Source organism: Miscanthus floridulus, chromosome 8 (assembly GCF_019320115.1).
Source record: "Miscanthus floridulus cultivar M001 chromosome 8, ASM1932011v1, whole genome shotgun sequence".
Classification (NCBI taxonomy): domain Eukaryota; kingdom Viridiplantae; phylum Streptophyta; class Magnoliopsida; order Poales; family Poaceae; genus Miscanthus; species Miscanthus floridulus.
Window position 1 is genome coordinate 22,552,478 of NC_089587.1, and position 143,579 is coordinate 22,696,056.

The following is a 143,579-nucleotide window of genomic DNA, read 5'->3' on the forward strand; positions in this document are numbered from 1 at the left end:
CACTATCAAGCTTCCGGCTGAAACGCCGTGGGCCTTATTCCCTCTGGTACACGGTGGCGGCCACACCACAAACGCGGTTGGTGTGATCTTGCAAGACTACAAGCCCCTCCGATGTACAACAATGGTGCTCGCAAGCACCAAGTGATAAGAGGTATGCAAACCTCACTAAACACTAGGCCTAAACCTAGAGCAAGCGCATAAGCGGTGGTCTAATCAACCTAAGCACTTTGCAAAGCACCTAGCTAATCATCAAATAAATCACTAAGCACTATGCAAGTGGAGATCACTAAAATAGTGTATCAACACCCTTAATATGTTTCCTCAGCTCTACCTTCCTCATTTGGCCAGTTGAGGGTTGTATTTATAAGCTCCACTAAGAAAGTAGCCGCTGGGGATGAAATCCCGCTTTTCTGCTACTAATCGGACGCTGATCACGTCCTGACCGGACGCGTCCGGTCGTCCCAACTGTTGGAGCCACGATCAACTAATCGAACACTACCAGCGTTCAGTCGCATGCCACCGGACATGTCCGGTCGCATTTTCGCCGCTCTGGAACCTCTCTGTACTCGATTGGACTCTGTTATCCTGTGTCTGGTTGATTTGCCACTAGCGTCCGGTCACTTTCTATAAGCGTCCGGTCACCTCTGTGAGCTCATTTCTTCGTGATCTTATGTACGGCTTGGTTCCTATCTTCGTGCTTGGACTTTGCTTGATATCTTGAGTCTTCTCTTGTGCTTCTAGGGTCTTGCTTATGGTGTTGTTCATTGGATCATCACGTCGCCTTTGTCCAAGTCACGTCTTGCACCCTATTGAACTACAAAACAATCACTTGCAAATTCATTAGTCCAATTTTGGTTGTGTTGGTCATCAAACACCAAAATCCAAAGTAAATGGGCCTAGGGTCTATTTTCCTTACAATCTCCCCATTTTTGGTGATTGATGACAACACGACCAAAGCAAGCAAATAATAAAAATTTGCAATTTAAAAGCTATCTACTTGCTAGGATGCAATGCAAGGGGCAAGGTTATATGATGCTAAAAGATACTATTTGTAAGACTAAAAGATACTACATAAAAACTTATCTTGCCCTTGTAAATATCCCCTTGTGGCATTATGGATTTAAGCCTTTCTTCCTACAAATTCTTCCCATTACATAGACAATCCATAATCCACTATCCTCCCTTTCTTGGACCATTACCACTTGTAAATTATTATGATCTAGCTTTTGGTCCTACAAATTAATGCTTGCTTTTGGTCCTCCAAATTCTCCCCCTTTGGAATCAAACACCGAAAAAGAAGACATTAGTAGCACAAGGGAGGGTCAAACTTTGTGATCCTTTGAGTGTAGAATGGAATAGGTCACAAAATTTGAGTCTCACATTATATAAACTAAGCTCCCTCTAAATATATGCATACATATGGTAAAAGGCAAAGCATATGCATAGTTGGCAAATTATTGCTTAAGGGAATTTAATCTATATAATGCATGGAGAAAGCATATGAATATCAAAATGAAATCAACATGATGATATCAGTTTAGAAATACCACATGTGGAAACCAATTTGATTTCTACCACTTGCAATAGGTGGTGGATATTTGAAGTATGATGCTTAACTCTGGGGACTCTATTTTCCTTACAATGAGACTACTACACACATGATAAGCTTAAAAAGGTGTTAGTCTCAAGGCATCCAACTTGTAGAGTAACCTCCCCCTAAATTTGTGCACACAAGTATGGAATACTTGTAGGAAACATGCATATTGATTTTAGAATAAAAAATACCACTTGAAAGATGACATCACATGAATGTGAGAATCATTTTCGAAGATGATATTTGGGAGAAATTATCTATAATTTGGACTTTGGCACATATTAGATGAACAATTGTAAGACAAGCTATGTGTCGTGCTCCTAGACAATTTTAAACCATGTAGGTTTGCTCCAAGGTTTAATAATGAAACCGAGCAAGCCTACCATAAGATATACCTAGTGTATGCATGATAAAAGATATAAGCATGCAAATGCAAACATAGGCATGAAAAGTAACTAGAGGCTTAAAGATACCAATTTGTAAGAAATGCCATTTGTAGGAAATGCAAATTGATACTACTTGAAGGAAATTGAATCTAGTTACCTAACTTTGGAAGGGGAATTTGGGTCCATAGTATTCACTAACCCACTTAGCAATAATCTTATCCATCAAGATGCACCCCATGAAATGCACCCATACTTTGCCAAGTCTCCAAATTCCCCGTTGTCCATTGGACTTCTCACTTCCCTTTCGGGATCCAAACCTTCTTGGTGCTCTTCATGTTGGAAATGATTTCCTTTGGCACACAAAAGCGTTTGACCCCATTATTGGCTTGCTTGTTCACCTTGATGGCCACCACTTTGTCATTTTTCTTCTTCTTTAACAAATATGGTGTGGAGGTCTTCTTGTCCACCTTGTTGGTGTAGGTGTTGGAGAGCTTGCTTGTTTGCTTTTTCTCTTTCTTCTTTGCTCCCCCCCCCATTCTTCATCTTGCACTCATAGGACTTGTGACCTTCCTTGTGGCATATGTAGCAAACCACGGTTTGTCCTTCATTAAGCTTCTTCACTTCCTTGATGGTGTTATCTTGATGAAGTTGGGCTTCCTTCGCCTTGCCTTTCACTTGAGTCAAGTCCTTAGTGAGGCGAGCTACTTCTTGTTTGAGTTGCTCATTCTCCTTTGTAACCTCTTGTGTGCATATGTATCTACAACAACTTTCTCAACACAAACTTGGTTGCACAAAGATGAGTCTAAACATAAATCATTACAAGAAGTAGAGGCATCCCTTTTAGACATGTTAAAGATAGAACTTTTCTTTTTAGATGCCTTGGTGGGGGGTGTACTAACGGCTTCAAGATTAGCAACTTTATTTGTTAGCTCATCACAATGTTTGCACATGGTTTCCATTTTAGCAAGCAAACTTTTATAAGCATCTTGTGAGCTAGCTAACTTTTCTTTTAATTTTTTATTTTTCTTTATAAGTTGCTCATCATTGATTGTGCATGCATTTGTTGTTGCACTAGCCTTAAGTTGCTCAATTTTAGTAGATAGTTCAACATTGAGATTAGCAAAGTTCTCATATTGTTCAAGCAAAGTTTTGTATGCTTCTTGTGAACTATCTAGCTTTTCTTTTATTTTTCTGAGCTTCTTTTGTTAACTAGTGCAAACTTTAGCATAATGAAGATTTTGTTGCACAATTTCATCATAAGAAGGCATTTCATCATCACTATCATTCTCACTAGAGGATGAGCTTTCGTTACCTCGTGCCATAAGGCACATATGAGAAGAGCTTGATGATGAGTGCTTATGCTCTCGCCTCTTGTGATGGTGTTCTTCTTCACTTGAAGAATCATCCCATGACCTTATTGATGTGAGGGCTTGGTTCTTGCATGCCTTCTTCTTTGTCTTGGGTGTGGGCTTGTTTGGACAAACTTCCACAAAGTGACCCAACTCACCGTATCCATAGCATCCTCTCTTTCTTTGCTAATTTCTTTGATTGGTGAAAATAAGATCTTGGATTTGGATGGGTACACCCTTGACATTGAGCCTTTGGATCATCTTCTCCACCTTGTTGATTAGTTTGATTGATTCTTCATCAAGGTCGGAGGTGGAGGAGGAAGAGTCATCATCTTCACTTGAATCATCATCATCATCCCCATCTTCTTCTTCATCTTCACTTGAGGAGCTTGAGCTTGAGCTTGTCTCAACTTGCTTGCCCTTCATCTTCTTTTTCTCGCTACATGCAAGAGCTTTGCCTTTGCTCAATGAAGAGGCTTCGTCTTGACCCATCTTACATGACATTTCAAATGCCACTATCTTGCCAATGACTATGCCTGGGGTCATGGTGCTCAAGTTCTCCATGTTGTGAAGGATGGTGATGATGCTTGCATATTTCTTTTGTGGTAGCACAGAGATGATCTTCCTCACAATGTTCGCATCATCTAGCTTTGTTAATCCTATTGAATAGAGCTCACTGATAATTAGATTCAAACGAGAATACATATCACGAACAAGCTCATCATTATTCATTGTAAAGGAATCATAATTTTGTTTAGCTAGACAATGTTTTTGCTCACGGACATTAGATGTGCCATCATGGAGCTCTTGAAGTTTTAACCAAATTTCATGTGCCATATTTAAAGTGTACACTTGGTTAAACACATCCATACTAAATGATTCAAACAAGCAATTTTTAGCTCTAGCATTGAAATGAATTTCCTTTTCTTCACTCTTCGTGGGTTTATCGGGATTCTTAATGGGTTTCATCCCATCACGAGTGACTCTCCAAACACCCAAATCAACCACCTCAAGGTAGCAAGCCATTCTAGCTTTATAATAGGGAAAGTTAGTGTTGTCAAAGTGGGGAGGCCTAGAGGTATCCATCCCAACCACTCTAAATAGCGTTGGCTCAACGACGGTTAAGCCAAAGGTCCAAAATGAGCCAATCGGCTCTGATACCACTTGTAGGGGACCGTGACACCTAAGATGGGGGTGAATTAGGCAACTTAAAATTCTAACTCTAAACTATAGCCTCTTTTTCTAACCTTAGCAAAACATATGCAAAAGATAAACTATCTAAATGTGCAACTACGGTTTTGCTAGTGTGTTGCTATCTCTACCGCAAAAGGAGTCATACAATCAATGTAAATGCAGAAACTAAAGAGCAAGGTAGAGATATGCAAACTCCCGTCGACGACTTCGGTATTTTTACCGAGGTATCAAGAAGCACGCAAGCTTCCCCCTAGTCCTCGTTGGAGCCCCTCGCAAGGGCCAAGCTCTCGGTCGGGTAACTCCGTGGATAGCCTCGGGCCTTCCCCACGCGCAAGTGGGTCTCCAACGTGCCTTCCGGCAAGCCTCTCCTGGATGCTCCCCGATGTCTTCACTATCAAGCTTCTACCTGAAACGCTGCGGGCCTTGTTCCTTCTGGTACACGGTGGCGGCCACACCATAAATGCGGTTGGTGTGATCTCGCAAGACTACAAGCCCCTCCAATGTACAACAATGGTGCTCGCAAGCCCCAAGTGATAAGAGGTATGCAAACCTCACTAAACACTAGGCCTAAACCTAGAGCAAGCGCATAAGCGGTGGTCTAATCAACCTAAGCACTTCGCAAAGCACCTACGCTAATCACCTAATGAATCACTAAGCACTATGCAAGTGGAGATCACTAAAATGGTGTATCAACACCCTTAATATGTCAAGAATTTGCTAAGTTCACTGGTCAAGATAGTACAATAGAACATGTCAATCGGTATCTTACTCAGTTGGGTGAAGCATCCATTAAAGAAGCTCATCGAGTTTGTTTCTTCTCTTTATCCCTATTAGGACTAGCTTTCAACTGGTTTTCATCGTTACCAGTTAATTCTATTGCCAATTGGACTGACCTAGAGAAGAAATATCTTACATATTTCTATACTGGGACAGGAGAAAAGAAAATCATAGATTTGACAACCATAAGGCAAAGAAAAAATGAATCGGATGTTGAGTTTCTTCAGAGGTTCTGAGAAACAAGAAATTTGAGCTTTTCATTGAATCTGACTGATGATCAACTAGCTGCTTTGGCTGTTCAAGGAATGTTGCCAACATAGAGAGAAAAACTGCTTAGGCAAGAGTTTGACAATTTAGGTTAGTTGGCTCAACCGGTGGTAGTACTTAATAGCCAATTCCAGAATATGCGCAGAGATACCCGATTCTAGAAGAATTCCGCAATTGTTGAAGCTTATAATCCATATTTAGCTGATGATGATGGTGATGATGATGAAGAAGAGATTGCTGCAGCTAAATGGAATTGGGGTAAAAAGATAGTGATGGTTCTAAATCCTTGGGGAAAAGGAGTTGAAGAAAGTTATGATTTTGACGTCACAAAATTAGACAAGCTCTTTGATTTCTTGCTTGAGAAGGGACAGATCAAATTGCCTGCCAATCATGTCATATTACCCCCTAATCAGTTGAAGAATAAGAAGTTCTGCAAATTTCATAACACTACTTCTTATTCTACTAATGAGTGTAGAATTTTTTGACAACATATACAGAGGGCTATTCAGCAAGGGAAGCTTAAATTTGATACACCTCAGAAGATGAAAGTTGATGATAACCCTTTCCCAAAAGATTAGAATATGGTTGATGCTAAGTTGCTCAAAGGGAAGACTAAAGTTCTAACATCAACTAGGGCAAAAGAAACAGGAACAGTTCATCTAGAGATGCAAATATCGGCTGATAAATATAAAGAAATTAAAAGGCATCATGACCAATAGAAAAGCCGATATGAGTAGGGAGAGACATCAAGAAATGAGGCAATGAGGCCGTGTATTACATCTCGTATTTTATTAAATAAATGGCAATGGCACAAAGAGAAGGATTATCAGCGTTGGTTAGAAGAGAAAGAATATCAGCGTCAATGAGAAGAGGAGAGGTATGAAAGAGAACAAGCTAAATTACATTGGAATTGTCTTTTTTAGACATTGTTGGAATGAAGGTTTGAAATTATCTACTAGAAATAATTGCCCAGAGTGTAGTGAACAATATTAGAAATTTAGGCAATCTAAAGCCAACCGCCGGTCTATCCATGCTTGAATCGGGAATCATCATGATAATATGGATCAGCGCTTAAAAATTAGAAGTGTTCATGATCGGCTTGGGAAGTGAGTTGTTGATCAAAATTGGGTTGATTATGAAGAAGAAGGTGATGAGAAAGAATATGTTTGGCAAGAAGGGCTATGGTGTTCAGAAGGTTTAACAAGAAGTCAGAAAAGAAGGGTACAATGCCTAAGGAATAGAGAGCTAGAACAAGCTTAGAAATCTAGTAAACCTCAAGTATGGCATGTTAAACAAACAGCCGATAAGGGTCAACCATCGGCTAATATTCAAATAGCTTTTCTTTTGCCGTCAGAATTTAGAGCTTTAGCAGATCAAGAAGTCTATTCAGATTTTGATGAATCGGAATATGAGGAGATGGTTGCCAAATTGATAGTGATACAGCAAGCTATATTTGATAAGCTACTCAAGCATCGGCACTTGAATGCTTTATATATAAAAGGTTTAGTTGATGGGAAGTCGATGGGCAAAATGTTGGTGGATGGAGGTGCTTCTATTAATCTTATGCATTATACTACTTTTCACAAGTTTGGTAAGGGACCAGGAGATTTGATTGAGCCTGACATGATGCTTAAGGATTTTGGGGGTAATGCATCCAAGACCAGAGTGGCAATAAACGTTAAATTGACAATTGGAAGTAAGACTTTGCTCACTACATTCTTTGTCATTGATGGAAAGGGTTCATACAATTTACTCCTTGGTTGTGATTAGATTCCTACAAATTGTTGTGTACCATCGACTATGAATCAATGCTTGATTCAATGGCATGGAGATGATGTTGAGCTAGTTCATGCTGATGATTCTATGAGTATAGCAACAGCTGACCCAATGTATTGGGAACTGGAAGATTTTGAGTGTTTTTCTAGCAAGCGATGGGAAGGAGGCTTTATTAAGATCATTGATGAAAGCCAACAGCCGATCCAAGCAGTCGGCTCTGAGAGTTTGTTTTAATGGATAATCCAATAGATGGTATGGATGGTAAACTAGGACATGGCTTTACGTCGGCCGATGAATTAGAGGAGATAGATATTGGTCCTAGAGATAGGCCTAGGCCGAAGTATGTAAGTGCTAAGTTGAATCCTGAATATAAGCGAGAGTTGATAGATTTATTAAAGGATTTTAAAGATTGTTTTGCTTGGGAATATTATGAGATGCCTAGTCTAAATCAATCAGTTGTTGAACATCGATTGCTAATCAAACCTAGATATCGGCCATTTAAACAAGCTCCGAGGAGATTTAACCCAAATGTTCTTAATGATATCAAAAAGGAGACTGAAAGATTACTAGAAGCAAGATTTATCCGATAGTGCCGTTTATGCAGAGTGGATATCGAGTGTTGTTCCTATGTATAAGAAAAATAGGAAGTTAAGAGTTTGCATTGATTTCAGAGATCTGAACAAGGCTACACCCATGGATGGTTATCCGATGCCAATAGCCAACATGTTGGTAGATGCAGCAGCCAGGCACAAGGTTATTAGTTTTATGGACGGCAATGCAGGATATAATCAATTTTTTATGGCTGAGGAAGACATAGCAAAAACAACTTTTAGGTGCCCTAGCGCAATCGGCTTATTTGAATGGGTTGTGATGACTTTTGGTTTGAATAATGCTGGTGCAACTTATCAGAGGGCAATGAATTATATTTTTCATAAGTTGATCAGCAGGATTGTTGAAATCTACATTGATGATGTGGTGGTGAAATCCAAAGGGTATAAAGAACATCTAGTTGATTTGCGGGAGACTTTGGAGTGCACGAGAAAACATGGTTTAAAGATGAATCCTAATAAGTGTGCCTTTAGAGTATCAGCTGGATAATTTTTGGGTTTTATGGTCCACGAGAGAGGAATTGAAATTGGTCAAAAAAGTATGAAAGCAATTGATGAGGCAGTATCCCCAACTACTAAAATAGAATTACAATCTTTGTTTGGTAAGATTAATTTTATCAGAATGTTTATTTCAAATTTGTTAGAAAGGGTTCTGCCATTTTCTCCTTTGTTGAAGTTGAAAATGATCAAGAATTTAAATGGAGTGACGTAATAAAATTGGCTTGGACATTGTTCTTTGATGGATCATCATGCAAGCAAAATGGTGGCATTGGTATTGTTATTGTTTCACCTCGGGGGGCAAGTTGTGAGTTTGCTTTTCCAATTAAATAGATGACTACCAACAGTCAAGCAGAGTATGAAGCTATTCTTAAGGGACTTCAACTTCTTCATGAAGTGAAGGCTGAATCAATTAAAGTATTTGGAGATTCATAGTTAGTTATTAATCAGTTGATCGGCCTATATGAATGTAAAGATGATATTCTGAGGGGATACTATGATGAATGCCAGAGGTTACTTAAAGAGTTTCCCCATATTTCTCTTCAGCATATTCCAAGAGTACAGAATCAAGAGGCTAATCGGTTAGCTCAGAGTGTGTTAGGTTATTGAGTGTTTTAAGAGATTTTAAGCAGTGAAACCTTGACTAATGATTTGAGAGTTGAAATAGCTGAATACCTTAAGAATCCATCACAGAAGGTTGCCAGAAAACTAAGGTATAAATCGACTAAGTATGTTTTGTTGGATGATCAACTATATTACAAGATAGTCAATGGGGTGTTACTTAAATGCTTAAGTCAAGAGAAAGCTAAAGTGTTGATGGGTGAAATACATAAAGGGATATGTGGAGCTCATTAATTGGCTTATAAGATAAAATGGATTATTTGCAGGTCTAGATATTTTTGGCCAACAATACTAGAAGATTGTTTTGAATATTACAAGGGGTGTCAAGATTGTCAATGTTTTGGTAATATTCAGAAATTGCCTGCATCAACTATGAATCCAATCATTAAACCATGGCTATTTTGAGGTTGGGGAATTGATTTAATTGGCCAGATCTTTCCACCTTCAAGTAAAGAACTCGGTAGCAATAGATTACTTTACCAAATGGGTTGAGGCAATTCCTTTGAAGATGGTAACCTCAAAGAATATGTTTGATTTTGTCAAGAAACATATTGTGTATCATTTTGGAATTCTTCAAACTATTCTACTAATCAGGGAACAATGTTTACATCTGAAGAGTTCAGAGATTTTGCTGCCAATATGGGAATTAAGTTATTAAATTCTTCTCCTTACTATGCTTAGGCTAATGGCCAGGTAGAGGCATCTAATCAAATTATGATTAAATTGATTAAGAAGAAAATTGAGGAGCAACCAAGGAAGTGGTACTTAACACTCAATGAGGCACTGTGGGACATATAGGATGGCGTGCCATGGATCGATTAAATCACCACCTTATGAGTTAGTATATGGACATAATGCGGTTCTTCCTTGGGAAATCCAGACTGGATCAAGACGTGTTACATTACATAATGATTTGACAACCAAAGTCTACAAGAATATAATGATGAATGATTTAGAGGACTTAAGTTGTCATCGGCTACGTGCTCTTGAGAATATTGAAGCCAATAAGTTAAGGATTGTAAGGCATTATAACAAAAAGGTCAAGAACAGACAGTTTGGTGAAGGAGAATTAGTTTGGAAAGTAAAATTACCGATTGGGTATAAGACAACAAATTTGGCAAATGGTCACCTAATTGGAAAGGTCCTTATCGGATTAGTCATTGTGCGCCTGGCAATGCTTATATTCTAGAAATGCTAGAAGGAAGAGAAGAATTTGATAGACCGATCAAATGGAAAACATCTAAAGAAGTATTATCCTAGCGTCTGGGTTGATGCTTGACAGTTGATTTGTTCAGTCATCGGCTCTAATAGCCAATACCAGAAGGGTATCGCCTTTAGTTCAAGAAAGCTACATGTTCCCTTTCGGCCACAGTAGATCCGTCTCCAATATGGTTCAGAATGTAGCTTGCTCATCCTGTGTAGTCTGATATTTTGGCTAATTTCTTGGATCCAGCACTTAATAAGTCATAAGGTTGCATTGATCCTGTTATTCTAAGGCTAGTCAACATATGAACATCGGCCAAAGTAATGGTCATTGGGTCATGACAAAAAACAAAAGCATTTAAGGTGTTGGACCTAGAAGTAAGATGCAGAAATCAAAAGTGAATCATTTCTCTCCATTCCATATAGTGAGAGTGTCAAGCATTGATTCAAGTTATAAATCTCCCTAATCTCTAGCTTTTTCCTTCGATACTCTACGAAACCAATATCTCCATCCCTTAGGCATTTTGGGACCAGTTTCTAAAAGGAGTTTTGGAGTTCCAGGAGGACAAATCTACTATAGATTATTTGAAGGGGATTCGGTTGGTTTCTTATCTGATAAAGTCAGATGGATCAAGGTCACCCATAGGCCCAAGATAATAGACATTGGGAACAATAGCCAATGGAATCAAATTTCGTTCCTTATTTCCTAGGAACCAGATAGAATAAATTTGAGAAGAAAGAAAATACAGGGTAACTGCTAATATTTGGAAGATGGGAACTTGAAAGCATACCTTAGGGACATGGTCACTGGTCGCCATTGCAGCCAAGATGGATCTAAATCTGAGGAAGATTACTTGAATAACAGCTTGATAGAGCAGAGAATTTGCTAGGGTTAAGGCCTTGGCGATAGCAGCTTTGGTCGTTGAGGCTTGCTCGAGAAAGAAGGGGAAAGCGAATAGGCTGAATGAGTTAGAAATGATACTGTTGGGGTATTATATAAAATTTGGACCGAGAAATCAGGAGTCACGCATATATTTCAGAATAAACGGTTGCGACATGGTGAGCAGGTAAATAGAAATTTTGGAATAAAACCATTTTTATCCCAAAATTAGGGGCATGTGTTTACACCAAAATCTGGAAAGAAGAAAGCAGGAAACTCAAAGCTTCTAAGATTGTATCATCAAGGAATCAATCAGATGTGAATCGATATTGGCTGGTTTTGATGCAGTGTTAGAATCGGCTATTTTATAGATGATGTCAGTAGACGACGTCAATGGACTACGTACGGATGGCGTCGGGGAAAATATGTCGGACTCTACAAAAAGGAAAAGATTAGAGTCCAAGTAATTTTTAAGTTAGGAATGTTTTCTTTTGTTTCAAGAATTGTAATGAGTCGTATTTGAATAGAATTCATGTTTAGGTTTTGGATATAAATATTGGACCCCAGTTATTATAAAGGGGCGAACAACCAACCAATATAAGTACCTTTTTGGCTTCACGCCAACCCTTAGGAGTAGGAGTACTGTAGATCTCGATGAGTTCTTCAACAAGCAGGGCTGCATCGACTTATCAACCTCTGGCTTGTCTATGAGTACCGTCACGACTTATATTATGCTTGTAAAGCTACATCAGCCGATTGATCTTTTATGAGTATAGTATAAGTTATTTATCGATCTATATCATTATTCGTAAGGCTACACCAGCTGATTGATCTCTTACGGATCATAATATAGATCAAAGTTATCGATCTTGTGTTAAATAACTTGTTTAATACAATATCACTAGTTATTGAATCTTCTAAGATTAGTAAGATTTTCCTGGCTATTCTTGGTTGATTCACCAGTTATGTTATCATTAATGTTCCATTAATCATAACAAATCATCTGATTGAGATAGAGATAGATCGGCATCATATCATCATAATTGGTTGTCTTCTAGTCTGGTCACACTTTGAATCTCATAATTGAAGGCTTAGTTCTGCTAGATCAGATGTTTTACCTCTATTCCAATCAAGCATAGTATGCATTCAAAAACATGTTTTTGATCTTGGATGAACTCACTAGTTAATGAGATCTAATCTAATGACACCACCATAGCTGCATCGATCCGGTTAAACCTCACTAGTAAGACTTTAGATTAGAGATTATTGATTACTAGTTTTGTTTGTGATTGAGATATATACTATGTTTCTTTGCTATGCATGAATCGGCTATTTTAGCCGATTCGCCTGTGCCTTCACATATAACATGTTTTTTCATGAACCTGTCAATATATAGACGGTTTTATGGATTCTTTGGCTTTAGTTTGTTATCATTATCATAGTTGTATCGATCCGTTCGAACCTCACTGTTGATGGTAACAAATTAGATTCAGAGCATTTATAGGTTCGTTTGTACTAGACAGTTGATTTGTTCGCATGTTATATCTTTCCTCATTAAACTTATCGGCTCAATGCTTTACACTGGTTATATCCATCTAGCCGATGATGTTACTTATATCTGGGTGCATTGTACTTGTTATCATAAATCAATCATGACCCACGAACATCACAGTCCTTAACAGTCGATTTCTCCTCGTATCGGCTATTTAGTCGATTCTCCTGTTTGGTTGCTCTCGAAGCAGCACACTTGAAACTGTCTGGGCAAAACCAGCATGTTCCGCCCTAAACTACTGATAAAACTTCCTCTCCTTGTCAATTGCAGGTCAAATTGACTGGCACACCTTTCAAGATTTCTAGGATCGACTAGTCCTGTTGTGAAGCACTACTATAGATTTAGACATCACTGCCAGCCTCATCACTGTCGAATTCATGAGAACCGGCAGTGATGTATGCTTCCGAGCTTGAAAACAAGAAAATAATTGAGTCTAGACTAAAACCGATATTGAAGGACCACATCACTACCGGTTGTTAATACAAACCGATAGTGATGTCTATTCACTATCGTTTGAATTATCAAACTGGCACTGATGATACTTTCGGACCCGAAAATTTTATCTATCATAGTTAACTCTGCACGCCTCCTAACTCCCTCCCAACTCCCAAGCCAGATGATAGACTATCTCCTCCTCCCCAGATCTCCCCATGCCTCCACACCACACCCGCCTCCACTCTGTCAAATCCCTTGCCAAAGAGGGGCTTCTTCCTCCACCTATCCTCGAGGAGCGGCGCTAAGCCCCCATGCCTGCTCCCGCTCTTCCCCATCACCTCCGTGGTGGCGCTGTTCGAGTGAAGATGGAAGACGCTCAGCCATCTCCGTCGGAGGTGCTCAAGCATGCGGTGCGGACCCATGGAGGCCGCGACAGTGATGTACGGGCATGAGGCCACCCCAGCGCGGTGACGTGCTGCCATGGGGAGGATAGATCTGACCTCCACGCCACCGGGTCTGGCCTCCACACCGCTACTGGAGTTGGAGGGAGAGGAGCGCCATCGTAGGGAGGCCGGATCCGGCCTCCACGCCACTGCCGGAGTTGAAGGAGGAGGAGCGCCGTCATGGGGAGAGGGCCACCGCCGCCGCTCGCCTGTGCCGCCCATGTTGCCCACGCCGCTAGATCCGGCCTCCTCGCCCACATCGCCTAAGGGAGAGAGGGAGGGGAGAGGGCCATCGCGCCAAAGGGGAGGAGGGGCGCGCCCACCGAAGGAGGAGGAGGCAGTCGCGCGTGCCCGCCGGAGAAGGAGGAGCCCGTCGGAGATGAGTTTTTTTTTTGTTGAACCCTGCTGTGTTGGGATGAGTTTTTCTGATGTGTTGAATTCATCCTTCATCTGTGATGTATGAATATTTTTCTTGGATGAAATGCTTGATGTAGTGGCGGCAGTAGCTAGTGAGCATGGTGGCGGCAGCGGCGGTAACGAGCATGCTCCAGCCAGCATGCTTGTTGGATTGCTTTTTTTGTTTTTCTAAACCTTATCACTACTAGGTGAAGCACCGGTAGCAGTAGCCAGCGAGCATCACTGCTGACATGCCACTGCTGGTTCAAAATCTGGCCATGAAGGCAGATTTTGAACCGGCAGTGATGTCGATAACTGGGGTAGTGAAGCCAAGTAAGATCTATGGGTTGATCTCACTCAGATCATTCTGGCTTGTTGTGTGTCAGGCGCATCGCCACATTTTTGCATCAACAATTTCCATTTACTGGATACGGCAATTCAAGAAAGGTTATAACTTATCATTTCATGTGACTTTTTTATTTCAAACTTTATGAAACTTTTCCAAAGTTCACTATAGATGCATGTTGATGTAATGTACATGAAATAAGCATGTTTTAACATTACTCATGCATAATCTTAACAAGGGTCCACATGTAAGCAATGGTGTATTGTCCAAATTTAAGTTGGGCTCATTTTCATAGATTTGACCTTAACACCTTCATAACCATTTCAGAGATAATTACTACAAGAAGATGGAGCATTAGTGATAAAATGATGTGGCGAAATTTATCTTTGCCACTAATGCTCATACTATTTGTGACAAACCTAGTTTTCCTCACTATTATGTTGGTTATTAGTGACAAAGTATTAATTCGCCACAAAAAACATCTTTAGTGGCAAATCAAGTGGCGAAACATTATGTTGCCACTATTTAACATGATATCTGTGGCAAAAGAATATTTACCCCACTGATATGACATTTATTAGTGGCAAAATAAATTATCGTCGTAGGACACACAATTAGTGAGAAAATATTAAGGCTAAATTTAAATTTGCCACTACTTGCCATACTATCTATGAAAAGAACTAGCTTTCATCACTCTTATGTTGGTTATTAGTGACAAAATATTAATTCGCCACAGAAAGCATCTTGAGTGGCAAATCGAGTGGTGAAACAATGTTTTGCCACTATTTAACAAGATACTTGTGGCAAAAAATATTTACCTCACTAATATGACATTTATTAGTGCAAAAAATATCACCACAGGGACACACAATTAGTGAGAAAAATATTATGGTAAATCATAGTTACGACTTGCTAGCTTAATTAAAATAGGGCCCATGCATCAGCTCCTTATTATTAATACATGTATCCAATCTAATTCATTAAACACAGCGTAACATATAGAAGCTATTTAAGATGGTTCCACGTGTTAGTCAAGTCTATCTTTTTCTTCTTCGATTCTTATAAACACACAATACACGGGCACCATGTTGTCAGACATGTGAGCTCCTTCCTATTCACCTCAATGCGCTAGAACGTCCTGCACCACTCCAGATCCATCACCAGCATGCTGCACCTTCGCTCCGCCATACTGCCACTGGCAATGCCCCGATTCCTAGCCTCCTGTGCGCCAGACTTGATTTAGTAGTGACATCTTCTTCATCAGTAAAAATGACAGATAACCGTCATCCGTAAAACCACATTGGCCATGTATGTACATCTAACTTATATAAATTGTGGTGGATCTTATCATGTAAAAGAGTGCAAATGAAAGCAAAGCTAAAAGCAGGACTATTTTTATTGCTTTTTGCTACAAAAGAAGTTAGAAATATAGGTTGTTTCTATATAACTATAGGTTTTTCATTAGTTTGCAGAATATGGAGTAATAAGACAGTTAATGAATGAAGCAATTGAACGACTAAATTAACCAATTGGTCGCATGACTAAAATAACCATTAATTTAACGAACAGAAAATAGTACCTGCTCACTTCTGCTCGAATCTGACAAAAAGACAGCGAATGTATATGCACTAGCAAGGCTTGTTTTCCTTCACTGCCCGACCACAGCAAGCCTGCTACCTGTGCTCGCCTCACTGGGTTAGACCTCCACTGTCACCACCGATGCGCAGCCTCATAGCCTCGTGGATCACGGCGTTGATGGTTCATGTCGGATGGGCAGGCGTCTGTTTGTCAATTCACGGCGGCGGCATCACCGCGAGTCCGGGATGGATAGATATACAGCCTGTTCGGCTAGGGCTTATATGACCGTATACGATCATGGGTTATAAGCTGGAACAGTATTTTTCTCTCACACCAAACCAGCCAGCAGTAAATAATCCATGATCGTTTACGACGAAACGAACAGGCTGATAGGCAAATCACATTGGAGAATATGGGCTACAGGGACACGAATACATGCTTGGCCCACATGCCCAAATAACGATTCTTAAGGACAAGATGAATACATGAGTGAGTTATTCGTAAAAAATCAGCTAAAACAAAACTAATAATGGTTTGAAGGTTGGTATTTGGCTTGATCTTTATGAATAGACAATTATGGTATTCTATATTATTTTTTATAAATATTTAATATATGATTTAAATAATTATTTATTTATGACTTTTATATATATTAATCAAGTACGTTTCTAATATGGTTCGAATTAGAACCATCCATTTGTATTCATATTCAAGAACATTCGAAATCGTATTTTGTAGGCACTGTCAGGGTCGATGCTAATGGGGCCTGGCAAATGCTTAGCATACACGCACACTCATCCAAATGAGTTGCCACACTAGAATATATTCAGGAAAATAGGAGCAAGTACATCGATGACTACCACGGGGTGTCAGGTTCCATCACAAGAAACCTAAACAGATGAGCTACACTCAGTTCACATGTATTGAATATCTTTGACGGACCCCTCTATGTATAATTCCAGTCTTCGGCCCATGATAATGGGTGTGTTTGGATCCTTGGCCGTATCTTGCCTCGCCTACTTGATAAGGAATTGTAAGAGAGCCAAAGGTTTGGTTGAGTGGCGAGTTGCATGGAAGCCTGTACTGGCAAGCAAAATCTTTCCCAGAGCCCGAGAGCGCATTCGGCTTGCATGGCTGGGTGAGTTTCTTGGATTCCATATAGGTGAGGCGAGGCAAGTTTCCCTGAGAAACCAAATGCGCCTAAATGTTTATGGTTTTTGGCTCTGTTATAACACTATGAGGAACTCATGAACCTTTAGTATACTCTAGCCAACTTTTGCAGTCTGGGTCGATGGAGGTCTGTGCCTTCCATGAATATATTTTTATTTGTTGTATTGGATATTATTGTTATATTAGTTCTACGGCATTGAAAGAACATTGTTTTTAGAATATACCGTTGGAAGATTTCAAGTGACACATCTTATTTGAAGAGGTTAGAAGCCGAATGGTATTCATTACCTAAAATAATTAGCTTTTTCAATAAACACATATATGAAAATAATTAACATTGGCCACTAAATATTATAATTTCTACCTGTAGAAATATTATGGCCTTTTTTTGCACCGAGCGCACCTTTTCTGTCGGGTTCATAAACCCGGGGTCCCTCGGGGACCGGCTTCCATGCCAAGGCTCGGCCCAGAAGAACTGCATTTTCTTCTTTTGGACCGGCCCAAGAGTCTAAACTCAACAGACCGGAGCACTCGCTTCAGGCCCAGGCCGCCTTCGGCCCATCTCTCCGACCGGAGCACTAGCTCAGGCTCAGGCTAGCTCCGAACGGCCTCTCCGATCGGAGCGCTAGCGTCAGGCCCCGACCGCCTCCGCACGGCCTCCACTCGGAAAGCCTAACCCGAGGACCGCCTCTGACTCTAACCCCGTGTCTCTGACCAGGATTCATAGAAAAACACTGCCATCACTATTCTCCAACTAGCGCGCCAGAACCGACTGGGGACCATCCGACCGGGGACGCCCGCTCGGAAAGAACCGGAAGGCGTGCGGAGAAAGGCAAGGCATGGCTCACAAGTCAACACCACTGTACCAGGGACCATACCCTACACGAAGCAGTGCTCTGCAGCCACCCTGACACAAAGTATTGTAGGGGCCGCTAGAAACACCCATATGGTAAGCCCCCTCCGTGTGTCTCTGGACACCGATTGCGGTATGGGCTCTAGGATTTGCCATACCGGGTAAACATAGCACAACTCCTCATATGCCACTAGGCATCTAGAAGTATTTTGCAGGTACCGGCGTCATCCTTCCTGAAGAAGATAGCTCAACCTTCCGTACACATCTGACATCCTACAGCGACATCGACAGTATTGGGAGGCTTCAACCATTATCCAGTTTTCATTACCGTATGCAGCAAGGCTTAGAAATATATGTACTCTCTCCCTCTCACCTATAAAAAGCCATCCCCTTCATCTATAAAAGGGGATGCGCTCCCTCCAACCAGAGGAGATCGACTTCTTCAAGCCCAGACTCACTAGATCGACATCAACACTCCCAACCATAGGACCGCCAAGTTCTGACCGCGACCCTTCCGGTCGGAGCCGACCAAACCTCTTGTACACCCCCTTCTTCCTCCTTCTCGTTTGTACCCCCACTACAGACTTTGAGCACCGGGGCTCAGGAATAAAGTCACCAACCGACCCTGACTGGACGTAAGGCACGTTGCTTGAACCAGTATAAATCATGTGTCATTGAGTGCTAGGCCACCTCCGATCACAACGTACAGCAAAACTACAAATATTTACTAGTTGGTCATTTTCTACACTGACAGTTGGCGCCGTCCATGGGGAAGACGTTGTATGTTCAACACTCTTGGTCATCGGATGGCCCATTTTTCCACCACCCCCACCGTGGCAGGCTCGAATGATACGATTCGTTTCGGCTCGCTGGAGTTCCCCGCAGTCTCGCCTGCCGAGATGCGGGTTCCACCCATCTTCGAGCCATTCCAGGCCTTCCGCTTTGGGAGCCTGGACTTCATCGCCAACCGGCTCGGTGTACTTCACCTCTGCGAGGAGGCTCACGACCCGGCACCCGTCGGAGGGACGTCCTCCATCAACTCCAGCACGCGCGACTTCAACAGCGTGGCATCTGCGCTTCATTCTGAGCAAACTCTCTACTCAAACCCCGCTGTGAGTAATATACATGTTGTTATTTACTTACTGCGCTCTATCTTCCCCCAAATACCTGGTGGTTTACCGTTGTCCCCATCGCAGCCGCCATATGGCCGGTTCCCCTATGGCCTTGCGTCTTCCGCGAACACACACGCCTGGGGACTCCAAAAGGTCCTGGGCACCGCACCCTCTCATGTCTGAGTTCATGGGGATGGCGAGCTATGCTCCCACCTATTTCCTCGACATCATGGATGATGACATCGGGAGTGATGGCTCTAGCATTGGCGACATGTGGCGCCTAGCCACCGTCAGTCCCGGGAGTACACTGTGGTGGACGCCCCAGAACGGCCGCTAGGGGTAACGGAGTCCTTCTAGACCCACGCCCCTACCTGGGTCCTCACGCAGGAGACCCCCGAGCTCACACATGAGCACTGGGAGGATCTACGACGACAGTGGCCGCATCAGCAACCAACTGCACCAACGCGCTCGGTGCACCACACTGCTGCCCCGTGTGCATAGACCAGCAAGCAGTGCTCTGGGGTCGTGCCTGTCCACCCTAGCGCAGCGCCCCCAGTTCGGGGGACCAATCCCCTGTAGTTCGCTCAGGCTAGTTAGAACGTTGCCGCCATGGTAATGCTCCTACGTGACCTGCCTGAGCCTAACGACCCTTGCGGACGGGCAATCCATCATAACCTCTGAGCACTGTTGGAGACCGCCGCTGTTCAATAGGCGGAGTACTCCGTATCATGACTCATGACCTCGCACCCCGTCTGAGGAACAAGGACGCAGCGGATAGGGCACCACACCCTGTCATCACCTCAACCACCGATTATGGCACAAGGAGCCGCAACCACTCCTCATCTTGACTTGACGACTGCCCCATACCGATCGCTTATCTACGCGTGGCTCGGGCCGAACCAAGACGCATGTAGTGTCGGTCGGAGTCCCAGCCCTGATAGCCTAGAACCATGGACCTTTGTCCAACACCCCCAGCAAGCGCCTTTTCTACCATGCTTCAATGGGGGGCGCGACAAAGGCAAGGCCAAGCGCTAGGATCAAGACGAAGGCCCCTCCACACAGAGGGGAAAGAAGAACAGAAAGGATCACCGCCGACCGACCAATTCTGCATTGGCCGCCATGGTAGATTACGTGGGCACTCAACCCCAGCAAAACCCTCTGGGCCACTTCAACAAACTCATGGATGGTCCATGCCCCAACCACAACTATCCCGTCAACCATATCTACAAGGACTGCCAGCTCCTCAGGCGCCTGCTGAGGTAGGCCGGCAGGCCAAAGGAGGAAGAAGACGGGGAAGCACCGACTGAAGGACAACGACGACGACGCCCCCTCCGTGGACCTTGGAACAACTATGTCTTTTCTTCTTTTCTTAAGTTTCAGTCTTACCTTACTTAGCAAACGCTCCTACAAGAGCACCCCGACCCGAACACTATTCGGCTCGGAGCGCTCGGGGGCTCTACTACCCCTTTGTTGTTTTTTACATTAAGTACTCTTTTGCTTTTGTATAAAGAAACTCCTTCCTACCTAAGTAAAAGGGTAGTTCGTTCCTTTGTTTTACCTTACGTAACTTTGCTTTAGAACATTCTGACTGATCGCACCCCGCCTTTTCCTACGGCTATGACCGGCCGAGCCTCGTGGGCCACGCCCTAGGCTTGTAAAGTTGTAGCCCACGGAACAAACGGGTAGGTATGAGAGAGAAAGAAATTTAAAACAAAATTATGCCAAGGGAGAACTAAGGAACAAAAGGGAACAAGCTTCCCCGAACGGAGCAACTCCATTACAAAAGCAAAAAACCGATTGCAGTCATTAAAACACACCACGAACGTCTTACACAGGGGCTCCCCCATGAACTTAAAACTTTTTATGATTACTATCTACTTCCACTAAACTACTATTATTTTTGCAAGCTACTGGGCCGGCCCGGTGACATCCGACGATGGTGCAACCAATGAAGGCTCGAGCTGATCACTTCCCGACGGCACAGCATCTGGCTCGGCCAAGACCAGGGCGACATTCCCCTCCGACCTAGGCTCTTTGCCATCCGAAAGCTCTACAGCATCCTCTCCACGCGTGCTTTTGGCCAGGTCTTTGTGGCGGACATCCATCACCCACTCGGCGGAGACTTGATCTACCACCGACCGTGCGTACAGCAGCAAGCGCTCCCTGATCGACTGGATGTCCGCCATGCTCATACCTTCAGCGTATCCGCTACATATGGTGGTGAAGTCTAGGTGCGGATGGTGCGTCCCCACCGCGGTCAGCACCCCCGACGCTCCATAGAACAGTCCGGATCTGATGAGATCCTGGACCTCCCCCGGGACCTCTGCCAGCTGGACAACGGGCGTGCTGGTGCTCGGCGTCGACCCAAAGATCTCCGAGACGACGTGCTAGGCAACGTTGCGGATCTAGTCGAGATCCCCCTCAAGAGCACGACGCTCCTCACGGGACTTGGCCAGCTCCTCCGTACATCGACCAAGCATCGCCTTGGTCGTCTCCAGGTCCTGCTCCAGCACCTCCAATTTTTCGCCCAGCTCTACGAGAAGAGCAACGAGCTCAGAAACAGGCTGAGGGAAAAGCCAACACAACAAAAAACAAAAAGGGGACATACCGATGTGAGAAGCCTCAAGGGTGGAGATATCCTCCGCTTGCCGAGCCACCTGCTCGTGTAGCTGGGCCACCATGCTCACGCAGCTGGGCACTCGCGTCCTCCATCTCCATCACCCTGACCCCAAGAGCATGCGCATCTCTCGATCCGCCTCCGACCTGGGCCCTCAGCTCCACCTCCAGGGCCTTCTCTGCCGACTCTAGGGCGGCGCACTCTGGATCAAGGGCCACCAAAGCCTCCTGAAGTGCCACCTCGGTGTTCGCTAGGGACGCCCACAACTCCACCTCAGTCTCCGCCTAGCAGGGCCCTTGCCGCCTCAAGCCCTTGGCTCGGCCTACAGTCGCCTGCTCCTCCGCACGCTGCCCCTCCGCCCTATGTCCGCGGCCACCTCGACCGCCCAGGTCCCTAGGACTCGCGGCAAGCGGACTCCGCCCTGACGCTCGAGCTCAGCCATCCAGGCGTACTCTAACCAGAGGAAGTGGGACTTGAGGGACGACGTCTTCCTTATCTCCTATGAAAGGTAAGCACGCTAAAAACAACCGATAAGGGATTCAGGGGTAAAAGTCAAGTACTAGAAACTCACCTCCGCCACGAGCTGCATATCACCCTCAACCAACTGCCGGGCGAACAAAGCCCGCTTCCGGGCGCTTTCAAGCTGCGCGATCAGCTTGGTGAGTTCTGATACCACGATGTGCCCTTGCCCTCCAAAGATGTCTAGAGCTGACGCTCCCAAGAGTCCCGAAGGATGAACCGCGCGCTCGCTGGATGCTCAGAGTAGGGCCACTCTAGGTCACCCTCTGGCACCTCACCGGAGGGCCCAGTCTCCAATCATGCCACCACCAAGTCCCGTGGTGACACCACTGGCCCGCCAGAGGTCCTAGCCACCAACTGGACCACCGCCAGGCTCCGCGATAGAACCAACGGCTCCACCGTGACATCACCGGTGGGTTGTTACAACGACATCAATGGCTCCGCCGGGACATCCACCTCATCATCAGACAGGATCTCCACCACCTCATCGACCTGGGCCGCTGCCGAGCGTCTCGGCCCTAGCCCGGCCATGTCCTCCCTTAGCACCTTCGGCTTAGATAGCAAGGGCAAGCCGCGCGACCCTCTACCCGGCAAGGTAGGAAGCTCGGTTTCCCTTGCCTCTGCTGCGAGAGTCACCTCCGATGCCACTGCCGCCATCAGCACCGGTATCGCCGCTAACACCGACGCCACAGCCATCGCCTCCTCGACAGCTGAGCCAGAGGGCACCATCCCTAGAACGGAAGGTCTTGCTGCCACGACACGCTGCAGAATGGGCTTCCAAGTCTCCTGCATGGCAGTCGGGGCAATACTCATCCCCGGCATCCCCAAGCCACTGATAGAAGGTATGGGTCAGTCACACTCCAACAAAAAGCTCAGCCAGCAAAAAACCAAAAGAAAATAGAGAAAGACATACCAGGTGGCGAGCGGCACAACTCTGAAGGCCGACCCTGACCTCGATGCGCTCACAGGACGAGGACCGCTCCCAAACTATGACCTGTGCCCCCTCACTTTGGACGAGGTTAGGGCCCACCCAACCTGCTCCTGCCAGCCTACGGATCGCCACGACCTTTGGCTCAGAGCTCCCCGACCGGAGCAGCGGCTAGGGCGTCCCCCGACTAGGAGTCATGCGTCGATCGGGCACGTTCTACCCTCGGACCACTCGGACTGTTCAGACCACATTCATGGTAGGCGGGGCCTCTCCGGCCACAAGTTCGGCATCGGCACCGTCCCGCCGCCGCACATTCGCCGGCTACTCCTCGCACCGCCCGGCTCGTCCAGCCACGTCCGCCACAGGCAATGGTGAGCTGGCAACACTGCTGAGGGGCGTGGTGGACCGCATCCGCTTTGTCGCTCGCTCGCCAACGGCGTCTGCGCTAGTCGCACGCTTCTTCGACGTAGGAACCTCCACAAGCCACGCGACCTCCGGCTCCCCACTAGCAGACGTCGCCGTGGGGTCGTGACGCACCACTGAGGTCACGATGACCTCCCGACTCTCCTCCTTGTCAGAGAAGACCATGTCATCTAGATCCATAGGATCATCCGATGCGAGTTCTGACTCGACGTCGCTCCTACGTTCCCTAGCCTTCACACGCCGAGCGACCTCCTTCTTCTTCTCTTCTTTCCGCTGAACCTCCTTGGTTCTCTTCTTCTTCCGGGCATCTATCGCCTCCTTCTAGGTGGCCTGCCATGCCCGACCCGTTGGCCCCTTGGGAAGGTGCGGTCGAGACTTGTACCTCCCAAGCCCCTATGGAACGAATGAACCGAAATAAAAAAGAAGAGGGGTAGAGGAAAAAGCACAAGCAAAGTGAGGGAGCATACCAGTGAGGGCACGATCGAGGCATTAGACGGTATGGGTTTTCCCACCACCGTCTCTTTAGGCCTTAGCTGCAGCACTCAGCCGATGTGACTCCAGATCTCATCGTCCGATAGCTCCTCCGGTGATGCGCGGTCTAGGTCTGACTGGCCGTCATACTTCCACATCGGGTGCGTCCTCTCCGCCAACGGCGTGACCCGGCGGCGGTAAAGGGTGTGGAACACCCGCACCCCATTGAGGCCATCCCTTATGAGCTTTCGGAGCTCCTCCTCGATGACCTCCACCTTGTGCCTCTCCATGTGGGCATAGCCCCACGACCAACTCTTCTGCTTCACCGGCCTCACGCTGGTAAACGCTAGAAACGGCACCCCCACTGGATTCCTAATGTAGAACCACTCCCCATGCCATCCCTAGTTGGAATCACATGGGGAGTACGTGGGATACGAGCCTCCTGCATGTGGCTTCCTCTGCAGGGCAAAGCCTCCGACCGGAGCGATCTCGGCCGAACTCCAGTCCGCCATCGCTCTCCCTGGAGAAGAAGAGCCAGAAGAGGTCCACATGTGGCTCCATCCTGAGGAAAGCCTCACAGATGGTGACAAAGCCAGCGATGTGCAGCACCCCCGTCGGATTGAGGTGCTACAGTTCCAGACCCCATTCGTTGAGGAGCCCACGCAGGAACCAACGCGCGGGGTATCCAAACCTGCACCCATGGAAGGTAAGGAAAGACACCACCTCATTGGGACGAGGTTGCGGGAACTCCTCCTCCTTCCCGGGGACCCTCCAGTGCGCCACCTCCCATGGCGGTAGGAACCCCTTCGCGGCGAATGCCTCTAGCACCGATGCCCTCATGGTGGACGACCTCTAGTCCGACATCTCGGTGAGTTCTCCTCTTCTCCCTCGCTCTCTCCCCCTTCCTTTCCTAGAAACCTCCACATCTCTCAAGAACACTCTCGATGAGGAGGAAAAAGAAAGGCAGCGGTGGCAGACGATGAATAGGCAAAAGAACGAGGCAAACACCCTCTCTCTTCTCCTACTTAAAGGAAAGGGAGCAGCGGTTAGGAAAGGGCATGCCGATTAGGAAGGCAAAGCGGCGGGGCGAGAAACTCTCTCTCTCTCTCTCTCTTTCCATTTAATGCAGATGGGACACCCCCTGATCGACGAGACATGCCCAGCGTGACGAAATGGCTCCTAATCAGACGAGACACGACCGGGACATGGCCCACCACTACCGCACGACCAGCCACTACCGCACGTCGAGCACAAAAACCGAAGCATCACCACATGCGGATGGCTCCCCGTCTCCCCAGGCATGACCTAGGGAGATCCAACAATGAAATCTCCACCAGGAGAAATCAGCCGGCCTCCTGAATTGATTGATTCACTCAAGATAAGCACCTAAGGTACAGGTCCCGGTCGGACATTTCTGAACTGGAGCTATCTGAACCCCATCTCTTAGGTCACCAAGGTGAGCATGTGTTCATAAAATACAAAACTATTCACACAAGGGCTAACCCACGACCAACAAGCATAGGTACCGGTCGGACGTTTCTGACTAAAGCTCTTCGAACCCCGTCATTCTAGTCATGCAGGCGCCACCACACGAAATCTCTGCCAAGAGACAACTAGACCTCCCTGAGTCGATCGAGTCACCCAGGATAGATCAACCGGCCTCCTGAGTCAATCGATTCACTTAGGACAAGCACCTGAGATACAGGAAGGAAGCAAAGGGACACCCCATGCGGGCCATGCTAACTCCATCTCGAATGATGAGCATGGGTCCTGGTCGGACATTTCTGACTGAAGCTCTCTGAACCCCGTCTCTCAGGTCATCAAGGTAAGCATGTGTTCATTAAATACAAAACTATTCACATGAGAGCTAACCCACGATTGACAAGCGCATGTCTTGGATGGGTGTTTTCGATTGGAGCTCTTCGAACCCTATCACTCCAGTCTTCAAGGTAAAACACCATCAAAGCCCCTCTATTTCATTACAAATCAATCATACATCCATACACGCATTCATCTCATATGCCTAAACCCCCGGATAGTTAGGGCATGAACCGCCCGGGGGCTCGAGAACTAAGCATCGCACGTGCAGCGAAATGCACCAAAACGCTCCGTGTTGCGCCACGAAGCGGTGGCTTGCCTCATTCGACATGAGCAACCAAATAGAGCCAGGGGAGCAAATTGTAGATGAGCATCGTGCGGCCTTCGCCCGGTCTGGCAAACCGGGTTATCTCAACCTTCTCGTTCAATCCTGAACCTCTCAAGCCCATAGAATCTCCATCGAGGGGAGGCCGTCAGGCCACCCGGGTCGGTCTATGGAATGACCTAGGCATCTGCCGGGCTACAGGTAAAGGAGTAGTGGAATGCCACAAGAGGGCTATGCCGACCCCGTCACGAACGACGGACCCAGATTCCACTCGATCACACCTGTTAGCGAGCTCACCGAGCTAGTCTTTGAGCCCGAGCGATCAGGACAGGCGATGAAACTCAGCCCCTCCGGTTGTGAGGAACCAGATGGGGTAGCGCAAAAACGACTCACAGCCCCCACGAAGGCCTGACAAGGCTCAAGGGTTTAAATTCCATGGGACCACGACTCTGAATTCACGTCTACAGGATAGGCGACATCCGGCTATGGCTTGGGACCACGACTCCTTAACTCGCATCTACGGGATAGGCGACATCCGGCTACGGCTTGGGACCATGACTCCTTAACTCGCGTCGACGGGATCAGTGACATCTGGCTACGGCTCCTAGGACTGCGACTCCTTAACTCACGTAATGGCTTCAGATGGCTTCACTAACTAAAACTAACTCTTTCGATCCACGGCGAGCACCGACGCCTGGGTCTACTCGCGACTCCACCTTACCCGATCCCACGGCACGCACCGATGCCAAAGATTGAACTCTGTTGCATCTGAAACTAAGTTATTTCCATTCATGACGCGCACCGACGCCAGGGCTTGTTTCAAAACTAAAAACTTCCTCGTTCGATCCCCGGCGCGCACCGACGCCGGGATCATTAAGTTCTGTCTCAATCCAATCCCCGCGCTTAAAAACAGCTCGGCTGCACAACGACGCCATGGTTAAACAAAATTCTGTCTCAAACTAAAAAACATGCATAAACGCCTGCTAAGACAACACCCCCAACCGGTTCAGCCTGAACCACCTGGGGCTAGGGGGCTACACCCGCGGGTGCGCTCGCGCGCACCACCGGTAACACAAAAATCCCCTAGACGATTCTATCTGAATCACCCGAGGGCTCAGGGGCTCCTATCGGGTTCATAAACCTGGGGTCCCTCGGGGACTGGCTTCCACACCAAGGCTCGGCCCAGAAGAATGGCCTTTTCTTCTTTTGGACCGGACCAAGAATCTGAACTCAATAGACCGGAGCACTCGCTTCAGGCCTAGGCCACCTTCAACCCATCTCTATGATCGGAGCACTAGCTTAGGCTCAGGCCAGCTCTGAACGGCCCCTCGGATCAGAGCACTAGCGTCAGGACCCGACTGCCTCCGCACGGCCTCCACTCGGAAAGCCTGACCCGAGGACCGCCTCTGACTCCGACCCCATGTCTCTGACTGGGATTCATAGAAAAACACCACCATCACTATTCTCCAACTGGCACGCCAGAACTGATTGGGGACCATCCGACCGGGGACGCCCACTCAGAAAGAACCGAAAGGCGTGTGGAGAAAGGCAAGGCATGGCTCACAAGTCAATACCACTGTACCAGGGACCATACCCTACACTGAAGCAGTGCTCTGACAGCCACCCAGACACAAAGTATTGTAGGGGCCTGCTAGAAACACCCATATGGTAAGCCCCCTCCATGTGTCTCTGGACACCGATTGCGGTATGGGCTCCAGGATTTGCCATACTAGGGTAAACATAGCACAGCTCCTCACATGCCACTAGGCATCCAGAAGTATTCCATAGGTACCTGGCGTCATCCTTCCTGAAGAAGATAGCTCGACCTTCCGTACACATCTGACATCCTACAGCGACATCGATAGTATTGGGAGGCTTCAACCATTATCTAAGTTTTCATCACCGTAGGCAGCAAGACTTAGAAATATCTTGTACTCTCTCCCTCTCACCTATAAAAAGCCATCCCCTTCATCTATAAAAGGGGATGCACTCCCTCCAACCAGAGGAGATCAACTTCTTCAAGCCCAGACTCACTAGATCGACATCAACACTCCCAACCATAGGACCGCCAAGTTCCGACCGCGACCCTTCCGGTCGGAGCCGACCGAACCTCTTGTACACCCTCTTCTTCCTCCTTCTCGTTTGTACCCCCACTACAGACTTTGAGCACCTGGGCTCTAGAATAAAGTCATCGACCGACCCCGACTGGACATAGGGCACGTTGCCTGAACCAGTATAAATCCTGTGTCATTGAGTGTTAGGCCACCTCCGATCACAACATACAGCAAAACTACAAATATTTACTAGTTGGTCACTTTCTGCACCAACATTTTCCCTCCTTGTAATTGGTGAAAATTGTTCCCTCCAAATATCCATTCACCAATGACGCTACTTTCCCTCCAATTACTTAGTGAATTTTTTTTCACTCCCGCCATATTGCATCGGATGTCAACATATATATACAGCAATAAGGAGTCCTTTTCATCTACGAAGAAATAAGCCAAGCCTTTCCATGAGAGGAGAAATAGGCAACCGTAAAGTCCGCAAGGTGAGTACTAGTATTTTCTATCTTTTTTTTCCTCTAACCCTCCGCCATCTAGCAACTAATAGTAGCCTCCCATGATTACTCCTTGGTCAAAGCAGCCACAAAGGCCGTGCTTCACCATCCTCATGGCTGAACGCCTCTGTGGCGCATCTCCATGCTGCTGAGATCACCTGCCCCAAATTTTTGATCCATGCTGCTGCACATCCTATCATCCTTCCTAATCCACACTGTCGCCGCCACTGTCGCCCCCATCTTCGCGGCGCTTTCCTCACACCCTAACCATCCGTGAAGATGCGATGCCTCCGACTCTGCACCGACACCACGGCCTTCGATTTGTCAAGATGCATTGCATCCATGCTGTCCTCGACATCAACCCTTGCATATTGTTGCGCTAGGGCATCCATGCCTTCTGCCCACTCCAGCATTCATGTTTATCAAATAGTTTTTTTAGATTATTTCTTTTGGCAAAATCTTCATTGATTCTATTGCTATTTCACAGGGAACATGGCTCCACAGGCAGCTCGACGGACTGTTGATGAAATTGATAGAGAATTTGATGAGTTGGCCTCTGTTTTATCTGATCTAAGGGAGCAGCTGATCACCTCTAGTATATATAAGATTCTTACATTCAGTTCCATTAAATATTTTCTCTGCATAAAAAAATCTATTGTATTGTAGCATGTTACATAAGAGAAAACTAGGAAAGTAGCATTTTCTACAGCCATGTTTATAGTCCAATGTTTCAGTTATGCTTAGGAAACTTTCATGATCCTATCAGGAACTCAGTATCTTAATATTGATAGTAATTCCATTAATCTCCACCAATTGCACCATAAGCTAACCAAAGCATGTTAGTTCTCATACAATTGAATGCGCCATGACTTGTTCATACGTATGAACTGGAGCAACTATGAACACTTGTGGCTTGTATTCTTGTTGGTATAAAAAAAATCCTGCCTTTATAGAATGGTTTATTCCTACAGGGGAAAGAACAAGCAAGTTACGTCCACGTGCCTCTCGAGCTGACAATACAGGTGATCATTTGGATTCAGATGTGGCCATGGACGAAAACATTCAAATAAATTCTGCAGCACACAACACTGTAGGTGGTTTGCTAATCTGGAAATCTTTCTGTACACTACTGTTCATTTCACTAAATTACCTAGAATCTCTTTTAGTAAATTAGCTAGGCTCTGTTATACTATCTGAAATTTGTTTATGTACACTTCAGAGTACAAATATGAAATATTACATTTAGTTATTGTTGTTTTCCCCCAATATTAACTAGACCCTGCTAAGAAGAGTGGTAGAAAAGTTACAATGAATGATCAACTTCGCAAGATAAGAGCAAAAGGAAAGCATATTGATATAAAGTTCCCTAAAGAATTTGCAAAAGTGTGTGGAGAACATGCTAGTTTATTTAAAAGTGAGATCACAGTTCTTGTAAGAACTATACCACTCCAAGTGAAGAAGTGGAGGGACATGGATAAGTTTCATGCTGGTACTACTTCAGCTATTTGCAGAAAACTAAAGGTGACCTACTTTTTATATGAAATAAATATATTTGGCATGCATAGGTTATAATTGCATTCAGTGGCTGCTTACTATATCATATCTTTGTTGTACAGCAAAAGTTTCCTGAGCTTTCCGAACAAGATAAAGATTGTGCCATGAGACAAGTAGAGAGTTAGTACAATAATCGGCGTTACCGTCTGCTTCAAGCTTACCGAAACAACAAGCCAAGGCCACAACATGTCTCACCAGAAGGTTGGCAATGGTTGATAAAGAATTTGTGGATGGATGATGATTTTCAGGTACATACAACTCATATCCTAAATTACAGTGTGGCAAATTATTAATGCAATATCTATGTAATTTGTGAACTAGAAAAGGAGCAACCAAAACTCTATCAACAGAGGAAAGCAAGAGATGGGTTCCAAAGTAGGAACTAGATCAATTGCTCAAATTGCTTATGATCTAGTGAGTAAAATTTTTTTACCTCCTACACATTGTTCTGAATTAGTGAATATATGCTTTTTTATTCCAATGTAGTGATGATGAGGACATCACTCCTTTGGATGTACCCGCTGATCCTCCAACCGTCATGCAAGGTCCAATGACTCGGGCTTGAATGCGTCAACTCAATTTAGAGGTGGGCTCGTTCTTAAGCGATCCTTTTCATACTTTTGAGAATAGACTACTACCTAATGATGTTATCTTGCTTAGGAACATTGGAGAGGGTCATGAGAGACTTAGAGGATGTGGTGGAGGTGATGATGACCAGCAAGGACATCCAACAGAAACCAAAGGCCCGATCCAACATGATTTCGAGTCTGTCTCGGCCTCTAGGACCAGTCTGCCTTAAACTGGTCACCCAGGATGCATCCGGACTCTGTTTTCGACGATCCACATATGGTTGGAAAGCTAATTTGATAAGGAAGTTAATCCAAGTTGTCTCACCTCAAAATCCCTTCAGAATTAATAGAAATCGTCGAAACAAGTTAGCATCCAGAATCTGTCAGGGTGCTGTGACACCGTCTTTTGGTCTGTTGGACCGTGTATCGTGTTTGGGCCCATTAGGGGGCGCGTCCAGGGTAGGCAATGACCCTAAGACCTTTATAATCATACGCCGCTGCCGCTATTAGATTTTGGGTTTTACTTAGATTAATCTGTCAAGAACAGTTTCGCCGTTCATCGGTTTGTGAGACCCCAACTTCATGAGATTAATCATTCATCTGCAATTTGGTTGCTTTCTTTCTTATTCTTGCTTGTGTTCTTCGTTGCGCAGGCAGGGATTAGCCTTCTTGGCGAGGTCAACCAGATCCATATCTTGGTTGATAACTAGAGGAGTTGTGGTGCTAAGATTGTAGGGTTTAATCTTTTGATCTGAAGCCGGATCGGTGTGTCATTCTCCGTCACAATGATAGTTACCTCTACCTGATGGAAGATTGGGATCCCCGTTCCCATTAAGTGGTAATCAGAGCTAAGGTATACCATCAGGTTCACATTTATTCTCTAGTTTTGAGTGTTTCGCATTTGTCCCATAGTCCAGTGCCATACTTTTATTTCCTATCCTAGAACCTTTCATGCCATAGCCTTTGCATATTTCAGTTTTAGAGTCCATCGTGTTGAGTTTGTGTCTGGGTCAAGGTCTTGTTGCTGGTTAGGTCATGTTAGAGTCCAGTTTGTGTGTTTTCCCCCATCGTTTCCATCAAATCTTTGCTGCTGTGACCAATTTTGCGCATATTGTTCCCGTTTTGTTCTCTAATTCAGAGCCAATTCTTAAAACTGGTCTAGTTTTCGTATACGAACTCCGATTTCGACGTTCCATATATCAAAATTGATCAAAAAAAATTTGGATCCGTCCATCCCTTGCTTTGTCAGGGTTGGAAAATTTTAAATTGGTCAAAAACTGGTCACAAGATCCTCTTTTTGTGGTCACAAGCTTTTTATCGATTTTGAGCACGTCTTCTAAAATTTCCATAGGTCACGTCTTTCATTTTTTTAAGCTCATATTTTCTGTGGTTACTTCTTTTGTGCTCCTAAGTGAAGGAAAAATATCAAAAAATAAAAAGAAAAAGTCAAAATTTCCCAAAAAAACAACGACAGCCCAAAAAAATAGAAAAAAGAGAGGGGCAAAAGAGGAACAATATCTAGAGGAGCACATAGAGAAGACCAAAGTGAGTTGTGTTAGCGTGTGCTGTCTGGTTCCTTGTTTGTGTTACTGTTTCCATCCACCATACTTGTTTTTCACACACCTGTCACCTTGCTATCCACCATACTTGTTTGTCACACACCTGGTACTTGGAACATTTTAGACCAGCAACGAGAACAAGTACTTTGGACTATAATTCAGTATTACTTTTTGTTACTGACTTGTGTGCCAGATATACATATTATTCTTTGTCTGCCTTCCAAGCTCCATAAACTCTTTAGATTAGTACAAAAAAGGGCCTTGCAATCTTGGTACCACAGCCTCACAGGTATCACGAACCAGCCCCCGGTTGTACCGTCCACTGCTTGCGTTGGTAAGAACTTTGTAAGAGCTTGGTAAGACGCTTCCACTTGCTGTGAAAAGTGACACCACTGCAACCATGTAGTCATTTGGTACAGATAACTTTCACCGTTTGTTCCTATTTTTGTGTTTATAATGGCAGGAGGTGATCAGACTGGAGATAACAATCCTAAGGGTTTCAACGAGTGTGTCAGCCAAGAGCAACTGCAAGCTATTATAGAGGATGCCCAAAAAAGGATGAATGAGGCCATCAGGAAGGCCGTCACTGACGCACTCATTGAACTCAACATTGGCAACAATATGGAGAGATTGGACAAACGAATTTCCACGCTAACCGACAAGGTTACTGAGTTGGAAACCTTGGTGGCGATCAACAACAATGACGTCTCCAGCAGCAACAATGATGGTCTCTTCTCAAAAGACATGGTGCATGATGCCGCTGGGAACATAGATCGAGCAGCCTTTCGACAAGCAAGATTACGACGACATCTTCACCGCAACACGACAGGTATGGGTGGCGTCCACCACCATCAAGGTAATAATAACCGTGTGCCTGATGATCCTTATGCTAAGATTAAGTTCACAATACCATCTTTTTCGGGTCATTATGATGCTGAGGGATATCTTGATTGGGAGATGATAGTAGAACAAAAGTTTAGTGCCCACCTCGTGCCTGAGCATCATAGAGTTCGACAAGCTTCTAGTGAGTTTAAGGATTTTGCCATTATTTGGTGGAATGGGCTAGTTGCACAGGATGCTTTACCTAGTTCGTGGGAAGAACTTAAGGTAGCTATGCGTGATCGCTTTGTACCTCCTTCTTATCATAGAGACTTGCGTAAGAAATTGATGCATTTAAAACAAGGAGATAAATCTATACAGGATTACTATGGTGAGCTCCAAAAGGGATTGATGCTTTGTAGTGTTGTCGAGGGGAACGAAGATTCCATTTGTTGTTTTTATTCGGGTTTGAGGCGTGAGATTCAGGACATTGTTGATTATAAAGAATTTAACACTGTCAACCAGTTGTTTCAGTTTGCTATGCTTGTAGAAAAGGAATTGCAGGGGCGTGAACAGCAGAGCAAGAGCAAGGTCAGCACCACTTACATGCCACGATCGGCACCATCTTCGGGGCTGACCAAGCCAACCACTTTTCGGCCACCACCACCAGCAGCGAGCAAACGACCAACAGCCTCTAGAGTTTTCGCTACACCTAAGGCACCTCCCGCATGACCTTCAGATTCAGGTAAAAATTCTTTGCAGGTGCCTACCAAGAGTGCCTCATCCGTTGCATCGATGGGACACACTTCGGGCATTTAGTGCCACCGCTGCTATGGCATTGGCCATGTGCAGAAGGACTGCCTAAGTTAGTGGGCATATATTGCTACAGAAGATGGTTACATCAGCACCTCCGACATTGACGATGAAGAAGACCAAGATGTAGATGAGGAGGACGGCGAAGTCCTTCGTGATGAGGCAACGGCGGCCTATAGGAGCATCATTGTATAGCGGGTGCTTAGCTCACAAGTACAGCAACCTGAGAAGCTACAATGCCATAACTTGTTCTAGATTTTCTTCATTATTAACAACCGTCGAGCACGTGTCATTATTGATGGAGGTAGCTACAATAATTTGGTGAGTTCTGATTTGGTCAAGAAGCTTGGCTTGACCACACGGCTACACCCACGTCCATACCATATTCAGTGGCTAAATGATTCTAGAAAAGCAAAGGTAACACAAACTTACAGAGTTTCATTTTCCATTGGTTCTTATGCTGATTCTGTTGATTGTGATATGGTACCTATGCAAGCCGGTTCACTCTTATTGGGTTGTCCTTGGGAACATGATAATGATGCTACACACCATGGTAGAAGTAATAAATATACTTTTGTGCATAAAGGAAAGAAAATTACTTGGTACCTTTGACCCCTGCTCAAATTATACAAGCTGATAGAGAACGCGCTGCTAGTTTGAATGATGTTCAATCTAAAAATCAGCAAGTTGCTAATTCTATTCTCCCACCTAAAAAGGATAAGTCTACATCTAATTCTAAGGCCGAGGGGATTAAATTGAAGGGTGGTGTTATGCTTGCAACAAAATATGACTTTGCTGAAATTTCTGATGATGATATTTGCTATGCTTTGGTATGCAAACGAGCTATGTTTTCGCTTAATGATATTGTTAGCTCAGCGCCTCCTGTTGTCACTAACCTTTTGCAGGAGTATGAGGACATTTTTCCAGCTAAGATACCCTCGGGGCTGCCACCTATGAGAGGAATAGAACATTAAATCGATTTGATTCCTGGAGCAACCTTGCCCGACCGTGCTGCCTATCGAACCAATCCTGAGGAGACTAAGGAAATTCAGTGGCAAGTCCAAGACCTTTTGGACCATAGGTATGTACGTGAAAGCCTTAGTCCTTGTGATGTTCCTGTACTTTTGGTTCCTAAAAAGATGGAACTTGGCGTATGTGTGTTGATTGTAGAGCCATCAATAATATTACTATTCGATATCGTCATCCTATTCCTAGGCTAGACGACATGCTTGATGAGTTGTGTGGTTCTATAATTTTCACTAAGATTGGCTTGCGAAGTGGCTACCACCAAATTAGAATGAAACTTGGAGATGAATGGAAAACTGCCTTTTAAAACCAAATTCGGGTTGTATGAGTGGTTAGTAATGCCTTTTGGTTTGACAAATGCACCTAGCACTTTCATGCGCTTAATGAATGAGGTTTTAAGAGTTTTTATTGGTCGTTTTGTGGTAGTTTACTTTGATGATATATTGATTTATAGCAAGTCTTTTGATGAACATATGGATCACTTACGTATTGTTTTTAATGCTTTACGTGATACACGTTTATTTGGTAACCTTGAGAAGTGCATCTTTTGCATGGATCGAGTTTCTTTTCTTGGCTATGTTGTCAGCTCCATAGGGAATTGAGGTGGATGAGATGAAAATTGAAGCCATAAAGAGCTGGCCGGTTCTCCAAACCATTACACAGGTGAGGAGTTTTCTTGGTCTTGTAGGATTCTACCGCCGCTTCGTCAAAGATTTCAGCACCTTTGCTGCCCCGTTGCATGAGTTGATGAAGAAAGGGGTGGTGTTTCATTGGGGAAAGGCACATCAGGAGTCCTTTGACACTTTGAAGGACAAGCTCACACACGCACCATTGCTACAACTTCCAAATTTTGGTAAGACTTTTGAGCTAGAATGTGATGCTAGTGGAGTTGGCATTGGGGGCGTTTTGATGCAAGATGGTAAACCCATTGCTTACTTTAGTGAAAAATCGCATGGTCCTATTCTGAATTATTCCACGTATGATAAGGAATTGTATGCCCTTGTCCGTTCTTTAGAGACGTGGCGTCATTATTTGTGGCCTAAAGAATTTGTTATTCACTCTGATCATGAATCACTTAAGTATCTTCGCTCTCAACATAATCTGAATCGTAGGCATGCTAAATGGATTAAATTTATTGAATCTTTTCCTTATATTATCAAACACAAGAAAGAGAAGGATAATGTGATTGTTGATGCTTTGTCTAGACGATATACATTGCTGTCCCAACTTGATTGTCGGATTTTTGGACTTGAATCAGTAAAAGAACAATATGCGCTTGATCCTAATTTTAAGGATAGTGTTGCTAAATTGTAGAGAGGGACGTACATGGAATAAGTTTATGATCAATGATGGGTTTTTATTTAGAGCTAACCGCCTACTGCATTCTAGTTGGCTCTATTCGTCTTTTGTTGTTGCAGGAGGCACATGGAGGCGGATTGATGGGACATTTTGGAGCTAAGAAGATAGAGGAGGTGATGTCCACACATTTCTTTTGGTCTAGGATGAGGCGAGATGTAGAATGGTACTTGGCTCGATGCACCACATGTCAAAAAGCTAAGTCGCGGTTGAACCCACATGATTTGTATATGCCTCTTCCTATTCCTTCTACTCCTTGGGCCGATATATCTATGGATTTTGTGTTGGGTTTGCCAAGGACTAAGAGGGGGAGGGATAGTATTTTTGTGGTGGTTGATCGTTTTTCTAAGATGGCACATTTTATTCCTTGTCATAAGAGTGACGATGCTTGTTCATATTGCTGACATTTTCTTTCAAGAAATCGTTCGCTTGCATGGTACGCCTTCTACTATTGTTTCAGATCGCTGATGTAAAATTCTTGAGTCATTTTTGGCTGCACTTTGTGGAATAAATTAGGGGACCAAGCTACTGTTTTCTACAACATGTCATCCCCAAACTGATGGGCAAACTGAGGTGGTGAATCGAACATTGTCCACCATGTTGAGAGCAATTTTAAAGCACAATTTGAAGATGTGGGAAGAGTGTTTGCTGCATGTGGAGTTTGCATATAACAGGGCGGAACATTCCTACCACCAAGGTAAGTTCCTTTTCAGGTAGTGTATGGTTTTAACCCTCACGCTTCCTATTGATCTTTTGCCTTTACCTACCACTGAGAGAACACATAGTGATGCTAGAGAGCGTGCTGAATTCATTCGTAAGTTGCACGAAACAACTAAAGCAAATATTGAAAGAATGAATGAAAAGTATAGAATTGCTGGTAGTAAAGGTAGAAAAGAAATTAAACTTGAATCGGGTGATTTGGTTTGGTTATATTTGAGAAAAGATAGATTTCTTGAGCTGCGTAAGTCTAAATTAATGCCAAGAGTAGCTGGTCCTTATAATATAATTGAGAAAATAAATGATAATGCCTACAAACTTAAGTTGCCACCCGAGTTCGGGGTTAGTCCCACCTTTAACATTGCAGATCTGACAGCCTTATTTGGGAGAAGAAGATGAGCTTGAGTAGAGGACGACTCAAATTCAAGAGGGGGGGGATGATGAGGACATCACTCCTTAGGATGTACCCGCTGATCCTCCAACCGTCATGCAAGGTCCAATGACCCGGGCTCAAATGCGTCAACTCAATTTAGAGATGAGCTCGTTCTTAAGCGATCATTTTCATACTTTTGAGAATAGACTACTACCTAATGATGTTATCTTGCTTAGGAACATTGGAGAGGGTCATGAGAGACTTAGAGGACGTGGTGGAGGCGATGATGACTAGCAAGGACGTCCAACAGAAACCGAAGGCCCGATCCAACATGATTTCGAGACTATCTCGGCCTCCAGAACCAGTCTGTCTTAAACTGGTCACCTAGGACGCATCCGGACTCCGTTTTCGACAATCCACATATAGTTGGAAAGATAATTTGATAAGGAAGCTAATCCAAGTGGTCTCACATCAAAAGCCCTTTAGAATCAACGGGAATCGTTGAAACACATCAGCATACAGAATCTGTCAGGGTGCTGCGACACCGTCTTTTGGTCCGTTGGACCGTGTATCATGTTTGGACCCATTAGGGGGTGCATCTAGGGTAGACGACGACCCTAAGACCTTTATAATCATATGCCACCGCCGCTATTAGGTTTTGGATTTTGCTTAGATTAATCTGTCAAGAACAGTTTCACCGTTTATCGGTTTGTGAGACCCCAACTTCATGAGATTATCATTCATCTCAATTTGGTTGCTTTCTTTCTTGTTCTTGCTTGTGTTCTTCGTTGTGCAGGTAGGAATTAGCCTTCTTGGCGAGGTCAACCGGATCTATGTCTCTGTTGATAACCAGAGGAGTTGTGGTGCTAAGATTGCAGGGTTCGATCTTTCGATCTGAAGCCGGATCAGTGTGTCATTCTCCGCCACAACGATAGTTACCTCTACCTGCGGAAGATTGGGATCCCCGTTCCCATTAAGCGAGACCCAAAAACTGGTGAATGGCCTACTGCTATACAAGTTTGGAGGGATACATACCAAAAGGCTAATGGGACATGGTCTATTCCAACGGGTGAAGAAATAATGGTATGAACATGTTACTTCCCCTTGTGATGGCATCTTTAGGTTTCACATTTATGTCACCTTTTGAATTAGGATTAGGTGGAAATGGTGTGCTTTTGTATGAAAAAAATATCATAGTAGAATTTTGTATCACTCTTTCATGTTATTATGTCTGCAACATAGTTTCTGATGTATTGTTCATTTAATGAATTGAAAATTCTAGCCACTATGATATGTTTGCAATATATGACATGGTACAGCTCTAACCATGAACAATTTTGTTTTATTAAGTTGTTTGTAAATTTCATATATTATTTAATCTATCTGTAAATTTTATTTATTAGATGACATGTCTACATAATTTTTTTTGAACAGCAGCTACTAAGAACATGTGCATGTTACACTATCCTGGAGGCGAATTTGTGCTCAGTACTTACTATTCATTAGATGAACGCTTTTTCCTGACTGTATAGTATATGTGTTCTTAATTAGTTTGTTGTTTCATGCTTTGCAGACCAAACTACATGAAGTTACTGGGACACATCAAGAAAAGATTTCTTTTGCACCCGTGCCAATAGTGGAGCACTTCGCACTAGTTTTTGGTCGAAAGCTAAACCATTCACGTGGTGTTGGCATTCGTGCTGTAAACCGAGTAGCAGAGGCAAAGGATCAGATTGCAGGCACAAATCGAGGCTTCTAAACAGCGTGAAGCTACAGCTCGAACATGTCCAGATGCTGAGGCTACTTGAGCAACGAGCACAAGCTTTGGAAGGCCAGGTCTCGACGGTGGTCGAAACAAATGTACAGTTACAAGCAGAGCAGCAATTCCAAAGTGACTGAGCTTAGTTCTTTGCGTCAAACAAAGAGTGGAGAAGTTGCGCGTCTAGTGAGAGAGCAACTTGATCAACAAATGGCGGATTTCTTTGCGCGCATTCATTCTGGTGCTTCGCAGTCTCCACCATAGAGTTTAATACCCATAGTTGAATAAATTATTTGAGATTTGAAAGTAGTGTGTGAGTTATTTTGAGAGTTGAAGTGTTATTAATTTTTGTGCATTGCTGGATTGCAACATTATCATGGTTAAAGATTTATTGAAATGAAATGTTATTGGTCTATAGTTGTGAGAATTGTATTGGTACATATTTGTCGAGCCATTTTTGTCAGTACAACATGGGTGATAATGATAAATCAGTTTGCCACATCATCTATTGTTCCACACAATTGAGGCTTTATCTTGTGACAAAACTTGTCATAACTAATATTTTCACACAAATGCTATGTTTTTTGTGATGAAATTATCGACACAACATGTCTTGTTAATTTTCACAAAAAGATCATATTGTGAGGAAAAGTTTTGCCTCTGTAATATATATGTGAGGATGAGTTGCATCACAAATAAAATGCATTTGTGTTGATAAGGCTCCACTTTTTCGCATATAAACTGTGGCGATCAACTAGACACAATGTAACTAAAATAGTGAGAACAAATTTCGACAGAGTAAACGTGTATAATGGCGAAACTTTGGTCACTGATACGTAGTCTTTAGTGACTATATAATTCGTCACTTTTACAACGGTAACTGTGACGATCCGAATTGCCACAAATACTATATAGTTGTGTCAACTATTCTAACCACTAAAACCATTATAAGTGGTATTTTTTTGCCACTAATACATATGTTTTTGTGGCAACAAATGGGGCCACAAATGACCACTTTACTAGTGGCAGCCGCAGTTTGTCACTAATGAGTATGGTTATTTGTGGGGAACAAAAAAATCATCACTAGAGTATTTGTGAGGTGAGTATCTGTGACAACTAGTGGCGATTTAAAAACATGCCACAAAGGCTGGTTTGTGGCGAAAAATAAGCTTTGTGATGAAAATTTTTACCACAAAAACCCTTTGCCCTTGTGGTGAACTAAAGCTCCTGATTATCTCTTGATATGTCATGTTTGAGCTCAAACCCACTGCCTAGCAAGTGGCTAACACCTAGGGTGTTACACTAATCACCTCCCTTCCCTTCGGTTGGTGACCGCTTCATTCCCTCCCTTCCAAGCAAGACCTCATCCGCTACTAGGAGCAAGCCTCAGCGACAGTGGCGGCCAACATCATTCCACATAGCTACGAATGGTAAGTTTCCTTACTTTTCCTTTTTTTGCGTATAGATCTTGAGAGTCTCTCTTCCCTTGTGTCATATCTCGTCCCATGTATAATCTATGAATCTAAATGTTAGGGTTAAGTGATATATGCATGCTAAAATCCTAGAGTTTGGCTAGTATTATGTGGTCGCCTTTGGTGTGTTTTTGTTGTTAATCGATTGGCACTGAGTAGATCTATATGTATTCTAGTAGGAATGTTTTTTAGGGTTTTATTTTTGAGGGGCAATTTTGTTTCCTTTTATTTTCTTGCGAGGGGTCTTTTTGTGATTTTTTTTTCTTTGCAAGGGAAAGCATTTATGTTTTTTGACTCAGCCCACATACGACAAGCCGGAATATTGTGCCCGCACCATTAGTACTCCCATGCGGCCCAGTTGACACCCTGGGCTGGCCTAAGCCTAACTCTCCAATCCACTACGCTAATGTATTATCTCAAAGAAAAAACATAATTATCTGAATGTAATGTAACATAACAAATCTGTTTTAGCAAATTATATCATAAGTTGTTGAATGTAACATAACAATTCATGAATTAGGCATATAAAATCTTTTGAGTTCGTATATAAATTCATATTGTCATAGATAATAGTGAGTCGATGAGAACGGATAAAAGAAGGGAGGCAGAGCAGAAAAAAAAAAGACTATGCTAAATTTTGTCATTTGTGGGCTTGCTGGCGACCTGGGCCTCCGTTAGGAATCTTCCGAACCGACCAGGCAACCGCACTCTGAGTTTCTCATTAAAAAACAAAACAAAACAAAAAGAGAGAGACAACCGCACTCTGTTCGCCGGCGGCAGTCGCTGGCGGCAACGGGGATGGCATGGCACAAGGGTACTGCTAGTTTGTAGGAAAAAAATCCGCAAGCCGTCCGATTCCTCTCCCCGGCCGGCCGGCCGGCCCCAGCCCCCAGCCCCCTAACGCCTGACTGAGGAATCCTGTCCGCGTCGCCGTCTCCAGCTCTCCGCCTCCAGCCCTCCACACAGCACAGCACCGCCCGGCGCCCGGCGCCCCCTGACGCCCGAGTGCCCGACACAGAGAGGAATCGAGGAAGGCGGCCGGCACACCTTGTGAGAACTGAGAAGCCTATTCCCGTCCATTTCCTTCCTTCTTGCAAGGTCCCCTAAATCCCTAACCCTAACTTTCCTGTCTCTGATCAAATTTGATGCATCTTACGGATGTAGCCGTGTAGGCAGTACAATTAGCAGGATGTATTGGTTAATTACTTATATGCATTATATGCTTTGATTTGATTGTAGAAGCTTCTATCATGTATGTTTTAAATTATATTAGTACGATGTTTCAACTGTTTGTATTGTAATTTAAGACTTATTATTGTGCTATTTAGTATTTGTATACCAATTGTGGAGCAATTTTTATGGTACTTTAGCAGTTACCAAATTGCTAAATGCATTTTACTAGATTGCATATGAAAATTTTGATCCTGCATACCCCATAGAAAAATCCTAATCCGCTGCCGGTGGTGTGCTAGGAGGTCGCAGATCATCTGTCCGGTAAAGTGGATTGGAGATCTATCTGGGTACGATTTGGTTGCTTCGTTGGTGCGTAAACCCTAGCTTGTTGAGTTGTGGTTTTATGCGTATGTGCTGCGTGGTGCCCTACTTATCTGGTCAATCCATTCATGGTTGAATTAGGCTAGGGTATTCTTTGTCGGCACCACAGCAGTTCTTAGTACCCAACTGAGGTTTGGCCATTTGGGCGCAATTAATTTTCCAAATTTTGCAGATGCTCCCAGTCTCACACCATTTGTCAGATTGACCAGGGAAACAGGGTTCTGGCCAAATTATTTCTTCTCTTGGAAGGGATTTAGGGAATGATGTTATTGTTGTGTGGTTTCATTCACATGCACCTGATGACAGAAATAGACTGCATGTTCAGGGGCGGAGTTTGGTTAAGGCCAACCTGGGCCACCCCCCCCCCCACACACACACACCCCACCACCCACCCACCCAATGTGATTTCCCTTTGCTAAGTAGTACTTTTTACTGTTTATGCATGATTAGTACTCAATTATAGAGACTAGCCCCTCCTGATACATCAATCAACCTCTGCCACAGATCCAGTAGACAAGTAGTTATGTAAATTGTGTTTTGCTGATTGATTCTATGGGGCCTGCAGCAATATTTATTGTTATCATGTTGTGTTACTGCAGGCTTATCCCACTACCTGACATATCAAGTAGACAAGTAGGGCCTTGTTTAGATTGAGGTTAGGAATCAGTATTTGGCACTGTAGCACTTTCGTTTGTATTTGACAATTATTGTCCAATCATGGCTTAACTAGGCTCAAAAGATTCGTCTCGTAATTTACAATCAAACTGTGTAATTAGTTATTTTTTTTATCTACATTTAATACTCCATGCATGTGTCCAAGATTTGATGTGATGGAGAGAGAGTGAAAACTTGCAATCTAAACAAGGCCTAGTTACGTAATTGTGTTTGCTGATTGATTCTATGGGGCCTGCGGCAATATTATTATCACTTGTTACTGCAGGCTTATCCCAGTTACCGACATATCAAGTAATAGTAGTTGTGTCCGTTCATTCATATTATCTGTTTCCCAAACAGTATATGCCACTAAGGGGCCGTATCCCGCCGCATGGATATATATCTTATACGGGTACTAAGTGGATATGCAATGGAAACCCATGAGGTATATTTTGGCCGACACGTGTAGATACAACTGACCCAGCCCAGAACAGTGATGCCTCAGGCATGGGCATCGGCACGTCGGGTCGTTCCATGCCCTATCCGTCGCCGGCCGTCACAACAGCAGTGCCGCCTCCCTATCGCCCTGACTCTGGCAGCAGAAACCAGCGGCAAGTCGTCGGCGACAGTGAGGTGTGTTCAATTCCTCCGCTTTCATCCTTAACACGGTCTGATTTCTTCCCTTCCCTCCGCGCAAAGAGCCAGGAAAGAGGGGCAGATCGGCAGTACCTGGAACCGGTGGCTCAACGGCTCCATCTTGCCTCTCCCATCCATCTGCTCTTCTGATTCACCCTCCCACCTTGCTCTAATCCCATGCGTATCTGCCAATCGGCCATGCTCCCCCTGTTCTGTTGATCCAATTCGCATCCACTGCTGTGCGTCATGTTCCATCCCCTCCCAATCTGCTGCTGCCAGGAGCCCAGGACTAACAAAATCTTTACTCTCCCAGTCCCCCACCTCTGCTGTAGCTACTCGGGTTAACGCTGGGAACTGACTGCTATGATGTGCTGTGTACTATACTCTGTGTTCTTTTTAGAAGAAATTAGTTTGCATTGTGCTTAGACTGATGGTTACATATGATGGGCGTGTACTTTGGTCTGCTGTGCCATGTGCTCTGTTGCTACTTCTGCTTGGGAGAAGAGTAGATCAGATTGTCTGCTTGGGACAAGAGTAGATCAGATTGTCCACAAGTTATGCCACTCAATCCATATTACTGTATAAGGATCCAAAATTGTATTTGTTACATTTATTAAAAGGTAACTTATTCCTGCTATTATAGTTTATATGTGCCATACTAATTGATGTTTTGAAAATAGTAAGTGTGTCCGCGTATCTGTTGGTGATGGTATTTAACATGTTATGTTACCACTTTAGTAAATTTGGCTCACTTTAATTGTGTTTCAACAGGGAAGGCCAAGGCTTTGCCTGAGAGAATGCAAGACCCAAGGGATGATGATTTCTCAGCGCCGAAGTTGCATAAGAAGAAGGTTGTCTACCGGCCACTGCCATCAGGCCAGCTCAAGGGTGAACCTGAACTGCTGAGGAGAGAGGTTCCACAGTCATCAGGCATGGTCCAAAAGCCACCCAAAAGAAGCTTGAAGGTTGAACCTCACACGTCCCCTTCTGACAGAGGGACTCCAGATTCCCTGCCGGAATCTGGTCCTACCGATGAATACCGGGCGTTACGGAGGAAGTACCTGATGCTGGAGGAAGAGAACTTTGCACTGGACAAAGAACTGAGCATGGAAGAGGAAGAAATGAAGGCCCTAGAGGATGAAAAGCTTGCACTGCTTGATCAGCTTGTTGTCTTGGAAGGTCTTGTCGAGCCATCCCAGCTGCAGTCTCAGCGTAGGCCGTGAGGTGTTTTGGTTTAAGTATAATCGTTGTCGTTCAGTGTAATTCTGCAACTAGTAGCTGTTATACTTTGTGGGTTTAAACAGTGTGTAGAACCAGCTTAAACCTGTTATATCGGGCATCGGCGAATAAAAAAACTCTCTTGAATGTTTGCAGGGTCGGCAATTTCTTAGTGTTTTGTGTAAAGTATGAAGAATCAGAAGAAAATTTAGTTGCGAAATTAGTTTGGTGCGTATGAAGCCGTGGCTTTACCTTAAGTTGAGCTCATGATCTGTAACAGGAATGATGCGCTTGTTTTCATACTTCATGGGTGGTGGTGCCTACGAGGAAATAAAATGGCTTTGGTTACTGTCATAAGCTGTGTTTGCGGTGAATAAGCGAAAATTTGGATGGGTGAGCATGGGATAATTTGTATCAATTAGTGATGGGATGGTTAGTGCGGGCATGAAGAACAGATATTCTCAGTGGTATGGGTAATGTTTAAGTTTAGCACAATAACTGAGCACACAAAATGTACAGATGGTCCCTGATGAATGTTTTTGTGTTCAATAAACCTGTTAGTTCAGGATGAGAAGATCTAATGGATGTATTCCCAGAGAAACGAGAGTATATGCATATATTACCCCAAAAAAAAAACGGGGCCCTCAAACTGAATGATTTTTCTCTTGACAACGTTGTGGTAGCTTAAAAATACGCACTTGGTGGAGTAATTTTAGACCTCCTTTGCATTGTTGCCAAATTTTTTGCTAGTGAAGTTTGTTCCAGTCAAGCAAAACCTGGGCCAAAATTTAGCTGGGCTGTTTTGGGTACAAACCAGCCCAAACAAATCACAGATCGGAGTAACGGAAAGCCCACGGCCCAAACTTTTCGCAAACCCTCGCCGTTTAAAACCTGACCTGCAGCAGCAGCCGCTCCAAACGCAACGGTCCGATCCCCTCGAATTCAAATTGCAGCCGGTGCGACGACACCCACACACCCACCTCACATGGCGGCGGCGGCGACTGCGAAGGCGGCGGAAGATATGGTGGCGGCGCTCGACGAGGAGACGCTGGCGCTGATGGGGATCAGCAGCGCCGCCACCGCGGCGCCGGTGGCTGTGGGCGCCGAGTGGGAGACGTTCAAGGAGAACGTGCGGCCGCTCAAGCGCGGGCGCGACGTGGCCAAACTCAACCAAGCGCTCAAGGCACACGCCGATCCCGCCCAGCGCGCCGCTCTCCTCGAAGCCCGCAAGTACGTTGCCTTCTCCACCCTTTCTCCCAGCAATTGGGGAAAAAAAAGTTGTGGTTTTGTTTGGTCTGAATTTCTTGATCTGGGCCTCTGGGGAGGAGACAAGTTGCTGCAGTAATGCAATCTATCTTGTGTATTCATCGTTCGGTTGATTTGCCTGATCCAGGAAGATGATTGAGGCAATCGACGAGTACCAAGGCGAGGATCCGCTCCAACCGTGGCTGGAGTAAGCGTTTCTCAAAGCCCCTTTAACTCGCCTCTTTCGATTTCTTGGTTCGTGGTAGCTGCTCTAGCCGAAAGATTGATAATTTCTTCTCTGCTTCGTCCGCGTGCAGCTGCATCAAATGGGTCCAGGAGTCATTCCCGACCGGCGGCGAGTGCTCGGGGTTGGTGGTGTTGTACGAGCAGTGCGTGCGGGACCTTATGGCACGACGAGCGCTACAAGGACGACCTCCGCTTCCTCAAAGTGTGGCTGGAATACGTGAGTCGTGCGATACAGCTTGATTTTTTTTCCTATAGCTTTCGTCTGTGCAGTGGAGGCATCTCACATATCATTCCACTGCTGATCGTGTTCTGTTTGCAGGCTGGGAATTGTGCTGATGCAGAGGTGATATACAGATTCCTGGAGGCCAACCAGATTGGGCAGGGCCATGCCATCTACTACATGGCTTACGCATCGTTGATGGAGTCAAAGAACAAGGTTGAGGAAAGCTAATGAGATCTTTGACCTTGGTATAGCTAGGTGAGATTTCCACGAGGCCAAAACTTGTTTGTTCATATAAAGCTCTTCAATTTGAAATTGATCCGTAGATCATGCTGTTATACTATCTATTCCATCCAAAAATTTTGCCCTATAATGACATGGGGTGGGTACATATCCTTGGGAAAAAAACATATTTCTCCTGTGTTTGATTTTCGTACAGAACAAGAGTCAAGGATAGTACAAACAATGAGGCTGATGTTATACTGAATCAGTTTTGCCTTCTTTGTTGTTTTTATTTGTATTAACTTGAATCGGGCACTCATGAAGATATCTAGCAGGGTACTTAGTTTTCCATGATCACTTCTAATTTGATACATGATCACGAATTAGAAACAAATAGTTCCTTTTAGTTTCTAGTTAGCAAACGTAAAATGCTAAAAGTTTCTTGGAGTCTTCGAGTTCCTATTCTTTAAGATATGACACTCCTTTGACTAGTTATGCCACTATCTTCTTGTGAATGATAACAACACTCGGAATTGTTTTACTTATCATGGTTTCTTCTTACCTCTTTGGTTATGGTTAGTTGTGTATTGGTTTTAATACTTGATTACTTCATGTGAATGGATGACGTTTCTTATATTCCGTTTTTCCTTGTCAGAAAAGCGAAGCCCCTGGAGAAGTTGGAAGCTGTATACAGGACATTTCTTCGAAGATCAACCAAAAAGAGGGAACAAGAGGTTTGCTATTTAAATGATAGCAGTGTTTATCTTGGAACCAATATCTCCGTTGAATGAATCCTTTCTTTTTTCTATAGCCGGATAATACAGCAGATGATGATCTGCCAAAACGCAGTTTCGGGACTAACTTGAAACGAGATGAAAACAGTAAGCTTGTTCAGTTTTACTCTGATTTAGCATGAACTTCGGTTGCAACCTAATACATATGCAAACATGGCAGGAAATCAGCAAGCAGGGAACTCCCAACTGGGGAGACCAAGGGCACTGCAGAGGTCAGTACAACTATGATGCAACAGATGTAAAGTATCCATCTACACCTGGAGTTTTTTCTCGTAATGTCACTGATTATGCTTTTGCACACTTGCAGAATCGATGCTAACAGGCCGCTTTCAGTTTACAAAGAGGAGAGGCCATTACCAAATCAGGGCCTTGATGGAGTGAGGAACAAAGAAAATAACACAAGCTGGCGCACCCTCCCAACACAAGCAGATCGGAACAAGGAAAATAGCATGATGCCCACTAAATGGACGTCTCACAAGGTACTTTTGCCAGGCCACTAGGATTCTTTGAAGTGACCCATGTGAAACTTGTATCGAGGACAACTATTGAGTAATGAACTTGTGGTAATATCGCACTGCTGTACAGATTCCACAAAAGATAGGAGCAAGAGGAGCAGTTCAGTCAACCCGAACCAGTTCTATTGAGGTCTTCGTGGAGGAAGGCACTGCACAGTATGTTATTTAACATCCTAGTGTTAAAGTTTTTTGGAGGATTGTTCAAAGTCACTACAAACATATATTTCTAAATAATTATTTCCTTTCTATTGCTATAGGGAACCTGCTCAGGCCGGTGCCAAAGAGCCCAAAACCTTCTGTTCTGAAGCTCAGGCAAGCAACAAGCAAAAGCCTTAAGAAGTAAGTATAGCATAGCTCTTGCGGCTTCAGTTTTTAGGGGAACTATTTTCAGCAGTTCCCTAACCTGTGCTCTTTTCTTTGAAACAGGGAAACTGAATTGCTTAAGGAGAACCCGTTGCGCAACTTCCCCCTGAGCAGCCTTAGATAATCAGCATTTTGCTGGTTCTGAGAAGCATTTTCGTTACTGATTTGGTTGTTTGATTGTTGTGAGGTTGTGCCTTTATGCCCAATAAGCTTTAGCCTCTAAAGCTTAGACAAGCAACATGTGCGCGCCCATGGGCTTATGCAAGTGTTGTAATCTTCTGCATTATGTTGGCTTATTATTGATAGACCTGCAGATATCGCAGGCTTATGCGAATCTAATAGCTACACAAAATAATCTGCTTCTACAAATTTTGGCTGGTCCTTTCTGCTTGTTTTTTAATGAATACCTCTGGACTAAGCCGGTGTGTATTTGTCTTTTTATATATTTTTTTCCTGATTAGTAATTTTTCTCAAAAAAAAACTAGTAAAGCACTTGTTTCTCCAAATAATTTGCAATAAAGCTACGGACAAAACGTGATTGAAAACTGACATGCAAGTGGATGCATGGCACATTGTTGGCCCCAGGTACTTTTGTCAGGACTACAACTTGCAAATTTTTTGGTAGACACATCAATCAACATAAACACAACTCTCATGGACACCACAAACAACTGCTTGTCCAGATCATTGCCATTTCAACCTCAGGTTCCAGAAGGACCTTGGCGCATAAGAGGGGAGATGAGACGAGTGCAGATGTCCAGAAATTCAGGTGTCCCTTGCATATAACGAAGTACGCCTGGATCGGTAAGACTTACAGGTGTTTTGCTGTTGAGATCCTAATATTACTAGTGTATTCTGCATTTTGTCGAATTAACTATGCGTGAAACTGTGGAGGGCACACTGATTCGAACCAAAGTTCGATCAGCAACCTCATGTATCTATAAACTGAATGTTCTAATGTAGCTCATGCTATATGGAAGTAGCTACTAGTTCAGTACACCGCTAAGGACATCAACTAGGCCAGAGCAGTCCGAGAGCAGGTGCAGACAAGAAAGATCCATTCTACATTTCCACACATCATGAAAATGACAATTAGATTATTATTATTTTTGTGTGTGTGGTTTTTTAGGGCGCCATGACAAGCAGTCTCGTCAGATGATAACGTATTAAACACTGTGGCTGGCTGCCCTAGCCCACAGCCTTTGTACACTTGCATTACATAATTGGCTAGCTATGCGACATGGGCGGTTGGTTAGAACCAGTAATAGTGAGTAGTGACACACACACAAACACACTGCTATATAAGAGGTCACGCGCACACAGCATGCTCCCTGTGCACCTGCTCCATTCAAGTTTCAGACAAGCGAGGCTGCAGTGCTGATTCTCTCCTCTCCTCTCAGGAGGCGACGGCCGACGATGAATCGCCAGGCGAGTCGCCGAGGCCACCGGGTGCGCCATGTCCGGCTCGGCTCGCTTCTCCGGCTCCCTGTGCGGCTGTTCGGCCTCGCCGGCCTCCTCGTCTGGTGCCTGGAGGAGCTCAACTGCTGCCCCAGGAGCAGGAGGAGGTCGAGGCCGCATAATAAGATGATGCCCAGCCACGGCGACAGGTGTCACCGTCCTGGACCAGCAGAGAGGGAGAACTCCCTCCAGGCAGAGGCCATTGCAGACTGCTTGGAGTTTATCAAGAGATCCTACCTACCTGCTGCTGGTGATCACAAGCCAGATTGCTGCTAGATATCTGCCCTTCTTGGCCCGGTTTGGGACCCCAAGAATTTCCCAGTTCTCGTGAAATTCCTCGGTTGGTTCCAAACAAGCCCCAAGTGTGTTGGCTCTTGTAGTTTGTACATACATAGCATAGCAGTTTTGCTAGTTATCTTTTTGTTTGTTGTGTGCGTCAAGAATGACCAAATCTGTGTTAGGAGGCTAGTTCTTCCTTGAATAAAACAAGGAACTTGTCTATGGCTACTAAAAGGTGAAATGTCATTTTCTTGCTGATGAGAAGGGATGTGGTGTTGCTTTTCCGGGCGGTGGTTTTCAACAAGGGATTAGGTGAACTTGAGTCATGAATGGTGACTTAAGAAGCATTCAAGCTTTAGTTTTTCAGAGCAGTTGACCTGGCCCCTGCATAGTACAAACAAATTTGAGGACGAGGGCGGAGGGCTTCTTGTGTGATACTTACACACCTCAACATTTTTGAAGTGACAATCTATCTGCCTTCGTTAGTACATGCAACCCAGTATAGTAGTAGGAACCTGGAAGCGCCATAAATTCAAGCCTAATAACAGAAAGAGCTAAGATAATTCAAGATTCTTTTGGGGGGCGGGGGGGTGGGGGGGTGGGGGGGGAGGTATTCTGATTAGAGTACAAGTCGTAATATCCTGATGGCAATAGACATGAGAACTATTTTGCTCGCCTTTCCTTAATATACAACTTTGGGATACCATTGCTGTTAGAATGAAAGTATATATACTAACTACAGTGTAGATACTGTTAAATGGTAATTCCAATAGATTCGACAGATTAGGATGAACAGTAACATATGACAGAAGCCTCGTCTATGTTCAGGAGGGCACTATACAGAGCCAAGATGAAGAAAAAACTACACCAAAACTGTATGCACCTCAAAATTTCTGTGGTAAGCAAACGCCCCTGGCAGAATTTCAGAGTTGTTGGTGCACAGCAAAAATTAGAGTCTTATTCGAATGTTCAGCTGCTTTGACATGTCCATGATTACCCAGCGGATTAAAATGAATGTTAGAAAAGAATGGCAAATGTGCGCCTCAAAAGCCTTCTTTAGGCATCCGGGTCGATGTTACATGTAGCTGCAAAACGTATGGCACAAATAAATTAATCCCCTGCTTTTACTGAAAGATTAATATGTTAAAGCTGTGCGGAATAAGAAAGAGAATTCACCTTCAACACCAGAAATGCCTCAACCATGAATCATTTACAGTACTGTAAAGCTGTACCCTTTTCTTATACCATATTCTGATGTAACCACAATCAAATGAGCTACGTTACCAAAATGGACCAACAAAATTGTACAACTGGTGAAGAAATAATATACGCTATGCTGATATTATGGGGCCTATTGATGATTGGAACATATCATACAGTGCAACTTGAACTTCTCCAGAGCTATGCTCGCAGCCAATAAGATTAGCTAACAAGGGGAAAAAGAGGGGCAAGTTTCTCCTAAAGCAATTCTTCTCTAAACTGCTCAATAACCGCATCACATGAAGGACCAATGAAGTTCTAGCATCCAGTTCCTCCTTTTTAGCAGTAACCAGAGGCAGCCGATGTAAAGCTGGATCTCTACCAGAAACATCATTAGATGGTTCATGCCCTGCACAGGTCAGATACATTCGCAATATTTTCTCGCAGGCGAGCATAATTTGTGACTCCACGTTCATATTTTCTGACAAAGATGGGTTATCATGAAGAAGAGCTTGGAGAAGTTTGAGGTAGCTCTTGTAGGACTCGCTCTCGAAATGGATGACCGCTGGCTCAGATACCTCCAAAATGGAACATGCTTTATGTAGTTTAATGTGCAAGTTAGATTCAGAGTTCACTTCACTTGCATGTGATGCAATGGCAGATAGCATCTCCAACATTATGCCTATATGCTCAGCACAAAGAAAGCTTCTGTGCACCTCATACAATTTAATGATGCCCTGCAAGGAAGCCAAGAAAAGGTTTTGATTGATAACTGTTGGCACATTAAAAATGCATGTAGGATTCTTTTTCTTTAAATTTGGTTCCTATTTTAATTGGATATGCAAAGGAATTTATGGTATCTGTTCTTTCATGGTCTCAAAATCAATGTAGCAGTGCTTACAATATAGGGGATTACTAAAAAGTAATTGAACTAACAAGAAGCCACATGATTTCTATATTTTAGTTTAAGTACCTCAACAATTAAGAGTTGCAAAGCCATATGATTCTTCATTCTGACAATAGCATAAGATGCTGTTTCCATATTAGCTTCCTCTTCATCATCATTGTATATGTCATGATCTGAATATTGCTCAGCTTCAGAGTAAGATTCATTTCTATCTGGAATTTCAATGTCTTTCATCATCCTAACTATTTTGTCAAACACGACAAATGTATGTGCTGCTGATTCTTTGAAACACAACAAGATCGTCCCCCACTCATCATTGGAGAGCTTGCTCGCGAGTCCTTCTGTTAAACGCTGAAAAACTGATATACTCGTGCTAGCTGATTGTTTATAAGGGCTTCTGATGAAATTCGTAATAACAGACGTAACTCTAGAAAGTTCTGGACGCATCACTTCAAAAAACGTAACATACAAATCTGCTAAACATTTTAGAGCCACCATTTTAGTTTCAAAATTCCAAGAATCATCCTCAGTACTATTTACACTTGAGATTCTGGCCATTTGGTGCAAAGCTTTCACTGCTAAATAAGGGATAAATAACCGATTCAAAGATATTAGCCCAGAAGGACTGAGAAAAGAGGTGCCCATGATCTTCCAAGATGTCAAAGAGCACTTCCACAGAACCTTTTCTGATAGTTGGTCTTGAGTCAGTTGTCAATCTAGCTAGACCTGGAAAAGAGAGATTCAAATAAAATATGTTACAACATGAAGCATTTCTAAATTTTCCAGTAAGATCCGTGTAATTTTGTGAAAAAAAGTTATACCAGCAAGCAAAGGAACCCAGAAGTAAACATGATCATCCTTATGCACCGTGCTGTTCCCATCTGATGAATCTAAGTTACTTGGTTGCTGGTCAGTATCCTTCTCATGACTAATAAATCCTTCCTCAGCGAGTTTGACGGCACAAAACCGAAGAAATGCAATGGCATTAAGACTGGCATCGCTGCTAAATTTACTACTTGTGAATGTGATAAGGCATTTAACACAATCAGTAAACGTTGTGGTTTCAGTTTCAGTTATGTAAGGGAAATAGTCCCGAACAATCTTTTCCATGGTTTCAAATGCCAACAGAACAATATTTTTCCGATCATCAGCAGCAGCTGCAGTAAAAACCTGTAAGTAGATAAGATGATGTTAATATTGAATCATCAATTTTAGAAAGACAATCTAAGGGCTTGTTTGGATGCCCATGTATCCACCTCAATCCATATGCGTTGGGGTCGGGTTGGTGTGGAATTTAGTTTTAAATTTCACACGAACCCACCCCAACACACGTGGATTGGAGTGTATATATGGACATCCAAACAAGGCCTAACTTAGTTCCTGAGAACAGCTAATTGTAGATCCCATGAACTTTATGCCAAGATGTCATGATAAACTAAACTAGAGATAGAACATTACGTACCGTAAAAACACTTTTCCATCCAGATTTTATATTGTTGACACGACTCAGAACCATTTGGGAGACACATCGAACTATAAGTTCACGTACTTCTGAAGCATTGCTCTTCTGCATAACAACCGCAAAAGGTTGCAGGAATTCATTTTGGAAATTATAATTTGCCAGTTCTTCTCTTTCCAGAAACTTCATAGCTAGCTGCCTCAAAGAGTCCATAACAAATATTGCAACTGAAAGATTCTCTGACAACCCAACAGAAACAAAAAAATCTGACAGAACTTTCCAAATACGGGACCAAACCAAACGTATGCGGTTCATATTGTAATGCCTGTGCAATGAAACTTCAAATTAGTTCATTTGGAAATTATTGTCTACGAATATATTCATAATTTCATATAGCTTGACATAGGTCATAGATTATAAGCTTACGCAATCTCAACAATCTTTGTTAGGCAGAAGATACGAGGATCTGTAGGAGACTGCAACTCCGTCATTGAAACTTTGCAAAGAGCATTCACAAAAGCAACAATAGCATCACTATTTAATCTTGGGCTATGAGCAAATATGTGATTTAACTCGAAAATGCCAATCTGGTCTAGCAGGTTTATGTTTGATATAAAATTATTAATCTGTTCAGGAGTAACCAACGGTGACGCTTTATTTTTTGCTGTTGTGCTGTCATAAGAACCTCCTCTAACAGCAGCCATTACAGCTGGATTCTGAAGTGCATTAGTTCTCTTTGATGACATAGAGGTAGACTTCTGTGTTTTATCTTCTGAGTTAACCAGTGGTACTGTGAGAAATGAAGCATCAGTAGGTGCCCCCTCTCCAAGAAGATGTAAATGCTCAAACCGTGAAAGGCATGTTAGTACATGCTCCCAAGCTTCCTGCAAATAATCACCATCTTCGATTGCAATGGATATTATAGCCTGTCAGGAAACAGAGTGAGAAAAAGAAAACAGACTCAATTCGAAATGGACAATGTAGTCTAACTGTGAGATTCATTTAGATGCTAATTCATGTGCCGATGATAAATGGTAGGGTAAAGCAATATTCATCGTCCTTAGCTAATTGGGCATGGATTGAGTGCCCACCTCTTCTAAGGATGGTGGAGTCGCTCACTCAAACAAGTCGAAAAGCAACTTAGGAAAGGCCTTAATTCTTTGACCATCCTTGTTGCTTGGAAGCTTTGGATGCAACGCAACAATTGCGTCACCTCTATATTTCCTTATGTAAATTGGGGTATGAAGGCTGTTGTAGAATAAAATGATTTCTGATGTGCTTCTGGCGCAAAGCAGCTGCTAGGTTTACTCTCTAGGGTTGTCTAGGTTCAGCGGTTGTTTAGGTCAGGTCGTCTGTTATTTTGACAGTGGCACGCACCTTCTAAACTATTGTGGGGTGTTGTTGTTGTTGTACTTGGTTCATTTTTCTTCTTTAATGAAATGATACACAGCTCTCCTGCGTATTCGGGAAAAAAAAGGATAAAGCGATATAATCCAGTAAATACTTTGGATTGACTGAGATTCCAGGCATGGTTCAAGTCATATATGTATGCTTTAATGAAAAAGGCTACATATATGCCAAGGATTTGTTCAAAAAAAAGTGCTATAAATAGTGCACGATAGGGAAAATTAGTACACTACAGAGAAAAAGGACTACATTAAAATTATAATCATCTGAATAGAACGGGATTCCTAAAATACTGCAGGATTTGTATAAAAACATGGATGTTGGTTCCTATGGTATCAAATGATCCAATATGCCTGGCATGATAAGGCTTTTAATTGTGAGATGCATTGACTATAACTTTGATAAATAAAAAAGGTATCTCTGTTTGGCATTCCCACCTTCACAGCATCCACATTCTTTTGTTTCATGTCAGCAGCACAATGCAGATATGTGAATTTTGCTACAGATGTCACAAAGGCATCTCTCTGTGTCTGCATGCACATAACAGAGGTAACATGCACAGCAGACCTGAATCCCTGCAAACACTGTGATGTGGCGGCTTTATCGTCACTCTGATCAAGTGTCACACTGAATGCAGCCATCATAGGGGCCCAACAAACCTCCATCATGAACCTTAAAATTGTTGTATCAGTGATAATAGAAAACACAGACCTGCATAAAGCAAAAGCTTGAGTTACTTCCAAAGCATCAGTGGATACAAATCTATCTTATAACAATGGTTTGTGTTAGTCTTACTCTGACTTTCCACTCTTTAGTTTAAATTTCTCTTGTATGTTTTTGATGAGCAGGTCATTTGCTCCAACTACCCTGTCATCAGCCTGTTTCCAGTTAACAAAGCTGATAATATTGTCCAAACCTAATAGCTTCATCACGCTACTAGGTTGCTTGTTTTGTGGAACTGATGAATCAGCACTCATTTTGATCTCATTTTTGACAATTTGGTCATATAGTGTACCCATATAAGCTTCTGGCAAGTCCTTCCCATCATCTATTCCTCGGTTATTGCGAATGAAGTCAGATTTAGACATCTGCACGTTGAAAATCTCATAAATGGACTAATCTTGACTCAAAGATGTTTATTATTATTTGATTACCTTATCCTTGACCATAGTATTGTGAGCATCAGTGTTGAGCATGATTACAGAATAAGCAAGAACATATGCAGTATCTGCACTGGTAAAGGAGTTTGGATTGCATTTGCAGTATCGTTCAGCAAACTTTTCCATGATCCGATCAATTTTCTGTGCTTCGCCAGGCAGCCTGAAGCCTCGCAAATAATACCTAATAGCTTCACCGAAGTCCATACCTTCGAAGTTCAGTGCATCCACATATGCATGCATAACTTTGATAGGGAATTCATCTCTTTCACCCAAATAGTCTCCGATCATTGTTGCATTTAAACCAGCAGTATTTCTCAAGAAACAAGCAACATCTTCTGGCGTATGCCCTATCTTCTTGCTTTTAACGAGAAAATTAATTCCCTTGGAAGGTTTTCGGTTAAACAAGGATATTCCTTTCTGGAGAAGGAAAATTATTCTTCATTAGTCCAAAAATGTGAAACCCTCTTTCAAACTGAGAATTGAAACTTCTAAACCAAGCATGAAAATAACATATACCTGAAGTTCTATTTTAAAAGCACGACGTTGCTCAAGGGAGGGCGCACCAGATACATCTGGGCTACCAGAGTCAGATTGCAGTTCATAATCAGCTCCACTACCATCTTCTCCAATAAGGATGTTAGGAATGTCTATTGAACTTAAAGAACTTAAAGAGCTTAAAGAAGCTTCAGAAATTTTTGGTGAAAAATCACCAATTCTCAGCTGTTGGTCCATCCATGAACCCATTGACTTGATTATGGTTGCAAGGCACTTCACTGACTCAATCCGAAATGTTTGGTCTTGGGCTGTAGTTAATGTTGTTGTAGATCCTGGAGGAACACCTAAAGCAGTTTTTAGAAGTCCATTGACAACCCTGCAAACATCTACTGAAATTAGAGATGCCTTAATAAATGATGAAAAGATAATGAAAAATGAGGTTTAAAGAGCAGAGCTCAGCTCAATGCATCAATCCTCACAACGTACTCAACCCAAAGTGCCATGCAGAACTAGAAATCAGGAACTGTTGCTTTGTTCATTTAATAACAAAACAGAAGGCGACTATTCATCAAGTACTAAATTAGAAGTTACATACCTTTCAAAAATATTTGGCGCATCTACATCGCAATCATAGTTCACAAAGATATCAATAAGAACCTGAGATTCTTTACAGATCTTCTCCAACAAGTTTAGAACTGTCATTTTTTGTAGAAAGCTAGGTTGATGGACATTCTCAAGAACCCTTAGGACAAGCATTGGAAAGAATATTCCAATTTCCTCTTTCAGCCCAGATCTAAACCTTGACAGTAAGCCTACAAATATGGAGCACAACAGCTGGAAAATACTCATTGCTGACAAAGCACAGTTCTTCAATAAGGACAAACAAAGATACTGCTTGATTGCTCCAAGGTACCTGATTCAGAAAAGAACTTTCAGTCCACGAGTTTTATTTGCTGTCAAGATCACACCTTCATAAAATAACCTAAAGAAACTTCACAAAGGCTAAAAGCTGTAAGAGCACACTTGTAAGAGATTTGTTCAACAATAGAATATTTCAAAATTATCGAGCTTTATTCTGTCAAGATCAAAGTAATTTCAACACTCCATTACAAAACTAACCTAAAGAAAACTTCATATATAGAATCATAAAGGCCAATAGCTGTACGTGCACACTTGTAATATATTTGCTTCAGAATTACCATTTCTACTTTGCAAACAAAAAAGGTGGAGTTCTTTTTCTGCCAAAAAAAACATCATTAAGCCTATTTCGTTTGAGTAGTGCAAAGTTAAGTTATATGTAGAATGACATTCATTTTCGCTCCCTTTTCTGACTAAGTGGCTATTATAGTACATAGCAGCCATGCGCCCATGCAGTAATGCCATCCCATTTTCTTCCTTTTCGATGTGCTGCTGACTCTATGACTTATTTATTAATTTGGTCAGTGAAAGGACCGTACAATAAAAAAGGGCAGATCCAGTGCCGGAGGCACCCACATGAGTGGGGTCTGGGGAAGGGATAAACCGAGACAAGCCTTTCCCCCGCAAAATCTGCGGAGAGGCTGCTTCGAACCCACGACCTGGTGACTCAGTGAAAGGACCGTACAATAAACTTAACAAAACCCAAATGAAAACAAATTCAGACCATTCGCGCAGGTTCCTCAGGAGTCAGGACCTGATTGATGGGAACACAAATTCAGAATAAAGACATGTGGGGGTTTTGACAAATAGGTAAATCATCTGCCAACCAGCCATCCACCTAGATCCTAGAGCTTTTTAAAGTACTTGTAATAAACTATACCTAAGTACCTATTGCTATAACTTTTTCTTAATCCTTTTCATTTTCAAACCTTTCGTTCGTGATATAGAATAAATATTTTTGGATGAATTCCAAAAATAGAATTAGAGATATATGTTTACATAACTGAGCAGGCAGATTAGAGAAATATTATGCATAATAGCATAAAAAGGTTGAAAAAATAATTTCAGAGCTCCCGTTCAAAATAATAATAATAATTTCAGAGCAAATATGGTGTATGCTTAATGGAGCACCCTAGCAAACAAGAATGCTCCACAGATTCGACATTGTACACTCTATGCCAAGTCATTTTATACTTCACGGCTCATGCAATGGTGAAATGCACTGTAGGTCCCTAAACTATTTCCACATTCTCATATGGGTCCATGATCTCTCAAAGTGATCATCTAGGTCGTTCAGCTTTTAAAGCAGTTCATTCAAAGTGTGAATCCAGGTCCATGATTGGACCTAGAGTGAACTTAGAATGAACCTCTTGAAAAGTTGAAGGACCTAGATGGTCACTTTGAGAGATCATGAACCCATATGAGAATACGGGAATAGTTTAGGGACCTACAGTCCATTTCACTCCACAATAAATTTTTTAGTAACTTCCAGAAATCTAACTTATTGTTTTACCAAACACCCACAGAACTACAAGAATTTTGATAAGTATCACCGAACTACAGCTATTTTGACACTTGGTACTAAAAAAATACAACTTCCTCACAGAACTACAGCTAGTTTGGCACTGAGTACCTATGAGAAAGTTGTGGTTATATGGTACTAAGTGCCAAATAGTTGTAGTTCTATAAAATTTATACTTAAATAATTGAAATCTACAAAGCTGGAAACAACTACAGGTATGGGGTCATACTTTTCATTTGTTCTCCAGAAAGGGCCGGCATTGTCGATAACCATTTTCATCAACTCAAGAGACAACACCTTGCCCCGCAGCAACATCTGATCCTCAGGGTTATCTGGCGTCGTGAACTTCATTGATAGCTTGCACAGGTTCTTGAAGAGCGCAAGCCCATCCTCTCTGGTCTTGCTCATCCCAACATCCTCCTTTCCATCCACCTCAGTTGGCTCCAAATGTGACCCTGGCTCTGGGGCATTACTCCCCTCCATAGCCTCGTTTATAAACCCCTGAGCCACCTGCACGATGCTGGAGTCGTTCAGGTTGCGGTCAGACACGTCCAACATGTCCGTGATCGACACCGTCCGAACGCGCACGTCCATCGAATCCACCTCCACGCGTGCAAACACAATCACCAGCACCTGCGCCAGCGCAAGCTTGGCGCAGAGCTGATTGGCGCCACTGCTGCTGCTGAGGTAAATGTTGTAGCAGGTCTTGAGCACCTGGCCGAGGCCCTCCCCGCGGATGGCAACGGTGGGGCACCGCGCGGCGGCGACGATGACACGGAGGGTGGCAAGCTCCATTGCATCATCAGAGAGAGCGCCACAGGTGAGGACGGCGTTGAGGAGCCTGGAGGTGGGGGAAGAGGGATCGTCGCCGGCGCCGGCGCAGCCGAGGTCGCCGAGGAGGAGGCGGTGGTAAAGGAGCTTGGTGACGCAATCGAGAGCGGGGTCGGCGACCTTGGGCGAAGCGGACTCGAGAGCGAGCAGCAGCGCGTGGAGGGACGCGTCGGCGGCGGCGGAGGGCAGGCCGAGCAACGGCGAGTATTGCGGCGATGTAGGGTCCGGCGACGGGTATTCCGGCGATGAGGAGAGGAGGTCGAGTGCCGCCTTTGCCGCGGCCACGAGCGCCGAGTGCTTCCGCCACGCGGCGTTTTTTATGATCCGGTCCAGCGCCGGGCCCAGAACGCGGCCCGACGGAGACTCGCCGCCGAGTGGCGCCGTGGGGGTCGCCATGGTGAGGGCGCCTATGCGGTGGTTGTCGCAGTCGCGATGACCGTCACGTCATTGGAGGAGGGGCGGAGATCTGAGAGAGGGAGGTGGAAGAAATTGGAATGGAGGGAGGTGCCCGGTGCGTGGGGGAGGAATTGAAGGAGGGAGGAAGAGGGTGGAGGGAGGGGTAGGACTGGAATTTTGACTTTTCATGGGCGCACTCCAAAAGAGGATGGAATCGCAAATTTCATATCTGCGGTGTTTGACTTGCATTTTCGAAAGTAAAAGACTTAGCGTTATGTTTTTTTTTTTAGAACAAGCGTTATGTTATATTATATTACCAAAAAAGAACAAGAGTTACTATCAAATTATTACTATAAGAGTTATCATCAAATATAAAACCAAATTACTGTCATACTTATGGGCGATCATCCTTTCTTGATTTTCTGAAGCATTGCCTTTCAGCACAAATCATTATGGCATATTGTTCTGATTGACGGTTTTTCATTTAGCATTGTACTTCAATCAAGCTATTCTACTAATAGAATACAACTTGTTATCAAGTTCTGTGACCTATACATTGTGGTGGCAAACAATTCGTTACCGAAAATAAAGATTGAACGATGTTACAGTGAATTAGGGTGCTCTCATAATAAGTTTCCACCACATATACTATACTAAAGAATGTTTTATATTGCCACTTTTGCTTATTTGCAATTACTAATAAATGCCACTATTTCTGACCTTATTTTGAAACAGCGCTATTTCTAACCTTATTTAAAAACAATGTTCCACTAGCTACTTGTATGTTTTATGGAATGGACAAATACGAAATTAAAAAAAAGAAAAAAAAGAAAATAAGGAAAAAGAAGAAATTGCAAAAGATGTGTGAAAAAGAAATCCAGGACTGGCGACTGGGCCGAGAACAACCAAGGCTCAAACCCAACCGCCCACCACCTGGCTCCCTCGTTCCCGTCTCTCTCCTCGCGTCGCGTCCACCATTGTTCGTTCCTGTCGACGCCGCCGCCCGGCTCACACCGCCGACACCCGACAGTGCCTCAGTCCGATCGAGCCTCCCTCTTCCCAAATCACGTCCTAGTTGGGCTACAGCCGCCGCCGCATCCGTCATCTTCACACCGCGTGCGCTCGCTCGTGCTCTCTCTCTCTCTATCTCTTCCTCTCTGCGACGACTGGGCGGGCTACCGCAGCCGCCCCCCTACGCCAGGCGCCGAGCCCTTCGCCGATCTATTCGCCGGCGAAGAGCGCCCACCAGGTATTCCCACCCCCTTCTCTCCCCTATCTGCTGTGCGAAAACGAGTTCCCAAACTCTAACCTCAAGCTATTTGGCTATTTGATGCCTACTAACTTCTAAGTAATTTTTTTGCAAAAATCATCGGGTGTACATGTGTACGCCCATGTCCCTTTACTGGTCCGCCCCTGATACACATATATCAAATCCACTAACTTGATTCTTTTTTGGTGGGCAAAATCATCGTGGGACAGTAGACCGATGGAGTGCGTGGTGCAGGGAATCATCGAGACCCAGGTATTTTGTGCCATAATGCAAGTTGGCACTGATGGTTTATGTAAAATGTGATCTTCACGCATTCTAATAACTTTTGAAAGATAGGAGCTCTTTCGTCATCGTTAGTGCAGCATATTTTGTTGTGCAGATCTGACATTAACTTTTCCTCTCACTGATTGCATCTAGATTTGATAAGTATTTTCAATGGTGTTTAGAATGTTAATATCTATTAGTAAGTATCTACTTATAGTATTGAATTTGTTGTTGAGCATTTCGTTACTAATTGAATTCCCATTGTAGTGGATAAAACAATCTCATATTGATGTACGTGTACTGTGTACAATGTTGAGCCACCAATGTTGAGCTTAGTGTGCACCATACCACTAGCTTCATTTTAGTGCTCAGTTGAGCCTAGCTCCCTCTCCAGTATAGCCACTATCCATAGTTGCCAGTTGGTGGTCACTTTTCTGTTTATACTCCAGCACAGATAAATAATAGTAAAAGTTTATTTCAATGAAGTGATAGATCATGTAGACCACTAAATGTCAATAATTTATTCCCTGTTGTAAGGCACTACTTCTGAACCTTTAGGTTTCATTTGCTTTCTCTGCTCAGCATGTTAACAGAATAATAACATTTAATATACAATTGGGGGAACATATGATCTATCATTGTGCTTTTACAATAGAGAGGAACTTAATTTATTTGTATGTTCTAGTTGATGTGTTGTGCACAGAATGTCATTTGGCCTTTGTTGTACTGCTCTGCCATTAGTTTAACCTTTGGTTGATCTTCCCATTTTGCAGCATGTCGAAGCTCTTGAGGTTCTTCTCCAGGGTCTCTCCGGTGTCCCAAAAGAGCGTGTTAGGGTGCATGAGCTATGCCTTAAAAGTGGACCCAATCTAGGTTAGTTTGTGATTAGTCTACTCTTCCATTCCTACACATGTGGCATATTAACTGATGTATTCCAATCATACAGGTGTTGTCCCATCGGAGGTTCGTTTGTTGTGTGACTTAGCTCAGCCCACACCATCCTGGTAACCATGATAAGCTGCTGAAAGTTTACCTTTCGTAATGTTTGTCATTAACTGTGGCAAGATTGTAGGACCATAAGACATGTTGGTGGTGCCATGAGAGGTGCTGGTGCGGAGCAAATCTCAGTTCTGGTTCGTACAATTGTGGAGAGCAAAGCTAGCAAGAACGTCTTGCACTACTTCTACACTCTAGGGTACAAGCTAGACCATGAACTCTTGAAGATTGGTTTTGCATTTTGTTTCCACCGAGGTGCCCAAATCACTGTCACTGTTACATCTACTAACAAGATGCCAAGGCTCCATGCAACCGATGAGGCTGTGCCAGTCACTCCTGGCATACAGTTAGTGGAAATCACAGCTCCTGCTGCTGCTGATAATTACAATGATGTTGTTTCAGCTGTCTCTGCGTTCTGTGAATATCTTGCCCCGTAAGTACCCCTTAGCTTGGATTCCAAGACAACAATCAGAAAGCATATAAGAATGAATCAAGCACCTGCCTTCTTTTAATAATCCTTGCAAATCTGCTGCAGGCTGCTGCATCTGTCAAAACCAGGACACTCGACTGGAATTGTAGCAACTGCAGGTGCTGCTGCTGCCTCACTCATGTCAAGTGGCGGTGGCAAAACCTTGTAATGCTGCCGCGAGAACCAAAGTCCATTCTTCGAGATGAGTGGGTGTGGCTGATGAGGTGGCCTTCTTTGGGCTGAGCAATCAGTTTTGCCTGCTAAGTGGCGTTCATGTCTCACGTCGTTCTGCCAACCTAGGTGGTTTGTTTGACTGATTGCATGGTTGCTGATGGAGCATGTAGTGCCTTGTAGTTGCAGGGTCCCTAGGTGGTTGACTGATTGCATGATTGCTAATGGGGCATGTCGTGCCTTGTAGTTACAGGGTCCGCACCTGTTGTGTGCATGCATTATTTTTAGTAAACTTATTGACCAAATTATTTCGCTGGCATCGTTAAGCTCACACAGTTTTCGCAATGCTTTATGGAGCTGCAAGTTAGATGATCAATATTGCTGCCATTGTGATCTGATCATGTACCAAATTGTTTTTAGTAATCTCATGATGTCTCATTGAGTTGTGTTTTTTTTGGGTAATCTTTATGAAATATCGATGGTCAGTATTGCTGCCCTTGTCTAATTGGAAAGTTAGATGGATAAATTACAGCAATGTTGGAATGATTCGTCTGAATAAAATGGGATTTTTTTTCTGATGGTACTGAGAACAACGTAATTTGCACTGCTTTGTTGTGAGAGAAAAACATTGTACCATGGCTGATAAGTTCAAAACGAGGTTGTTGAAGTCTTTCGTTACTTCAATTACGTTTTCACAACATCGTCCGTCAGCATTGATAAACTGGGACTAAACACACCCAGTTTTTCTCTGACACGCATAACGATTCTGAAATCTGAACTATATGCGACTACAAACCAGGCGCCACATCAATGTCAGAAAAATTGAAAGGTTCAGGGCTTCAGCAACTGTTGTCACCCAGCTAGCTAATCCCTGTTTCGATAGTATCTGCTGTTATCATCTCCCACTTGTAATCAACGCTGTGCAACTTTAACGAATCATTTACTGCGACAACTTTTTCTTAAACCACATCAACATGGTGTCAAGAAAAGAGCGGAACAAAGATTCACAGCGATGGTGCATACAGTCGTCCCAAGTACCAAAATGTTTAACCAACACCTCAGAGAAGGTTCGCACGATGACTGGCTGCTTAGCAAGCAGCTGCTGCATGCCAAGGAACCCAAGGTGACTTGATCCTCGCCCTTGTGCCTCTGCAGCGTCTTCCAAGGCAGATGAGTCCCAAAGCCCCAGGATTGTCACCGTTACTTGTCATTCTGGTCATCTTTACACCGTTTATTGATGTCCTGGCCAGCTTTACAAGATCTCTTTCGAGGCTTCTTGGAGCCACCAGGCTTCTGTTGGGCATGTCGTCCACCAGGAATAGGCACAAGATGCTCACTAGCCAAAGCAGGGAAACCAGCGGCAGGGTTTCTGTAGCTACTGTCAACGATGCATTAGAGGCAACATTATGACAAAATCTGTAGCTACTGTCAAAATCAATTTATTCCACACAAAAAGGATGACTGCAACATTTCATCTTTCACATGATTACCGAAGAAACTAGTCTTATATACACTTCCTACTTTGTGCTAAATGAATATGAATTTATTTCAACAGTAACAAAAAAGCACACCATAGTGCATAAAAAGCAAACTGTCTTCTGAGGGAAAAGAAAGAAAGAAAGCCAAAACATACTGGTTCTGTATCTCCAATTTAACATGTGGAACCAGTGTTACATGGACACGGGTGCGGATGTCAGCATCTGATTCGGGTTCTGGTATCGAACTAGGCAAGTTTTCTAAGGACAGTACACTACTTGGAATCTGACACAGGTGCGGGGTGTCTGACTTGGCAAAAATTTTAGTACATGGGTGTAACCGTGAGGAATGGAATAGCTGATTAGCAATCATGGTGTTATTTGCATAAGCATTCACAGCCTTATACAAGGTAAAATGATGCCTAAAATAAGATGATTTAGTTTGACGAATACTCAAAATTAACTAGCATAAAGAATTTGCAATGCTCATAGTCCATCCGGAGAGCACCAAAGAATGATGAAAATGCTCACAGCTCATCCCCCATACAAAAAGGGAATTATGTGCAGATAAGATGATCATTTACCCGTGAGTTTGGCAGACTCCTGCATGGCTGTAGGAGCACCGGCACGCCTATCCTTCAGCAAACTCTGGCGAAGCGCCATGTTCTCAGCAGTGCAACACTGGAGGGCATAGCTTAGGCGGCAGCACTCTGCCTCCAGATACTTGCTCTTCATCTCCAGATCTTTTACATACAATTTCTTCTTCTCCCTAGATTTCATGGCAGAATCCCTATTCCTCATTTGTCTGTTGAAACACAACACAAAAAAGCGCAGATATTATATGTTTCGTAACCAAGCAGCAAACTAATGTACCATCTATATGCTTCCCTAGTGAGCCATCTTTCAATACGATAATTATGACAAACTCTCGACCTTTCAGATACAAAACCAACAAAAGATACATATAAACAATCCTCCTCCTTTTTGTAGTATTGCTTAAAGATATACTCCTTCCATTCCAAATTATAAGACATTTTGGCTTTTCCAGACACATCACTTTTATTATGTATCTAGACATAATGTATATCTAAGTGCATAGCAAATTCTATGTATCTAGAAAAGTCAAAGTGTCTTATAATTTGGAATGGAGGGAGTATTTTTTTTACTACAACAAGGGGATCTGGCCATTTAGGAGGGGGAGTCGTTACATCCGCATAAGCAGGAAATGAGCTGAAAAGAATCTCGAGTCATCGCACTCATAACATCTTATAATCTAAAAGGAATTTAGCTTTTCAAATTTCAGACAACAAAGCCAGTCCTGAAACATCAACTAAATACCACCCTCTGTCCCAAATTATAGGTCGTTTTGGCTTTTCTAGGTACATAGCTTTTGCTATGCACCTAGATATACGATATGTCTAGATACATAATAAAAGTTGTGTATCTAGAAATGCCAAAAATAACTATAAATTAGAGTGATAATAATTAAAGGGCAGCAAAAAGTACCCAGCGATAGAACTCTATGATGAAATACTTCATTTCCCTTGTAGTGCACGGGATCATGTTACAGTTAGTTATCGGGGACCTTCCGTTCATTTTTTTCCCCTCGTAATAGTGACTAATCAGGCAGTGACTCGAGCATCATTCAACTCACAGATACATAAAATTGAACAAAGTAACCAAAGTTTAGCAGCTCCCCTTCCCACACAAATTGATGCTCAATTATACATCTGGTTTATATTTCCATAACACTTGCATCAAATTATTCCCTAGGCAGATGAGAACATCAGATTGTTTTTTCTTCTAATAAAAAAGACACGAGAAAAAGACCAATACCTCCACTTCTTCTTGCTGTTGGGATCGTCGCCGCAATCCACACCCTGACACCCACCACCACCTCATCCTCCCCCGCGCGCGCCCTATCGGCGCTCTTCTCTCCAGTGGGCTTGGGGCTCCCCTCGCCCTCGCCGTCCTCAACGAGGATGCCGTCCAAGAACTCATCAACCCCGTCCAACGGTGCCTCGTCCTCGTAGTCCTCCTCCTGCATAAGGAAATTCTCGACGTCCCCCAGCCCCTCCAGTGGGCTCTCACCAGCAACCACCAGCTCCCGCGACGCCGCCGCATCCGCTGCAGGCAGCGGGGCGAAGGCGGCGGCGGGGTCGCCGGAGAAGGAGGCGAGGACGGCGTCGACCTCCTCGAGGGGAAGGTCGTGGTCCCCTCCTCCCCCAATCCCCGCTGCTGCCATGGCGATGTTGGCCCGCCGCCCGCCCGGCTAACGGCGAACGCGCATTTCTTCTGCGGCTATCACTTTCGAGTGAGGAAGGAGACGGTCCAGTGCTCCTGCTGATACCTGATAGTGACCGACGTGGTTCTCCCAACGACAAGGTCAGTTCGGAGTTATAAATAAAACTTACTCGTGTGATAGAATTACGTTTTTTTTTTTTACGGAGGGTGTAACTTTTATATATATATATATATATATATATATATATATATATATATATATATATATATATATATATATATATATATATATATATATATATATATATATATATTTTGTATATAGAATGCACCTAGGCTGGCGGGCACATCAACTTGGAGCAACCAGCGCGCCCAAGCGAATACATGCATGCATGGAATTTTTTGTTGGTTCGAATATTTGAAACAAATTTTCTCTTAAACTGTAACCCCGAGTGACAAACCGTTTGTTGCATCCGACTCAATAAAATATTCTGAGCAAAACTAGATCTAATATGGATATATTTTTTATCCTTTAAACGAATTGCATATCAATATACTACCTATTGCAACTCTGTCTACCACCTAGTTACAACTAGTTATAACTCTGTGTATTATATGCATTTGGTCACTATAATCACGTCAAGTTGCAATTCTGAGTTGAAATCATATCTGAGTAGCAACTGTATTTGAAAAAAAAACTTCATCAAATACAGCATTTATTGCAACCAGTGCTAAATACGCTACAGCCAAATTGCAATTGAATTGTAGAGGTGCTTGCAACTCATAGTACAACATATTGCAATTACATATTTGAAAAAAAAAACTTCATCAAATACAGCCTTCATTGCAACCGGTGCTAAATACGCTACAACCAAGTTGCAATTGTGTTGTATAAGTGCTTGCAACTCATAGTACAACATATTGCAATTACGTATTTAAAAAAAAACTTCATCAAATACAGCCTTCATTGCAACCAGTGCTAAATACGCTACAGCCAAGTTACAATTGTGTTGTAGAAATGTTTGCAACTCATAGTACAACATATTGCAATTACGTATTTGAAAAAAAAACTTCATCAAATACAGCCTTCATTGCAACCAGTGCTAAATACGCTACAACCAAGTTGCAATTGTATTGTAAAAGTGCTTGCAACTCATAGTACAACATATTACAATTACGTTTTGAAAAAAAAACATCATCAAATACAGGCTTCATGGATCTCGTTTTGTTAAACATATTTTTTTCAACAACCTATTTCAAACGGAACTAAAATCGGATATATGGTTTAGAAGATATCGCACTTTTTCGTTTTGAATCAACAAAAAATTCCCTGCATGCATGCTTCCTGGTGGATGGGTTGATCAGTTAGGTGGCATCACGTAGTTGGTTGTCTCCATTTAGTTTTGCATGCAGGAGCGTGGACTTACCTCGCGCTCGCCGCGCTCCGCGCGTCTCGCGTGTCGGATGCACTCGCTTCACAGAATGCACCCAGGTGCATTTTAGCCTGGTAAGGCTATTCTACAGCTGGCCATAGAATAACTTATTCTATTGCTACCTTGATTTACGATAATATTTGTACCAATTTACGACAACATGAATATGCATTTACGATACTCGTGTTACTACAACTCACGGTGATATTTACCATAATGTTATAGTAAATCACTTAGTAAAGAGTTACTATAATCTCGTAAATTAGAATAGTAATTATCGTAACTCAAAGTGGCCATAGAATAAATTATTCTATGGCCAGCTATAGAACAATAGTTATATATATATGTATATGTATATATATATATATATATATATATATATATATATATATATATATATATATATATATATATCAAATACGTCATATGATATTTATATTTATTATGGTAATTATTAGCGTATTAGAGCATGGTCGCAATGATAATAACACGTTTTAATAGTTTATCATGTGTCATGTGTGACTATCCTTTATATTTGAAATTTAACATTATAAAAATAAAATAAACATTATAAACGAAGGAGCGGAAGTAGCTGCGGCTGGCTACGCTAGATAGTATGACATGAAATAAAGTGAAAGTGGCTCTATTTAATGCCTATAGAACTCTCACGACATTCACTAAAACTGGTCTTAGGGTTACTTAGCCATGCTAGTGCATTTCGAGCTACTTTGAGAGGCATCATGTTGTTCCTCCGGCTCAAAATTCGAGACCTAGTACTACTACTATCTTAGAGCAACTCTAATAGCTAGTTATAAGTTAGTATTAGATGTCACGCGAAGAAAAGATGTCAAAACCCCTTTGAGCTAAGCTATCTACACGTGTCAATGCATAAAAGAACACAACTCGTCTAAGGGAGTGTTCGGCTGGCCTAATAAGCCATCTTATTTGTTGGCTTATAAGCCACGGTATAATATTTTTTCTCTAAAAAACCAGCCATACAAATCAGTACCAGCGGCTTTTCGACCAGCCGAACACTCCCTAAGAGGCCCTTACTGTTTGCTTTGCTTGTGGGATACTTATTAGGAAATATCTAAAAGCATCTTCAAGAGTTTCTAAAATACACTCCCAATCTTTGTTTTTGTAAGATTGAAAAAAAAACTTCCTAAAAAAAGATTGAAAAAGCTGCTCTCTAACGACTCCCTATTTGAACTCCTAACCTTTTTACACACTTGGTAAAATAAAATAATTGCTGATGTATCGATTGGCTAATCTGGATGTGGAAGGACATGGAGAAAAATAAGAGTAGGACAATGTTCCAATACAAATATATAAGAGAAAGAAAGTGTAAAAATAGTTAGAGTGATTGAAAATAGTGTAGGATTTCTAATATAAAATTGCCTTCTATGTTTAGGAGTGAGATTTTAAAAGAAATTCGAGGAACAAAAATATGCTCCTAACTTTTTTTATCTTAAAAACGCATTAATTTATCAATTGGTGTTTGTAACTACCGGAGATGCTGGGACCCTGTCAAAAAAAAAAAAAACTGAAGGCCCAATGCATACGCGGTAAGCCCAATACACGCGCACAAGTCTCTTCTTTTATCGAACCCAGCCCATCGACCGCGTTTCCGCCTCTCCTTCTCCCCTTCCGCCTCCGATGACCACAACGGCGACAACGACGGCGACGGTGACGGTGACGGCGGCGGCGGCCACAGCCAACTTCGTACCTACACCAACACCGCCGCATCCACGCCCCGCCGCGCCACCTGCTCTCCGGGCGCCTTCCACCCTGGGTCCCGTCAAGTCAGAGGCTCCTCCCACCCCCTCGTCCTCTACCGCCACCGCCGCCGGAGCGGAGGATCCATCCTACATCATCACTGTTCCTAGTTATTCAGGTAAACAAACCCGTGCCTTAGCACCGCGCTTCTACCTCTTGTGGTGGCTAAAACCTGGAACCCTAATCGGGGCTTCCCCTCGCAGCGTGGTTCTCGTTCGACTCCATCCACGACACGGAGCGCCGCCTCCTTCCGGAGTTCTTCGAGGGGGAGGCCGCGGCGGCGTCCGGGTGCCGGGGCCCGCACGCGTACAAGTACTACCGCGACTCCCTGATACGGAGGTTCCGGGCGCGGCCGGGTCGACGGCTCACGCTCACGGAGGCCCGGAGGGGCCTTGTTGGCGATGTTGGCTCAGTCCGCCGCGTCTTCGATTTCCTTGAGGAATGGGGCCTCATCAACTACGGTGCTTTGCCATCGGGGTCAAAGCAAGCGAAAGAGAAGAGGGAAGAGGCCGCGCAACAGTCCTCGTTGCCTTCTGGGGCAACTGTACCCAGGAAGCTCTGTACCTGGTGCCGCACCGTGTGTGGGCTTGCTTACTACGCCTGCGACAAGGTGAGTGTTTTTGAATTGTGGATTTGGTATATATGTACCACTGCATAAATTTTCCGTAGGGATATAGTATCACTGCATCAATTTTCTGCTGCAGATATAGATTTGGTAACACGAATCAAACATTTAGGTCCGAATAGAACTATCTTAACTCATTAATGTGACTATTTGGGATGGGCTACACCAATTAGGGCAGTTGCAGTGCAAAAGTATTTTGTCTTTGCTGGCAACATTAAGATAAATTGAGTTGCCAAAATCTGCATCTTTGGTTTCTCATGGTATGTAACGAAAGGAGCAATAGTTCTGTGGTTATAAGTTCAGCCATGTATCAAGAAATTCATTTGCGCGGGGTTGGATGTGTTCCTGCCTTCTTGGTTGGTCCTATGGTCCATGTTATCTCCATTGACATGTCTCCTGGGAAGGGTAGGACAGGTGAGCGGACTACCTTTTGAAAACAAAGATCCCATGTAATATATATAAGCATATTTTGCTCTGACAATTGTCATATTTATTTGCTTCTGAATTTTGAACTGAGGTCACAGTGCAACTTCTGTGCACAAAATCACCTGTAAATATTGAAGTATTTGTCCTTATTGTTGTCAAGAAATGACGTTAAGACTGATGAGCAAATAATCTTGTTGATAAAAGGTGGCTAGATTTTGTTTCTTCTGAATATAGATTGGAAGTGTTTCATATCGCCCAATAGGCCTGGTTTTAGAACAATGCTCCTCATTTATGAACGTACAAAGTCATTCAGGCATTGGCGCGTTGATTCAGCTTTTGTAGTAGCCACATTTGTTTATTGCTTTTTTTGGAGGGTATGATTGTAGTCACTAGTCAGAACATCATGAACACTTTAGAATGAAGTCTGAAGTTAGACGCTCTGTACAGTTATTTTTCACCATCAAAGTAACGTGGACATGTGAAGGGCGGGCCTGGTGCAAGTGGTAGAGTCTTACCGCCTGTGACCGGAAGGTCCCGGGTTCGAGTCGCGGTCTCCTCGCTTTGCACAGGCGAGGGTAAGGCTTGCCACTTGACACCCTTCCCCAGACCCCGCACAGAGCGGGAGCTCTCTGCACTGGGTACGCCCAAAGTAATGTGGAGATGTAAACAATTCAGATCAAGTTCATGCCAATTGAAGTGAGCAACAAAGATCAGTTCAACTATTGTCATCGCTTGCCATTCTTACCATGTTGGCTGAAACTTTTTCATTGGCTTTTAAAATTTTTAATTTTAAGAGTTACTAAGTATGATCCTGTTAACCTTTTGCATGTGATCAGGCAGATATAAGTCTTTGTACTAGATGCTATGTAAATAATAACTACCGGCCGGGTCTGTCTCCTGCTAACTTCAAGAGAGTTGAAATTACTGAAGATGCAAAAGCAGATTGGACAGACAAAGAAACTCTTCACTTGCTTGAGGCTGTCTTGCATTATGGCGAAGACTGGAAAAAGGTGTCTGAACATGTTGGTAGTCGGTCAGAAAAAGACTGTATTGCGAGATTTATACGGTTACCTTTCGGAGAACAGTTCATGGGACCCAAGGAGGATAGAATGGGATTTGAGAACAATGATGACAATTCTGATGAGCCTGGAGCAGATGTCTCAAAACGACTACATCTCACTCCACTAGCAGATGCAGGCAATCCGATTATGGCTCAGGTCTGTATCGTTGCTTTTTGCCCTGATGTTGGTAGCTGCTAGAGTACTTTTAAGCAGTATGCCATTTGCTTGGGCCTAGGAGCAAAGATGGCAGCGCAATACAAATCCTTTTTGTGATTAAAACTTAGGAGTCGTTGCATGTATAAGAATGTAACCTGTCAATTAGTCCTTTGCCCCTTTCTACAATGTCCTTGTTATTAGATGTATAGGTCACTTCCTCAAGTAGCCTTGGTTCCTTGCATGTATAACCCATATTCTTAACCTCGGAACAAAAGTGAAACACCGGGATAATATTAACAACCTTTGGCATACCATTCTCGAAACTGATCCCTGACTTAGGTGTGCACTGTGCACACAAATGTCTTACATTGGCCTGCTGGTGGCAGGCTTGTTTCATCAGCTTCCTTGTACTGTATTGTTGTTCACTTCGGATGTGTTGAATAACTGAGGGAGAATTCTGAGTAACTGAAAGTGTTTTCCCAGGTTGCATTTTTATCAGCCATTGTGGGTTCCGATGTTGCCTCAGCTGCAGCGCAAGCAGCTATTTCTGCACAATCCCGTGTTGACCTAAATGACGGCGAGATTGAAACGTCAATAAATAGCACCAAGGAAGAAGGTATCAGCTCTGGTCTCTACATATTTGGCCTATTCTTTTGCAACTTCTTCCAGTTGAACTATTCATAAGCGTATCCTTTGCACATCAACGTGCAAAATGCAAGCAATGTCGACAGTGATGGCTAATGGAAGTTTGAATGTTGTATGGATGCAAATAACATTCTATAGGGAATAATACGCTCAAGCATACACGTTTATTATTATAGCATTGTGCCATGTGCAAATAATAGTATATGGACCTGTACCTGAATTATTTGTGCATATGAACAGCATCCACTGTTAAAATGCATCCTGCTCACCTCACACATGCCATACTTCTTAGCTGCCAACTTTAATGCCCTCTTCAGAATCATCTCACACAAATGGGCTCTCAGTCAACGATTTGCTGAAAGAGGTGGCTGCTAATGCACGAGCACAACTTGAGAAGGAACGGAACAGCATAGAGCAATCTTTATCAAACATAGTAGATGTCCAGGTACCAACACTCAAGTTTGGGATAACTACTTACAAATTGATGTATAATATATACTGACTGCTTGTCCATATCATCCCTTGTGTCATGTGTGACCTTTTCAGATGAAGGAAATCCAAGATAAAATATGCCGGTTTGAACAGGAGATGCTGATGGAGAAAGATCGGCAGCAGCTGAATTGTCTAAGGGGATCTACTTTTCACAGATCAATTGGCAGTCATGCAACATCAACAAAGGACTCCAGCTGTAGTCACAGAGTGCAAAGGTGATGAGAAGCCAAAGCCCGTGGTTAACATGAGTTGATTCGAGTAGATCCTCAGTTAGCATGATTCCGATGTAACACTGGAGCTGCGTTCATCCGCAACTGCTGGCGATAGGATTGGAACTAATTTATATGCTACAAATAGGTCAGTATTTGTGTTAAATTTGCCATCCCTTTACGTTTTTGCACATTGAGCTCAACTCCACAGAGGCCTGGAGTGCGAGGGCAAGTGTCTCTATGTACGTGTGTATGATGATGACGACTACCGGTTAGTGCAAAGACAGTTTGTTAAAGAGAAACCGAAATAGCAACTTGCACCGTGCCGGTCCAACAGCTACTGATGTTTTTGGAGTTCCTTCGTGTTCGTTCAGTATGCTGTCAGACGGCCATAACGATAATGGACTGTATTTTTCTTTGATGTTAAAAATATTTTATTAGCACAATGCCAGCAACATAATGTTACTATTTTTTTAAGTACTGATGAGTAGTATGTTTGTGCCCTTGTTACGGCTCCAAATAAATTACATGCATACAAAAGCACAGCTGTACGTTACAGAGCCAGAGAATTCCTTTTTCAGCTATCAACCCGTGTAAACTGGGGGCCTGTTCGTTTGAACTTATCAGTCGGCTTATTAGCTATAATCTACAGTATATAATTTACAGTATTTTTTTCTTACAACAACACAGCTTCAGCCGGCTTATGTATCAACCGAACAGAGCCTGGATAACCAAACCAATAATTAGCCTGTTCGGCTGGGCTTATACGATCGTGGATTATAAGCTGGAACATTATTTTTCTCTCACATCAAACCAGCCAACAGTAAATAATCCATGATTGTTTATGACGAAACGAACAGACTGAATATTTATATTGGGCTGGTCTGGAAGCAAACCGTAAACCGCCGAATTCGGCAGATCGGCCCTACGCGCCTGCTGTGCCCCTCTGCTGCACTATTGCCTTCTATTTACACCATCACACCAATATTTATGCAAGCTACGCTCTTGCCACTGCATGAAAAAGAAAAGAAAACGCATCCACATGAAGCGGGCATAACATAGAGGCAAATTCAGACCTGAGGCATTCCCATGGTATTCCGAATGTTCCCAACCACGGCACAAACTTAAGAATGACATCACAGTCACAACTGACACAGCCTAGAAGTTACAGTGGTGCTTCTGGTGCGGCCGTGTGGGGGCATCATCAACCGATGCTTCAAATGAATAATAACTGAACGTTGTGAGCGAAAACTGAATTCGCACACCTTTCCAGAATCCAGAGTTACACAATGCTTGACTGCTTGTGCGCTAACACATTGATATCTGCATGACTGCATGTGGCACAACCGTGTATTTCGATCCATAATATCCAGTCTCTGTGTTGCCAGTTGATTCACCTGCCACAGTTTAATCTAACATTACACTGTTATAGGACATTCCATAGCACAACAGTGCTAATTCTAGTTCAGCTCCCATTTCTTGACCCAAACATCCACCACAAAAATGTTTGATGCCACACTAGTCTCCAGTAAAATACCAGATATGGCAGACTAATTAAGCCGGTTTACTCCATTGTTGGACAGTGTCAGCCTCTCTCAGGATAGCTCAGATATGACCCTCTCGCACTTCTCTTCCAAAATCTTCACGGCTTCTGTGAACAACACCTCTGGGGGCAGAGCTCCGGTGGACTCCATGGTGACTAGCGAGGAAAACACAATAGCCAACACGGAGAATTAGAATGTTGCGGTGGACGTACAGTGCCACAGTGCTATCGTATCGGAAAAACTTCCGTTCTGTGATGCAGCTGTCCAGCTATGAAGGCGCAATAATGAAAACATTTTACTTAAGGAAAGATAACCGAGTTCTTTACATATGAAGTGGTCTCTAACACGTCGCAGTTCGACTTGATTCCCATTTGGTCCCATGACACATTCTCTACAGAGTGTGCATGCCCTTGGTTTTGCAACAACTGCCCTCTTTCCACCTGTGAAAACAGTTTGGAAGGGTTAATGTGAATGGCAGATCGATCATAAAAAAGCTTGGAGTCATTATAGAAGACTAAATCCCCAACAGTTTGTGCAATGGACATCCAGGTCAGTGTTACAGAAGTTGCTTTTGATCCTTAGCCCTTAGCATCAAGTGTTCTAATACAGTTTCCAAATGAGAACTAAGAAAACCTGGGATAGTACATTTCTTCTAATTCTCCTTGGTTTTGTTGTGCAAACTTCCAAACAATACCCATCAGAAACTTTGACTAAAACAGCGGTTGATACTGGTTAAGAATTTCAAATGCTTCAAACAATCAACTTGCTCCAACAATCAATATATAAGATCTTGCTGACTGCTACCAAAGCTAAATACCGAGTCTCTGACTCCCTTTGCTACCTCAAGTTCAGCCTCTTAAAAAAAGAAAGGGAAAGAGAAATTACTCCAGTGCATTGTGGAGTCCTAAGCCAAGCTAATAATGTGAGGAGAGGTAGAGGTAGACCGAAATTGACATGTGGGGAGACAATAAAAAAATATTTGAAAGCTTGGGATATACCTAGAGATCTATGTTTGAATAGTAGTGCTTGGAAAGCAGCTATTGATGTGCCTGAACCGTGACTAGGGGCTCTTGGTGGGTTTCAACTCTAGCCTACCCCAACTTGTTTGGGACTGACAGGTTTTATTGTTGTTGTTGTAAAGAGAAATTACCATTACCCAGGTCTTCAATGTCAAAAACATTAATTGGGCACTTCTTTACTAGCTCCTCTGCATCACCACCTTCAGTTTCTTTGAGAATAACAACCTACATGATAATATAGCAATATAGAATCAGGACACAAGCAATGGATACAGTTATTCACCATCTTGTTGTAAATGCGCTAGTTAAACAATTTTACCTCAGGGAGCATTCTGTACCAGGCTGTAGCAACTGGAGACCACTTGGCATGAACTTTCCCAACTCCCTTAACAGCATGTGCCTCGAGCTCAATAGCCTATAAAAGAACAAATTAAATTACAAAGTACAATTACCCCAATGGAAATGATTCTTAGAGAAAAAATAACTGGTATAATGGACAAATTATCTTTACAAATTTTAAATCTGGCATGCACACAAAGTCACACAATGAATTCAAATCACCAACATAGTTTATTTCTATGATATGAGTTAAGGAAGCTGTTCGTGAAAAAGCTATTGGCTGCATACATTAAAACTCCGCAATTTCCACTGGACTCCATTTTTACCATGTGGACTCATTCATGCAACAAAGTATCTTAATCAAAATATTGAATCAAGAAGTGCAAAAGATGTAGGTACACCTAGTCATATCACAACGGTGCCAAGAAAACAAGTCACACAGCTACCTGTCCTGGCCCAAGCCTGGCAATAGTAATATCTTTAAACTTCACACCGAGAGGCTTTTCTAAGATCTCCTTTTGGCTTTGACTGAAGGAAGTGAAAGTCTTCTGTTTGTCCCCAGACTGCGCAGGGGCTGCCATGCTTAATTGGCTACCTTCTGGTAGCCACTCTAGTTCACTAGATTTCACTGTCACAGACAACCAAGCAGTCAACACTTACAAGTTACACTACTAGAAAATCTCAACCATCCTTCTCCGGAAATCTGGTTTATGCTGACAAGAAAAGAGAAATATAAGGAGGCAAAGGATCATATTTCAACTACCACAGTTTTTTTTTCTTTTAGCAACAATTATTTAATGACAAAGGCTTTGTTGTTGTTGTTGTTGTTGTAGCAACAATTATTTAATGACAAAGTGCGTAAGATGCCAACTTGAGGTAAGCAAAACCCATTAACAAGGAAACTACAAATGGAAAGTTTAACTTGTCACTACAGTACACTTAGTAAATCGTTTATTACATGTCACATAAGTACAGATGAGTTTAACTGTGCTTTCCAATTTGAACAATGAGATATTCTTCCAATAAGGCAACATGGGGCATGGAATTTCATTTTGAAAGATGACAGGAATATGTACTCAGCAGGCATTGCAGGAAGATAAGGGCATACCTGTAATTCGTTGAGAACCCTTTGGACATGAAACATGCAGTTTATAAACAATAGTATTCCTTTCATTTGGGACATCATTTTCTGTGAAAATAGAAAGGAACAATAGGATGGCTCTTATGTTAAATGTATAGGTGAAGCTAGAGCAATTGAAGTTACTTACCTGAGATATAATCAAAAAGCCTTGGATCTGCATGAAGTGGAATAAGTCCTAGTCTATGTGAAAGAACCTCATCTGCTATAACTGAGGTGTTGTCAACCATGAATATTTTCTCAATTGCCATAGTAGGAACCTGCTAGTTCAGAGGAAGCATTAAATTAAGCACTTATTGATACAGAACTCCGATACATATGAAGTGCTAAAATAAAGAAGAAAGTTCTTGGATATCTTATCGTACACATGAAAACATGCAAATACCTCTGCGATGAGGATTGTTAGGAATGCATTAGCTATTGATGCATCAATACCAATCATATCAAACTCCATATCATCTTCAGTGAGACGATTTATTTCAATTTTGAAGTTCTTGCAAAACTTCTCCACTGACACGCTATTATCAACTCCCATAGCAGCAAATGCACCCGAGTGTTGGATCCCTTGAGTCTTTTAAACATACAAGAGAAACATAAAATGTAATATATGAGACCAATAATAGAAATGAATGAAGTTCATATCAATAAAGAGGAAATTATTTCACAAAAATAATAAAGCAAAACAAATACAAACAATTTCCAGCATGTATTCAAGGAATAAATTTCAACAAGACAAAAAAAATCAAGCTTAAAATATCAGTAAGAATGAAAATGATTATTTTCACAGAGAATTTGTGTGCATAGTGTAACAACCCAAAAATCCATACACTAAAAATACCAACTACAAAATTTTTCTTAAAACTCCCATGCGATGATGAGTGTCATGTATAGTAACCCAACCTAAGAGATGCATTAGGTCTAACCCCAACCCAAGTTAACACATAAGCATGGCATGTCATTAGTTAATTGTGTTTATTTAAATTCTAACAAATAAAAGTGTTGCATACATTGATTATTCAAAATGTGATTTGGATTTCCAATTGAGTTATGATATGCTTAACAACTCCAATGAATATGGTGCACCAATTTGGAATCCAAATTTAAAAACCAAATTTGAATTCAAATCAAGGAAGAAGAAAAAGAAAAAGGGAAGAAGAAGGCCTCGCAGGCTCGGCCTGCTCGGCCCGCGCCAGCCAGCCAGCCCAACCGGCCTGCCAACCCCCTTCTCGTCCTTCCCAGCACTGCGCACGCGGCCCACGAGCCGTCCAGCACAGCCCGCGCGCCCTTCCGCTTCGCCTGCTGTCGCTGCCCTGCTAGGCCCCACCCTGTCAGCCTTCCCCTGTTCATCTTCTCCACTGCCACGCTCAACCGCCCAGCAGCGACCAAGAGCCGACCGCGGTGGTAGGGGCGGGCCAGGGGATCACGCCCTGGGGCATGACCCTGTCCCCCTTGCGCCGCGCCCACTGCAACCCCGCACCACCGTCTGATGCGGTGCACACGCCTCCACCGCACGAGGCCTAGCCGCCATGGGAGGCATGGTGCTCGGCTATAAAGCTAGCCCGCACGCCGCTCACTCCCGGCGCCTTAGCCTCTCCCTCAGCCTCCGCCGCTGCTTGGTGGCCCAGCAGCCTGCACCAGCACCTGAGAGTAGAGGGCCGAGAAGGAGATTGTGAGGAGGATCGGAGCCCCCGCGTCGCTGCCGAAGTCGCCAGAGCCGAGGCCGACGCCGTCGTCGTCATCACGGTCGCAGGTCGGCACTGCACGGCTTCCGGAGCTACACGACCGCAACTCGTCACTGCACCGCCATCCCCTCTTCCACAACATCTACGGTGAGCCCCCGGTTCTTCCCTTGCTCGCCGTCGGACCCTGCTACTCCGGCCATGGCGCTCCATACCGTGAGCGCGTAGGCCAAGGCCATCCCCGGTCTCTAGGCACACAAGCACAACACACTCACGCGCACGTCGTGACCACCTCCGAGCCCTTGGATGCTGTAGACCCTCCAAGCCCCACGGACGCCGAAGCAGAGCACGCATGCCATGCTCACGACGCCGCCGCCATGGCGCAGCCACCACCGGAGCACCCGACCACCTTGCTAGACTAGAACGTAGCCGCGTAGACCAAGTCGACGATAGTCAGCCGCAGCCCCTTGGCCAGAGCACCAGACCACCTCTGAGCACCAGATCACTGGTCCGAGCACCAGACCACTGGTCCGAGCACTAGACCACCGGCCAGAGCACCAGACCACCGTGGCCAGTACCGCTGGGAGCGCCTGGCGCCTCCCTGACTCGCCCGCCCTGTTCGCTGGAGCCACGGGAAACTCATGAGCCCCGCCAAACACGCTCTTGGCCACCACCACAGCCTGACCATGCCACACCGACGAGCGCCGCCACGCCCAGCCGCCGACCACCGTGGCTGATGCTCTAGAAAGCCCTGGCCACCACTTAGAGTCCACCACCGTGTACGCCGAGGCTCGGCGGAGCCTTTCTCCTCCTCAATTGGGCACCAACGCCTACGGCAAGGCTCGCCGACGAGGCACACCGCCGGCGGGAGCACGGCCGTGGAAGAAACAGAGGAGAAGGGGCGAGTTGAGCAGCGCAGCCCTGCACTCGGTGCACGTGAGCCGGGCCGAGGGAAAAGACGGTGGACTCGGTCCACCATGGACCCTGCCTTAGGTCTATGGACCGTGAACATGGGTCCACCGTGAGCCACGCTCACGCTCACAGCCTGGAAACGAAGCCCAGTAAAGGCTCAAGGACGTGACGTGGCAGCACCACAGCATGCCACGTGGCAGGCCAAGCCCGGCCCAGATCCAGTCCTGTCCAGGCCCAGTCGAGACCCGGCCCGTATTGACCGTTGACCGGTCAACGTTGACCGTTGACCTGGCCCCACATGTCAGTAGCACAGACGCTCTGGACCCACATGTCAGATGCTGACGTCACACGGTACCCACACGTCAGAAGCCAACCCAGCCAGGGTGACGTCATGCTGACGTCACGATGACATCAACTGTTGACGCCAGCAGCCCTGGCCCCACACGTCAGTGACCCTGACCGTTGACCGTAGACCGTTGACCGTTGACTAACCGTTGACTGACGTTGACTTTGACCGGACCCACCTGTCAGTGACCCAAAAGCCCTGGTCCCACCTGCCGGATTGATGACGCTGATGACGTCATGCTGACGTCAGCTGGACCCCACCTGTCAGCTCGGAACCGAGACGATGACGTCATGCGGACTTCATGCTGACGTCAGCATGCCACGTGAACCAGTCACACCATGACACGTGTCAGCCCAGGATTAATTCAGCCTTTATCCAATTTTAGAAATGATTTAAACTTCAGAAATTCATAACTAATTCATACAACGTCGGAAAAATACGAAACCAGGACCAAAATTCATCTAAAATCAAGCTCTACGCAATGAACCCATGTTTGAGTGCATTTGGCTCTTTTGAATTTCCATTGCTTCTTTGTGCTATTCTATAGACGTCGCTAACGTGACTATAATGCGAACGATGCAGACTCAGAGGAGAACTTAACGGACGAGGACCATGAGTACCGTGAGGAGAACGGAGATGACTACACTAAAGGTGCCACATCCCACCCAATCTCGTAGCACCTATTACGCATGGCTAACATAGAACTGCTATCGGTTTACTTTACTGCTACAGTCATATTATGATAGGACTCGCATGGTAGTATGCTTACTTGAAGGCATTTACCTTGACGCAACCTTACCCCTGCATACCCTGCTATTAGGCTAGACACACGCTTACTGCTATATATTTCATTACTTATACTTCTACTACGCTTATACTACGTGCGTGGTGGAAACTAGTGTTACCTGGACTATAGGGAAAGTGCTGCGTGTGTGACTTGGGTGTGTGGAGGGTGAGGGTTGTGTCGACCAAGTTGGAGTATACGACGAGCCTAGGGCAAGTCTTGCTATGGGATGCTACCTGGGCACCCCTGAAAATGGATACCTGTGGTGGGTAAATGGTATATGAGGTGGTCCTGGGTGTGAACCTGTAATGGGAGGAGCCCGGGATAGAGGTGCTGTGGTGGCACAATAAATGGAAACCCTGATGAAGACATTCTAGCTTGGTCAACCCTAAGGACTTACTAGTACTCAGATTCACCGGGAAGCCTTACGTACCACTCGCCCTATATGGTGTGGGACGGCTGGACTACTTGGTAGGATATTGCCACTACTGCTAGGATGATAGCGGATAGTGTAAGAAGGTACGGGGCACGGAGGATTCCCCCACACCCTTTCGAGACTTCATGGAGACCTTGTGGACCCGACTCATGACTCACAGTTTCAGCCACACCAGACTTGACTTGGGGTGAACTAGGGCTGAATGGTAGAGTGGCATTATCCTAGGCTAGCAAGCGGCCGAAATCAGCCTAGTTGACGACGGTCAGCGAGGAAGGCAGATCTTGTGGTTATGTAAAACCTCTGCAGAGTGTATGGTTGATCGATCGATACATGTGCCGACTTATCGGCTATGGACCTTTCCTGGGTTTCGCTTAAACTGGATTGTGAGATGAGTCATTCTTCTTCCCCCGTGAGAGAGAGTCGGTCGTAGCCAGGGGCTATGGGCCTTGAGACAGTGCCGAGAGGGAGTTGGCCTGTCGACTAAGCGAGGGTATGGTAATGGAATAGAGATGGTGGTATATCGATCCCAGGATCGAAACCTGGCTCGAAAAAGGGAATGGAGTGGAATGTGTGTGGGAATGGTGTTAAAACTTGACAAACTATTATTATTTACTTGATATGCTAATGCATAGGAAACTCCAGCTTTATAGGTTCCTTTGACTATGTCCAACTTGCATCCAATTTCCACAAAGCAATGCTCATAGGGATGGGAGTGGCCAGTACAAATCGTACTGATAAATTTTGGCACACAGGTTCTGCTGAGGAGTATAGCTCCGAGAAGTTTGATGGATGAGGGGTTCATGCCTACGCTCGAGTTTGGCGATCTTATCTTCAAGCTGTTCTGAATGAATGCTACTTTTGATTTCGCCAATGCGGCGATGTAATAATTTACGTAATTCTGCACTATTTGTACTATGATATTATCGTTGTATGGATGTGATATTCGACTGAAATTTGGGTAATATGGCCTACAACGGTCTTATTACACTTCGACTGCTGTGGATTTCCCTTCGTAGAAATCGGGGTGCTTCAGTTGGTATCAGAGCCATACTTGACCTTAGGACGAAACCCTTAGAAATAGACGATAGAATAGGACGTGAACTAGCCCTTCTTTCGGTTATATACCGACCCTGCATTTACCTTTATGCAAGGCTTATCTAATATGGACCTGCTAACACCTGATTCCTTAAAACATGCAGATGGTAACTGAACGTCGACTGGCCACCTCTAGGACCGCTACCTCTAGACCACGCCAAGCTTACCTTTGACCTACGTGAGCTCGGGGGTTTTGCACAGACCCTCTGCCGAGTTCTCATCACGATAGGTGTCCCCGACGAGCTTGTCAAGGTCACCTGCACCGGAAGCTAGCTCAGGAAGGAGGAATCGAAGGACCGATTGTCACCTCAGTCGAGTTCCTAGCTAGCACTACCTTACCTTCTGTCCTAGCTTCCACCGAGTTAACTATAGAGGACACAGTCGAGGAAGGGACTGCGAGCTATCTCACACAAGGCACTTCGTAGAGTGATGAGGGACCACTACGAGCACCTGAAGACGACCAAGTTCATGTCTACTTCCCCATGCCCTCGACCTCAGCCTTACCCCTAGCGAGCAGAGTTTCATAGCCAGTAGAGTTATCCTTGCCAAGGAGGATAGATGCCTTCGTGTCTCAGCTATTCACCTACTGGAGTAGGACAGGTACGTGACCCAGTTGGAGCAGAGGATACGTCAGGACCAGGCCCTTCAGTGGGAGTACCAGGAGCGAGACTCGCAGGGAGCACAGGAGCGAGCTAGTCTACTGGAGACAGTTGCCAAGCTACAGGACGAGCTCAACCATCGTGAAGAAGTCCACAGAGCCAAGGTCGCTGACTTATAGGACAAAGCAGCCGACCTAGGCAACATGAACTGCTACCTCGATAGCAAGGTCTTGGAGTTGTAGAGAGAGTTGGACGACAAGAAGGCCGAGTTCAACCGTAGAGGAGACAGAGAGAGATCCAAGGGGATTGATATGCTGAAGATCCAATCTCGGAACAAGACCCTGACTCAGGAGCTAGAGGACTTCAGGAAGAAGGCTGTTCGCAACCAGGGTCACCTGATTGAGGCACTTAGGTAGACCGAGTACCTACAGGACAAGTGTGAGAGGACATGGCAGGCTTGGCAGAAGTCTGACAGGAAGCGCCTCAGGGAGATGAAGGGTATGTGGGATCAGCTACCCAAGGAGGTTCGTAGCAAGACTAAGCCTAGGATAGAGGAGTTTGAGTTAGCCCCGACTCGCCTCAACCTAGACGCCTGCCCTACCCTACCTGGAGCCAAGCCTACTGAGGAGCTCGCCGAGGCCTTGAAGTACGTGTCCCGACTTCACAAGTCAGACGAGGAGATCGAGATCGAGAACAGTCGTATCCCGGCTGCGGTGTACGAGTTAGAGTAGAATGACCCTGCGTGGTCATGAGTCATGTCAGTAGCTTCCGTAAGTTGTACCCCATGATGTACCCCTTATGAGATGTATTATGAGACATTATGCATAGTACGATTCTCGCACGTCTTCAAGTGTAGCTACTGGAGATGATGCTATGTAATAAAACCCATGTAATGAATGTTTTGGATCTTATTGCATCTTATGGATCTTATTGCTTCTTTGTAATGAGTGTTGGATAGTATAAATGTTTTTCTTTAAATCGTCAAAATCACGTAATCATATTGAATTATAAGCACTTATGGTACAAGCACTTAAATTCTCTATGATCCGTGTTGCAGATGCTGAACCGCTGATCTAATCGCCTAATGAACCGTGGACGTGCGCCCACCCCTAAACCAGCTGAACCAAATGGGGGACATGGTGGCAACAACCGTGGTCATGGCCATGGCCATGGATGTGGAGGGATACCCTTCCACCTGGAGAATAGTCCGCCCATGAGGAGAACATTCCACCACCACCACCACCGAACCTGGCATAAGTGATGGCACAATAGACCCTAGCTTCTTGCAGCTCTTATTGAAGGAGCAAATCGTCGCCAGGGAGGTCAGCAGAATGACTTCCAAAGGAAGCTAGAGGGATTCCTGAAGCTAAGGCCACCTACCTATGATGGCACCGACCCTGATCCTGCTTGTAGCCAATGACTGGCTCAAGGAGATGGAGAAGAAGCTTGACCTCACTACTTTCACCGACGATGAGTGTGTTGGAGCAGCCGCACACCAGCTCACAGGTGCAGCACGCGCCTGGTGGGACAGTTTTAGTGATTCCCATGAGGACCCTGCCAACATCTCATGGGATGAGTTCACCGAAGCATTCACTGAGTATCACATTCCCAAGGGTATCATGGAGGCCAAAGCTGAGGAGTTCCGCAACATCAAGATGGGAAAGGACAGGGTGACTGAGTACACTACTCATTTCACCAATCTTCTTCACTATGCACCTTCCTATGTTGTGAACTCTGAGAAGGAGAAGCTATACTATTACCGCAAGGGACTTAACCCTGCACATCAAGCTGAAGTTTGGCGGTATTGAGAGTAACACGTTGCGTGCTCTGGTGGATCGCTGCATCCAGATCGAGAAGGACCGTGCTGAAGCTAGAGAAGAGTATAGGGAGAGGAAGCATAAGCCTGAGGAGTCTCTCCGTGGTCGTGATCGCAAGAGGTTCCGCAGAGATGCACCATCCAGGGAACGCTCTCGCCACAACAGGGATGACAACCCTAGATCGAGTAGGGGAAGTGGAGGCTACACCGCCAAATACTCTCGCCCTACTTAGGATCATTACACCCGGGACCATTACACTTAGGACCGCAACACTCAGGATCACGTTCAACCGTCCCCGCTCAGCGAATGAACGCCCAGCACAGAACCGCTCCTGCACCAAGCACTAGAAACTGGAAGGCACCCACGCCAACCCCTACAGGCGGTACGCCTTTCACCTGCTTTCGCTTGTGGCCAACTAGGTCACAAAGCCACTGAGTGCCCTCAGAACTCAGCTGCTCAGAAGTCTCAGTTCAAGGGATCTGCTACCCGTGGACGTCTCAACCATCTGGACGTCGAGGAAGCACAGGCTGCCCCTGACTGTGGTGTACGGTATGTTTTTAGTTAATGGCAATACTGCATCAGTTCTATTTGACTCTAGAGCAACTTGTTCTTACATATCATCCAAGTTTGCACAGAGAACATGACCTGCCTGTAACCCCACGTGAAAAGCCTATCATCACCATGCTCACCTTTAGGAGACCTAAAGTGCACCCACAGTCTATAAGGGAGTGAGTCTTACCATTGAGGGTCTTATCTTTAAAGCCGACCTAACCCTGCTTACCTTCCACTAACCTAGATGTCATCTTAGGTATGGATTGGTTAACCATTCACCGAGGTATCATATCATGTTCACCTAGATATGTCCAAGTGACCCACCCATCAGGCCAAGTCATTAGATGTGAACCCCAGTCTAGAAAGTCTACCTCTATCTTGTGTGCCCTTAAAGCGAGTTCAGAATCACAGAAAGAGGAGAAGACAGTTCATGATGTGCCTAGTGGTCAGAGACTATCCCGATGTATTCCCTGAAGAATTATCGGGTATGCCACCAGACCGTGATGTAGAGTTCATCATTGATCTTTTGCCGGGAACAGGACCCATTGCCAAGAGACCCTATCGCATGTCAGTTGATGAACTGGCCGAGCTCAAGAAACAGCTTGATGAGCTCATCTCGAAGGGATATATCAGACCCAGTGCTTCACCCTGGGGATCCCCTATTTTGTTTGTTAAGAAGAAGGATGGCTCAATGAGAATGTGCATTGATTACCGGAACTTGAACACAGTCACCATCAAGAACAAGTACCCTCTACCGAGGAATCGATGATCTGCTTGATCAGCTTCGAGGTGCCAAGTATTTCTCCAAGATTGATCTCAGATCCGGCTATCATCAGATGAAGATTCAAGAGAGTGACATCCCGAAGACAACTTTTGTGACGAGGTATGGGCAGTTTGAGTTCACCGTGGTGTCCTTTGGACTCACGAACGCTCCCACATACTTTATGAACATGATGAATAAGGTTTTCATGGATGATCTGGATAAGTTCGTGGTGGTATTCATTGATGACATCCTTGTCTATTCATCCATCGCTGAAGAACATAAACATCATCTGAGAACGGTGCTTGAGAAGCTAGCCCAACATCAGCTCTACGCAAAGTTCAGCAAATGCGAAGTTTTGGCTACAGGAAGTTGCCTTCTTAGGCCATGTACTATCAGCTGAAGGTGTCGCAGTTGACCTAGCCAAGATTGAAGCCTGTGAAAGAGTGGGATCAACCCCGTAATGTGACAGAAATCAGAAGTTTCTTGGGATTGGCTGGATATTATCGCCGATTCATTGAGAACTTCTCCAAGATAGCCCGTCCAATGACCAACCTTCTGAAGAAGACTAAGGAGTTTGAATGGACGCCCGCGTGCGAACAAAGCTTCCAGGAACTGAAACTGAAGCTTACCACAACTCCTGTGCTAGCATTGCCTGATATCAGCAAAGATTTAGTGGTCTATTGTGATGCATCCTGTCAAGGACTTGGTTGTGTACTGATGCAAGATGGGAGAGTGATAGCATATGCTTCTCGACAGTTGAAAGGAACACTGAGAACCGTTACCCTACTCATGATCTCGAGTTAGCAGCAGTTGTGCATGCCTTGAAGATCTGGAGACACTACTTGATAGGCAATAAGTGTGATATCTATACGGATCACAAGAGCTTGAAGTACTTTTTCACTCAGGAAGATCTAAATATGAGGCAACACCGATGGCTAGAATTGATCAAGGACTATGACCTAGAAATTCACTATCATCCAGGAAAAGCTAATGTAGTCGCAGATGCTCTCAGTCGCAAGAGTTACTATCACGCCTTGATCACTGAATCCGTACCACCTGAGCTCAAGGAAGAGATTGATGATTTCCAACTTGAGATACTACCGCATGACTTGTTGAATGAGCTCCGCATACAGTATGATCTCACAGATCGCATCCGTCAAGCTCAGAAAAGTTGTGAAGAGATTGAATATCTTCAGTGGTCTGATGAAACTAGGCTACAAGACCAACCACCAGGAAGATGAACAAGGAACCATCTGGTTCAAGAATAGAATCTGTGTTCCATCTGACCCGGTACTACGAGAGGAAATTCTGTCAGAAGGCTCATGATTCCAAGTACTGTGTTCACCCTGGAGGTTCAAAGATGTATCAAGACTTGAAGAAACACTTCTGGTGGAAAGGCATGAAGACAGACATTGCAGGACATGTGGCATGATGTGACACCTATAATAGAGTCAAGGCTGAACATCAAAGGCCTGCAGGTTTGCTGAAGTCTCTTGACGTTCCCGAGTGGAAATGGGAGAACATATATATGGATTTCATAGTTGGATTGCCCCGTTCATAGAAAGGCAATGATTCCATCTGGGTGATTGTCGGTCGTTTGACCAAGATTGCTCACTTTGTACCAGTTAAGACCAAGACCAATGCCAAAAAATTAGCGGATCTATATGTTGAGCATATTCTCAGACTGCATGGAGCTCCCTCTAGCATTGTATCTGATCGTGGTCCTCAGTTTGTGTCCCGATTCTGGGAAGCTCTACACAAGTCCATTGGAACCAAACTTGATTTCAGTACTGCTTATCACCCACAGACAGATGGACAGACAAAACGAGTAAATCAGATCTTAGAAGACATGCTTCGCGCTAGTGTACTAAATTATGGCTCTGACTAGGGAGAAATGCCTACCCTATGTAGAGTTCTCTTACAACAACAGCTACCAAGCCAGTATCAAGATGTCGCCATTTGAAGCTCTATATGGCAGACCTTGTAAGACACCTTGATGTGGTCCCAACCGGGAGAAAGATCGTTCTTTGACTTCGCCAAGATTCAAGATGCCGAAGAAGGAGTTGCTCAAGTGAAGGAGAACTTGAGAATTGCTCAAAGTTCGATACAAGAGCTATGCTGACAAAAGGAGAAGAGAACTTGAGTTCAATGTGGGAGATTTCATCTATTCAAGGTATCCCCGCTACGTGGAACTGTCAGATTCTATGTGAAAGGAAAGCTTGCCCCTAGATTTGTTGGCCCATACAAGATTTGCAAGAGGATTGGAAAGCTCGCCTACAAACTTGAGCTACCCGAGGAATTGATAGGTGTACATCCCGTATTCCATGTCTCACAGCTACGCAAGTGTTTGAGAGTGCCCGATGAAGTAATCCCGACTGGTACACTTGACATTCAAGATACACTTGAGTATAAAGAACATCCTATCAAAATTCTGGGAAGAGATACCAAAGAGACCCGAAGCAAAACTATTCCTATGTGCAAGATCCAATGGAGTAATCACACAGAGAGAGAAGCAACATGGGAGAAAGAGTCTGACCTCAGCTACGATATCCTTACCTCTTTGAAGAGTACGTTACGCTTTAATCTCAGGGACGAGATTCTGTTAAGGGGGTAGGACTGTAACAACCCAAAAATCCACACACTAAAAATACCAACTACAAAATTTTTCTTAAAACTCCCATGCGATGATGAGTGTCATGTATAGTAACCCAACCTAAGAGATGCATTAGGTCTAACCCCAACCCAAGTTAACACATAAGCATGGCATGTCCATTAGTTAATTGTGTTTATTTAAATTCTAACAAATAAAGTGTTGCATACATTGATTATTCAAAATGTGATTTGGATTTCCAATTGAGTTATGATATGCTTAACAACTCCAATGAATATGGTGCACCAATTTGGAATCCAAATTTAAAAACCAAATTTGAATTCAAATCAAGGAAGAAGAAAAAGAAAAAGGGAAGAAGAAGGCCTTGTAGGCTCGGCCTGTTCGGCCCGCGCCAGCCAGCCAGCCCAACCGGCCTGCCAACCCCCTTCCCGTCTTCCCAGCACATGCGCGCGGCCCAAGAACCGGCCCAGCAAGCCCGCGCGCCCTCCGCTCGCCTGCTGCCGCTGCCCCGCGGGCCCCGCATGTTAGCCCTCCTGTTCATCTTCTCCACGCCACGCTCAACCGCCCGCACGACCAAGAGCCGACCGCGGTGGCAGGGGCGGGCCAGGGGGTCACGCCCGAGGCATGACCCTGTCCCCCTTGCGCCGCGCCCACGCAACCCCGCACCACCGTCTGATGTGGTGCACACGCCTCCACCGCACGATGCCAGCCGCCATGGGAGGCATGGTGCTCGGCTATAAAGCCAGCCCGCACGCCGCTCACGCCCGGCGCCTTAGCCTCTCCCTCAGCCTCCGCCGCCGCTTGGTGGCCCAGCAGCCGCACCACACCAAGAGTAGAGGGCTGAGAAGGAGATCATGAGAGGAGGATCGGAGCCCCCGCGCGCTGCCGAAGTCGCCGGAGCCGAGGCCGACGCCGTCGTCGTCATCACAGTCGCGGGTCGGCACTGCACGGCTTCCGGAGCTACACGGCCGCAACTCATCACTGCACCGCCATCCCCTCTTCCACAACACCTACGATGAGCCCCCGGTTCTTCCCCTGCTCGCCGCCGGACCCTGCTACTCCGGTCATGGCGCTCCATACCGTGAGCGCGTAGGCCAAGGCCATCCCCGGTCTCTAGGCACACAAGCACAGCACACTCACGCGCATGTCGCGACCACCTCCGAGCCCTTGGACGCTGTAGACCCTCCAAGCCCCACGGACGCCGAAGCAGAGCACGCACGCCATGCTCACGACGCCGCCGCCATGGCGCAGCCACCACCGGAGCACCCGACCACCTCGCTAGACTAGAACGTAGCCACGTAGACCAAGTCGACGATAGTCAGCCACAACCCCTTGGCCAGAGCACCAGACCACCTCCGAGCACCAGACCTCCAGTCTGAGCACCAGACCACCGGCCAGAGCACTAGACCACCGTGGCCAGTACCGCTGGGAGCGCCTGGCGCCTCCCTGACTCACCCGCCCTGTTCGCTGGAGCCACGGGAAACTCACGAGCCCCGCCAACACACGCTCTTGGCCACCACCACAGCCTAACCATGCCACACCGACGAGCGCCGCCACGCCCAGCCGCCGACCACCGTGGCCGATGCTCTAGAAAGCCCTGGCCACCACTTAGAGTCCACCACCGTGTATGCCGAGGCTCGGCGAAGCCTTTCTCCTCCTCAATTGGGCACCAGCGCCTACGGCAAGGCTCGCCGACGAGGCACGCCGCCGGTGGGAGCACGACCGTGGAAGAAACAGAGAAGGGGCGAGTTGAGCAGCGCAGCCCTGCACTCGGTGCACGTGAGCCAGGTCGAGGGAAAAGATGGTGGACTCGGTCCACCATGGACCCTGCCTTAGGTCTATGGACCGTGAACATGGGTCCACCGTGAGCCACGCTCACGCCCACAGCCTGGAAACGAAGCCCAGCAAAGGCCCAAGGACATGATGTGGCAGCACCACAGCATGCCACGTGGCGGGCCAAGCCCGGCCCTGATCCAGTCCTGTCTAGGCCTAGTCGAGACCCGACCTATATTGACCGTTGACCGGTCAATGTTGACCGTTGACCTGGCCCCACATGTCAGTAGCACAGACGCTCTGGACCCACATGTCAGATGCTGACGTCATGCTGACGTCACACGGGACCCACACGTCAGAAGCCAACCCAGCCAGGGTGACGTCATGCTGATGTCACGATGACATCAGCTGTTGACGTCAGCAGCCCTGGCCCCACACGTCAGTGACCCTGACCGTTGACCATAGACCGTTGACCATTGACTCGCCGTTGACCGACGTTGACTTTGACCGGACCCACCTGTCAGTGACCCGAAAGCCCTGGTCCCACCTACCGGACTGATGACGCTGATGACGTCATGCTGACGTCAGCTGGACCCCACCTGTTAGCTCGGAACCGAGACGATGACGTCATGCTGACGTCAGCATGCCACGTGAACCAGTCACACCGTGACACGTGTTAGCCCAGGATTAATTCAGCCTTTATCCAATTTCAGAAATGATTTAAACTTCGGAAATTCATAACTAATTCATACGACCTCGGAAAAATACGAAACCAGGACCAAAATTCATCTAAAATCAAGCTCTACGCAATGAACCCATGTTTGAGTGCATTTGGCTCTTTTGAATTTTCATTGCTTCTTTGTCCTATTCTATAGACGTCGCTAACGCGACTATAATGCGAACGATGCAGACTCGGAGGAGAACCTGATGGACGAGGACCGTGAGTACCGTGAGGAGAACGAAGACGACTACACTGAAGGTGCCACATCCCACCCAATCTTGTAGCACCTATTACGCATGGCTAACATAGAACTGCTATTGCTTTACTTTACTGCTACAGTCATATTATGATAGGACTCGCATGGTAGTATGCTTACTTGAAGGGCTTTACCTTGACGTAACCTTACCCCTGCATACCCTGCTATTAGGCTAGACACACGCTTACTGCTATATATTTCATTACTTATACTTCTACTACGCTTATACTACGTGCGTGGTGGAAACTGGTGTTACCTGGACTATGGAGAAAGTGCTGCGTGTGTGACTTGGGTGTGTGGAGGGTGAGGGTTGTGTCGACCAAGTTGGAGTATACGACGAGCCTGGGGCAAGTCTTGCTATGGGATGCTACCTGGGCACCCCTGGAAATGGATACCTGTGGTGGGTAAATGGTATATGAGGTGGTCCTGGGTGTGAACCTGTAATGGGAGGAGCCTGGGATAGAGGTGCTATGGTGGCACGATAAATGGAAACCCTGATGAAGACATTCTAGCTTGGTCAACCCTAAGGACTTACTAGTACTCAGATTCACCGGGAAGCCTTACGTACCACTCGCCCTATATGGTGCGGGATGGCTGGACTACTTGGTAGGATATTGCCACTACTGCTAGGTTGATAGCGGACAGTGTAAGGAGGTACGGGACGCGGAGGATTCCCCCACACCCTTCCGAGACTTCATGGAGACCTTGTGGACCCGACTCATGACTCACAGTTTCAGCCACCCCAGACTTGACTTGGGGTGAACCAGGGCTGAATGGTAGAGTGGCATTATCCTAGGCTAGCAAGCGGCCGGAATCAGCCTAGTTAACGACGGTCAGCGAGGAAGGCGGATCTTGTGGTTATGTAAAACCTCTGCAGAGTGTATGGTTGATCGATCGATACATGTGCCGACTTATCGGCTATGAACCTTTCCTGGGTTTCACTTAAACTGGATAGTGAGATGAGTCCTTTTCTTCCCCCGTGAGAGAGAGTCGGTCGTAGCCAGGGGCTACGGGCCTTGAGATAGTGCCGAGAGGGAGTTGGCCTGTCGACTGAGTGAGGGTATGGTAATGGAATGGAGATGGTGGTATATCGATTCCAGGATCGAAACCTGGCTCGGAAAAGGGAATGAAGTAGAATGTGTGTGGAAATGGTGTTAAAACTTGACAAACTATTATTATTTACTTGATATGCTAATGCATAGGAAACTCTAGCTTTATAGGTTCCTTTGACTATGTCCAACTTGCATCCAGTTTCCACAAAGCAATGCTCATAGGGATGTGAGTGACCAGTACAAATCGTACTGATAAATTTTGGCACACAGGTTCTGCTGAGGAGTATAGCTCCGAGGAGTTTGACGGATGCGGGGTTCGTGCCTACGCTTGAGTTTGGCGATCTTATCTTCAAGCTGTTCTGAATGAATGCTACTTTTGATTCCGCCAATGCGGCGATGTAATAATTTACGTAATTCCGCACTATTTGTACTCTGATATTATCGTTGTGTGGATGTGATATTCGACTGGAATTTGGGTAATATGACCTACAACGGTCTTATTACACTTTGACGCTGTGGATTTCCCTTCGTGGAAATCGGGGTCGCTTCACATAGCAGCAAATTCAATACTGCACTTAACAAGATAGAGAAAAAAAGATCAAGTAACTTGTTCGATCCTTTATCAGAAGAAAAATAGCACACAAACTTCATGGTGAAAAACAAATTAATTTTCCGTGTTCAGTGAAGTAATCAATTAAACGCATAATGTCAAAACATCTTTGCATCTATGTGAAACTAAGTTCCTATGCAAGATAAAGTTATCAGCACACTAAATTCATGCAAAAATCACTGAATATATCAAGCAGACAATTTCACCACAAAAATGTGCAAAGCTAGTCATGCAGGTGATCATGAGTAACAAATGCAAAGACATGAAAGAAGAGTAGCATAAAATGTGTGTTCATGAATGGGGGGGCATCATCATTGCAGACAACACGTGAACATGAAAGAAAAGTAGCATAAAAATGTGTACATGAATGGGGGCATCAGCGTTGCAGACAACACGTGTGCGCTGGAGTTCCAGGTAGTCTAGAAGCTTGGCCCTGTTTAGATTCCACCCAAAATCTAAAATTTTTTAAGATTTTCCGTCACATCAAATCTTACGGCACATGCATGAAGCATTAAATATAGATAAAAAGAATAACTAATTGCACAGTTTGCCTATAATTGGCGAGACGAATCTTTTAAGCCTAAATAGTCTATAATTGGACATTTTTTGCCAAATACAAACGAAAGTGTTACAGTAGCCAAAAGCCAAAAAAATTCGCATCTAAACGGGCCTTATTTTCTTGTTGATTGGGAACATTATCCACCTCCTTCTTAGATTTAGTCCCCTTCTTTGGCATATTGTCTTCCTTTCTATGCTTCTTCGTTCACTCTTGTTCCGCTGTTATGTCCTGTTCCCAATGCGATAAGGAGACAATAGTCAGTGAATGTCTGTGCCTGAGCAGCACGGATACAGATACGGATATTGGGATGTTACAGATACACCGATATGGCATTGTTCCCAGAAAAAAAACCAATAAGCAGATACAGTACGTCTTAGTATTTGTTTAATAAATAAATAATAGTGCAGATAGCAGTCTACTTAAGTTCTACTATTACATAACACACATAGTCTCAAATCTGTTAAAATTATAAAGGGCATTAGGGCAGTGCAGGACTGCAGGCTTCAGCTCAAGCTACTTCATCCCCACTGCCTCATTTTCCCATCTCCCCACAATAGCAGCCTCTTGGGGAGCAGGAAATCAAAAGGAAAAGAAATGAAGAACAAATGGACGGTTCAGAATCGGGAAAAAAGAAATGATGAAAACAAATTCACTACAAGCTGGATCAAAATACGAAGAAAGGAATCAATCCAGAGGAGAACGGCAAACTCACCGGAGATTGCGCTTGTGGCGGCGGGCAGGGTGATTGGAGGTGGCGCTCGTGTGTGCTGCGTGTCAGGCGTCCGCGCTCGTCCTTGTCAGCAGCGCCTCGCGGCGTAGGGGCGGGGCTTATGTGTGCTGAGTCTGCCGTTGCCACTCCTCTTTGCCGGCGGCGGCGCTCGGGCGGGCGGGCGCCACTCCTCTTAAGCGTCCAGGCCTCCAGGGACGGAGAAATTTCATTATTTAACCCTGAATTCGTAAGCCTCTCAGAATTTGACATCGAATTCGCAAGCCTTTCAATATTTAACCCTGTGCACGCGAATTGTTTTAATCCGAGGGATTCCTAGGATTTTTATTAATTTTCTATTTTCTAATATCTTTTGGCACTTTACAGGACATGGAAAATGACCTAACTACCCCTGCCTCCTTATTCCTATCCTGAAGTTGTACTCGTACGTAACTTTGGGAGAGGCTTTGTTCTTTCTCCGTCGCTCCTCGCGAGACGGAGAAGCGCCGCTCGCAGACGCCGCCGCCCGATGCCGGTGGCCGCCCGCCGCCAGAGAACGCCCGCGACCGTCTGTCCGGCTTGATCTCCCCCGCTTCACAGGCCCCTCCGCCCTCCCGGCCCCGTCCGCGCGCCACCCTTCCCTGGCCCGACGGCCTAGGGTTAGGGGCGGCCGAGCTCCCCGCCGGCGGTCTCCCTGCTAGCCCGACGCCAGCAGGTCGTCCTCCCCCTCCGTCTCCATGGCTCCTCCAGAGTAAGCGCCCGATCCTAAATCCCCCTTCTCAGTTTCTCAATTTTACAGTACTGTTGATCTTGGTGAGGGGCACAAAATTGATTTTGTGTCTCATTTATTTTTTTGTTGGTACACATGATAGAGTCGATCGGGATGGCCCATTTAGGTTGTGTGTTCAGTTTTCTGAGTTCACTGCTAAGCTCGATGATGGTTGCTCTGTGGATGTGCCATGGAAATTTGATGAATGGGTTGTGGATTGCCGATCTTATAATTTGGAGATGCTAAAAAATGACTTGAAAGCTAGGGTCAATTGGGGAAGCAGCCAGCAGCCTGTAGTACATGAGTTTGACATGAGTGGTGGAAAAAGGAAGTTGCTAAATGACACAGATCTGTTCCGTGCATTTTCTGAAAGGATGGGTGACAGTAAGCTGTTCTTGTTTGTTGATGTTGAGGACAAACCTACAGAAGTTGTAACAGAGGTAGCAGCAAGCAATGTGGGGCATGATAATGTCATTGGACCAATAGATTCAAGTAAGGAGGCATTTGTTTCTCATGCAATCGACTGGGACAGTATGGAGATTATTCCTCTTGGACAAGATCAAATTGGTGCCGCACTTCCTGTGATGGATGAAGATGCGATGTATGAGTTTGTTGGCCTCAGGGCAGAGGATGAGAGGGCTGAGCAATCTAGGATGGCGGCCACAATTAATCTTGATGATATGGACCTACAAGATACCGACATGTTGGTTCATGATCGTGTACCCGGTGAGGATTCAGCTTTATATGACAGAGAAGATCCTCCAATGGAAGCTGGAACCATATATGCTAGTATGAATGAATTCAGGGCTGCAGTAAAGCAACATGCTATAAATGGGAAATTTCAACTTGGAACTTAGAAATCTTGCAAAGATTTGTTCAGAGGGTACTGCAAAGCTGAGGGTTGTCCATGGTCTATTGTAGCAAGGTTGATGCCTGATAAAATCCAAGTCAGGGTACTAACACTTATATGCAGTATGCTAACTTAATTTATTATGCATTATTAGTCCTCATGCATGTGTGTTGCATTACTAACATATTTGTTTCTATTTCACAGATTACATTGAATAAGGAACAGCATTTTTGTCCATCTACTGCGAGACTGAAGACCAAGATGGCATCATACCATTGGGTAGCAGAGAAGGCAATCCCCATACTAATGAAGCATCCAACCATGGGTGCAAAAAAATTGCAAGAAGAGCTGGAGGACAAATATGATATCACAATTGGGTATGGTACTGTGCATATAGGTTTTGTTATAGCTGGAGAAAAAATTCATGGGACATGAGAAGAAAGTTTTGGTTATTTGTTCAACTTCAAGGCAGAGATTGAGCTTAGGATGCCAGAAAGTATTGTGGAGATAGATGTCGTGAATAAGGAGGAAGGTGTATTTTTCCACAGATTCTTTTGTTGTTTGAAACCAAGCATTGATGGTTTCCTAAATGGTTGTCGGCCATTTTTAAGTATTGACTCCACAGCTCTCAATGGTAGATGGAGTGGCCACTTACCATCAGCTACAGCACTTGATGGGCACAACTGGATGTTTCCAGTTGCATTTGAGTTTTTTGATGGTGAGAGTACTGATAATTGGACTTGGTTTATGCAGCAGCTGCAAAAGGCAATTGGGAATCCACCGCACCTAGCTATAAGTTCAGATGCTTGCAAGGGTCTAGAGAATGCAGTGAAGAATGTATACCCTTGGGCAGAGCATAGAGAATGTTTTGTCCATCTCATGAAGAATTTCAGTAAGAGATTTCAAGGACCTGCATTTGGGAGAATGTATCCTGCAGCAAGGACTTTCCAACCAGAATACCATGAGTACTTGATGAACAAGATGTATGCTGTAAATAAAAATGTTGAGCCATGGTTGAAAGCCAATCACAAGTTGAAGTGGATGAGGAGCAAATTTTCAGAGGCAATAAAGTGTGATCATATCACTAATAATGTGGCTGAGGTTTGGAACAATTGGGTGAAGGACATCAAGGACCTTCCCATAGCTGAACTTGCTGACACTCTTAGGTCAAAGTTCATGGAGCTTTGTGCAAGAAGGAGGAGAATTGGTGAGAAATTTGAAGGACATGTAATGCTGCCAATAGTTGTTCGCCAACTATATGCAATGAGTCGGCAGTTGGGTCACTTGAAAATAAAAGAAGGTGGACGGGATGAAGCAGAGGTGACAGAGGTCACAGATTCCCATAAGATCATAAGACATGTGGTTAATATTCAGAATCACACATGTACCTGTAGGGAGTGGCAAGTCTCAGGGAAACCTTGTGCACATGCTTTGCTTCTAATCACCACACATAGAAATCCTAAGATGGAAGATTACCTTGATTCATACTACTCCGTGTACCATTTTAGACTAGCCTATGGTGGTGTGATCAAACCACTACCTGATAAGTCCCAATGGGTACGTGTGAATCCTGGATTCAAAGTGTTGCCACCACTCACAAAGAGGGATCCTGGAAGACAAAAGAAACTGAGAACCCCTAGCTGCCTTGAGAACAAGGGAAATAAGCCCAGAGGCAAAGGCATGTGGCAGGTGCAGTGTAAACAATGCTTAGGTCATGGCCATAGATCAACATCCCCTAAGTGCCCTCTCAATGGAACAAAGAAGAGGTAAATGTGTATGCCTTTTTCGAACTAACTTATACTTGCTTCATATTTTGAACTAACCATTTTACATTTACAGGAAGAGTCGGGCCAAGAAAGGAAAGGCAGGTAGGCCTCTTGGTTGTAGCAAAGGTGATGCATCTTCTAGTTCATCCAAAAGGCAGAAGGTTCAAGTGCAAGAAAATTCAGGGAATAATAGTCCTGGACTTGTGGAAGTACCAGAAGGCACAAGTCAAATTAGCACTAGTCCCGGGGCTGTTACAAGAAGGTGAATTTCTATGCACTCAACATTGAGTTAGAACTTGGAATACTATTCCATTTTTTACTCTAAACATTTGTCTCATTTTTAGCCAAATGCAAATAACATTGGCTGGATTTGGAGGGACAAATCAGATTAGTACAAGCCCTAGAACAGTGACAAAAAGGTTAAATGATTCACTTTATTAAACATGTATGTGGTTATTTTAGTTCATGTACTGAACCACTCAATTTTCCTATTGTATTCAGTCAAGCTGGAGAAGGAGCAAGTAATGCTATAACCACTCCAAGGAGGAGGCTAGGTCTGAAGAAAAAACTCACTCCAAAGAAGGCAAAGAAGATCGATGTTTGAATGGCTTTTGTAATGCCCAGCCATCAGGATGATTCTTTTGTAATGCTCAGCCATCAGGATGTTTCTTTTGTCTATTTGAACTTGTGATCTTAAATTGGCTGGATGCGTTTCCTTTGTCTTTGTGAACCTGTAATCTTAAATTGACTGGATGATTATAGTGAACATGTACTCTTTAAATTGCTTGTATGGTTGTATTGACTTGAACCTATTTACTAAAATGTATGGATGGCTATTGTCAATGAATCTGTACTCTTAAATTATATTAATGTTATTTTTTCTATCTTGAAATTTGATTATAATTTGTACTTTGTTTACATTAATTTTTATCAAATATATGTTACATGTGTGTAGCTGTTTTTTCTTTGACAACACATGTGTGTAGCTGTTGGGGGGTCTGTACTGACAGAGGAGTTGGGGAGGGCCTGTATGGACAGAGCACAAGCACGCACAGGCCAAGAGCCGGATCTTCTCCCAGACTTCTTTTGTGTAGAGAGGGGCATAAAAGTCTTTTCCCGTGTCCCAAACAGTACCCAAGATTTATTGAAATTAAGAAAGGAGAGGAGAAGAGAAGAATCCCTCTTATTGAAATAATTCGCGTGCGCAGGGTTAAATATTAAATGGCTTGCGAATTCGATATCAAATTCTAAGAGGCTTACGAATTCAGGGTTAAATAATGAAATTTCTCCCAGGGACGAGAGCTGCTGAATGTGAACCCGATGGGGATGGACTCTGGAGGGTGCTCTATGGGCTGGGCTGGGCCGTGTCTGCTGAATACGCAAATACGTGTCGGCCCACGTATTGAGTTTTTGCTGTTATACGAGTGACCACAGACCAGTGACGTGTGCGTTCCAAGCGAACGCTCCTCTTTTTTTTTGGAGGGGGAATTCCTATTAAAAAAAAGATCGTAATGCCTCTGAGTCTTTGGTGCGGAGGAAATTCCTATTAAAAAAAGATCGCAATGCCTCGTAAGGCTTGATAAAGTTCAGCGATTTTCAGTCTTTTTTTTTTTTTTGTCCTCCGCACTGCCGTTTGGGACCTAACGGTGTCATTTAATTCCGAAAAAAAAAATGATTTCTCGCGTTCACTTCACCCCTGCCTCCCCTGCCTCTGTCTGCTAGACGAGCGGCGACGGGTCCTTTGCCGGGCGACGAGCACGCCGACCTGGTACGCCGCCCCTCCTCTCTCCTTCCTGCTATTTGCTGTGCGAAACAGAGCACCCCAGAGACCCTAATGTGAGCTATTTGTATTCGGATCTGACCTAATTTCAAGCATATACATGTCGCACTGATCTGATCCATCGACCCCCCGGTTCTGAGGCGATTAGATTCGGCTCTCCTTTGCCAGTGACGCGGGGTCGTTGTCAGTTGACGCCATTGGAATTGGGGCGCAACACGCGGGTGGTGCATTTCAGTTTGTTTCGTCGAATTAGGTTTGGGCTGAATTCGGAGTTGAGATCGCAACGGTGAGTCCGTTCCCGTGGCCCGTGAGTGATCCGGGATTCGTCATGGCGTAATTCTCTGTTGGATTAGAGGGGATGCCAAGGTTCATCATGGCATTGCAACGATCCTTAATTTGTTATGCATGTACACAGTTCCAGATTACACAATTGCAAATCAAGACTCTTGTAGTTTGAGGTGGGTCCAAATTATCCCTTTTGGCCAACAGAAGTATGATTGGCATAGAATCACAACTAGTGCTATTTCAGTAGCACTTCTACCACATTATGGTTGTGCTACGGTAAACGTAGGTTACACAATTCTATATGAGATGTAATGATGTGGAACATACTTTAGGCCTTGTTTCGATATCAAGTTTTATGAAAACTAGATTTCTTAAAAGTCAGTGTTAGTTTATTATTTAGAAAAACCATTTTTGTTTAACATGAAGATAAGAAAACCTGCTTTCTAGCAAACTCAAAAGTCCACGTTTTGGCAAAATCTGCTGTGTCCGTTTATGTGGATTCATTCAATCATTCACATGAATTCATCTTTGATGATGAGGATAATTTGCATGATCACTAACAGTGTGTCATTCGTCTAACATAAAACAGGTTGAGCACTTGCAATCCAAAAACATAAATGTATAAACCAACAATAACATAATAGCTACTTTAAGACTTATTTTTCTAAATTTCCTAATAGAAAACGTTCTCTAATAACTGGTTTCTAATCTTGAAATCCAAACAACAATTTATTGTGCCTGTATCCTTGAATGACTTGTTGTCTGACTCCTATTTTATTCAGTTACCACGGCAGCGATGAATACTGATATGGGAGGCTTAGGTGGCAGGCCGACAAATCCACAAGCAAATCCTTTTGGAACTGCCTTGCATGGTGCTGGACCAGGACTGATCCGTACTGGGCTAGAAGCATATGGGGGGAGGTTTTTAGATTCAAGTTCTGAGTTTATGCAGAGCAATGTAAATTTGTACACAGGTTTCATGTTTAGAGATTAGTGTATCTATCTTGGAACTAGAAAGGCTAAACCTCACTCTATTTTTGTCAGATAACACAATATTTGTCTGACCCTCAGTACTACTTTCAAGTCAACAGCCAGTATGTGAGGAACAAACTGAAGGTCATCTTGTTCCCTTTCTTGCACAGGGTAAAGGGCTGGTGACCTTTTATTTATGTCTGCAGGATTTTGCATTTTGTGAAGTCTCGCAACATATGTCTGACCTTTATTGTCTTCCTTAAGGGTCACTGGACAAGAATAACTGAACCAGTAGGAGGAAGGCTGTCCTACAAACCTCCAATCCAGGATATCAATGCACCGGACTTGTACATCCCTTTGATGGCATTTGGCACCTACATTGTAGTTGCTGGGTATGCCTTGGGTGTTCTTGGAAGGTAAATACTCTGTGAGTGACTTCTTTTGTTTCATCTGGAATTAGACAAGAACATTGTACTAGCAGCACACAAGAAATGCAAATAAATTTATTGAACAATGTGTCTTACATGATTTGTGATTCACCTTGAGGCGCATCCTTTGTGATGCAGGTTTACCCCTGAGGCACTGACCCTACAGTTTTCTAAAGGGATACTTGGCTGGTTTCTGCAAGTCATCCTCATCAAAGGTCTGCTGTACTCCCTGGGCAGCGGTGAAGCTCCATTGCTGGACATTGTGGCATATGCTGGATATGGTTTCGCTGGCACTTCCCTTGCAATGCTGGCCCGCATCTTCGGGAACTATCTGTATTACTTCATCATGCCATGGTTCTGCATCTGCACGGGAGTCTTCCTTGTGAAGACCATGAAGAGGGTACTTCTGGGCGGACCAAGGAGCTATGAGAGACACCCCAGCCGGAACCACTACTTCCTGCTCTTCCTGGCGGTTGTGCAGTTCCCTATGCTGTTCTGGCTCGGCAACATCAGTGGCTGATCTTTGATCCTATGGTCAGGGCACGAACATCATTTCTGAGAGGCCGCTGAGCAGAATAGACATGTGGTACTTCTTGCTTGCTGATGAATCTTAGGTTATCGTGTAGATGCTACATAACCATTAGCTATAGATATCTGGGCAAGCAAATGAAAGGTACTCCTTTTGTTTCTGTTGGAGGCAAATGTAACCATGACCGTTTGGGATAGGATAAAGATGAACTGCTTCGTTCGAATCTGACTTGTTCTCTATGATCATGCTACTTGATGTTTCAGTTTTGGTTCAATATGTTCACGGCAGGTTTGTTTAGTCATCAGATGTATGAGTTGCGTGTTGTTTGGTTGATCTAATTGTGTTGCTTTCCAGAGTTCAGGCATGTAGGGAGTTAGGAGCTTTAAGTCCTGTTTGGTAAAGCTAGTGATTTCAGGGACCTCTACCAAACGGCAATTTGTATAGGGTATCCTGGGAGCTGGAAAAACAACCTTCTGTGATTCACTCATCTCTTGAGTCTTGGTACACTTCTTCCTATACAAAGTTTATTCTAGAGAATGATTTCCCTTATATAGATAATACTGAACATGCCCTTAAGCTCCTGCGTCTGGACTCTCGAGGCCAGTGTTCGGCGGTACAGCTATGTAAACAAATTTCCCTTAAATAGATTTTGCCAAGTCGCACCGCTCGTCTCTCCTTTTCTTGCTAGTCAACCCAACCAAACACAGGACCGGGAGAAAAGATCAGGCACGCACAAGAACTATCAGCAATTCAGCCATGTCGCACAGGTGAACTTAAAACAGAACTACCACAACACAACTGGCATACATGCCATAAAACAAATTTGCACACCATCTGTTCCAAATTATTACACATTTTGACTTTTCTACATACATTGCTTTTACTATGTATTTAGACATAGTATATGTCCATATAAAAAATTACATATCTAGACAAACCAAAACATCAAACGCCTTATAATTTGGAATGAAGTACTTACCAATTAACTCAGCCAAACATATCGTTCAAAAAACTGTGTCGGCATATAAAGATTAATTAGCATGTCCTAATCTCTTTTGCTAGTGTTGCCGCAGATCAAACTATCTGGATGTCCACAAGTGACGGAAGATACAAAATTCTACCGCCTGAAAGCATCTTGCTCTTGCGTTATTCAAAGGCCGAAGGGGAAATTACTACTTCTATAACTCATGTTTAATTATTAACAGCGTAAGGTTGGGAAAAGGCAGCATTTGTGAAAAGCTTCAAGCAGACTTGTTCTTGCAGTAGCTCTCCAGCCACTCCATGGTAACACTCTTCGGCCTCTCCAGTGGCAGGCCAAGGGCACGGTCCCAGATGAGCTGCATCATAGATAATCAAACAAAATTAGCCAGCAGAATTACTAGAAGAAAGTATGTAAAGAGAAGGTCGAAGGCAGACCTGAGATCCTATCCCCATGCTTCTCGAAACACCGAACAAGACTGTGTAATACCTGCACAGTTAGTGTTCCAGACATGAGTGCTCATTCAGAACTAGATTTGCTAAGTAAAAAGAAAAAACAGGACTAAATTAGTATCTAAATGACAAGCATAAACATACCGTGCTTCTGATAGTCCAAAGTGGTTCAGCAAAACTCCACTGTGAGCATCAACATTCGGCCATGGGTTCTTGACCTGAGACATGGGCAAAGAATGGTGTTCATAACCAGTAAACTCAAACCAAAAGGGTGGTAAATCATGATCAATCTGGTACCGCATTACCTTGCCCAGCTCAGTGAGGATCGGAGGTACAACTTCATACAACTTGGACACCTGTAACGGAATATTACATTTAAAATTGTTCAACTCAAGAAAGTTAATGCAATTAGATAAAGGTTCTAGACGGACCAGTTGGAAAAGTGGATCCTCGGGCAAATGCCTCAGGGCAAACTCCCTTTGACATGAATACCGCGGGTCTGTCTTACGCAGAACTCCATGACCAAACCCAGGAACAACCTATGATTGAATGTAAGCATCAGAGATATCACTTTCATATACAGTCAAAGACACAACTCTATCAGACCTACTGCACATCATTCAAATCTCAGTGAATTGATATAGCTTTCCTACGGGAAACAAAACTGTGTTCGAGCATGATCACAAACACTAGACCTCAGTGAACTGATATACCTTTCCACTCTTTAGTGTCTTCCAGACATAGTCTTTGAGTTGATCTGTTGTAACATCACTCCCAGTTTCCTCAATTACAGATTTGATCCATAGAAGAACTTCCTGCAATATATGGTAAGTTCATACACACAACAACAGCAAGTATATAAAAATACAGGCTACAGGAAAAATATGTTTCTTCTTTCAGAGATGAGGTGCATTACATATCAAGTGGGCGATCTAGTAAAATGGTACTCCATCCATCACCCGGTTCTCCAGCATCTGCGTCAACTGCTTCACCTACCGCTTCTTTTGTGCAGTGGCATCGTCGTCTTGGCCACCTCTCTGGTTCTCGATTGTCCAGTCTTGTTGGTAGTGGTGTGTTAGGCACTGTTTTTGGTGACACTGCTCTAAATTGTATGGGTTGTAAACTTGGCAAACAGTTGCAACTCCCCTATCCCTCTAGTGAGTCTAAATCCCAGAGACCTTTTGATCTTGTTCACTCTAATGTATGGGGTCCTGCACCTTTAGTTTCAAAAGGAGGGCAATCATATGATCTTTTCATTGATGACAATTCGAGATTTACTTGGATTTATCTGATGTCCTCTCGAGGTCAATTTCTTTCTATTTACCAGCAATTTGCTACCATGATCCGTACCCAGTATAACTCTCTCATTCGAGTTTTTCGTGCTGATTCTGCTGGTGAGTACATCTCCACTGCTCATCGCTCCTACCTTGCTGAGCAGGGTACTCTTGCCCAATTTTCATGTCCTGGTGCTCATGCTCAGAATGGTGTTGCTGAGCGCAAGCATCGCTACATTCTTGAGACTGCTCGTGCTCTCTTGATCTCTTCTGCACTTCTCCTCATTTCTGGGCTGAGGCGGTTTCTATGGCTGTTTTCCTCATAAATCGCCAACCATCTACTTCTCTTAAGGGTTGCACTCCCTATGAGCTTTTCGGCACCCCTCCTTCCTATAGCCATCTCCGTTGTTTTGGGTGTGTCTGTTATGTCCTACTTCCACCTCGTGAGCGCACCAAACTCACTTCTCAGTCTGTTAAGTGTGTTTTCCTTGGGTACAGTACGGAACACAAGGGCTATCGCTGCTATGACCCTGTTGCTCGGCAGATGAGGATTTCTCGGGATGTCACCTTTGATGAGTCCCGACCTTACTATCCTCGTTCCCCTTCCGATGATCCTGGTACTGTTGAGTCCCTCTCGTTTATCACTTTACCTGAGTGGTATCTTCCGCTGTCATCTCCACCTCCGCCAACCTTCTCCTACCTCTTCACCTCCTCCTACCTCTCCACCTTCACCACCTCCTCCTACCTCTCCACCACCAGTCTCCTCCACCATCACCGTTGCGTCCTTCCCGTGAGATCACTCACTACTACACTCGTCGTCCACGCCCTGCACCGCCACTTGACTCTTCCCCGTCCGTCCTTGGACCTCATCCTGAGTCTCCTCCTCGCTATGCTCTTCGTGACCGCAGCACCCTTCGTCCTCCCGATCGCTTTGGCTTCACTGTTGCCGCTTTGGCTGAGCCCGCGACCTATCGGGAAGCTGCTGTTCACTCAGAGTGGCAGCACGCTATGGCTGAGGAGATTGCTGCCCTTGAGCGTACTAGCACCTGGGATCTTGTTCCTTTACCACCTCATGTCACTCCTATCACTTGCAAGTGGGTGTACAAGGTAAAGACCCGCTCGGATGGCTCTCATGAGCGCTACAAGGCTCGGCTTGTGGCGCGCGGCTTCCAACAGGAGCAAGGTCGTGACTATGAGGAGACCTTCGCTCCTGTCGCTCACATGACTACTGTTCGGACTTTTCTTGCAGTTGCTTCCGTTCGTCAGCGGTCGATTTCTCAGTTGGATGTCAAGAACGCCTTCCTCAATGGTGAGCTCCGTGAGGAAGTCTATATGCAGCCACCTCCAGGGTACTCCGTTCTGGATGGGATGGTTTGTCGGTTGCGTCGTTCCCTCTATGGTCTTAAGCAAGCTCCTCGTGCTTGGTTCAAGTGTTTTTCCTCTGTTGTCATCGATGTTGGCTTCAAGCTTAGTGACCATGATCCTACTCTTTTTGTTCACACTTCTCCTCATGGTCGCACACTTCTTCTTCTCTATGTCTATGACATGATCATCACGGGTGACGACTCTCAGTACATTGCCTTTGTGAAGCAGCGTCTCAGTGCGACATTCCTCATGTCTGGTTTAGGTCCTCTTCATTACTTCCTTGGTCTTGAGGTCACCTCCACATCTAATGGTATTTTTCTCTCTCAGGAGAAGTACACTCAGGACCTCCTTTCTCGTGCTGCTCTCACTGATCACCGCACTGTTGACACTCATATGGAGCTTAGTGTTCACCTCCGACCCACTAACGGTGCACCACTTGCTGATCCCACTCGCTATCGTCAGCTTGTTGGGAGCCTTGTCTATCTTGGGATCACCCGTCCTGATATTACTCACTCTGTTCATATCTTGAGTCAGTTTATCTCGGCTCCTACCCAGCTCCACTATGCTCACCTACTTTGTGTTCTGCGATACCTTCGTGGAACCATCTCTCGCCGCCTTTTCTTCCCTCGCTCTAGTTCTCTCCACCTTCAGGCGTACTCTGACGCGACCTGGGCGGGTGATCCCACTGATTGCTACTCTCTCAGCTTATTGTGTTTTCCTTGGCTCCTCCTTGATTGCCTGGAAAACCAAGAAGCAGACTGTAGTTTCCCGCTCGAGTGCTGAGGCTGAGCTGCGTGCTATGGTGACTGTGACTACAGAGGTGACATGGCTACGATGGCTTCTTGAGGATTTTGGTGTGTCTGTCACTGCACCCACTCCTCTCTACTGACAGCACTGGTGCAATCAGTATTGCTCGGGATCCGGTCAAGCATGAGCTCACCAAACATATTGGCGTTGATGCTTCCTACATGAGATCGTAGGTGCATGATCAGGTTGTGTCCCTCCACCACGTGCCTTCAGAGGTTCCGCTAGCCGATTTCTTCACCAAGGCACAGACACGGGCCCATCATAGATTCTTGCTCTCCAAACTCAGTGTTGTAGATCCACCATGAGTTTGAGGGGGGGCACATCATAGATTCTTGCTCTCCAAACTCAGTGTTGTAGATCCACCATGAGTTTGAGGGGGGGTGTTAGATGTATAGATGTACTTTGTATTTTCCCTCTACTTGGAGGGGCTCTTTGCATATGTACACACATGTATACTTGCCCCTTTGGGCCTGGTTGTTCTAACAGGTGCAAGTGGGGCCAGGTTGGAAACTTTTTTTTTCAAAATATACAAGTAAAAGGAAGCACAAGGCGGAGATTAAGTACCAGATCAGATCTAGTTTGTCAAACTGAGCATACCTGATTTGCAAGGCCATGCAGCGGCCCAGCTAACCCATTCAGAGCCGCTGCGAAAGAAAGATAAGGATCTGATAGAGCACTCCCAACCTGCATGTGGATGAGTACCATGAGCAGAAGATAAAGTCAAACCCTTAGGACATGGCAAAAAAAACAGTAGCTAGCAGGTTGCAAGCAATTATAGGATTAAAATGGCAAAAAAAAAGGAATAAAATGGCCAGTGTCGAACAGCAATAATTCTCTCCACATACACGTATCATGAAGTTCTCTACTCCAACCTAGAGGAATTGCTCCACTACGAATTAAGAGTACACAATAAAATATATTTCTACAACTACATTGATCCCGGACCCTCTTCCAAGGTGACACATTATGATCCTCACATGGAGCTCTCCTGATCTACAATAGCCCACACAGGGGGAAACTGATAGAGTGTAATAACAGACCCCGACTACTGTCAGAACTGAAATTTTATACTCGCTACTATGGAATACAACAAAGACAGAGCAAGGAATACAGTTGAGTCCTGACGAATCATGATTAAATTAGCAAAGTATCAGCTAAAATTAACCCTCTTATCCTTTTCCAGGTTCCAGTTGATGGATAAGTCATGTGTGGCTGGTCTTTGTGGGGCTATTGTTGCTCACATGGTCCTTGTGGCTGTTTTTCTGTTTTTAGGACAGCATCTTAGACTAGAGGACAGCATCTTAGAGGACAGCATCTTAGACTAGAGGACAGCATCTTAGCTAGGACAGCATATTAGCATCTTAGACTAGCATCTTGGCATATGCTTGGCTGGCTAGCAGCCTATAAATATGTAACCCCAACCCCTCAGGTTGGTATGGCATTTGTGTGAGCTTGTGTGAGAAATAGACAAGAAAATTGCCCCAACTCCTAGTGTCATCTTCTCTCGATGAGAGTAAGAATTCTCCTACTACCAAGAGTGAGAATTCAACGACTAACAACTGGTATCGGAGCCGTAGTATCCTGTAGCCTGAGCATCTCCTGCTCATCCCCTTGCCCAGCCTCGCAACAGCCCCAGCTGAGTAGCAGCAGCTCCGGCCGCTCCTGTTCACTCCTCTCCTAGCTCGTCTGAAGCAGCCCTCTCCCCACGCAGCAGCCCCCCGGTAGCGCGTCATGTCCGCAGGACAGTCTCAGCGCTCGGTCGCCTCGAGCACGCGGCGTCGGCAGGAGGCCGAACTTGCCGCAGCAGAGGAACGCGAGCGAGCGGCGGTAGAGACCGCTGCGGCGGCGGCAAGGGCGTCGAGGTTGGCAGCGGCGGAGCTGGCAGCAGCCAGAGCGGAGGCGGAAGCGGCAGCGGCGGCGAATGCAGCGCGTGCGGCGGCGGCGGAGGTCGAGGCTCTGCGCGGCAACATCGGCAGCTCCATTTCCGCTGACGACATCGCCGACGCAGACCTCGAGCTGCTAGAGAGGGAGGCAGCGCGAGCGCGGGCGGCGCAATTGGCAGCCGCGCACGTCCACGAGCGTGGCGGCAGCCCAGACAGGCGCGGACGCGCTGGCGGCGCTCCTGGAGGAGGCGCGCACGGCGGTGGCGCTCCTGGGGCAGCCGCGCACGCCCACGAGCGCGGCGGCAGCCCAGACAGGCGCGGACGCGCCGGTGGCGCTCCTGGAGGAGGCGCGCACGGCGGCGGCGCTCCTGGAGGAGGCGCGCACGGCAACGGTGGCGGACGGGTCGATGGAGAGCGCGGCCTTCACAGGCAGCGTGGCTCTCTCTCCCCGGATCGGTACCGACGGGTCGATGGAGAGCGCAGCCTTCACAGGCAGCGTGGCTCTTTCTCCCCGGATCGGTACCGTGGTTACCACGGGCTCCAGGCTGTTGTCAGGGACGTCGGTCCCGGCGGTGGGTGGCCTACCCTCACCAAGACCAACTACGTCGAGTGGGCTGCGGTGATGAGGGTAAAGCTCCAGGTGCGGCACATGTGGGAGGCAGTCCGGTATGGCGACGTCGACTACGACCTAGATCGACGGGCGCTGGATGCTCTCATCGCTGCAGTCCCGCCCGAGATGCAGTTCTCGCTTACCAGCAAGCGGACTGCCAAGGAGGCTTGGGACGCCATCGCTGCGGCACGCATCGGCAGCGACCGCGCCCGCAAGTCCACACTGCAGGCACTTCGCAAGGAGTGGGAGAACCTGGCCTTCAAGCCAGGTGAGGACGTTGATGACTTTGCTCTCCGTCTCAACACTCTGTTGCAGAAGATGGTGCAGTTCGGCGACGACACTTACGGCGAGGAGAGAGCTGTCGAAAAGCTCTTCCGCTGCGTCCCCGAGAAGTACAAGCAGATGGCTCGCTCGATCGAGTCTCTGCTGGATCTCTCCACGATGTCGATCGAGGAGGCGATAGGTCGCCTCAAGGTCGTCGACAGCGATGAGCCACAGTCCCTCTCGGGGCCCATCACCACTGGCGGGAAGCTCCTCCTCACTCGGGAGCAGTGGCTTGCCAGCCAAGGTGACCGGAGGAAGGGGGAGCCTTCTTCCGCGACAGGCGGCCGCAAGCGTGGCAAGCCACGCAAGGCGCGCAGAGACGCCCAGGCCGGGGCGCGAGGACGTGCCGAGGGTGATGCCCGCGGAGGCGCCCAGGGCGGCGCCGCCGGTAGGCACAAGCCGGCACGAGACGACGCCTGCCGCAACTGCGGCCAGCTTGGCCATTGGGCCAAGGACTGTCGACAGCCACGACGCGGCCAGGCCCACGTCGCACAGGCGGAGGAGCCGGCTCTGTTCATGGCACATGCCAGCATCGAGCTACCTCCAGCGGCACCGGCCGCAGCGGCTCTCCTCCACCTTGACGAGCCAAAAGCACACGCCCTCCTCGGCGATTGCTCCGGCAACGACAAGACTGACGGGTGGTGCCTCGACACCGGCGCCACCCATCACATGACCGGTCGACGGGAGTTCTTCACCGAGCTTGACTCTAGCGTTCGAGGCTCCGTCAAGTTTGGGGATGCCTCCGGCGTGGAGATCAAGGGCGTCGGCTCCGTCATCTTCACCACCGTGTCTGGTGAGCACAGGCTGCTCACCGGAGTCTACTACATCCCCGCGTTGAGGAACTCCATCATCAGCTTGGGACAGCTGGATGAGAACGGTTCGCGCGTGGTGGTTGAGGACGGAGTCATGAGGATTTGGGATCGTCGTCGTCGCCTTCTTGCCAAGGTATCCAGAAGCGCAAATCGACTCTACATTCTTAACGTGCAGGTGGCACAACCCCTCTGTCTCGCTGCTCGTCGGGACGACGAGGCGTGGCAGTGGCACGAGCGTTTCGGGCACCTTCACTTTGAGGCCCTGAAGCGGCTCAGTGCCACGGAGATGGTGCGAGGCCTGCCGTGCCTCGACCATGTGGAGCAGCTCTGCGACGTCTGCGTGTTGACGAAGCAGAGGCGACTCCCCTTTCCCCAGCGGGCGAGCTTTCGAGCCAAGGAGAGGCTCGAGCTTGTGCACGGGGACTTGTGTGGCCCGGTGACACCGGCCACACCGGGAGGACGACGCTACTTCCTGCTGCTCGTTGACGACCTCTCCCGCTACATGTGGGTGATGGTCCTCGGCAGCAAGAGAGAGGCTGCGGACGCCATCAGGCGCGCGCAGGCTGCTGCGGAGGCGGAGTGCGGCCGCAAGCTACGCGTGCTGCGCACCGACAACGGCGGCGAATTCACGGCGGCTGAATTCGCGTCGTACTGCGTTGACGAGGGCATTCAGCGCCACTACTCCGCGCCGTACAGCCTGCAGCAGAACGGCGTCGTCGAGCGGCGCAACCAGACGGTTGTGGGGATGGCTCGGGCCCTCCTCAAGCAGAGGGGGATGCCGGCTATCTTCTGGGGAGAGGCGGTGGTGACGGCCGTCTACATCCTCAACCGCTCGCCTACCAAGGCGCTCGACGGCAGGACGCCGTACGAGGCTTGGCATGGGCGCAAGCCGGCGGTCTCCCACTTGCGGGTCTTCGGCTGCCTCGCATTCGCCAAGGAGCTTGGCCACATCAGCAAGCTCGACGACAGGAGGACTCCGGGAGTGTTCATCGGCTACGCGGAGGGATCGAAGGCCTACCGCATCCTCGACCCGAAGACACAGCGTGTGCGCACGGCGCGCGACGTTGTGTTCGACGAAGGGCGTGGATGGGCGTGGGACAAGGCAGTGGACGACGGCTCGGCTCCGACGTACGACGACTTCACTATCGAGTACGTCCACTTCGAGGGAGCTGGGGGAGTAGGCAGTTCTTCTTCGGCGAGCGCGTCTACCCCAGTCTCCGAGCCTCCACCGACCCCGGCACCTGCTACTCCGACAGCACCACGCTCTCCAGCCAGGACCTCGGCTGCGATGAGCTCTTCGCCGGCTCCACCACAGCCGGCAACGCCACGCACTCCAGCACCGACAGGCACCACTCCGGGCACGTCTACTCCACCACCAGCTCGTGTCGAGCACGGCCCGGTTGAGCTCGCTACTCCGCTCTCTCACGACGAGGAGCGCGTCGACGCGTACCACGACGGTGAGCCGTTGCGGTACCGTACGGTGGAGAACCTTCTCGGCGACCAGCCGGTGCCGGGACCGGTGCCTCACGACCTGGAGGCGCAGTTGCACCTTGCGTGTGACGACGGCGAGCCTCGGTCGTTTGCAGAGGCCGAGAGACACGCGGCATGGCGCGCCGCGATGCAGTTGGAGATGGATGCGGTTGAGAAGAACCGCACCTAGGAGCTTGCTGACCTTCCTCGTGGTCACCGCGCGATCACCCTTAAGTGGGTGTACAAGTTGAAGAGGGATGAAGCCGGCGCCATCGTCAAGCACAAGGCTCGCTTGGTGGCACGAGGTTTCGTGCAGCAGGAGGGGGTCGACTTCGACGACGCTTTTGCTCCCGTGGCACGGATGGAGTCCGTGCGACTCCTCCTTGCGCTAGCTGCCCAGGAGGGCTGGCGTGTTCACCACATGAACGTCAAGTCGGCGTTCCTTAACGGCGACTTGAAGGAGGAGGTCTACGTGCACCAGCCGCCGGGATTTGCGATCCCCGGCAAGGAGGGCAAGGTGCTCCGCCTGCGCAAGGCCCTCTATGGCTTGCGGTAGGCACCGAGGGCGTGGAATGCCAAGTTGGATTCCACGCTAAAGGGGATGGGCTTCGAGCAAAGCCCGCACGAGGCGGCCATCTACCGACGGGGCAATGGAGGAAATGCCCTGCTGGTGGGTGTCTACGTCGACGACTTGGTGATCACCGGCACCAAGGATGCGGAGGTGGCGGCATTCAAGGAAGAGATGAAGGCCACCTTCCAGATGAGTGACCTGGGGCCTCTCTCCTTCTACCTGGGAATCGAGGTGCACCAGGATGACTCCGGGATCACGCTTCGACAGACCGCCTACGCCAAGCGCGTCGTTGAGCTAGCTGGGCTCACCGACTGCAACCCAGCTCTCACTCCGATGGAGGAGAGGCTGAAGCTGAGCCGCGACAGCACGACGGAGGAGGTGGACGCTACACAGTACCGGCGCCTTGTGGGGAGCCTTTGCTACCTCGCCCACACACGGCCGGACTTGGCATTCTCCGTCGGCTACGTTAGTCGGTTCATGCAGCGACCGACGACGGAGCACCAGCAGGCTGTGAAGAGGATCATCCGCTACGTTGTGGGGACTCTCGACCACGGCCTCTACTACCCGAGGTGTCCTGGGGCGGCACACTTCGTCGGGTACAGCGACAGCGACCACGCCGGCGACATCGACACCAGCAAGAGCACGAGCGGGATCCTCTTCTTCCTCGGCAAGTGCCTCGTTAGCTGGCAGTCGGTCAAGCAGCAGGTGGTGGCCCTGTCCAGCTGCGAGGCCGAGTACATAGCGGCCTCCACCGCTTCGACTCAGGCGCTCTGGCTCGCTCGACTGCTTGGTGATCTCCTCGGCAGAGACACTAGAGCGGTGGAGCTCAGGGTGGACAGCAAGTCCGCTCTGGTCCTGGCAAAGAACCCCGTGTTCCACGAACGCAGCAAGCACATCCGGGTGAGGTACCACTTCATCCGAGGCTGTTTGGAGGAAGGGAGCATCAAGGCGAACTACATCAACACCAAGGACCAGCTTGCGGACCTGCTCACCAAGCCCCTTGGGAGGATCAAGTTCCTTGAGCTCTGCTCCAGGACCGGGATGGTTCAACTCTCCCACAAGACGACGCACAAGACTTAGGGGGAGAATGATGGATAAGTCATGTGTGGCTGGTCTTTGTGGGGCTATTGTTGCTCACATGGTCCTTGTGGCTGTTTTTCTGTTTTTAGGACAGCATCTTAGACTAGAGGACAGCATCTTAGAGGACAGCATCTTAGACTAGAGGACAGCATCTTAGCTAGGACAGCATATTAGCATCTTGGACTAGCATCTTAGACTAGCATCTTGGCATATGCTTGGCTGGCTAGCAGCCTATAAATATGTAACCCCAACCCCTCAGGTTGGTATGGCATTTGTGTGAGCTTGTGTGAGAAATAGACAAGAAAATTGCCCCAACTCCTAGTGTCATCTTCTCTCGATGAGAGTAAGAATTCTCCTACAACCAAGAGTGAGAATTCAACGACTAACACCAGTTCCTAATAAGTGTTATCATGCACTGTTTAAAGATGTATTTCCAGATTAACAATTCAGTTCGTTTTTCCAGATTAACAATTCAGTTCGTTTTAACAGTACATACCAGAGTATTGTCACATGCTTAATAATCACATTGCACCAAACCAAAAGCAAAGTGCCATGATGGTACAAGATAAGGTATCACACTAACAGCTGTCATTGTCTTGGCACGTTAAGAAACACTAATGAAAAAATCAAGATCACAACAAGAGAACAAATATTACCAGATGACCAGTATGAGCACTGACATTCCCGCCTTCATGATCACTAGAAGAACACAGGTCACAGTATGAGGCGAAAACAACAAGTACCGAAACATAATAAAAATAGAAACAAGGATGGATGCAAAATTACGTGTGAATTGTTACATAGAGCCGCATCAGCTCCAGCATTTTGGGGTCATCAAAACCAAGCATGTGTGAGAAATTTGCCGCATAATCCAGAGAATTATCAGCTTCTATTGATTTCCCACCCTTGAAAATTCTTCAAAGAACAAATGAGAGTATTATTCATTAATTCTAAAATTTGTACACAACTTTAACTTCACGAAATTTGACTGATGTCACCTCCAGTAAGTGCATTAAAAATTGAAGCATTTCAAAACAAAAGCTACCTCCGGTAAACATAAGAAGCCACTGGTGGAAGCCGAGCAATCAAATTTAAGCAGTCTTCATAAGTAGGCTCCCAAAACCTATACAAATAATAATTGTGAACACCATGGAAAGCAACCACTGAACACATAAGAAAATGGGTGGCAGTACAAATCCCAAGTTTACTTTGATTTTGGCAATCCATTGTCGTAAGCTTTTTGAAATTCGCTCTCAACCTGAAATGGAGTTTAAAAATGGAAACTAAGTCACTTTCGAGGCTTTAGAATTTACAAACAGCATCCACGACACAATGGGAAATAATTTAAATACCAATTGCATCCAGTTCTAAAAAATCCAATAGATCGCAAGGAAATGTGATTTTATTTCACAATTATGATATTATACTTAGAAGAGACAGCATGCCGGAAGTGGAAGGACTCACCTGAAGAGCCATTACTCCCGTGGTAAACTGTGTCATAGGATGTGCAGTTACTGGGAGAGCATCTATTGCCTTATAGACATGAGCTGCAACCATATAAATTATCAGCTGCTAGAGAGCAAAGTGGCAAGATGGAGCATACAAAGTTAACACAGTCATACTAACAGAAACATATAGACCTCTCTATTAATCTGTGACTACCTTTGAATTTTAGAACAGGGGGACATTAGCATCAATTCGTTCAGATGATTTGTAGATTTAACTGGTCAAAACAATAACACAAGTAGCCAGCAGTGTGTTCAAAATACCTGGGACAGTTGAGCGCGCAAGCAAATCCTTTGATAGAGCATCAACTTGCTCTTTGGTTGGGACCTGCAACAAGAAAAAACACACAGGCTCAAAACTTATAGAAATAGGGTGAGAATTGCGGAAAACTGAAATATATTAAAGGAATGGCAATACAAAGATAAGCAAGAAACGTTGTCCCCATTCTTAATCAACAATAAATATTTCCCTAGTTTTACGGAACACTTTTGGCACATTTGTAAATTAAAATTAAATGAATATAGGCAGGCATATACCTTCCCCGTCAAAAGAAGCCAAAGGAGACCCTCAGGCAAAGGTTCACCACCCTTAACTGCTGTTGGCAGCACTTTCTGGCACTCTGGAATCGAGAGGCCCCTAAAACGAATACCCTGGATAGAAAAGAAGTGGTTATTTATTACTGAATGAATGTGCTTCACTTTGAAGTTTATAAATATGTTAATGTCAAAACTAGATTATTACATCCAACAACAAAGATGATGAGTGATGTGCACCCAGCCATTCAGGTTTGACAAGCTCAAAATCAACCCCAATAAAGAAACAAGAAATGCAGCTATCATGCTAAAAGAAAATGACTTAAAAACAATTATAACCTTCAACTACAGCAAATTCATGTGCTATAGTAAATTGTTAGAAAATTTTCCATGTATCTTCTATAGATCTTGTGTAATACTTAATTAAATTTGGAACTGTGTACATATTTTGACCTAGAATGGGCATGAGCTAATAGTACACTATGCTAACATAGCATCATGACGAGGATGCATGCAAGATACCTCCTCTGGGTCAAGTAGGGATGTTTCCCAAAGCATTCCAATCATCCCTCTCATTCCACCAAGGACCTGCAGGAACATTATTCAGGAATTTCACATGATAAGTTAATATATGCTGTAGAAAAGCAACAGAACTATCCATAGACAATTGATAAGCAGTATATCATACCATATCCACAGTTATGTTTCCAAGCTGGACCTTTCCGTGCTCTGACTTAAGCTTCTTTAAGCGATCCTGTAACAAGACAGACTAACATTTGAGAACAGCAAGGCCAGATGAACAGGTGTTCATATTTCACGAAGACAAGTGGTTAGATAAACAAGTGTGAGGTAGATTCTCTAAAACTTTATTATTCTAAATCTGCCAACTACAGCTAGGTGCAAAACGTGCAGACTGATTTCCTCTGACAGAAGAGGGAATAGAATTGATGTAACAGTTTGTGCTACTTTCAGACAAGCAATTCCTTTCATGTTCCATCACATGTTTGAGATGAAAATGTATCCACATGTTTGAGATGAAAATGTATTGGACACAGAAATACATGAGCTTAAAGAAAAGGGATACATGAGCTTAAAGAAAAGGGATTGAGCTAAAAGAGAAGGGAGTGACACTATTTGCTAGTATCGGCTAAAAGAACAGAAGATAAGGCATCAGATACCCCCAGGAACTTTTCGAAGTATCGGCTAAAAGAACAGAAGATAAGGCATCAGATACCCCCAGGAACTTTTCGACTTTACAAGATTAATAGATGGTCTACGAGCAGCAAACCTGTTGTTCTGGAATCAATTCCTGCAACTGGGACTTAAGATCCTGCATTTGCAGAAACACAATCAGCGTCCAATCCAGAGTACACAAAACTGTACCGCAAGGTACAACAGTTAGACGAACTGTCTTACGAGATCGGACGCGCTCTGCATCTGCAGCCATCTCACACCGCCCAGCGTGGTGGCCTCCTGCGCCTGGCAACACGAACAGCACGGGGGGGAAAATCTCAGCACGACAGCCCCCACAACCGGTGAAGCAGCATACACAAAAGGACAAAGCGCCACCGCTCAATGGACCACTCACCATGCGGGATCGCAGTCTCGAGACCGCGGTGAGGCCCCGGAAGAACGCCATGGCCGGAGCGCTCGGCTACGACCGCACCTGGGCAGACACAGCAACCAAACAAACAGACGATCTCATCAGGTCACCGCAGCCGAATTCAACCGAAACCCCCAAAGGACAAAGGAAGTAGGGGAAGCAAACGGATAATTACTACACCGCCCCCACCACGCAGCAAACGAATCCGCGGCAGAGCGTGGGGGCAGATTGGAGACGAAGATGGGGTTGGGTTCGAGGGCTCGCGATGGAGAAGAGATCCCAACGAATAGAACGAACAATTACGCCTAGACTTGCTTACCAAGGAATGCAAGAGACACGGGCGGGAGAGGACGGGACCGCGTGTTCCGCGGCGAGGGAGGAGGGGAGCCTGAGAAGTCGGGGGAGGAATGGGGGCTGGTCGTCGGCCTCGGTTGGTGAGGGGCGGCGAGCCGAATATATACGGGGGCTTGAGGAAGTCGTGTGCCACCTGCCAGATGCCCCATTAATATCTTTCGAATGCCTTTTGGATTAACTTAGGCAGGCTCAACGAGCATTAAATACGCTGATAGGTTACTGTTTTGACGAAGAGAGAAGATAAAAATTTTATGGGAATAGAGAGTGTTTCATGAGGATAAAACTCTTCTATACTGTTTTCAAAATATAGGTGTGTTGAAAACTGAAAGATAAAATCTACACTGAGACTGACCTTAGCCTATGTTTGGTTCTTCAGAAGCTCCTAAAATTTCTATCACATCGAATGTGACTGTTTTCAAAATATAGGTGTGTTGAAAACTGGAAGATAAAACCTACACTGAGACTGACCTTAGCCTATGTTTGGTTCTTCAGAAGCTCCTAAAATTTCTGTCGCATCGAATGTTTGATATATGTATAGAGTATTAAATATAGACTAATTATAAAACTAATTGCACAACTTGCGACTAATTTGCGAGACGAATCTTTTAAGCATAATTAGTCCATGATTTGACAGCGTTGTGCTACAGTAAATATATGATAATGACAGATTAATTAGGCTTAAAAAATCGTCTTGTAAATTAGCCTCCATCTATGTAATTGGTTTTATAATTTATCTATATTTAATGCTCCTTATTAATATCTAAATATTCGATATGACATGAATTTTAAAAGCGACTGAAGAACCAAACACCCCCTCAAGTTTTTGCCATTTTGGGGAGTTAGAAGAAATCCGGGTGGCATATACAAATTTGTAAATATAAAGCTAGAAGTGTTTTCTACTAACAAACAGTTCGAATTAATATTATGGTCATTTTTGTGAGTTTTGCGTTGGATTTGAGATACCGGTAGGAGAAAAATATCTGAGACAACAATTCCGTTGTTCTATCTATGAAAGGTCCCTTTTCTTTTTAGTACATCCATGACAGGCTGTTTCAAGTTTCATCAAAGCCCGAAAGGCGTAGAAAAGAACAACACGGGTACGACTTTTAAGCTCCAGGCATGAAAGCCATCCCTTTCAGTCGTCCATAATATGGGATCAAGCTATAGTTACGGATTAATAAATACTAGCACTGTAATATGTAAAATGAAGAATGAAGAGTGGAACACAGCTACGAAGGCCCGTTCGGCTGGCAGAATTTTGGCTAAAAAATACTATTCTGACTGAATTATTATGAGAGAAAAATATTATTCCGGCTAAAAAAAGCTGAACAAGTCGAATATGGGATAAGCCTAACAGAACCAAAGACAGAAAATCTTATGCAACGCGTGCCTCTTCCATACCGACTCCCCGAGAAAGAAAGGGACATCGGTTTTTGGCTCTCGTGAGGTAGATGGTTGAGTTGTGACACATGATCCTGATTGTTTAGAAAGGTTGATTGAATAATCTACAGGTCAATGATTTGAATTTGGTAGCTAGACAACACTTTGCCACCTAGAAAGCGAGATGGCATCACACTTTCATTGATGGAAAAAGAATGAAACCCTAATGAAGGTCATTGTAGGGTTCGTTATCTTAAAAAAATAACGAAATTTCAGGGTTCTTTGTTATATAAGTGAAACGATCTATGATTTTCTCGAAGGGAAATCCACATATTACATCATAATGTGATAGTCCAAGAAGACTAAGCTGTCACATTATCATTATTCAGTTGATATCACAGTTCATACATCGCGGAATTACAAGTTTACAAGATATTACAACACTTGGTAACACATCTAAGTACAACGTATACTAGCGGAAACGCACACAGATCAGCATCAGAGTAGACATAGCACGTTGGCGGGTGAAGGCTCCTCCTTCACGGGCAATCATCAGAGTAGGCGTAGATTATCAGTGGGTGTAGACTTCATCTCCTCAACCAAACTTGAGCGTAGGAACGAAACCATCTAATCCTTCTAATCTCCATTGTCGTCGTCGTAGATGACATCCAAACCTGCCAAATATCTTTTAGTATGATTTATACTAGCAACTGGCTCCCACCCTATACTTTGCGTTGCTTTATGGTAAGTGAAATGCAAGGGTAGAGCAAAAGGCCTATTTATGGTTGTACTTTTCCTATGCAAGTTCATCAATATTTTATAATAGTTCATCAAGTTTTAATCCATCTCATCCACATGTTCACCCATCCCATCACACACATCTCACCACACTCACTCTCTAGGCGGCAAGGGCGACTCCCTCTCGTGCCTTGCCTTATCGGCTAACAGCCGAAAACCAACAAACCTGGGGGGAAGAAGAAAGGACTGCTCTCACTAATCAAAGGAAGCGTAGGTCATAGGAATGTCCATATCCGCGGACGCGGCTATATATATAGATCGATCAACTCTGTAGAGCGTGTACACCTGGAACCACAAGATCACCATCATCAACGGTGGCCACCGTCTAGGCTGATACTGGCTGCCTCCCAACCGGTACGATGCCACCCTGCCACTCAGCCCCGAGTCACCCCAGAGTCCACCACGCTGATATTGTGAGACGTAGTACCGGGCCCTCAAGGTCACTACACTGTCTTAGGAGGGTGTGAGACATACGCCCGTACCTCCCTACACTATCACCTACATCCTAGGCAGTAGTGGCATCACCCTAGCTGGTCGGGTAACCGTCCCCCGCCCATTCAGGAATGAGTGGTGTGTACATAGGGTCCTATGATCCGGTTCTCTCGACATACTAGTCCTTAGAGGGGACCAGACAGGACATCTTCTCAAGTCGGGTTAACCGACACCCCATGCCTCGACGTCACCTCCTCCCCGGGGGCTCACCCCTATGAGGCATCCCGAGGTCTACTCCACTCATATGTACCCGCCACAGGTACCACTCATCATAGAGGATGCTCAGGTCACACCCTCTCGACAAAGACTTGTCCCAAGGACTCGTCATAGAATCCTGTCAGGTCAACTCAACCCTCACCACACGTCCAAGACGCACGCCAAGATCTCCCTAAGTTATTACCACATTATTGACATCGAATGCCATAGCCACTCACAAACAATCAGAACTATTTTACCATCTTTTATCTTCCAGTTCTTACTACGGTGCTACACCATAGTCAAGTCATACCGTCTTATGGAAATGACGATTCGTGAACCAATGTATCCCAACTGGGTACCCCAAAATACACATATGGTTTGTAACCTAGGCACAAACAAGACCAACCCATTCTACTCCTATCACGGGGTCCAGGTCCCCATCCAAACTTAGACTCTAAGCCCCCACACTTGAGACCCGGTCTCAACATGGTGCTTAGACCTCCACCTTTCCCCACCTCTAATCAGTCGATCCGAAAAGAGCCAGAACCCACGACAAGAGCGTAACGAGCCTTCCCGCTCCCATAAGCAAGTATGTGCTCAGGACAATAAGTCTGTGACCTGACTATCATCCACAGCAACGGATGGTCCTTAATCGACACGAACAGGAAAAACCGTGTAACCAAGCTAAGCCCCGTTAGCCACGGGACACAACCTGTTACACCCACCAATACCCATACCATATCCCTACCCTGTCTCTATTTTTTCTTTTATCATTTTATTATAAGAGTAATAATAATCCCCTATTGTGAGCAATGGTAGGTTACTCACGCTACTGATGACCTAAGCATAGCATCTTGTTGGATTCATAAACCCAGGGTCCCCAATGGACCTGCTTCCCTATAAAACCCGGCCTAGTAGGCGGCGCAACGACAACACGTACCTAGGCCGGCCTAGATACATAATGACAGGCTAGGACAACAATTCGGTCCCTGATCGAAAGGCCTAACCAAGGTGGGACCATAGTCCGGCTCTGACCTCCTTCTCCGATCGAGGATACGCCAAACCTCTGCTCGCTGCTCTTTTCTGACCAACACGGTCGGGACCGACTGGGAACGACTGACCAGGGACGCCCGCTCGATGAGGGCCCGAGGATCAGGTGGAGCAGATAAGATAAGGCGCTTAAGTCAACCGCAATACCGAGGACCATACCCTACCATGCCCTACGCACCTGTAGGACGGTGCCACCAGGCCATGCTAGACAGGCACTATACAATCTTTCAGACGCGTTAGAGCACAAATAGTATTATAGGCGCCGACGTTTGCCGTACCAGGCGAACACGGTAGAGCCTGCCAGATGCGTCTGTACATAAACAGTATTATGGGTGCCAATAACCGTCTCGTACCCGACAACATAGGCAACAAGACTAGATAGCACATGTATACACACACTCTCTCTCTCTTTCTGACTTGTAAGGCTATCCCCTTCAACTATAAAAGGGGACGAGCTCTCTCCTAAATGACACTCTCTCTCGGGAAAAAAGAGGCTAGACGACTCGAGGACTCAATGACCTAAGGACTCAAACAGTTCAATAGCTCTAGAACTCGACAGCTACACAGAGCATACGCTCCAATACTTAGCGCACGTTAGAGCTCCCATAATTCTCTTCCATTTGGCTTAGAGTCCGACCGGGCCTCTAACACCCCTTATCATTCCTCACTCGTTTATAACGCTACAGCAAACTTCGAGCATCTGGGCTCAGGAATAAAGTCACTGATCGACTAAAACTAGACGTAGGGCACGTTGTCTGAGCCAGTATAAATTTTGTGTCATTGAGTGCTAGGCCACATCCGATCACAACGCATGGTAAAACTACAAATATTTACTTGTTGGTCAAATTTCGCACCGACATATCTACTCGCACCTGCACTAGTAAGACTCTTAGGACACGTATATCTATGCATGTGGTTTCCATAAAATTCCTGTAACATAAATGCACAACACACACACACACACATATACATATATATATATATATATATATATACGGTGAATTATAAAATAGAGATTATGCGCTGGGACTTTCCTTGGGCAGGCGCGGTGTCAGCTGAGTCAGTCAGTGGTGGCTCCAGGACCTCCTCCTACACAAGAATCTCCTCCTTGTACTCCTCGACGATCTCCACCAACTTGTTCTCTACATGCATGCGATGATGATGTAACACTTAGGGGGTGTTTGGTTGAGCTGTGGCTGTGGGAAAAAGCTGCTGTGGGCTGTGAGCTATGAGAAAGCTGCTGTGGGCTGTAAGCTGCAGAAAAGCTAAAAGCTGTTTGGTTAAACAAGTATAAAATATATCTTCTATCTTTATCTCTCTTGAAACAACTATGGAAGAGCTTTTTATTCCACCAATTTTGAAAAGCAGAAAGCCAAAAGCCAAAAGCAGGGTCAAACCAGCTTTCAAAAATAAACTACGGAAAAGCAGCTGCTTCTGAAAAAGCAGCATCCAAAAGCAGCCCCTTTGGTTGAGCTTTTGGCTTTTGGGGCCAAAAGCCAAAGCCAAAAGCTCAACCAAACACCCCCTTAGCATTTAGGCAACAACAACTCTAAAAATAAGAATACGCATACTAAGCTACTAAGATAGCTCTAATGACTAAGATACTAAGCTAACTATTATTTTCATCAAGCAAAGTGTTGGGTTCAACTAACAAACCCTTAGCTTGGTAATTTAAGGATATATCTTTATTTTTACTAGTGATTTAATGTATATTGAAACAAAGAGTATTTAACTACCCTAATGCTTAGTCTATTCTAAAGCTACAAAAATTATAGTGAGCACATAATAATACAATAAAACTGCTATAAAAATTTTAGGATCAAAACTATCATCAATTCACCACAAAAATTCCTACAATAATTAACTTAATAATATTAAGTGTTCTAAAACAATTTAATAGCTCCTAGTATCAACACATATAAGTATGAACTAAATACACCAACAGATAGATCATAATTTTAGGAACCTAACAAATTTTGTTTCATAATTTTTAAACACCTACATGATTTTATATTAATTACCAGAGATCAGCTCAAAAATTAAATTAGAAAACCATTACTAATTTTCTAAGAAAAAGAAAAATGAATCTCCCGCATGGCCCACATGTGCGGCCCACGTGACGCAGCGTGCACAGCGGCCTGCTGAAGCGGCCCACGCGACGCCGCCCCGCGCGCAAGACGGCCCACGGCGGGGAATCCTACGTGTGCTGGCGCTTTTGCAAAATAGATCTCGTACTTCTCCTAAATTACAACTAAGTCCTAACGCTATTTCCCCCTTTCTCAAACCTTTTCACTTAACCCCCTGGCTTTTCTAGAATTCCCCCGCATGCACCCCCGGCGACTTAGCGCACCACGGCGCAACGGCGGTGACACAGCGCGGCCACCTAGGACCTACGACGACCCTCCCAACAGGTCGGTCACCATCTCCGACCCGAGCGTCTATGCTAAGCGACGGTGCGGGGTGATATGACTTACTAGGGAAGGCAGCAGCGGTGCGCAACCATTCGCGATGACAGCACCACTGTTTCGATGAGCTAGGACAGCTACAGACCTAATTGGTTAGCGTGTGAGCATCAGGAGCCTACCATGGACCAGGCCAAAGTGACGGTTGGAGCAGAGGATGACGGCGAAGGGATGGCCACGTGCGGCCGAGCCATGCGGCGATGCACCGCGGCAGCACGGTCGCGTCAGTAATGACTGTGAGGCAGTAGAGGTTCGGCTATGGCATGCATGGCAAAGAGGGGATGAAGGCGAATTTAGTGGTGCAGAGGAATTGGCTCGGGGTAAAGTGATGGAGGGCTGCCCTTGGCCATAGCCGAGCATGGCCTTATCGGCACAACGGTGGGGAAAGTTCCAAATTAGAGCTTGGTTGTGCCTTCTTCATGGCTGGGTGGGGTCAGGCAGTGTGAGGACTTAATGAGGAAGCCATGGATGCACTGAATTGAATGGAGGTGATCGCTCGATGCTTAATTTGATGGCGTGGCTCGACGACGGTAGTAGAGAGAGACGGGGCATGATAGATAGGCTCAGCTCGGGCTCACCTTGGTGGGACGCGGTCGACCTGATCGTGGAGGCACGCGCGCAGATGCTACGGACAAGCATGCGCGTCCACGACCGGCATGGCCCACGCGGCGACAGCGAGCTCGGCCACATGCGTGCGGCAGTGGCGGCCTCAAACTGGGCCAGCAGTGGCACAGAGGTGTAGAGAGAAGTGTGGAAGTGATGGTGAGGCGATGATACTGGCAGCGGCTACGTCACTGTGCGGGGTGTGTCGGCAGTGTGGTAGCGCGATGGGGCCGGTGGTAGTACTGCTTGGCTGCATAAGCAGCAGCAGCGGCTCCACGCGCCAGAGGCCATTGATGGCCAGGCCACAGCCAGGCCAGAGCAGCCGTGGCCAACCACACGCGGCAGCGCATATGCGCGACAAGCGCGCACGCACTACCAGCGCGTGACGCCGTGCGGCCGGGCGTGGTGATCGCGCTCACCCGGTGAACCAACCCGAGAACATGTCGTGCATGAATTTTAAAGCGTCTATAAAAACTAAACGGTTGTTCTGGAAATCAAACCACCTTCACCATGCTCAAGAGGGCTTATCAGGCTACCAACTCGAGCTAAAACATGACACCACTTCTTAACTCGATTTCACAAAATAAATTCCCAAACATGGCATTGTCTTGCTATCTTGAATTTTGATTCCAAGTTCCATTTTGAGGCTATAAAAAATGTTAGCTAACGATGTTATTTTTCTACAGCAAGGATTTTATTGTCATCTATAAAGTTCATATTCCAAACTTTATTTAAATGCCACATATATGTTCTATACTATTTTTGTTCAATAAAAATTGGTTTTAAACCCTACTTGATATACATGGGTTATGGAATATCCTTTCATTTAGCATTTTTATTGATCATCTTATGTTCCAAAAATTTTTATCCACACATTCCATCATATGCATTATCACATAAACATGATGCTCATGACACGATTTAGTAATTTGTTTAGGGCGTAACACCGAGGGTGTTACACCCTCCCAGCAAGACTTGTCCCAAGGACTCATCGTAGAATCCTATCAGGTCAACTAAACCCTCACCACACACCCAAGACGTATGCCAAGATGTCCCCAAGTTATTACCACATTATCGGCACCGAGTGCCATAGCCACTCACAAACAATCCTCCACCAAGCATCGTATCACAGATATAATGCATAGTAGAAGTAAGCAGTAAGTAGTAAGCGAGCATCTAGCCCAGCGGGTGTGCAAGGGTAAAGGTTGCGTCAAGGTAATGGCTTCAAGCAATTCTACCATGCAACCTATCGTAGTTCATTTGCATGAAAAATAAAGCACTAGCAACTATATTATTGCATGTCTAATAGGATTCTACGAGGTTGGGTGGGACATAGCACCTGTTGACTAATCATCTCTGAGATCCTTAGTGTACTCGTAGTTGTTTTCCTCCAAGTCTTGCTGTCATTCGCATGTCCTTCCTCCAATGGGTTCTAGTACGATCAATGTTATCCTCGATGCAACTAACGCAATAGAGTGACAAACAAGACAAAAGAGCAATCAGTCCCTAACCCAAGAAAGACTACGAATAAAGAGGCAACAAAGCATGGGAAGAGCAAATGAACACCAAAAGAACACTAAAGGAAAAGGACTTAGCCCTCATGGAGGAGGTTCGAGCCTTGGGCTACAGAGAAATAGAAGTGGTTGCCTGTTAAGTACAAGCTCGAGTCACAGCCTAGCAAGTACTTCTCAAGCCGATTGTGTCGACCTGTATGGCTTCATGAATAATGGCCTAGACCCTAGCTCAACTTAAGCAAACACCACAGAAAAACAAGGCTAGCCCTCAAGAAATGAGTCTGTTTTCCTTGGGCTAAAAAGGGGGCGAGGGACAAAGTCAGCTAGGCACATCCATGTCTCATCCTCGGTAGAGATGGCACTCTAATGGTCGATCGGGTCGACTCGCATGGTTCTGAGAACACGACATAGATGCTAACCTCGCCAACTAGAAGTGATAGCCTGGCCTTTGACCCGATCATCATTGTTAAGGATAGGATCAAATAGAGCGGGCTAAGGGGAAAGGAAGTTATCCCGATCTCACTCGATCCATACGCCATGGTAAGTGACAAGAACCGAAGAGAGGGTGGAACAGAAGGAGAAGGAGAGGAATAGTGGTCTGCTTCTTCCAATCCTCACGCCATGGAAAAGATGGGGCATCAGAAGGGAGCGACACACCAAAGAACACCAACACCCGAGTCCACTCATAGGGTACCCTGACCCACGTGCACTAAATGGCACCAGACACCCCTAGGGTTTTAGCGGTGCGGTTGTCACCGCTAGAACCTAGGGAGTGCTAAGGTCTAGAGTGGGTACAAGCATACAACAGGCTCGAGCACAAAGAACCAAAAGAGGGGAAGGAGACACAGGATTCTCCTTCCTTTGATCCAATCGCCATAGCAGTTGACGGGAATCGAAGGAATGGAATCAAGAGGGCAGTAAACACCAAACTAATAGAAAGGGAACTTGGTTCCACATCACTTCGACTTACATGTCATTACTTTGGTTCCATAGCACTTCGATCTACTTGTCATGGCAGGGACATGAGCCGAAGATGTTGGAACAAGAAAATCAATCCCCATCTTACTAGATCGACGGGAATCGATAGGGGGGAGAAGAGAGGAGAGAAGAATAGTCTCCATATTCTTCCAACCAACTTGCCATGGGGATGAGCTAGGGTTGAAGAAGGAGACACAAACCCCATGATCTCTCGATCCACACCAACTCGTAAGGCTCTGTGACCTAGGTGCAATTGAATCAGCACAAGGCTATCCCTATGGTCCCTAGTGATGCGATTGTCATCGTGAGATCCAAAGAAATGCCATGGTCTAGGTGGCACAAGCATACGAGGTGGTTAGGATGAACAAAAGAGCAAAGGAGAACAAAAGAGCAAAAGAGGTAGAGCCCGATGATCATAGCGAGGCAACTCGTGGTCACAAGCTATACCTACACAAGTTGGCTTCCATAAGTTCCACGATGGTCATCCCCTAGTGCGTCTTCTATAGACTAGGCCATGATAGGCTCATCGTGTGCGGGTAGGAAGCGCACCAATATTGAGCCCATGGTGGCCTCGTCCTAGAGCCATAGGAGGGGGCAACGATCACGACATTATGAAGTCAACTAAAAATGAAGGGTTGAGTTACGCTCGGCATCGCGGCCATGGCAGGATGAACCCATGTCCAAGATGTTTGAGTGAGGTACGATCCCTCAATCGGCTCGAAGGCTCGGTCCACAGACAACAACACAACCACAAATGAACCAACGACACAAACCACAAAATGGAGTAGCACATATCCATAGCATAAGAGATAGACCGGCACGAAGGCATGACATATGCATTCATAGATATAGATAGATAGTCATGTATAGGATCAAGTTTGAAATGAAATGAAATGAAAAGCAAGAGCTTTGTCGATGTCGAGGTTGGCGTCGACGGGTTCAAAGGTTCGACCTTACGATGAAGGGCTGCTACGGGCGCATCCTAGCGGGCTACAGCTAGTTGATGGCCAACTATGGGTGTGGCTAGCTACTGCCAGCTGATGGCCTGCTGCAGGTGACCGAGGTTGTCTGCAAGTGGCCAAGACGTGGCTGTTGTGTTCGAGAGAGGTGCTGCAGCATCGTCTAGGGTCGGGGATAGTTTGCAACGGTGGTTCACTGGCAACAGTAGTGTCCTAGGTCCCTCGGCTCGACAGCATCCACAACAAGCTGCAAGACGGTGACTTAGAGCAGGGGGTGTGCCGTGGTCAAGGAGTGGAGATGTGCCTTCCCTACGGCAGTGGACGACAGCGGCACGAAGGTCGGTCTCAGACAGGAAAAATGGCGAGAAAAGGGGGAAAGGCATGAGCTTTGGGGTCTAGTGCTCACTAGCAATGGAGGATGATGGGTCACCGGCGAGGAAGAGGAAGGCGGCGAGGTGGTGCCAATCATGGTGGTCATAGCTCGTTGAAGAGGAAGGCACGATGGTGACTATGGTGAGCAACAGCGATAGTGTAGAGGTGGCACCGTCTCTGCGTGGTTGCGACGTGGAGCAGCAGGAGGCCAGAGTGATGGCGTGGACAATGCTGCCCGTCCAAAGGTGACTCACGGTGGTGGTGGCCTAGAGCTTGGCAAGGAGGCGATGGTGGCAGAACGGATCGGCTCGGAGCTAGGCGTGGCCATGGCGGTCTCGTAGTTGGTGGGGTGGAAGGGCGTCGAGGCGGTGGCATGCTCGACGATGTCTGTGGCTCCCTAAGGAAGGAGCAAACAACACATGACGCTAGCAAGGACGTGATCGAGTCTGAGGCTCTACGGTAGCTAGTGGTGCAGAGGTGGTTGGCGGAGAGGAAGGAGCCCAGACCGGCGGGCAGAGCTGGTGCGCCTAACTATCCTTGGAGCGGAGTGGGGAGCGGGGGAGGAACGGTGGTGGCTTGAGGGCGAGGGCAGCTAGCTGTGGCGTCCGTGCTATCTGCTACAGCTGGTGCCACCCGCAGGAGAGGGCAGAGAGCGAGGAGAGGAGGAAGAGAGAGTGTGGCGGCGTTGGGGGAAATTGAGAAGGGCACCGACAGCTGTGGCTCTTATAACCGCGTGAGCTAGTGTTCGAGGGGGGCTATGCACTGTTGGATGGTGATCCTCAGTGTCCGTGCAGTGGAGGAGCACGCGACACGCATCGGGAGATGGAGAAGCTAGGGCGCGGGCGACGTCGCGGGTGCAGGGGCGCAACTTGCCAGTTCAAGCGGCGACGACACCTAGGACTGAAGTCTCGCTAGGGTTTCCAACCCAGGAGGCGTGGATGGGCCTACGGGGGTGTCCAGCTGGGCCTACGGGGGCTCAAGTGTGGGGGCCTATGGGGGCCATGCCATGGAGCTGGGCTACGGCCTGTGCGCGTGGGCCTGCGGCTTGTGCTCTCGCGTGGGCCAAGCGGGATGGAGACTGGGCCAATGGTGCTAGCAGGCTAGGAGGGAAGGAAGGCAAGCTGGGCCTCACAGCTGAAGGCGCCTGCTGGGCTGAGAGGGAGAGAAAGAGATTTGCGTCGTGGGCAAGGGGAGGAAAGGAGAGGTTGTGGCCCAAGGAAAAAGGAGAATGGTTTTCCCATTTATGACTTAGGGAAATAGAGAGGGAATCAAAGGGATTTGAAGGGAATTCAAATAGAGGAATTGAGGGTTATGAATTTATGGGTCAAAGAATTTGAGAGAGATTTGAAAGAGTTTGAGAGAATATCCATGGAGGATAAGGGGATTTTGCTATGGATTTGTGCTCTCCAAATACGAACAAAACTCACACTCAAACCAACTAAAAAACACATAAACACGCCTAACAATTCTATATGGATGCATCGATTTATTAGCAGTCTCTCCTTAGGTTGACTCGAGTTTGACCTATCAACTACATGCTCCACACATTTTAGGAAAAAATTTAAAAAACTCGTATTTTTTGTTGCACGAAAACCCTGGGTTGTTACAATAAGCAAAGCAAAGGCACCAGTTACGAATCATCATTTGACTTTGATACATTTTTAAGAACATCATCGACTATTAATTTTTTTATTAATAACATAAAAATAAATCTTATAAAAAAAGTAAATTGCAAAAGGGAACGACCTCCCCGTGGTTGTTAGATAGAATCTCTTACCACCATTAGGATCTCTTAAAAGATGAATCATGCACCAACACTCTTGTCTCTTATTTGGCCATGTTGCCTCTTCTCATTTAGCCATGTCGCCTCATACTTTCAACCGCTTGATCTTCATCGGGCGGTTCAAAAAGCAAAAACTCTAGCTACGTTTCTAGATCCTTTGTCCCGAGCGTGGCTGTCTCCCGTCACCCCCCGCATTTGACCTCCCTGGCCAGGGCCTCTCCACGCCGCCACGGCCATCGTGCGCAGCCTGGAAGACGGCCTTGCTCTCGCCCGTAGCTCGATGACACCCGTCCTTCTCCTGGACCTCGCCCCTATCGTCGTGCTCATCACTTCTCCCTCTCCCCACATCTCGCATTCCTCATGGAGGCGTGGAAGATAAGTGCTAGATGGGGGGCCGATTCTAGACGTGCGTGGCGATGCGACACTCAAGCGGTGGACCAATAGACAAGCCTTGTGTCACGGGCGGCGCCGCGGAGTGACAACCGTCGAGCCACATAGGGAATTGCTTGGGCGAAGCTAGGCACATATGGTGTAGCACTACTCAAGGGGTGGTCCAAGCGAATGCCTTACGGCGAGGGCGGCATGTGGGTGAGATGCAGCGTCCCGACATCACCGATGTACCCACAGCTCGGGGGTGCCCATATATACCGCGACAGCTCTAGGACATAGTAGCGTCTGCGGCGTGTCCGAGGAGCCCAAGCATGTGCCAACCTTTGTGTGCTTCGTGAAGTTTCGTGGCCCAGCGACATAAAGTTCCCGGCAGGCAGCTGTGCGCCTGGCACGCCAGATGGGCATGGCCGACGCCGATGAGCCCCTAAGGAGTAGCTGCCAGATGGGCAAAGCAGCAATTACAGAAAACATGCCGGGATTTCGCACCATTTGCAAAGCCTTATTCACGCCATATCCAGAGAACAGGTATACAACACAGACCCTTCCTCTTTTCTCTATTGTTAGATGAGGTTCTTCATAATCCATCTCCTTGCTGCAACGAATTGGCATGGGTTTGTGGATAGAATGTCTTGGTGAGTGGCTCCGCAATATTATCGAGGGGTCAACGGGCTCAAGCTTTTGCTTTAATTGGCTGCAAAAAAAAACTGTTGTTTAGAGCATGGCAGGGCGAGGAAGAAGGTTTCTACACTTTGAAATACCGATGAAGTGGTAATAGATAAAAATATAGAATTTCAAGTTTGTGTAAATGCCCTTTCAATCCTAAACTGAAGTAAGAATATAATCTTAGTACCACTCATCTAGCATTCCGGTGAATAATAACACATATTGATAATCGATAATTTATGAGAGAGAGAGAGTATGCACTAATTCTAGGTAACTATAACTTAAAAGTGAGTGTGTGTGTGTGAGAGAGAGAGAGACAAAGTCAGTAGCCCCTCTATGAAGTCAATGCTTGCTCAACATTGAAAATTATTACGAGTGTTTGTTGAAAGGAATAATTTAAGATTATATCCGTTGCTGACTTTTTTTTTGAATTCTCTCTTAGCTAATACAGTAATGTAGTTCATCTTGGTAATTCTTACTAGCATGGTAGACATTGGCAGACCAATTAGATACAACCATATAAAGTCTCATTTAATTTCGTTTCCTGAGTTTTAACAATACTCCAAACTAGGTTTGGGCTTAGAGGTGCTGCATTTACTGCTACTAATAACTAATCCATTATCCATATAGAGACCATATGAATATTCTTGCTGCTTTGCTGGGATGGAACCTCTAAGCTATTCATATGTTAGCATTCGATTCATAGGCCTAAACAAAGAAATAAAAGACAGATTTGGACAAGAATTGTTATGTAGCCCAACACATGGACAGTGTTGTCCTTATAACAGTATTTGCAGCCCCTTTGTGTATCTCCATGCACTACCCATGGTACTATCCACGTAGTGCACATAGATTGAAATTGGATACGTAGTAGTGACCTCAGATTTTAGATTATGCCATTATTGTATAAAATGATATTAAATATATAAAGATGTTCTTTGCCTCCTGACTACTACACATTAAAGCATTAAGAATTTCTACCAAATTGATCTATGTAAGTATTACATTTAAATTTAATTACAGCTTAAATTTCATATTGAATATTACTACTAGAATGTTAATTGTAGGCTTGCTGAAGATTAGGGCCAATGAGGCTAGGATGGAAGTGGTGAATACAACAATTAACAACAGAGCCAATGGCAGGGCTATCTATACTAGCCCCAAACCAAGTGTTGGGTTCATAAACCCGGGGTTCCTCATGGACCAGCTTTCCAACAAAGGCTCAGCCCAGTAGATAATATTGCAAACGACATGTAATTCTTGGACCGACCCAAAACACCTAAACGACAGGCCAGAAGGACAATCTAATCTCTGATCGGAAGGCCTGGCCAAGGAGGAACGACGCCTGCTTCTGACTTCAGCCCGCCTCTCCGACTGGAAGGCCTCATGGAAGAACAACGCTCGCTTCCGTCACCGGCCCACATCCGGACGGCCTCTCTGACCAAAGGCCTAACCAAAACACCACTTCCGACTCTGACCCGCTTCATCGACCGGGAACGCGCTGAACCCCTACTTACAACTCCTCTTCGACTGGCGCAATCAGAGCCGACTGGGACCAATCGACAGGGGACGCCTGCTCGATAAGGACCAGGAGACGGGCGGAGAAAGTAAGGTAAGATACTCAAGTCAACCGCAGTACCAAGGACCGTACCCTGTACAGCTGCAGGACAGTAACATGTGACCTCCCTAGCATGACAGACCCAAGCAGTGTTGTAGGCGCCGACATTTTTTCTATAGTGTTGTGGGCGCCATCAACTCCCATACCAGACAAATATGGTAAGGCTCCCCCATATGTATCTAGGCATCAACAGTATTGTGGGCGCCGGTATTTACTGTACCAGGCGAACATGATAAAACACCTTGCATACCTCTGGGTATCAACAGTGTGGCAGGCACCGACATCTGCCATACCAGAAGAGGATGACGCAACCTCCCACGTGCATTTGATATTGAATAGTATTGTGGGCGCCTACCATCATCCTGTATCCGTCGGCGTGGGCAACAAGACTTAGCGGCATACGTACTCTTTCCCTCTCACTTGTAAGGCCCACCCTCTTCATCTATAAAAGGGGACGCGCTCTATTCCAAAGGAGGATCGATCAGTTCGCTTATATTGATTCACCCTCTGTAACGTTAGACATTCTAAAGTTATACCGAGCACACGCTCGAGCACTTAGCACATAACGGGGCTCCCATCACTCTTGGCCTCTCAGACCAGAGTTCGACCGGACATCTTATACCCCCCTTCTTTCTCCCTTCCGCTTGTAACCCCACAACAAACTTCGAGCACCTAGGCTCAGAAATAAAGTCACCGACCGACTCAAAATGGACGTAGGGCATGTTGTTGAACCAATATAAACCTTATGTCTTTGAGTGCTAGGCCATCTCATATCACAATGTATAACAAAACTACAAATATTTACGTGTTGGTCACTTTCTGCATCGACACCGGGCAAGCAAACTGCTCCTCGTCCTCTTCATGGACTATTGAAGTTTCGAGGCTATGGATAAAGTTATCGTTCAACAGCAAATTGCACAAGCTTCGAGATCTGAAGATGTCCTTTGCTATGGTAGCCACCCAAAAGGCCAAAACCATAGTGACTCTCAACTGGGTTTGTAGCGGAGATTTTATGATGTAAGGTGCCACAATGTGCAGTAGAAATTTGCAAAAGCACCTATTATGGTGCCACAACATGCAGTAGAAATTTGCAAAAGCGCCTATTATTCTTTCTCTTTGACGGACTCCAAGAAATACGGGAGCTATCTGTACTCAATGTGTGTTATGGGTCATTTACTCATTAGTTTTGAAAGTCAAGTTGTCTGCATTCAGTGAAGAGATTCTGATAGTAGTTCATCTGATCTGTATGTGCACGTACTATTTTTAGGTTTGTAACAGCTGCTATCACAATAATAGTTCAATTCATGAACCCAATATTTAGTTCTATCAAGCTTTGTAACTTCTCCATGTGAGTAACACCGGAGATCTCAAAAAGCAATACTTCAACAGGCTTATCTATTTTCAACATTCTTTCCATTCTTTATAAAAAAAACATCCTTTCAGTACGATTGATTGTTTACATCTTAGAGAATCTCATGTGACTCAGTTTTCGCAATTGCAATCATGAAACTCGGAGAGGCCATATTTCATCAGCCAAGTGGCACATGATAAGCAAATAATTTGCTTAGGAACTATCGTAAAAATGAACCACCAGGCATTATTGAATGTATTGAAGCACATGAATTTTTGTGAAATTTTGGCCACTTAATAATTTCCAATGACCGTGGTATCCCTGTGCAAATAGAATTTGACATTTTCTATTTATTAAATACAACGAAATAAACATGAGCTCAAACAAATGTTAATATCCTATATGCCCAACATGAGCTCAAACAAATGTTAATATCCTATATGCCCATTTGCATAATAAAGGATTCATCGTCCACAGGCTGGGACTCTCCAACAAGGGCGCGGCAAAGCCGCGCTTGTGTTTCTAGTTCTGAACGGAACAGGTGGAACGGTCCTGCAAAGCAAGAAGAACAAGGTGGTCAGGCACCGCGGATCGCTCGCTCTTTGGGCTGAGATGACAGGTAGGCCTAGCCCACTTAATCCGCGGCCCATCGGTCGCTTCAGTGCTTCCTCCCCACTCCACCACTCGCTTCTGGCTTCCCCTCGTTCACCGCTGCCGGCTCTTCTTCCGCAACCGCAAGGCCTACGATGAAAACGAAAAGCATACGGACGGATATCATTAATATTATATTTGTTTTTATATTTTTATTCAGATTTGGATTTGAATACGGATAGTGTTAACTATGTCGGATAGGATACGATGGGATATCAACATCATAAATATGCGATTTAAGTATTCGGATATAAATACGATATCAAATACTCCCTCCGGTTCTCTAAAACAAGTCGTTTTGGACATCGACACGGTCTTTAAGAAACGACTTTGACTGTAACTTTTTGCTATAAAATATTTATAAAATATAGTCAATATATACTTTTATAAAACTACATTTCGAGATGAATCTACTTACATCACTTTTATATTTTCAAACTTAACCCAAAAAAAGTTATTTGTAGTCAAAGTTTAAAATATTTGACTTAACGACTTGTTTTAGAGAACCGGAGGGAGTATTAAATATTCGAACTCAGATACGAACAGATCTCAACCTCTCTGTACAGATTCGGTATCGAATACGGTCGGTATCCATACCGTTTTCATCCCCAAGGCCACACGCTCCTGGCCGCGGCGGTTCGCAACGCAAACCCTAACCGAGCCAACGGAGGCGCGAGAGCGGAAACATCCATGGAGGGCGGCCGCAAGAGGGGGAAGGGCGACGGCGCCAAAGGGGCCTCCGCCGGCGGGAAGCGATCGCGAGGTGAGTGGAGCGGAGCCAGCCCTCGCTCTCGTCGCGAACCCCGTTCCTCTCCGGACGTGTTTCCTCGTTTAGCGGATCAACTTTCGTAGGGCGTTGCGCCTCGGGGCCTAGAGGGTTAGTGGGGTTTGAGCTGTTTGCTATGTCAGGGTTTGGGGATTTCGGGGGAAGCTGTCTCGGATCTAGGGTTGTTGATCCATTGATTGGTGAAACGAGAATCGCCAGTTCCCCCAAGTTCCGTGAACTCGGTGCGTAATAATTTTTCGTATGTTAGCAATTTTGTATCGTTCGGGTTCGGCATTGGGCTTATTTGTTGCATTTTAGCCTGAAATCATTCATATGGTGCACGGGTCTTCGCTTTCGATAACCGAGGTTTATGAGTTTTTATTATTATTATTGTTGGCTTGCTGTGTCTGCTGCCCAGTCGACAATTTGGGCATTTGGCCACAGATACAAGCTGAAAGTCCACTTTGCGTTTTAATTAATTAATGCACTATGCTGATGTAGACATGACCTCATTAATGTTCATTATTGTATACCGAGATTAGTAAATTAGCAACATATTAACCTGGCGCACATAATTAATTTGATGTAACAGAAGTGGAGTCATTTCAAAGTGGTGTAGGAAGCAAATCGAAGCCATGCACCAAATTTTTCAGGTTATAATCCAACTTAAAATGAACTTCACCTGGTAACATTCATTCTGCATAGCTGCTTATTTCAATTAAAACTTACTTGCATTTGTTATAAGAATCTTTTATTGCTAACAGAATAGTTAAGAAATATTGTGCTACAGGTTCTCCTAATCCAGCTTAAGAACATTACTGGAGTAAAATTGGAATGCACATGAACCTTTGAAAGATGCAACAGCAGTATAAGACAATAAGGATATTTAACCCTTTTCAGATGAACAATCAGTTGCTGCCATGATGCAGTGCCATTTGCTCAAATTGAGAAAAAGAAGTTTGAGCACATGACTTGGGAACTGCAATTGAACACCCATCTTGAAATTGTGCCACCTATATCCTTCACCTACAAAGTTTTCCTAACATTTGGTTCTGCAGGGATAACTTTGCTACCTTGTAGTTTGAAATTATTACTTACATCAGTAGCTGTTCCAATAAATGTTCACTGCCCATATTTATTGCATTTACATTTTTTCTTGTTTAACCATCATGTATTGCTAAAGTTCAACGTTGGGATCTAGAGCGCATGGTAGCAATATCCTTAAGCTCAACATCTGAAATGTATCTACCCAATATTATTTTCACAGCATGGCAAATGTTCGTGGTTAAGTCATGTTAGATTTTTCTTGAGATTATTCTAATGTCTAATGTCCGTCCATAGTAGTACATCACTATGCTCAGTGATTTACATTTAAGAATGTCGCTAGTTGTCATCATTTGTAATCATATATTCATTATTCATATGCTTCTTCAGTTGCTTATATCCTGATAATATTCTCATCGTGCAGTACCTCTGGTTGTCCCTTTGGTGAGGGCTGCCATTTTCTCCATTACTTCCCTGGTGGCTACCAGGCAGTTTCAAAAATGACCAACCTGGGTGGCACAACAATTGCACCTCCTGGAAGAACGACAATGGATGGGCCCCCTACACGCACCGTGAAGACTCGCTTGTGCAACAAGTACAACACTGCAGAGGGATGCAAATGGGGTGACAAATGCCACTTTGCACATGGTGAAAGGGAGCTTGGCAAGCCTATGTTGATGGACAGCTATATGCCACCCCCCATGGGACCAAGACCCACTGGTCATTTTGCACCTCCACCTATGGCCAACCCTGGCTTGGCCACTCCAGCTAGCTTCGGCGCTTCTGCCACAGCCAAGATCAGTGTTGATGCATCCCTTGCAGGTGGCATCATCGGGAGGGGTGGAGTTCACACAAAACAGATATCTCGAGTCACCGGGGCAAAGCTGGCCATCCGGGACCATGAATCAGACACCAGCTTGAAAAACATTGAGCTTGAGGGCACCTTTGATCAGATCAGGAATGCTAGTGCTATGGTCAGTGAGCTGATTGTCAGCATCAGTGGCAATGCCCCTCTGCAGGCCAAGAACCCAGCTGGTGGAACTCATCGTGGTGGAGGCACAGGAAGCAACTTCAAGACCAAGATGTGTGAGAACTTCGCAAAAGGATCGTGTTCTTTTGGTGACAAGTGTCACTTTGCCCATGGTGGCAATGAGCTGCGCAAGCCTGCTGCTGCTTGAGATCCATGTCATGTTTCATACCTCGTAGTCATTAGTCAATGTAACTCTAAACTTGGTCTCTGATGATGGATTTGCTGACTTCTTTAGGCCTGCACTACTGATTCGCTGACTTCAGGGCTACTACTGAATTTGCGGACTTGTTTAGGCCTGCGCTATTGGCCAACTAAATTTGTTTACCGCATTCCTTAATGTTCTATTATGAACTACTTAGGTACTCTCTTCGTTCTAAATTATAAGTCGCTTTGACTTTTTTTATATATTTATTTTGCTATGCATCCAGATGTAATAATAAATCCATAGCAAAATAGATGAACTACAAAAGTCAAAGCGATTTATAATTAGGAACGGAGGGAGTAGTATGTTTAGGACACATTCAAGCAGGGAAGTGTTGATGCTGCTGATTTGTATAGTATCACTGTGTGCCAGAGCTTGTGATTATTTTGTTATGGTCGGTTCCAATTGTTAAACATAGGCCCTTTTTGACAAAAAAAAAAAAGAGCCAGACTGTAGCTTCACTCTAGGAGCCGCCGAAACCGGAGAAGCCACTGTAGGTTGGTTTCAGCTTCGATTGTGATGTCGTTTCTCGCGGATCCGTTTCGTAGCATTGAGCTGCGATGCGGGTGCTGGTTCTGTTCTGTTGGTGTTTGTGGGTTGCTTGTTCTCGCAGGACAGCAAAAGTACGGTAAAAGAACAAATTTAGTGCCAACAACAATGTGTTTTATATCGTTTCAACACATGAATTTTTTTACACCATAGAATTAAAATCCAACAACCTCCATTCTCCTTTTACCTCTAGTCTTTTTCTACCTTCAGCCTTCTTCTATCTTCAGACAATCATAAATCACAAGATCACGTATCCATAAATCACAAGAAACAATTTTTTCTATACAAGGACAAAAGAACAAATTAGCCGCACGCGTATACGCATATAGGTTCAATGCTAACTGTGCGTGTTACCAAATTAGCTAAACGCCTAGACGGCTTGATTCTCAAGAACGGCCGGCCGGATTGATCTCGTCCTCTCGTGTACGCGTAGACAGTTGAAAAGAGAGAGGAAGAGAAAGAAAAAATCTATGTGTTTTTTTTTTGCTAAAACACATGTGTGTTGTATAGCATTTCTGTAAATTTAAGACGTCAAGCATTGAAGAATGAGACATCACCATTCATCAGCCGACTGAACATCAAAATGGCTCGTCTTAACTCTTTAACCAATTTGAGTCAGGAGCCGACGAGAGCAACCACTTCGTGACCGTGGACAAGGATTCACAAATCAGCCTCAGGCTGCCTCCATATCCATAGAAATGTATGTATCAAAGATTCCAAAACCTCTGTAGACTAGATTCTGCTTCTATATAGGAATAGACGTGGAACTGGACTTTGATTGTCCAAAGTAATTATGCTGACATGGTTTGAGAAAGCTCAGGATCAATATAGTGACGTGTGCTGTCTGTGTACATGGAATTCAATTGAATTGATGTTGGCTTGTGTAAGTATAGAATAACCGATGTACAATGTCAATTCTATGTTAGCGAGTTCTATCCATGCGTTGTTGCACTAACTCACAAGCTAAACAAACTAGATCAAGCTGTTAACGAGCCTTGCCAAACCAACTTAACTTTTAGAGCTTGTTATGATAATGGGCTAAACAAACTAGCTCAAGCTGTTAACGAGCCACTAACTCACAAGCTAAACAAACTAGCTCAAGCTGTTAACGAGCTAGTTATTCAGACCAAACCGAGCCACAACGAGCCATTATGCAGTTGTAAGATGTGAACGGAAGTTCAAATAATTGGAATTACTGGACAAAGATGGAAGGCTTTCATGATCTTGTCCATAATTCTTAGAATAGGACGGTCGCCTCGGCTATTCCTATGAAGCGTTTGCACATCAAAATGGCGCGTCTGGCAAAAGCGCTCAAGCGATGGAAGAAAGACAAGATAGGGGATACAAGGATACAGCTCGCCATAGTAAAAGAAGTATTGTTACAATTAGAAGCAGCCCAAGAGCATAGGTTGCTCACTGCCATGGAGCTTCACCTATGTCGCCGCCTCAAATCCCGTGGCATTGGCCTCGCCGCTATTGAAAAATCAAGAATCAGACAGAGATCGAGGCTAACTTACATCCGATGTGGAGATGCTAACACTAAATTTTTCCACAGTAGAGCCAATGCACGACGGAGAAAGAACTACATACATTGTCTACATACGGAGGGGGGGATCGCGATGGCGCAGCAAGACAAAGAAAAGGTGATACAAGATTATTTTACAAACCACATCGGCTCCGTGGTACCGAGAGCGGCCACCATAAACTGGCAATCCCTTGGCTACATTCAACATGACCTCTCCGAGCTGGAGGTGCCTTTCTCACAAGAAGAAATAAAAAACACTATATATTCAATGCCTTCCGACAAAGCGCCAGGACCGGATGGCTTCACGGGTGCCTTCTTCAAAGCTTGCTGGGAAACCATTAAAGAAGATGTTATGGCGGCAATGATCAGTCTATTCAATTTGAATGCACAGGGATTCGAGTGGCTAAATTCGGCATCCATAATCCTTCTACCAAAAAAAACCGATGCGACAAGAGTCACTGATTTTAGACCCATCAGCTTAGTCCATGCCATTGCAAAGATCTTCTCCAAAGTGTTAGCTAACAGACTTGCCCCTCGACTCAACTCCCTTGTTTCGAACTGCCAGAGCGCTTTTATAAAAAACAGAAGTATCCATGATAATTTTCTGTACGTCCAGGGCGCGGTAAAAAGGCTACACAAGCATAAGCTTCCGGCTTTGTTCATGAAGCTTGACATCCATAAAGCCCTTGACACGGTGCATTGGGGGGTACTTGCTTGAGACTCTTCAGGCTCTGGGCTTCGGACAACGATGGCGTGAGTGGATCTCCATCCTCCTACGTACATCCACTTCGACACCCATCCTGAACGGAAGACGGGGGGCCACTTTTAGCCATGCCAGAGGCGTCCGCCAAGGGGACCCGCTTTCCCCCATGCTTTTCATCCTAGCCATGGACCCGCTTCAACGGTTACTTGACCTGGCAACCCAACAGGGGATACTCACCCCATTACCAATCACGGCGGCAAAATGGAGAACCTCAATGTATGCAGATGACGCGGCCATTTTCGTCAACCCCACGTACAACGATGTGGACGCCGTCAAAATCATCCTGCAGGCTTTTGGCACATTCTCCGGACTTCATATTAACCTACAAAAGAGCTCAGTACATCCTATTGGTTGTGCAAACATGGACCTAGACCAAGTCCTGGCACCTTTCACCGGTACTAGAGGGGGATTCCCATGCAAATATTTGGGCCTTCAACTACACATTAGAACACTGCAAAGGATCCACGTGCAACCTCTCATTGACCGTATTGGGCAAAGACTACCCAAATGGAAAGGAAGACTACTAAACAGAGCGGGACGCCTCACTCTTGTAACCTCTGTCCTCTCCTCCATGCCAACATACCACCTGACAGTGTTTCCTCTAGCCGCTTGGGCTAAGAAAAAGATAGACAAAATCAGGAGATCTTTCTTGTGGAAGAGGGACGAGAATGCAAATGGCGGCCACTGTCTAGTTAACTGGCAAACGGTGACCAGACCGAAAGACATGGGAGGGTTAGGGGTCCCGGACCTCGAAAGATTTGGGCGAGCCCTCCGTTTACGATGGCTATGGCAAGATTGGGTGGACGAGTCCAAATCTTGGAGCGGCTCAGAGCTTCCATGTACTGAGGAGGACCGCCTCCTCTTCAACTCCTCAATCATTATTTCCTTGGGGGATGGTGCAAAGACAAAGTTTTGGCACCACGGTTGGCACGATGATCAAGCTCCTAAGTACCTAGCCCCCAACTTATTCCGCCTGCTCTCAAGGACAAACCGAACGGTGCAGCAAGAGCTCCGAAACAACAATTGGATGCATAAACTTGGAAGGAAAATCACCTCGCCCATCCACATAGAGGAGTTTGTGTCCCTCTGGATACGCATACAGGATGTGCACCTGCAACAGGGCATCCAGGACACCATCACCTGGCGTTGGACCAACGATGGGAATTACTCCACCCGATCGGCCTATAGAATACAATTCAGAGGTTCGCTCCTCCACTTTGGTACGGACTTGATTTGGAAAGCGCATGTGGAAAACAGATGCAAGATCTTCGCATGGATCTTAGTACAAGACAAAATTCTAACGGCACAAAACCTACAAAAGAGAGGGTGGCCTCACCAACAACAGTGCGTGATGTGCAATGGACCTTTAGAGACAAGCCTCCACCTATGCCTTAGTTGCCCTTTTGCAAAGGCGGTTTGGAATCAAATCCTCACGTGGGAAAACTTCACTCAAATCCAACAACAGCAAAATGCAAACCCCACCCATATCAAGTCATGGTGGGAAGACGCGGCGGCAAAAGCGCCAAGAGCTAAGCGTCGGAGGCTTAACGGAGTAGCTATCTACACCTTTTGGAATATATGGAAAGAGAGAAACAGGAGAATTTTCGACAATATGAGTGAAACGGTGCCGCAGGTAGCCGCAAGGATAAAGGAAGACATTGAGCAAAGGAAGAGAGCATTCGATTACATTTAGCTCGCATGATTAAGGGGGGGGGGGATTTAACCTAGTTGCCTTTGCTTATACATAAACTTTCTTATCCCATCTTAATTGAAAGGCAGAGCTCCTGCCAGTACGTTCAAAAAAAAATAATTGGAATTTAGTTACATTCCCTACTACTCAAAGATGCACGAGCGATGCTAAGACAGCATGCACAACTGTCCTACAGACCTAGTGGTTAAGCTAAGCTACTCAAGCTAAGGCATTTTTTTTACATACTCCACAAAACAAGGCAGGCTGCCTGCCTACACTACTCATGCCAAGCAATTGCTAGGTCAATCTTG

The 143,579-nt window shown here is 45.4% G+C and overlaps 6 protein-coding genes and 6 pseudogenes across 12 annotated transcripts; 8 read left to right on the top strand and 4 right to left on the bottom strand.

Moving 5' to 3' along the window:
• The first annotated feature begins 24,545 nt into the window (after positions 1 to 24,545).
• LOC136468691 (uncharacterized) lies at positions 24,546 to 39,525 on the top strand (annotated as a pseudogene).
• A 1,910-nt stretch (positions 39,526 to 41,435) lies between these two features.
• On the top strand, positions 41,436 to 44,940 carry LOC136471332 (uncharacterized). Of its 4 annotated transcripts, none has more exons than XM_066469061.1 (3): positions 41,436 to 41,763; positions 42,186 to 42,255; positions 44,329 to 44,940. In XM_066469061.1, exon 3 carries the CDS (start codon positions 44,355 to 44,357, stop codon positions 44,778 to 44,780), a length of 426 nt encoding a protein of 141 aa, XP_066325158.1. In that variant the 5' UTR covers positions 41,436 to 41,763; positions 42,186 to 42,255; positions 44,329 to 44,354; the 3' UTR covers positions 44,781 to 44,940. The 4 variants fall into 4 exon arrangements, with proteins under 4 accessions (XP_066325158.1, XP_066325160.1, XP_066325156.1 ...); XM_066469063.1 differs by having other exon boundaries at positions 42,196 to 42,255; XM_066469059.1 differs by lacking the exon at positions 42,186 to 42,255 and having other exon boundaries at positions 41,436 to 41,811.
• A 739-nt stretch (positions 44,941 to 45,679) lies between these two features.
• On the top strand, positions 45,680 to 48,732 carry LOC136471333 (mitotic spindle checkpoint protein BUBR1-like; annotated as a pseudogene).
• A 1,991-nt stretch (positions 48,733 to 50,723) lies between these two features.
• On the bottom strand, positions 50,724 to 60,544 carry LOC136475953 (brefeldin A-inhibited guanine nucleotide-exchange protein 1-like; annotated as a pseudogene).
• A 785-nt stretch (positions 60,545 to 61,329) lies between these two features.
• Positions 61,330 to 64,033, top strand: LOC136475958 (mediator of RNA polymerase II transcription subunit 18-like). 2 transcript variants are annotated; one of them, XM_066473611.1, is made up of 6 exons: positions 61,330 to 61,661; positions 61,892 to 61,934; positions 62,720 to 62,819; positions 62,893 to 62,950; positions 63,019 to 63,375; positions 63,478 to 64,033. In XM_066473611.1, exons 2-6 carry the CDS (start codon positions 61,899 to 61,901, stop codon positions 63,578 to 63,580), a joined length of 654 nt encoding a protein of 217 aa, XP_066329708.1. In that variant the 5' UTR covers positions 61,330 to 61,661; positions 61,892 to 61,898; the 3' UTR covers positions 63,581 to 64,033. The 2 variants fall into 2 exon arrangements, with proteins under 2 accessions (XP_066329708.1, XP_066329709.1); XM_066473612.1 differs by having other exon boundaries at positions 61,895 to 61,934.
• A 470-nt stretch (positions 64,034 to 64,503) lies between these two features.
• LOC136475957 (bZIP transcription factor 50-like) lies at positions 64,504 to 67,431 on the bottom strand (annotated as a pseudogene).
• A 2,871-nt stretch (positions 67,432 to 70,302) lies between these two features.
• On the top strand, positions 70,303 to 74,464 carry LOC136475954 (SWI/SNF complex subunit SWI3B-like; annotated as a pseudogene).
• Positions 74,465 to 74,994: 530 nt separating this feature from the next.
• LOC136475956 (uncharacterized) lies at positions 74,995 to 94,593 on the bottom strand. 2 transcript variants are annotated; one of them, XM_066473608.1, is made up of 9 exons: positions 94,534 to 94,593; positions 78,550 to 78,735; positions 78,295 to 78,424; positions 78,135 to 78,215; positions 77,473 to 77,654; positions 77,007 to 77,102; positions 76,819 to 76,912; positions 75,995 to 76,108; positions 74,995 to 75,823 (listed from the first exon to the last, which is right to left on the bottom strand). In XM_066473608.1, the coding sequence occupies exons 2-9, from the start codon at positions 78,697 to 78,699 to the stop codon at positions 75,720 to 75,722; spliced, it is 951 nt and encodes a 316-aa protein (XP_066329705.1). In that variant the 5' UTR covers positions 78,700 to 78,735; positions 94,534 to 94,593; the 3' UTR covers positions 74,995 to 75,719. The 2 variants fall into 2 exon arrangements, with proteins under 2 accessions (XP_066329705.1, XP_066329706.1); XM_066473609.1 differs by lacking the exon at positions 94,534 to 94,593 and having other exon boundaries at positions 74,995 to 76,108; positions 78,530 to 78,630.
• A 1,329-nt stretch (positions 94,594 to 95,922) lies between these two features.
• On the top strand, positions 95,923 to 99,517 carry LOC136471334 (uncharacterized; annotated as a pseudogene).
• A 913-nt stretch (positions 99,518 to 100,430) lies between these two features.
• LOC136475960 (uncharacterized) lies at positions 100,431 to 103,088 on the top strand. Its single transcript, XM_066473616.1, has 5 exons — positions 100,431 to 100,588; positions 101,668 to 101,843; positions 101,930 to 102,028; positions 102,122 to 102,273; positions 102,424 to 103,088. The coding sequence occupies exons 2-5, from the start codon at positions 101,682 to 101,684 to the stop codon at positions 102,803 to 102,805; spliced, it is 795 nt and encodes a 264-aa protein (XP_066329713.1). The 5' UTR covers positions 100,431 to 100,588; positions 101,668 to 101,681; the 3' UTR covers positions 102,806 to 103,088.
• A 530-nt stretch (positions 103,089 to 103,618) lies between these two features.
• Positions 103,619 to 118,541, bottom strand: LOC136475959 (citrate synthase 4, mitochondrial-like). Of its 2 annotated transcripts, XM_066473613.1 has the most exons (20): positions 118,403 to 118,541; positions 118,069 to 118,146; positions 117,897 to 117,959; positions 117,769 to 117,810; positions 117,169 to 117,234; positions 117,003 to 117,068; positions 116,484 to 116,597; positions 116,211 to 116,274; positions 115,906 to 115,988; positions 115,650 to 115,699; positions 115,487 to 115,564; positions 115,228 to 115,356; positions 115,098 to 115,140; positions 108,289 to 108,375; positions 104,959 to 105,060; positions 104,677 to 104,784; positions 104,551 to 104,601; positions 104,390 to 104,463; positions 104,231 to 104,282; positions 103,619 to 104,151 (listed from the first exon to the last, which is right to left on the bottom strand). In XM_066473613.1, the coding sequence occupies exons 2-20, from the start codon at positions 118,117 to 118,119 to the stop codon at positions 104,056 to 104,058; spliced, it is 1,419 nt and encodes a 472-aa protein (XP_066329710.1). In that variant the 5' UTR covers positions 118,120 to 118,146; positions 118,403 to 118,541; the 3' UTR covers positions 103,619 to 104,055. The 2 variants fall into 2 exon arrangements, with proteins under 2 accessions (XP_066329710.1, XP_066329711.1); XM_066473614.1 differs by lacking the exons at positions 117,769 to 117,810; positions 117,897 to 117,959.
• A 17,198-nt stretch (positions 118,542 to 135,739) lies between these two features.
• Positions 135,740 to 138,871, top strand: LOC136471335 (zinc finger CCCH domain-containing protein 14-like). Its single transcript, XM_066469064.1, has 4 exons — positions 135,740 to 135,787; positions 136,313 to 136,462; positions 137,058 to 137,118; positions 137,934 to 138,871. Exons 2-4 carry the CDS (start codon positions 136,390 to 136,392, stop codon positions 138,685 to 138,687), a joined length of 888 nt encoding a protein of 295 aa, XP_066325161.1. The 5' UTR covers positions 135,740 to 135,787; positions 136,313 to 136,389; the 3' UTR covers positions 138,688 to 138,871.
• Positions 138,872 to 143,579: the final 4,708 nt, after the last annotated feature.

Coding starts and splice junctions, on each gene's coding strand:
- LOC136475959 (XM_066473613.1), bottom strand. CDS start 118,119: ATGGCGTTCTTCCGGGGCCTCACCGCGGTCTCGAGACTGCGATCCCGC. Junction 117,235..117,768: donor AATTGATTCCAGAACAACAG/GTTTGCTGCTCG, acceptor GTCTTGTTACAG/GATCGCTTAAAGAAGCTTAA. Junction 115,700..115,905: donor CGGGAGTAATGGCTCTTCAG/GTGAGTCCTTCC, acceptor ACTCCATTTCAG/GTTGAGAGCGAATTTCAAAA.
- LOC136471335 (XM_066469064.1), top strand. CDS start 136,390: ATGGAGGGCGGCCGCAAGAGGGGGAAGGGCGACGGCGCCAAAGGGGCC. Junction 136,463..137,057: donor CGGCGGGAAGCGATCGCGAG/GTGAGTGGAGCG, acceptor TTGATGTAACAG/AAGTGGAGTCATTTCAAAGT. Junction 137,119..137,933: donor CCATGCACCAAATTTTTCAG/GTTATAATCCAA, acceptor CTCATCGTGCAG/TACCTCTGGTTGTCCCTTTG.
- LOC136475956 (XM_066473608.1), bottom strand. CDS start 78,699: ATGGGAGTTGATAATAGCGTGTCAGTGGAGAAGTTTTGCAAGAACTTC. Junction 78,425..78,549: donor TAACAATCCTCATCGCAGAG/GTATTTGCATGT, acceptor CTGAACTAGCAG/GTTCCTACTATGGCAATTGA. Junction 76,913..77,006: donor GGTACAGAATGCTCCCTGAG/GTAAAATTGTTT, acceptor ATTATCATGTAG/GTTGTTATTCTCAAAGAAAC.
- LOC136471332 (XM_066469059.1), top strand. CDS start 44,355: ATGCAAGACCCAAGGGATGATGATTTCTCAGCGCCGAAGTTGCATAAG.
- LOC136475958 (XM_066473611.1), top strand. CDS start 61,899: ATGGAGTGCGTGGTGCAGGGAATCATCGAGACCCAG. Junction 61,935..62,719: donor AGGGAATCATCGAGACCCAG/GTATTTTGTGCC, acceptor CCCATTTTGCAG/CATGTCGAAGCTCTTGAGGT. Junction 62,951..63,018: donor GCTCAGCCCACACCATCCTG/GTAACCATGATA, acceptor GCAAGATTGTAG/GACCATAAGACATGTTGGTG.
- LOC136475960 (XM_066473616.1), top strand. CDS start 101,682: ATGAATACTGATATGGGAGGCTTAGGTGGCAGGCCGACAAATCCACAA. Junction 101,844..101,929: donor CTGAGTTTATGCAGAGCAAT/GTAAATTTGTAC, acceptor TATTTTTGTCAG/ATAACACAATATTTGTCTGA. Junction 102,274..102,423: donor GCCTTGGGTGTTCTTGGAAG/GTAAATACTCTG, acceptor TTTGTGATGCAG/GTTTACCCCTGAGGCACTGA.